Consider the following 144,179-nt stretch of genomic DNA (forward strand, 5'->3'; position numbering starts at 1 on the left):
TGATAGTTATGTGATATTTAAGGATTTATTCCAGCTGTTGGAATCGGGGGAAGTTAGAAGAAGGAAAATGGAGGAAGAATTTGATGGTTAAAAGTTTGGTTGAAACATGGAAGGCACTCAGGAAGGAGATGGATATAAAGGGAGTAATTGATAGGACACCATTGTTGGATAATTTGAATATCTCTGAAGTAAGTGAGCTAGGAAAGATACATTTATGTAATAGTACAGGGTGTATTAGGATAAAAGATGTATGGGGGAGAGGTAAATTTTAAAACTGGACTGAATTGAAAGAAGAATTCAATATAAAAGGAGGGGGGATGGTTGGATTATATTGGCTTAAAAAAAACCTTACAATGAGTTTACAGTGGTCCCTCAAGTTACAATATTAATTGGTTCTAGGACGACCATTGTATGTTGAAACCATTGTATGTTGAGACCAGAACTCTATGGAAACCTGGTAATTGGTTCTAAAGGCACCAAAATGTCATCCAAAAATAGGAAAAAGTGAGGATTAAAGAAAAATAAGTAGATAACTAATACAGATAAAGCAAATCCTTACATATAAAAGTAAGAAAGATCTGCTGGGAGCTGTAATCACTGTCTATGTCAGTGTTTCCAAAGCATGGAGCCTCCAGCTGTAGCAAAACTACAACTCCCAGCATGCCCGGACAGCCAAAGGCTGTCCGGGCATGCTGGGAGTTGTAGTTTTGCAACAGCTGGGGGCACCCTGCTTGGGAAACACTGGTCTATGTAGAGGACAGGAGCTTCTTCGGAGTCCTGTACAGTACACGCAGTACTGTAACATGGAGTAAAGTAACGGAGTCGCCCTTACCTTGTGTCCAAAGGAGCAGATAACCCTGGTACAGGTAAAATGTACAGAACATGTAATACCTCCCTGTACTGTAGGAGGCGCTACCAGACACCAGTCAGTGCATATGCTTCAGTAATACAGGTGTTTGACCAGTGAATGCCCATTCTGATTGGTCAGATCTTCCAGCCATTGACACGTTTCACAGATCTGGACTGTCCGTAGCATTGTATGTTGAGTCCGGTTTCAACTTACGATGGTCCAGAAAAGACCATTGTATGTTGAAACTATTGTATGTTGAGGCCATTGTAAGTTGAGGGATCACTGTATTAGTAATGGAGGATACATATATTCAGTATACCCTGAGATTATAAATAAAATAATGGATGGTAAAATAAATAAAAAATATATTTCATATGTGTATACAGCTTTGACAAATTTAGAAAAAAAAAAAAAATTAATGCATAAGAGTTTTCAGAAATGGGAGGAGGAGATTGGTTCCATTAAAGAGATAAAATGGGATACAGTACGGAAGATCATCAATTTAGTATCTCCAAATTTGAATCACAGGTTAACCTGTTAAGGACCCAGGGCGTACCTGTACGTCCTGAGTCCGCTCCCATTCTATAACGGGGGGGCCACGGCATGGCCCCGCGTCATAGCGGGTCGGGCCCAGCCTCTAACAATGGCCGGGACCCGTGCTAATAGCGCGCGGCATTGATCACGGTGCCGCGCGCTATTAACCCTTTAGACGCGGCGTTCAACTTTCAACTAAAATGAAAGTAAAACCATGCTCAGGGAGCTGTTCGGGATCGCCGCGGCAAAATTGCGCCATCCCGAACAGCTTGCATGACAGCGGGAGGATCCCTACCTGCCTCCTCGCTGTCTGATCGCCGAATGACTGCTCAGTGCCTGAGATCCAGGCATGAGCAGTCAAGCGGCAGAATCATCAATCAGTGGTTTCTTATGAGAAACCACTGATCAATGTAAAGGATCAGTGTGTGCAGTGTTATAGGTCCCTATGGGAGCTATAACACTGCAAAAAAATAAATAAAGTGAAGATCATTTAACCCCTCCATTAAAAGTTTGAATCACCCCCCCCCCCTTTTCCCATAAAAAAAAAAAAAAAACTGTAAATAAAAATAAACATATGTGGTATCGCCGCGTGCGGAAATGTCCAAATTACAAAAATATATCGTTAATTAAACCGCACGGTCAATGGCGTACGCACAAAAAAAATTCTAATTCCAAAATACTGCATTTTTGGTCACTTTTTTCACGATCAATAAGTCCTATCAATGCAAAAATAGTACCGCTAAAAACTTCAGATCACAGCGCAAAAAAAAGAGCCCTCATACCGCCCCATATGCGGAAACAGTTATAGGGGTCAGAAGATGACAATTTTAAACGTATACATTTTCCTGCATGTAGTTATGATTTTTTCCAGAAGTACGACAAAATCAAACCTACATAGAAGAGTATCATTTTATATGTATGGACCTACAGAATAAAGAGGTGGTGTCATTTTTACCGAAAAATGTACTGTGTAGAAACGGAAGCCCCCAAAAGTTACAAAATGGAGTTTGTTTTTTTAGGTGAAAAATTTTAAGAGTTATGAAAAACGAAAATGCTAATATTTGAACCCAAGTCCCCAGCACTGCAAGGCAGCAGTGCTAAACACTGAGCCACCATGCTGCCCTTAGCATATATCTGCTATGTATGGTTGCTAAAATGGACAGAGATGTCAGCAGAGCGCACTGTGTTCGTGATGTCATCAGTGTTCCAAAAAGAAAGGAATTTCCTCTGTAGCATTCAGCAGCTAATAAGTACTGGAAGGATTAAGATTTTTTAATAGAAGTAATTTACAAATATGTTTAACTTTCTGCCACCAGTTGATTTAAAAGAAAAAAGGTTTTCACCGGAGTACCCCTTTAACCCCTTAAGGACCCAGCCATTTTACACCTTAGGACCCGGCCATTTTTTGCACATCTGACCACTGTCACTTTAAACATTAATAACTCTGGAATGCTTTTAGTTATCATTCTGATTCCGAGATTGTTTTTTCTTGACATATTCTACTTTAACACAGTGGTAAAATTGTGTGGTAACTTGCATCCTTTCTTGGTGAAAAATCCCCAAATTTGATGAAAAAATTGAAAATTTTGCATTTTTCTAACTTTGAAGCTCTCTGCTTGTAAGGAAAATAGATATTCAAAATAATAATTTTTTTTATTCACATATACAATATAGCTACTTTATGTTTGCATCATAAAATTGATGAGTTTTTACTTTTGGAAGACACCAGAGGGCTTCAAATTTCATCAGCAATTTTCCAATTTTTCACAAAATTTCCAAAATCACAATTTTTCAGGGACCAGTTCAGGTTTGAAGTGGATTTGAGGGGCATTTTAACCCTTTAGGTGTTTCACAGGAATGGCAGCAAAGTGAAGGAGAAAATTCACAATCTTCATTTTTTACACTCGCATGTTCTTGAAGACCAAATTTTTGAATTTTTACAAGGGGTAAAAGGAGAAAATGGATTGTTATTTTTGTAGCCCAATTTCTCTCGAGTAAGCACATACCTCATATGTCTATGTAAAGTGTTCGGTGGGCGCAGTAGAGGGCTCAGAAGGAGCGACAAGGGGATTTTGGAGAGTACGTTTTTCTGAAATGGTTTTTGGGGGGCATGTTGCATTTAGGAAGCCCCTCTGGTGCCAGAACAGCAAACCCCCCCCCCCACATGGCATACCATTTTGGAAACTAGACCCCTTGAGGAACGTAACAAAGAATAAAGTGAGCCTTAATACCCCACAGGTGTTTTTTCACTAAAATGTGTGTTTCCCCCCAAATTTCACATTTTTGCAAGGGTTAATAGCAGAAAATACCCCCCAAAATTTGTAACCCCATCTCTTCTGAGTATGGAGGTACCCCATAAGTTGACCTGAAGTGCACTATGGGCGAACTACAATGCTCAGAAGAGAAGGAGTCATATTTGGCTTTTCGAGAGCAAATTGTGCTCGGGGGCATGCCGCATTTAGGAAGCCCCTATGGTGCCAGGACAGCAAAATAACCCCCCCATGGCATACCATTTTGGAAACTAGACCCCTTGAGGAATGTAACAAGGGGTACAGTGAGCATTTACAACCCACTGGTGTCTGTCAGATCTTTGAAACAGTGGGCTGTACAAAAATTTTTATTTGCACAGCCCACTGTTCCAAAGCTCTGTCAGACACCAGTGGGGTGTAAATTCTCACTGCACCCCTCATTACATTCCGTGAGGGGTATAGTTTCCAAAATGGGGTCACATGTGTTTTTTTTTTTTTTTTTTTTGCGTTTGTCAAAACCGCTGTAACAATCAGCCACCCCTGTGCAAATCACCTCAAATGTACATGGCGCACTCTCCCTTCTGGGCCTTATTGTGCGCCCCCAGAGCACTTTGCGCCCACATATTGGGGTATCGCCGTACTCGGGAGAAATTGCATCACCAATTTTGGGGGGCTTTTTCCCCTTTTACCTCTTGTCAAAATGAAAAGTATAGGGCAACACCAGCATGTTAGTGTAAAAAATTTAAAAATACCCCCAAAATTTGTAACACAATTTCTCCCGAGTACGGCGATACCCCATATGTGGCCCTAAACTGTTGCCTTGAAATACGACAGGGCTCCGAAGTGAGAGCGCCATGCGCATTTGAGGCCTGAATTAGGGATTTGCATAGGGGTGGACATTGGGAATCACTGGCGTAGAATACCCCTAACAGGGTGCCTCCAGCTGTTGCAAAACTCCCAGCGTGCTTGGACAGTCAACGGCTGTCCAGCAATACTGGGAGTTGATGTTTTGCAACAGCTGGAGGCTCCATTTTGGAAACAGTGGCATACCAGATGTTATTCATTTTTATTGGGGAGGGGGGCTGTGTAGGGGTATGTGTATATGTAGTGTTTTTTACTTTTTATTTTATTTTGTGTTAGTGTAGTGTAGTGTTTTTAGGGTACAGTCACACGGGCGGGGGATTACAGCGAGTTTCCCGCTGCGAGTTTGAGCTGCCGCGCAAAATTTGCTGCATCGCAAACTTGCAGCCTGATACTCACTGTAAGCCCCCTGCCCATGTGAATGTACCCTGTACATTCACAGCGGGGGATCTCCAGCTGTTGCAAAACTACAACTCCAAGCATGTACAGTCCATCAGTGCATGCTGGTAGTTTTAGTTTTGCAACAGCTGGAGGCACACGGGTTGGGAAACACTGAGTTAGGAAACAGACAATGTTTCCCATCCAGTGTGCCTCCAGTTGTTGCAAAACCACAACCCCCAAACATTCTCAGGCATGCTGGAAGTAGTAGTTGGGCAACATCTTTAGAGCCAGATGTTGCCGAACTACAACTCCCAGCATGCTTGGAGTTGTAGTTTTGCAACATCTGGAGGACTACAGTTTGCAGACCACTAATACAGTGGTTCCCAATCTGTGCCCTTCCAGATGTTGCAAAACTACAACTCCCAGTATGCCAAAACTGTCCAGGCATGCTGGGAGTTGTAGTTCTGCAACATCTGAAGGGCCAGATGTTACAGAACTACAACTTCCAGCATGCCTGGACAGTAAGGGCATGCTGAGGATGTGTAGTTTTGCAACATCTGGAAGGGCACAGTGGTCTCCAAACTGTGGACCTCCAGATGTTGCAAAACTGCAAGTCCCAGCATGCCCAGACGCCAAGGGCTGTCTGGGCATGCTGGGAGTTGTAGTATACAGGGTCCCATTTCAGCAATGCATGTCGCTTTACGGCGACGTGCATTGCTGTAAAGGGCCCGACCGTGGCTGAAGATCCACTCACCTGTCGCCGCCATCTTCATCGCCGGGATCCGGGACGAGGTAAGTACCGGGGCCGGTCCCCAGCACTCCCCCGTCCCCCCCTCCGGTCTTCATCCCGTCCTCTCCGGACTTCCAGGGGCCGGGCAGGACGGGAGGAAGTAACCGCCCCCCCCCATGCGATTGGTCCAACGGATCGCAGGGGATCGGAGGAGGTGGCCGGCTTGCCACCTCGCTCCTATACTCCAGCATGGTCCTGGCTGTCTGTGACAGCCGGGATCATGCAAAATTACCGGGCGGTCGGGTCCCAGAGACCCGATCAGCCCGGTATCGCCGCAGATCGCAAGGGCGATTTCCCCTGCGATTTGCGGCGATCGCCGACATGGGGGCCTACATGGCCCCCCTCGGCGTTTTCCCTGGATGCCTGCTGAAGCATTTCAGCAGGCATCCGCTTCCGATCCCCGCCCGGCGCGCGGCAGGGACCGGAAACCGCCAGGGCGTAAGTTTACGCACTGGGTCCTTAAGTATCAGGGCGCCGGGGCGTAAAATTACGCCCTGGGTCCTGAACAGGTTAAGGGATTAATTCAGGGTGGACCATTTATATGGATACACCTTAATAAAATGGGAATGGTTGGTGATATTAACTTCCTGTTTGTGGCACATTAGTATATGTGAGGGGGGAAACTTTTCAAGATGGGTGGTGACCATGGAGGCCATTTTGAAGTCGGCCATTTTGAATCCAACTTTTGTTTTTTCAATAGGAAGAGGGTCATGTGACACATCAAACTTATTGGGAATTTCACAAGAAAAACAATGATCTGCTTGGTTTTAACGTAACTTTATTCTTTCATGAGTTATTTACAAGTTTCTGACCACTCATAAAATATGTTCAATGTGCTGCCCATTGTGTTGGATTGTAAATGTAACCCTCTTTTCCCACTCTTCACACACTGATAGCAACACGCAGGAGAAATGCTAGCACAGGCTTCCAGTATCTGTAGTTTCAGGTGCTGCAGAATGGACAAAACAAAAATTGGAACAGGACCCTCCGTTTATGCAGAAGATTTTGTTCAGTGAAGAGGCAAACTTTTATGTGAATGGTGAAGTTAACAAACAAAACCACCGCTATTGGTCTGACACTAACCCACATTGGATAGATCCCTCCAAGACTGTTGGAACACAAAAATTGATGGTATGGTGTGGTATATGGGGTACAAAGATAGTGGGGCCATTCTTCTTCAATGGAAACCTCAAGGCAACTGGATATGCAAAATTGCTACATGATGATGTGTTTCCCTCTTTATGCACTGAAGCTGGCACGTTCCCTGAGTTTTTCCACCAAGATGGTGCACCACCACATTATGGGTGTCAGTTCCGAGCATTCCTAGATGAACAGTTTCCTGGAAAGTGGATTGGTCATCGTGGGCCAATTGAAAGGCCCCCCAAGGTCTCCCGATCTGACCCCCTTAGACTTATCTTTGGGGTCATCTGAAGGCAATTGTCTATGCTGTGAAGATACGAGATGTGCGGCACCTGAAACTACGGATACTGGAAGCCTGTGCTAGCATTTCTGCTGCTATCAGTGTGTGAAGAGTGGGAGAAGAGGGTTGCATTGACAATGCAACACAATGAGCAGCACATTGAACACATTTTATAAGTAGTCAGAAACTTGTAAACTCATGAAAGAATAAAGTTACGTTAAAACCAAGCACATCATTGTTTTTCTTGTGACATTTCCAATAAGTTTGATGCGACACCCTCTTCCTATTGAAAAAACAAAAGTTGGATTCAAAAAGCCCGCCATGGTCACCACACATCTTGAAAAGTTTCCCCCCTCACATATACTAATGTGCCACAAACAGAAAGTTAATATCACCAACCATTCCCATTTTATTAAGGTGTATCCATATAAATGGCCCATCCTGTACAATATATTGTGTATAGACTTTATTTTACACCTTGTTTCCTGGAAAGGATAGGTATTGGGGAAGGAAGTAACTGTATTAGATGTAATAGAGAAAGCAGGACATATACATTTATTATGGAGTTCTCCATAGATTGTTAATTACTGGAAAGAAATTACAGAAAAATTGAGGAGATTACATGTGTATGTATGGAGTTCTCCCCCCTGATAGCACTTTTGGGTGATGATTCAAGTATTAAAGCTAGTAAAATGAAAATATAAAATAAAAACAAATATGGCTACGAACGTTATTCTATGCCCGTTTATTGATTGTTGAAAACTGGATTTCCCCTAGGAGTCCTAGTTGTGTTGAATGGTACAATAATATGAGGAGGATAGAAGGTTATATTGTAAGGAGGGGAGGAGAGGTAGAGAGTTTTTTTTTTTTTTTTTTTTTTTTTTTTTTTTATCATCATAGTGTAAATCTGTGAGATGTGAAGGGGCATGGAGTTAGGAGGATGGATTGGAATGGCACAGTTGAAGGGGAGATACAGGAGTATGGTGAGATGAAATATTGAAAGTGATAATTAGATAATAGTTTGTGCAGGGGAAAGATATATGGGGTGGGGGAAGTTGTATGGGCATTTCCTACCCTTCTGATTCCGTGCCCCTATATTAGGTAATGTATCTGGGACTGGGGGGGGGGGGATATTTTGCCTTTTTTTGTTTATGAGGATACGTTCCTTTCTTTTGTAATCTGAAAATTATATAATAATAAGTTGAAAAAAGTCATTTTGTATGCTGTTAAAAATAAATATTGGGGTTAAAGTCACATAGGAATTGTGAGAAAACCATCACACACAGGTACAGACACTATATTATGAACTACACTAACTTTACAGCCCCTGTAGCCTAGTCAAATAAAAAATTAAAAATCTGGAATGTCAAACAAAAAATAATTCTGGAATACCCCTTTAAATCAGTATTAGGTCAATCTGTAGCTTAATGAACTAAAATGAAATCATTAGGTTCCACCAAACAAAACTTAGTCTTTACACAGTAGACATGGTTGGGAGAGAGAGATAAAGACCAGGGGGTGCTCCCTTGTAATGTATATCGGCTTTGTGTGAGCCCTCCACCACACCTAAGTGATATAATCATCTTTCTGGTGATGGCAAACGTATCCACGGTCCTTCCAATTCGTGGTGAGGTACAATTGCAGATGGATGCTGTAGAGCTGCTGCACTCCCAACCGATACTAGACTCCAGTAGGGAGACCAGTATTGCGAATGGAAGTGGGAAAATCACGATTTTGGAGGCGCTGCTCACAGGTGGTCACAAAATGACAGACTCAGGCAGGTACAGGACAATACATATTTTATCTTTAAAGAACAGACAGCACGTTTCAGTATATACAGGATTCCTTCCTCAGGTCCAATAAGATAGTACAAAAAAAAACAAACAGATTTTAAACTCGTTAAAAACATGGCTAAAATAACAAGTGAACGTGCAGTTGCACACGAATGTATGCAAATTCTCTCTGCAAATTCTGCCCATATTTTGTGTGGCGGATTGATACTCAATATTTGTTAGGTCCATTATACACTTTTTTTCTAGGAGATTAATGCGTTACAGGTAGGGATGTCCCGATACCATTTTTTTTAAGAACGAGAACGAGTACCAATACTTTAATTTTAGTACTCGCCGATATCAAGTACTTACGAGTACTTTTATTTTAAAGGGAATCTGACAGCAGGGTGACCCGGTTTGGCGCAATTTACCGTATGATATGGGGGGTCCTTGTTGTGCACAATGGAGGCGGCTGCTGTAGCATGAGCCAAGATTTCTCTCTTCTCCATTGGACAGAACAGGGAATTTGCATTGGCGGCAAAACCATTGTCTCCGGAGTGATTGGGCTGACATTCACTTGGTGAGCAGCGGTAGAAACCGGGTCACCTGCACTATCTACCTATAAATTCAAGTTAGCGCAGGTGACTCTGCTGTAAGATTGTCTTTAATAGTAGGTAGTATCCCCTTGTAGGTAGTATAGATAGTTGCAGACATTAGTAGCAAATCCCCTTTAGACCGCAGCTCCCCCCTTGTAGACAGCACCCCCTCTTGTCCCCCTTATAGACAACAGCCCCCCCCTTGTAGACAGCACCCCCTCATGCACCCCTTGTAGACAACAGGCCCCCCTTGTAGACAGCGGGCTCCCCCTCCTTGTAGACAGGGAGCAGCGTCCCCCTTGGAGGGAGTAGGCCAGCCCCTTATAGACAGCAGCCCCCCCCCCCTTTATATAGACAGCAGCCCCCCTTTCATAGACAGCAGCCCCCCCTTCATAGACAGCAGCCCCCCCCCCCCCTTATATAGACAGCAGCCCCTCCCCCCCTTATATAGACAGCAGCCCCTCCCCCCCCCTTATATAGACAGCTCACCTGCTGCTGTCCTCGGGTGTTGTCGCTTCGCTGTCCCGTTCTCCCGATCACATCATTGCATCCTACGGAGGAGCATGTGATATACACGTCACTCTGCTTCCTCTGTAGCGTTACGCTGGGCGCAGGGGAGGAGGAGTGATGTGTATGTCCCATGCTCCTCCATAGGACGCAATGATTGCGATCGGGAGAACGGGATAGCGCTGCACAGAACCAGGTATCGGGCATGGTATCGGGGACATTAAGCCCTTAACCCCTTAAGGGCACAGCCCATTTTCCCCTCTAGGACGCAGCCCTTTTTTGCACATCTGACCACTGTCACTATAAACATTAATAACTCTGGAATGCTTTTACTTATCAATCTGATTCCGAGATTGTTTTTTCGTGACATATTCTACTTTAACATAGTGGTAAATTTTTGTGGTAACTTGCATCCTTTCTTGGTGAAAAATCCCAAAATTTGATGAAAAAATTGAAAATTTTGCATTTTTCTAACTTTGAAGCTCTCTGCTTGTAAGGAAAATGGATATTCAAAATATTTTTTTGGGGATTCACATATACAATATGTCTACTTTATATTTTCATCATAAAATTGACGAGTTTTTACTTTTGGAAGACACCAGAGGGCTTCAAAGTTCAGCAGCAATTTTACAATTTTTCACAAAATTTTGAAACTCGCTATTTTTCATGGACCAGTTCAGGTTTGAAGTGGATTTGAAGGGTCTTCATATTAGAAATACCCAATAAATGACCCCATTACAAAAACTGCACCCCCCAAAGTATTCAAAATGACATTCAGTATGTGTTTTAACCCTTTAGGTGTTTCACAGGAAAAGCAGCAAAGTGAAGGAGAAAATTCAAAATCTTCATTTTTTACACTTGCATGTTCATGTAGACCCAATTTTTGAATTTTTACAAGGGGTAAAAGGATAAAATTTATACTTGAATTTGTAGCCCAATTTCTCTCGAGTAAGCACATACCTCATATGTCTATGTAAATTGTTCGGCGGGCGCAGTAGAGGGCTCAGAAGCGAAGGAGCGACAAGGGGATTTTGGAGAGTACGTTTTTCTGAAATGGCTTTTTGGGGGCATGTTGCATTTAGGAAGCCCCTATGGTGCCAAAACAGCAAAAAAAAAAAAACATGGCATACCATTTTGGAAACTAGACCCCTTGAGGAACGTAACAAGGAATTAAGTGAGCCTTAATACCCCACAGGTGTTTCATGACTTTTGCATATGTAAAAAAATTAATACATTTTTTCACTAAAATGTGTGTTTCCCCCCCAAATTTTACATTTTTGCAAGGGTTAATAGCAGAAAATACCCCCTAAAATTTGAAACCCCATCTCTTCTGAGTATGGAGGTACCCCATAAGTTGACCTGAAGTGCATTACGGGCGAACTACAATGCTCAGAAGAGAAGGAGTCATATTTGGCTTTTTGAGAGCAAATTTTGCTCGGGGGGCATGTCGCATTTAGGAAGCCCCTATGGTGCCAGGACAGCAAAAAAAAACCGACATGGCATACCACTTTGGAAACTAGACTCCTTGAGGAACGTAACAAGGGATAAAGTGAACCTTAATACCCCACAGGTGTTTCACGACTTTTGCATATGTAAAAAAAAAATTATTTTTTTTACCAAAAATGCTTGGTTTAGCAAAAATTTTACATTTAAAAAAAAGGTAATAGCAGAAAAAACCCCCCAACATTTGAAGCCCAATTTCTCCCGATTCAGAAAACACCCAATATGGGGATGAAAAGTGCTCTGCTGGCGCACTACAGGTCTCAGAAGAGAAGGAGTCACATTTGGCTTTTTGGAAGCAAATTTTGCTCTGGGGGCATGCCACATTTAGGAAGCACCTATGGTGCCAGTACAGAAAAAAAAAAACGACATGGCATACCATTTTGGAAACTAGACCCCTTGGGGAACGTAACAAGGGGTAAAGTGAACCTTAATACCCCACAGGTGTTTCACGACTTTTGCATATGTAAAAAAAAAATTATTTTTTTTACCAAAAATGCTTGGTTTAGCAAAAATTTTACATTAAAAAAAAAGGTAATAGCAGAAAATACCCCCCAAAATTTGAAGCCCAATTTCTCCCGATTCAGAAAACACCCAATATGGGGATGAAAAGTGCTCTGCTGGCGCACTACAGGTCTCAGAAGAGAAGGAGTCACATTTGGCTTTTTGGAAGCAAATTTTGCTCTGGGGGCATGCCGCATTTAGGAAGCACCTATGGTGCCAGTACAGAAAAAAAAAAAACACATGGCATACCATTTTGGAAACTAGACCCCTTGGGGAACGTAACAAGGGGTAAAGTGAACCTTAATACCCCACAGGTGTTTCACGACTTTTGCATATATAAAAAAAAAAAATTTTTTTTTTACACTAAAATGCTTGTTTTCCCCCAAATTTTACATTTTTACAAGGGATAATAGCAGAAAATACCCCCCAAAATTTGTAACCCAATCTCTTCTGAGTATGGAAATACCCAATAAGTGGACGTGAAGTGCACTGGGGGCGAACTACAATGCTCAGAAGAGAAGGAGCATCATTGAGCTTTTGGAGAATTTGGCCATGTGCATTTCCAAAGCCCCCCCGTGGTGCCAGAACAGTGGACCCCCCCACATGTGACCCCATTTTTAAAACTACACCCCTCACAGAAGGTAATAAGGGGTACAGGGAGAATTTACACCCCACTGGCATTTGACGGATCTTTGGAACAGTGGGCTGTGCAAATTAAAAATTTTATTTTTCATTTTCACAGACCCCTGTTTCAAAGATCTGTCAGACACCTGTGGGGTGTAAATGCTCACTGTACCCCTTGTTACATTCCGTGAGGGGTGTAGTTTCCAAAAAGGGGTCACATGTGGGTATTTATTGTTTTGCACTTATGTCAGAACCGCTGTAAAATCAGCCACCCCTGTGCAAATCACCAATTTAGACCTCAAATTTACATGGCGCACTCTCCCTTCTGAGCCTTGTTGTGCGTCCACAGAACACTTTGCGCCCACATATGGGGTATCTCCGTCCTCAGGAGAAATTGCGTTACAAATTTTGGAGGCTTTTTTCTTTTACCGCTTGTGAAATTTTTAAGTATGGGGCAACACCAGTATGTTAGTGTACAAAAATGTTTTTTTTTTTACACTAACATGCTGGTGTAGACCCCAACTTTACCTTTTCATAAGGGGTAAAAGGAGAAAAAGCCCCCCAAAATTTGTTAGGCAATTTCTCCCGAGTACGGCGATACCCCATATGTGGCCCTAAACTGTTGCCTTGAAATACGACAGGGCTCCAAAGTGAGAGCGCCATGCGCATTTGAGGCCTAAATTAGGGATTTGCATAGGGGTGGACATAGGGGTATTCTACACCAGTGATTCTCAAACAGGGTGCCTCCAGCTGTTGCTAAACTCCCAGCATGCTTGGACAGTCAATGGCTGTCCGGAAATGCTGGGAGTTTTTGTTTTGCAACAGCTGGAGGCTCCGTTTTGGAAACACTGCTGTAGGATACGTTTTTCATTTTTATTAGGGGGGAAGGGGTGGTGGGGGGGGGGGGGGGCAGTGTACGTGTGTATATGTAGTGTTTTACTCTTTATTTTATGTTAGTGTAGTGTAGTGTTTTTAGGTTACATTCAAACTGACGGCGGATTACACCGAGTCTCCCGCTAGGAGTTTGAGCTGCGGCTGCTGCAGCTCAAACTTGAAGCAGGGAACTCACTGTAATCCGTCGCCAGTGTGAATGTAACCTGTACATTCACATGGGAGGGGGCAAAACTACAACTCCCAGCATGCACTGACAGAACGTGCATCCTGGGAGTTGTAGTTTTGCAACAGCTGGAGGCACACTGGTTGGAAAATACTGAGTTAGGTAATAGAACCTATTACCTAACTCTGTATTTCCCAACCAGTGGGCCTCCAGCTGTTGCAGAACTACAACTCTCAGCATGTACTGATTGCCAAAGGGAATGCTGGGAGATGTAGTTATGCAACAGCTGGAGGCACGCAAGTACAACTCCCAGCATGCCGAGACAGCCATTTGCTGTTCCTGAATGCTGGGAGTTGTAGTTTTGCAAGATTTAGAGGGGTTCAGGCTGGAGATCACTGACAGTGGTCTCTAAACTGTGGCCCTCCAGATGTTGCAAAACTACAAATCTCAGCATGCTAAGACAGCAAACTGCTGTCTGGGCATGCTGGGAGTTGTAGTTTTGTAATATCTGGACGGCTACAGTTTAGAGACCACTGTCAGTGATCTCTAGCCTGAACCCCTCTAAATCTTGCAAAACTACAACTCCCAGCATGCCAACACAGCAAACAGCTGTCAAGGCATGGTGGGAGTTGTAGTTTTGCAACATCTCGAGGGCAACAGTTTAGAGTCGCACTGCAGATGTTGCTAGGCAACAGACTCCCGGACACGCAGCGCCATACTCACCTCCACCGCCGCCGTGATCACAGCCGCCGCCGGGTAAGTGACCGCCGCTGCCGCTACTACACGGCTCCCCCCGCTGTGCCCGGACACCGATGGGTGGGCATAGCGGAGGGGAACCGAACTTTAACCCCCCCCGCCCCCAGTCTGCTATTGGTCGGTCGCTCGGCCGATCAATAGCAGGGATAGGAGGGGTGGCAACCCTGCCACCTCACTCCTATCTCTTCAAGGGGGATCGAGGGTGTCTTGGACACCCTCGATCCCCCTTATTTTATCGCGGAGCCGCTGTTGATGGGCAGGGGGAGAACGCTCCCCCTGCAAACACCATAGATGCCGTGATCAGAACTGATCACGGCATCTATGGGGTTAATGCTGCCGGGACCGGCGCGATCGCGGCCCCGGCAGCTGCGGTGGGACTCCAGCTGTGATTGACAGCTGAGTCCCACCCGTGATCTCCTGCGCTGCCCGCGGCAGAGCAGGTGATCGCTTGGACGTATGCATACGTCCATTTGCGCGAACGTGTAATTCGCCTGGACGTATGCATACATCCAATAGCGGGAAGGGGTTAAGGACCCAGCCAATTTTCACTGTAGGACACGGCCATTTTTTGCTCATCTGACCACTCTCACTTTAAAAATAATAACTCTGGGATACTTTTACCTTTGATTCTGATTCCGAGATAGTTTTTTCGTGACATATTCTACTTTATGTTAGTGGTAAAATTTTGTCGATACTTGCATCATTTCTTGGTGACAAATTCCAAAATTTGATGAAAAAATAAAAATTTTGCATTTTTTTTTTACTTTGAAGCTCTCTGCTTCACATATACAATATGTCTGCTTTATGTTTCCATCATAAAGTTGACATGTTTTTACTTTTGAAACACATCAGAGGGCTTCAAAGTATAGTAGCAATTTTCAAATTTTTCAAAATCAAAATTTTTCAGGGACCAGTTCTGTTTTGAAGTGGATTTGAAGGGCCTTCTTATTAGAAATACCCCACAAATGACCCAATTATAAAAACTGCACCCCTCAAAGTATTCAAAATGACATTCAAAAGGTTTGTTAACCCTTTAGGTGTTTCACAGGAATAGCAGCAAATTGAAGGAGAAAATTCAAAATCTTCATTTTTTACACTAGCATTGTCTTGTAGACCCAGTTATTGAATTTTTACAAGGGGTAAAAGGAGAGAAATCTTCCTAAAATGTGTAACCCAATTTCTCTCGAGTAAGAAAATACCTCATATGTGTATGTCAAGTGTACGGCGGGCGCAGTAGAGGGCTCAGAAGGGAAGGAGCGACAGTGGGATTTTGGAGAGTGAGTTTTTCTGAAATGTTTTTTTTTTTTTTGCTGTTCTGGCACCATAGGGGCTTCCGAAATGTGCATGTCACATTTCGGAAGCCCCTATGGTGCCAGAACAGCAAAAAAAAAACACATGGCATACTATTTTGGAAACTACACCCCTCAAGGCACGTAACAAGGGGTCCAGTGAGCCTTAACACCCCACTAAAATGCTAGTTTTCCCTCAAATTTTTACAAGGGGTAATAGGACAAAATGCCCCCAAAATTTGAAACCCCATCTCTTCCGAGTATGGAAATACCCCATGTGTGGACGTCAAGTGCTCTGCTGGCGCACTACAATGCTCAGAAGAGAAGGAGCGCCATTGAGCTTTTGGGAAAAAAATAGTTTGGAATGAAAGTCAGGGACCATGTGGGTTTACAAAGCCCCCCGTGGTGCCAGAACAGTGGACCCCACACATGTGACCCTATTTTGGACACTACACCCCTCACAGAATTTAATAAGGGGTGCAGTGAGTATTTACACCTCACTGGCGTTTGACAGATCTTTGGAACAGTGGGCTGTGCAAATGAAAAATTAAATTTTTCATTTTCATGGGCCACTGACCCAAAAATCTGCAAGACCCTTGTGGGGCGTAAATGCTCACTGTACCCCTTATTACATTACGTGAGGGGTGTAGTTTCCAAAATGGGGTCACATGTGGGTATTTATTTTTTTTGAGTTTATGTCAGAACTGCTGTAAAATCGGCCACCCCTGTGCAAATCACCAATTTAGGCCTCAAATGTACATGGTGCGCTCTCACTTCTGAGCCTTGTTATGCGCCCACAGAGCATTTTACGCCCACATATGGGGTATTTCTGTACTCAGGAGAAATTGCTTTACAAATTTCGGTGGTCTTTTTTTCCTTTTAACGCTTGTGAAAATAAAAAGTATGGGGCAACACCAGCATGTTAGTGTAAAAAAATAAAAAAAATTTACACTAACAAGCTGGTGTAGACCCCAACTTTTCCTTTTCATAAGGGGTAAAAGGAGAAAAAGCCCCCCAAAATTTGTAATGCAATTTCTCCCGAGTACGGAGATACCCCATATGTGGCCCTAAACTGTTTCCTTGAAATACTACAGGGCTCCGAAGTGAGAGAGCTCCATGCGCATTTGAGGACTAAATTAGGGATTGCATAGGGGTATTATTTGCCAGTGATTCTCGAACAGGGTGCCTCCAGCTGTTGCTAAATTCCCAGCATGCCTGTACAGTCAGTGGCTGTCCGGAAATGCTGGGAGTTGTTGTTTTGCAACAGCTGGAGGCTCCGTTTTGGAAACACTGCCATACAATACGTTTTTTCCTTTTTATTGGGGGGGGGGGGGGGCAGTGTAAGGGGGTGTATAGTGTTTTACTCTTTATTATGTGTTAGTGTAGTGTTTTTAGGGTACATTCGCATTGGCGTGGTACGGTGAGTTTCCCGCTAGGAGTTTGCACTGAAGTGAAAAATTTGCCGCAGCCCAAACTTGAAGCAGGAAACTTACTGTAAGCTTGCCCGTGTGAATGTACCCTGTATGTTCACATGGGGGAGCAAACCTCCAGCTGTTTCATAACTATAACTCCCAGCATGTACTGACAGACTGTGCATGCTGGGAGTTGTACTTTTGCAACAGCTGGAGACACACTGGTTGGAAAACCTTCAGTTAGGTTCTGTTATCTAACTCAGTATTTTCCAACCAGTCTGCCTCCAGCTGTTACAAAACTACAACTCCCAGCAAGTACTGATCTCCAAAGGGCATGCTGGGAGATGTAGTTATGCAATAGCTGGAGGTACGCAACTACAACTCAAAGCATGCCGAGACAGCTGTTTAGACATGCAGGGATTTGCAGTTTTGCAACACCTGGAGGGCTACAGTTTTAGAGAAAACTGCAAGGTGATCTCCAAACTGTGGGCCTCCAGCTGTTGCAAAACTACAAATTCCAGCATGCCCTGACAGCAAACAGTTGAGTACCCCCGGGATGTGAATCGCTGAGATGGCCGGAACCTTGCTCTCCGCCCAGGAGAGAATTTTGGTCACCTCGGCCATGGCTGTCGAGGTGCGAGTGCCGCCCTGACTATTTATGTACGTCAGGGCCGTGGCATTGTCCGACTGAACGCAGATAGGACGGGACTGAAGATGGGACTCCCAATGAAGAAGACAAAGAAGAATTGCCCGTAATTCCAATATGTTTATCGGAAGAAGGGTCTCCCGGGAGACCAGAGTCCCTGAACCGTCCAATCCCTGAACACGCCGCCCCAGCCCGACAGGCTGGCATCCGTTGTAACCACCTGCCAGTCAAGGGGAAGAAACGACCGCCCTTGGAGAAGAAGGGTGGAGCAGAGCCACCAGAGCAGAGACTGACGGACCCTGAGAGGGAGAACGATCTGACGATCGAGGGACAGAGGAGACCTGTTCCACCGAGAGAGAGAAGCCTCCATAGTTGCCACCATTCGACCCAGGACTTCCATACAAGTGCGGATGGAGACTGATACCTGGGTCCGAAGGGAGCGGACCCCCGACCGGAGCGCCAGACGTTTGTCCGGCGGAAGACTAATTCGGGCAGAGGCCGTGTCGAAGAGAAGTCCCAGAAAGGTTAGAGACTGGGTAGGATGGAGGACTGACTTGTCCTGGTTGACCATCCACCCGAAGCGAGCTAGAGTGTGGAGAGTGATGTCCAGATTCTCCAGAGTCTGGGCCCTGGTTGGAGCCTTGATGAGAAGGTTGTCCAGGTAGGGTATCACCGAGATTCCCCTCGACTGAAACAGGCCCATCACCGGCGCAAGGACCTTGGTAAAGACCCGAGTAGCCGTGGCTAGACCGAAGGGGAGGGCTACAAATTGAAAGTGCCCCTCCGTAACAGCAAAGCGGAGATACCGATGATGGCCCGGAAATATTGGCACATGGAGGTAGGCATCCTTGATGTCCACCGATGAAAGGAACTCCCTTTGTTCCAGTGACGCCACTACCGAACGGAGGGATTCCATTCGGAAGTGGCGGATGAGAAGATGAAGATTGAGACGCTTGATGTTCCTAAATTGGACGCACAGAATCGTCCTTCTTGGAAACCACAAAAAGATTTGAATAGAAACCACGAAAACGTTCCCCTGAAGGAACAGGAACGATAACCCCCTGGAGAAGCAGAGACTGGAGAGCCGCTCGAAACTGCTTTGCCAGAGGAGGGGACCGTGGCCCGGGATCGAAAAAAGCGATCCCTCGGAAGGGATGCAAATTCGATCCGGTAACCGTTGGACACCACGTCCCTGACCCAAGAGTCTTGAATGTGAGAGGTCCAAATGTCTCGAAAAAGTAAGAGACGACCTCTCACCCGAGAAGAAACCGCGGGTGGGGGCCTCACTTCATGCAGAAGTGGGCTTGTGGTTGCCTGATTTGGGCGCAAAACGGCCGGACCGATTGGAGTCCGACTTCCAAGACGGGCGAGCCCGGAACGAGGGAGCCTTCTTGTCCCGCGAGGGCACCTGCCCGGATCCCTTGTTGGAACTGGAGGTCCGAAAGGAAAAGGCATTCCTTTGGGAAGTAGGGCGAGCCTTATTTTGAGGTAACAAGGAACTCTTCCCTCCCGTTGCCTCGATAATTAATGAGATAATCTCATCAAGGCGTTTGCCAAAAAGACGGCCACCCGTAAAGGGAAGCTCAGTGAGAGATCTTTTGGAAGGGGCATCCGCATTCCAAGCTTTAAGCCACATGGAGCAACGGAGAGCCGCTAGATGACCCACAGTATAGGCAGAACAACGGGCTGCCTGCATGGAGGCTGTGCACAGAAAATCCCCGACTTTAGAGCATTGGAGAGCCAAAGCAGATAAATCCTCCGGAGGGGATCCTGCTAGGATATCCTTACGGAGCTTTTGGCACCACTCCGACAGGCCCTTTGACACCCATGTGGAGGCGAAGATGGGAAGAAGAGAAGAGCCAGCAGCTTCAGTGGCAAACTTCGTTAAGGATTCTACCTTCTTGTCAGTGGGATCCTTGAAGGCAGCGGCATCTGCCAGAGGCAGTGTAGTCGCCTTATTGATCCGGGAAACGGGTGGGTCCACTGAGGGAGGAGAAACCACCTTAGTGACAAAGACCTTGTCAAATGGATAACGATCTTGAATTGTTTTGATTCACGGGAACCTTTTGTCTGGATGTTTCCATGCGGTTTCCAGAATGTCGTCAAAGTCAGCGTGAGAACTGAACTTATGCGGAGCAGGCTTAGCACGATGAAAGGATACTCCTGGATTGACATCCGAAGATCCTGGGTCCTCTAAGTGAAAGGTGTCTCTCAAGGCTGTAACCAAAACAGTTGCAACAGAGTCCGGGCGGTCCTCAGAGTCAGATGCCTGCTCGGAAGCCTCTTCCACCAGTTCGCCAGGGGAATGAGAATGGGTAGAGGCAGTCCTGGAGGGGAGCGACTCTGACTGAGAACACAGCTCTGGCGTGACAGAGCGGCGACTCCGAGAAAGTCCTCTGGAGGAGCGACGTTTGTGCCCAGATGATAGGGGCGGGGTGCGGGACCCACGAGAGGACCGCTCATGTCTGCTTGAAGACTCATTGGAAGAGTCAGACGAGGCACCCCTAGGACGCTTATGAGAGCGTGAAGAATGTGGAGAGGAGGAGCGAGCCCTTCCAGAGGTCCTGCGCAGGGAAGACCCCTTCAAGGCGGACACCACTTCCCAGGAGGCCTCAGCCACCGAGCGGGAGACTTTGTTCAAGTCAGCCATATACTGGGTCAGGGAAGAAACCCAGGCAGGGGGAGCGGCTGGATCCACCGGGACCGAAAGGGCATCAGGGGGAGCAGTGGCGCAGGCAGGACAAGTGGGCTCAGCAGAGCCAGACATTTTGGTATTACAGTGCTTACAGAGATAGTAAGTCACTGAAGTTCCAGGTCTCTGTTTAGAGGGAGGAACAGCTCTGGGTATGGACATAATGAGGGAAAAGAATGGAGATAGGAACTTTCTAACCCTAGTCTGTGTCCCCTGTCAGCTGCAGTAAGGAGACTCGCTCTGTGCAGCTAGATAGAGAAACAGGCCAGCCAATAGGAAGAGAGGGGCGTGCCTGAAGCAAGGCACTAAGTAAATGACCCCTTCCTACTGAAATTCGCGCCCACAGTGCTGATTGGAGGCTGCTTCGCGCCTCTGAGCTCTCCCAGCCCCGTAGGCGGAGCCACAGACCGGCCAAGGAGAAGTGTCATGGTGCCCGCTCCTTGCCCCGAGCGCACCAGTTGCTCGTTTGTGCAAGGATTAGGGCGGGCGGCCAGCGCCGGCAGAGACTGCCGGTGAAAAGTAGTAAGCCGGCGCTTCTGCGCCCGGCTGATAGCAGTAGGCGCTGCCGACAAAGTGAAACTAAGCCGGCGCTGAGAGCGCCCGGCTCGGGACAGCGCCGCGGCTGACAGACGCTTTTAAGGCGCTGTGTAGAGACAATGTGACCCATACACACACACGTGAAGTGCCGGAATAAGGCGCTATGGAAAGTAGCCACCAAAGCACACACACACACGAGAAGTGCCCCCTATATGATGCCTGCCACAGCTCCCACAAAATTAAAGTGAAGCCCCTGTAATAATGTGCAGCCCCTATAAGATAGTCCCAAAAACTAAAAGGTGGCCCAAAACAGGGGGTCTCCAGCTGTTGCGAGTCCGTACCTGTGGAGAAAGAAGGGAGAAGTACTTACCTCAGTCAGATCTCACCTACTGGAGTCTTCAGTGAAGTCTTCAGTCAGCATTAGTTACCTGCATCACGCCTGGCTGCTATGCGCGAGCGAGGCGAGCAGGGAAATAGGGGGACCCGGACCCGTGAGGTACCACCCAAGCGCTGACCATTGGCGAGGGGGGGGTTAACAGCGCATATACGCAATGTCTGTGCCCCCTCACTCGCAATGGGGAAACGGGGAACCGCAGTCCCTGAGTCCCCACCTGAAAACAGAAAAGAAAAGGAATAAAAAACTAAACACGTCCCTAACTAGGAAAACAAAAAAAAATTAGAAGACCTAGTCTGGAGCAACCCAGACCCCGTCCCAGCTTAAACTGACTAGCTCAGAGCCTGAAGGCGGGCCTGAAGGCGGGAGGAGCTGACTTTTTTTTATCACCATAGTGTCACAACTCCTAGAGACAGCAAGATACACCCACTGTCTGTGTCCCCCAATGGAGCCGATAGAGAAAATACATAAAATAGGCACCATCTCTGATAAGGCTGTGTGACATACTTAAAAATAGTCACCTTCCATTCGCATTCATTATATTCAAATAAATTTGTGTGGGCATACTTTGAGAAACTGCATTTTCAAACTAGACTTACCACTCTTCGTTGCTGGTAAAGTGGGAGTTTGCTGGGGAATGGAGTGTGTACAGACAGATTGCTGTGGGAGGAATTTGGGGTGTGGGACAATACCTGGTTGGGATCCTGTCAGTTTGCGATGTCAGCGTGGACTGAATGCACGTGCCGGGAACGCACGCATTATGCAAGGAATCCCGACACGTCACTTCCGGCCAGCATCAGTGTTGCCATGGAGCCGCGGACGCTGTGTTGTCAGTGGTGCGTGGGCTGAATGAATATATAGTGCAATGCTAATGTCACCGGCATTGACAGAGTTCCGAGGGAGTGATGATGAAGTGGGATGGCAGTTTCAGTAGGGTTCTAGAGGGGAGTTATTACAGATAAGAATGTGGGTATGAAATGGATGGTATGAATGGAGCACTGGGGGTTATATAAAAAAAGGGATAGAGAGAGTGTGATTGGGATTATAAAGTGGTATGGGAGAAGGACAGATGGGGGATAGTGTATTGGGCAGTTATGAAGAACGAAGATGTGATATGGGTAGTATGAGAAGTGTGCATTGAAAAACTGGGGACATCAGAAAGAGGGATGAGGAGGAAGAAAAATGGATGGATGTTGACATCTGAAAATGTTTTGCTATCTTCTTATATCCTTCTCCAGCTTTGTGAGCGTCAACTATTTTCAGTTTCAGATTTCTAGACAACTGCTTAGAAGAACCCATGGTGCTGATTGTTGGTGCAAGGTCAGATGAGTGAGCATTTAAAACCTTTGAGATTGACATCACTTGGTCTTCCCAGATGATGATTGAGAACAATCCATGACACTGGCAGTTCTCAGCTTTGCAAAGGGGCAGTGCATGCTATAAGAGATTTTTCCATCTTTCCTTGGCTTCTTTATGCACATTAAAATTTTTTTTACCTTGAGTGCCCAAACTTTTGATCCCCACTGTAGGTGGGGGTATGGATGGGATGTAGGTGTATGACAGCTGGGGAGGGGTATGGGGGGTAGGTGGGTGGAGAAGATGGGGGGGATGAAAAGGGGGGAAAGGGATAAAATAGGAAGGGGAAAAGGAAGAGATTGGTAGGGATGGACATATGACTGGGGTGTGTGTGTGTGGAGGGCTGGTGGGGACAAATGGAGGAGTGCGACACAAAAATCAAAGTATTGAAAGTGCGATACATTCATTTAGTCCTTCAGGATGCAAACAGCGCAGTTTAAAAATCCAAAATGCTTCCCTTCTGTTTTACGTTTGAGTTCTGTTTTCGGAGTCATGTGGGACCTGTTCAATTGGTATAATTCTGATAAAGGAGAAGTCTTTTTTGTGTTTCTCGGTCAGGAGGCGGGAAACACTTTGCTTTAAATATCCTTTTTTACTGTTATAGCGGTGACCATTGAGGTGTTTTCCCAGAGGCTGTGTTGTTCTCCCAATATACTCTATCCTGCAGGTGCATTACATGAGGTAAATGACAAAGGAAGAACTGCAGTTCAGGTGTGCCTTGATGGGTAAAGATGTGGAGGTAGTTCTAGAAGTTAAGGTGCTTATATTGTGGGTGATGCTTTCACAGCTAAGACAGCTTTTTTGGCCATATTTGTAGGACCCCTTGGATAGGGGGGTGAGGGTTTGTTGAAGTGGCACCTTTGCTGTTTTCTTCTTCAGCCGGCTTGGCGCCAAAATGTTCCTCTGTGCTGTGGCTTTGCGTAACTAAGTGCAGGTGTGGTGGGAATTACTTTCTTCAGAATAGGGTCATGGAAAATATGCCAATTTTTTTATTTATTTTATATATATTTAGAATATCTTGGTGTGACTGATTACATGTAGTGATAAAGTTAGTTCCGAATTCAGTGTTTCCATTTTTTTTATTTTTTGACTTTATGGATAGCAGAACTGGATGCCTGATTGGAGGTGTTGTTGGTAGGTGGTGGCAGTATAGAGATCTGACTGCTGGATAGATTCCGAATGAAGGCATCTTTCAGAATAGCAGTAGGGTAGTGTTTTTGCTTATAACGGTTTTTAGATTGTGCCTTATAATCACCTGCTTGGGTGCAGTTCCTTCATATTGTACGATACTGGCTGAAAGCTATATTCTTCAGCCAGTTTTTATAATGGGTGATTTTAAAGTCCAATAAACTGTTCATGTCGACCTTTTTGAAATGGGTGCAAGTTTTGAGCTGACAGTCATGGTGGCTTACCTCCAGATCTAGAAATACTATTGACTCTTGGAACAATGTTTGGGCTGAATTCCAGACCCCAATTGTTGCTGTTAAGATGTATTATGAAATCCTCTGATCGTTTTTGACCTCCAGATGACAAACAGGTCGTCTATGTATCCGTTGTAGTATAGGATGTCTCTGTTGTATTCAGTGGATCCATGAATATATTCGGCTTCGAAGCTCCCCATAAAAAGATTGGCATAGCTGGGGGCCAAACGGGTCCCCATTGTTGTGCCACGCTTCTGGTGGTACAGACAGCCTTCGTGGATGAAAACATTGTGGGTCAGAATGAATTTTAACCCTTCAAGAAGGAAGTCAATCTGTTTTATCGCAAGGTTTCCGGCTTTGTTTAAGAAATCTGCTGCGGTTTTTAAACCAAATTCGTGGGGGATATTGGAGTAGAGTGAAGATACGTCAAGGGTGAGAAACATGTAGTGTGGTTTCCAGTTGATGTCCATGAGATCGCGAATGAGACTTGCTGAATCTTTCAGGTATGATGGAAGGGTAACAATACTACAGATCAATGAAGTGTGATAAATGGCTGGTCAGTGATCAGATTCCCAATATTATTGGTCTGCCTGGTGGGCATTGTAAGTTTTTGTGAATTTTGGGTAGGTGGTAGAAAAATTTCAATTGGGGGGCTGATAGATGGGGACCTTTATGATCGTGGGGATAAAAATTTTACTTTCCTTTAACCTTCTGGTGTACATAAGACTTGGGTAGGGTTTCCTCAGTAAGGGTGGTTGATGTGTTTTAAGGGTGGTTGATGTAGACTTTTCAATTTCAAAATGTCTTTTTAGTGTGAGTTTCCGTATCCACGAACACATCAAAATCATTTATTGGTTGTGTGGGGCAAAAGGATAATCCCTTGGATAAAAGTGAGCATTCGGCTGTTGTAAGTAGATGGGTAGATAGATTGAAGATTTTGATCACTTCAACCTGTTTTTCTTTTGGGTTTGTATATGATGTTTTGTGTTTGCTTCTCTTCTTTCCTCTGGTCCTCCTCTTTTGGTTGAAGTTTTTATTATGGGTGTACCTGTTGCTGTTGGTTGAAAGTATTTGGTGATTTTGTTGAGTTGAGAAGTGTCTGTTTCCAGTGTTAGGGGAAGGAGTGGGGGTCTGGGTGGGGAAAAACCCAAAAAATGTATCTGAGATGAAATGCTGAGTAGTGATAATAGTCCCGCAGGTGAGTTGATGGTCAGTCTGGTGCCATTCCGCAGTGTTCTGTAAGTTGGGAATGATGGTGTATTTTCATATGGATCAAATGGAGAGTACTAGAGCAGAGAGTGTAGAAGGTGTGTCGGGGGGGGGTATGGTCATATACTGAAAACATGGAATCCTGGAGACCGGTTGATGAGTCCAATTTGATGGGTGTAAGAGGAAGAGGATCAGATGTTTCAAGAGCTTCCAAAAGGGTTCTTTCTGTTGCGCCGTGGGGCATCTTTTTTTCTTGTAGTTGATGCACTAAGATCATCTACTAATCTACAAAAGATCATCTACTGACCTTGCATCCACTACAAGGAAAAAAAAGAAAAAAAAAAGATACCCCACAGTGCAACATAAAGAAGCCATTGAAAGCTCTTGAACCATCTGATCCTCTTACACCCATCAAATTGGACACATCAACTAGTCTCCAGGATTCCATGTTCCATGGTTTATCAGGAAGCAGAGGAGTGCCCGTGGGTCACATATGACTAGCTCCCTGACGTGGGGACAGTGCTGCGGCTGGCAATTCATTAATTCCCAGTTAACCCTTGCATGGACTTTGCTTGGGGGGGGGGCAGTGGGTTATCAGGAAGCAGAGGAGCGCCCGCGGGTCCCATATGACTCGTTCCCTTATGTGGGGACAGCGCTGCGGCTGGCAATTTATTCATTCCCTGATGTGGGGACTGTGGGGTGAGAAGCTGACAGTGAGGGTGGAAGGACTATACTAATGAGCAGTGCAGGGAAAGAGAGTGCTAAAGGTGAAAGAAAAAAAATGCCCACAAACAAGGCTGGGCGGCAATGCAAAACAAGTTGGGTGGGGCACTGAAAGAGGAGACAAGCTACAAGGCATGCTGGGAGCTGTAGTTTCTGAAGCAAAGGCAAAAGGAAATAAATGCTACACTACATGGACACACTTGTGCAAAGAAAGGAAAAGAAAGACATACAAAGAGCAAGCACGAGACCAGAGATCAGAAGAAAACTCACCTATAAGGGTAAGTAGAAACGGAATAAACACATTGGCCACCGGAGTACCCCTTTAAGGACCGTTTCAAGCAAAAACACTACCCTACTGCTATTCTGAAAGATGCCTTCACCCGGAATCTATCCAGCAGTCAGATCTCTCTACTGCCACCACCTACCAACAACAACACCTCCAATCAGGCATCCAGTTCTGCTATCCATAAGGCCAAAAAAAATCGGAAAATGGAAACACTGAATTCGGAACTAACTTCTTCACCACATTTAATCAGTCACACCAAGAAATTCGAAATATATATAAAAAAAAAAAACAACAGGCATATTTTCAATCAAGACCCTATTCTGAAGAAAGTAATTCCCACCACACATGCACTCGCGTTCCGCAGAGCCAAAACACTGAGGAACATTATAGCGTCAAGCCGGCTGAAGAAGAAAACAGCAAAGGTGCCACTTCAACAAACCCTCAGTTTGAGGGGTCCTACAAATGCAGCCAAAAAAGCTGTCTTTGCTTTGAAAGCATCACCCACAATATAAGCACCTTAACTTCTAGAACTACCTCCACCTTTCCCCCCCCCATCAAGATATACTTGAACTGCAGTTCTTCCTTTGTCATTTACCTCATGTAATGCACCTGCGGGATACAGTATATTGTGAGGGAGGACAACACAGCCTCTGCGAAAACACCTCAATGGTCACCGCTATAACAGTACAAAAGGATATTTAAAGCAAAGTGTTTCCCGCCATCTGACCGAGAAACACGACAAAGACTTCTCAGTTATCAGAATTACATCAATTGAACAGGTCCCACAAGACTCAGAGAACAGAACTCAAACTTTAAACAGAAGGGAAGCATATTGGATTTTTAAATTTCGCTGTTTGCATCCAGAAGGACTATATGAATGTATCAAACTGTAATACTTTGATTTTGTGTCACTGGCCATTTCTGCCCCAGTCTGTCTCCATTTTTCCACACCAGCCCTCCACACACACACACACACACACACCCCAGTCATACGACCATCCCTACCGATCCCTTCCTTTCCCCTTCCTATTTTATTCCTTTTTTTACCCCTCCTTTTCATCTTCTCCACCCACCAACCCCCCCCCCATATCCCCCCTCCCCAACAGTCATAGACCTACGTCCCTCCAGTCACCACCATCTTTCCCCCACATTCACATCCCATCCATACCCCCACCTACATATACATACCACGATAGACAACCCCCCCCCCCCCGTTTTTGGCCCCCTTCCTTATACATTATCCCCTACATCCATCCATTTTTCTTCCTCATCATCCCTCTTTCTGATGTCCCACAGTTTTTCAATGCACACTTCTCATACTACCAATATCACATCTTTATTCCTATAAATAGTATTTATAACACTAGTGCAAATAGTAGAACATGTGTATGCCCAAACTGCAGCTGTTTTGTATGTGTGAGTCCCTGTGTCTCATACAAAGCAATAGTATACCATTTGTAAAATAAAGAACAAAAAAGCGCTGATTGGGGCTTATGATGTGTATACTGTGGTTATAAACATACCTGGAGATGATAGTGGGATTGGCAGCAGGAATAAAGTGCATACGTGACTTAGTGATTCTCTGAGGCTGAAAGAAAATATCGTAAAATGACTCAAAGTGTTGCAAACAGGGTAGATATAAAATATAATATGTTGGATTAACCACTTTAAGGACCTAGGGCGTATGGATACGCCTTGACGTCCTGGTACTTAAGGACCCAGGGCGTATCCATACGCCCGTGGGAATTTCGGTCCGCGCCGGGCGGGGACCGGGCCGGGGTGACTGCTGATATCAATCAGCAGGCACCCCGCGCAAATGCCGTCGGCGATGGGCGCAAATCGCAAGTGAATTCACACTTGCGATTTGCGCAGATTCCGGGTCATACGGGTCTTTTGTCACCCGGTGACCCGGAATAGAAGGGGGATCGCGGTTGTCTAAGACACCCACGATCCCCCTGTAGGCATAGGAGTGAGGTAGCAGGGTTGCCACCCCTCCTATCCCTGCTATTGGTCTGCTATTGATCGTCAGAGGCGACAACCAATAGCAGATCGGGGGCGGGGGGGGTTGACCTTCGTTTTCCCCGTCCTGCCCACCCACAATAGGCGGGGCAGAACGGGAAACGGAAGGGGAACGGGCGCCGACGTCCACTTACCCGTCCGGAGGCTGCGGCGACGTTGATCGGCGGGCGGCGTGACCTGCGTCTGAAGAGGACGGCTCCCGGGATCCTACGGAAGCCGGTAAGTTGATCTGGAGGGCTACAGTCTGAGACTTTGGTCTCTAACTGTAGCCCTCCAGATGTTGCAAAACTACAACTCCCAGCATGCCCAGACAGCTGTTTGGGCATGCTGGAATATGTAGTTTTGCAACAGCTGGAGGGCTGCAGTTTGAGACCAATATACAGTGGTCTCTAAACTATCTCTCTCCAGATGTTGCAAAACTACAACTCCTAGCATGCCCACATAGCTGTTTGTTGTCTGGGCATGCTGGGAGTTGTAGTTTTGCAACATCTGGAGGTCCACAGTTTGGAGATCACTGTGCAGTGTCCCAGCATGCCCAGAAAGCAAACAGCTGTCTCGGCATGCTGGGAGTTGTAGTTGGGTACCTCCAGCTGTTGCATAACTACATCTCCCAGCATGCCCGTCGGTGATTAGTACATGCTGGGAGTTGTAGTTTTGCAACAGCTGGAAGCACACTGGTTGGAAAATACTGAGTTAGGTAACAGAACCTAACTGAAGGTTTTCCAACCAGTGTGCATCCAGCTGTTGCAAAAGTACAACTCCCAGCATGCACGGTCTGTCAGTACATGCTGGGAGTTGTAGTTTTAAACATTTGGAGGTTTGCCCCCCCATGTGAATGTACAGGGTACAGTCACACGGAAAGGTTTACAGTAAATTTCCTGCTTCAAGTTTGGGCTGCAGGAAAATTTTTCGCCGCAGCGCAAACTCCTAGCGGGAAATTCACTGTAACATGCCAGTGTGAATGTACCCTAACAACACTACACTAACACATAATAAAGGGTAAAACACTACATATACACCCCCTTACACTGTCCGTCCCCCCCCCCCCCCAATAAAAAATTTAAAACGTCTTGTACGGCACGGTTTCCAAAACGGACCCTCCAGCTGTTGCAAAACAACAACTCCCAGCATTATTGGACAGCCACTGACTGTCCAGGCATGCTGGGAGTTTAGCAACAGCTGGAGGCACCCTGTTTGGGAATCACTGGTGCAGAATACCCCTATGTCCACCCCTATGCAATCCCTAATTTAGTCCTCAAATGCGCATGGCGCTCTCTCACTTCGGAGCCCTGTCGTATTTCAAGGAAACAGTTTAGGGCCACATATGGGGTATCTCCGTACTCGGGAGAAATTGCACTACAAATTTTGGGGGTCTTTTTTTCCTTTTACCGCTTGTGAAAAGGAAAAGTTGGGGGCTACACCAGCCTGTTAGTGTAAAATAAATTAAAATATGTAGTATGTTGCCCCATACTTTTTATTTCCACAAGCGGTAAAAGGAAATAAAGACCCCCAAAATTTGTAACGCAATTTCTCCTGAGTAAGGAAATACCCCAGATGTGAGCGTAAAATGCTCTGCGGGCACAAAACAAGGCTCAGGAGTGAGAGCGCACCATGTACATTTGAGGCCTAAATTGGTAATTTGCACAGGGGTGGCTGATTTTACAGTGGTTCTGACAAACGCAAAAAAAAATAAAAAATACCCACATGTGACCCCATTTTGGAAACTACACCCCTCACCGAACGTGACAAGGAGTATAGTGAGCCTGAACACCCCACAGGTGTTTGACGAATTTTCATTAAAGTTGGATTGGAAAATGAAAAAAAATTATATTTTTTCACTAAAATGCTGGTGTTACCCTAAATTTTTCATTTTCACAAGGGAAAAAAATTTAAAGTGCTCTGCGGGCGAACTACAATGCTCAGAAGAGAAGGAGCGCCATTGGGATTTTGAAGAGAAAATTTGTCCATAATTGAAGGCCACATGTGTTTACAAAGCCCCCATAGTGCCAGAACAATGGACCCCGACACATGTGACCCCATTTTGGAAACTACACCCCTCACGTAATGTAATAAGGGGTACATTGAGAATTTACGCCCCACAGGTGTTTGACAGATTTTTGGAACAGTGGTCCGTAAAAATGAAAAATTTTATTTTTCATTTGCATAGCCCACTGTTCCAAAGATCTGTGGGGTGTAAATACTCACTGCACCCCTTATTATGTGATGGGTGTAGTTTCCAAAATGGGGTCACATGTGGGGGGGTCCACTGTTCTGGCACCACGGGGGGCTTTGTAAACGCACATGGCCCCTGACTACCATTCCAAACTAATTCTCTTTCCAAAAGCTCAATGGTGCTCCTCCTCTTCTGAGCATTGTAGTTCGCCAGCAGAGCATTTTACGTCCTAACATGGGGTATTTCCATACTCAGAAGAAATGGAGTTACAAATTTTGGGGGTCATTTTCTCCTATTACCCCTTGTAAAAATGTAAAATTTAGGGGGGAAAACTGCATTTTAGTAAAAAATAAAACATTTTTCATTTACACATCCAACTTTAACGAAAAGTCGTCAAACATCTGTGGGGTGTTACGTTCCTTGAGGGGTGTAGTTTCCAAAATAGTATGCCAAGTGGGTATTTTTTGCTGTTCTGGCACCACAGGGGCTTCCTAAATGCGACATGCCCCCAAAAAACTATTTCAGCAAAAGTTGCTTTCAAAAAGCCAAATGTGACTCCTTCTCTTCTGAGCATTGCAGTTCGCCCGCAAAGCATTTTACGTCCTAACATGGGGTATTTCCATACTCAGAAGAGATGGGGTTACAAATTTGGGGGGGCATTTTCTCCCATTACTCTTTGTAAAAATGGTAAATTTGGGGGAAAACCTGCACTTTAGTGTGAAATTTTTTTTTCCCATTTACACATCCGATTTTATCGAAAAGTTGTCAAACATCTGTGGGGTGTTAAGGCTAACTGGACCCCTTGTTACGTGCCTTGAGGGGTGTAGTTTCCAAAATGGTATGCCATGTGGTGTTTTCTGCTGTTCTGGCACCATAGGGGCTTTCTAAATGTGACATGCCCCCCAAAAACCATTTCAGAAAAATTCACTCTCCAAAATACCATTGTCGCTCCTTCCCTTCTGTGTTCTCTACTGCGCCCGCCGAACACTTGACATAGACATATGAGGTATTTCCTTACTCAAGAGAAATTGGGTTACAAATTTTGGGAGCTTTTACTCCTATTACCACTTGTAAAAATTAAAAAACTGGGTCTACAAGAACATGCAAGTGTAAAAAATGAAGATTTTAAATGTTCCCCTTCACTTTGCTGCTATTCCTGTGAAACACTTAAAGGGTAAACACACTTACTGAATCTCATTTTGAATACTTTGAGGGGTGCAGTTTTTATAATGGGGTCATTTGTGGGGTATTTCTAATATGAAGGCCCTTCAAATCCACTTCAAAACTGAACTGGTCCCTGAAAAATTCAGATTTTGAAAATTTTGTGAAAAATTGGAAAATTGCTGCTGAACTTTGAAGCCCTCTGATGTCTTCCAAAAGTAAAAACATGTCAACTTTATGATGGAAACATAAAGTAGACATATTGTATATGTGAATTAATGTATAATTTATTTGGAATATCCATTTTCCTTATAAGCAGAGAGCTTCAAAGTTTAAAAAAAATGCAACATTTTAAATTTTTTCATCAAATTTTGGAATTTTTCGCCAAGAAATGATGCAAGTATCGACAAAATTTTACCACGAACATAAAGTAGAATATGTCACGAAAAACCAATCTCGGAATCAGAATGAAAGGTAAAAGCATCCCAGTGTTATTAATGCTTGAAGTGACAGTGGTCATGTTCAAAAAGGTACCTTAAGGTATATCTGGGCTGGGTCCTTAAGGGGTTAAAAGAGTGCAATCCTGGCATCTAAGGTGCATGGTATAATGCAGTGCTAGATACAAAATAGAAAGAAATGGAGATGGTACCAGAGCCTAAAAAATAAAGCAATAGGATGTATATTGTATAATTCTAGTGTCAAACAAAGTGTACCATAGATTTCATACGTACTTTTCTAAAGGGGCGGATGTACAATAAGTCCTGTTGCAAGGTGTGTGGTATTTGTCACCTTGTTGTAATACAGTTCTGTACTATGATAATAAATCCTATGTATCAGATATCAAAGTCATTAAATATATGACAAGCGCTAGGACGCAGTAAAAGTCAGTTTGTAATAGATACCACGCGCATCAATGTACTTGCCGTTTTTTGTCGTCCGAGTCTGGACCGCAGGTGGATGTGCCCGTTGCTGTAAGATTCTGTGATGCTGTGATGTCCAATTCAAATAAGAAAGCAGAAGAGGTTAAGCTGGATTGCGGGAGTGCGCCCCGGCCGGTGGCGTCTCTACCGCGGTATCTCCGGGTTAGCAGTTTTGCCTGGTGTTTCCGGCTATGCAGTGACATCACTACGGAAACTTATGAGGACCAAAAAACATCTAACGCGTTTCTGAGACAGCGGTCTCCTTCGTCGGGGATGTGAATCTGGCAATAGAAAAAAGAAGGTATATCAGCTTACCCAGTCGTATCCAAGATGCAAGAAATCGTGGCACAATACACCTGAACCAGCGGGAGCTTCGGATGAATCTCTGAGGCCAAGTCCTCAGGTGGAGTAATCACGGAGAAGGAAAGGAAGTTCTGGCTCCCAAAGCTGGGTAAAATTCCAAGTTTATTTCTTCATATAAAAATCCAGTGCATGAGCAACAATAAAAACATAGAAAAAATAGCAACACAAAACGCACCAAGGTGCGTTTTGTGTTGCTATTTTTTCTATGTTTTTATTGTTGCTCATGCACTGGATTTTTATATGAAGAAATAAACTTGGAATTTTACCCAGCTTTGGGAGCCGGAACTTCCTTTCCTTCTCCGTGATGTGAATCTGGACCTTGTTAGTATATATATGCTCCTAGGCCGTTAACCCCTTGTTATATTTCTATCTGGCTTTCATTTGCATCACATGCTTCTCAAAGTTGAACATTGTCGGGCCTCATATGTAGGGAATATTTATGGACATTTATCAACGGGTTTAGTCAGGTTTTTGTCACGATGCCGGCTGGCAGGTAGTGGATCCTCTGTGCCAGAGAGGGATTGGCGTGGACCGTGCTAGTGGATCGGTTCTAAGTCACTACTGGTTTTCACCAGAGCCCGCCGCAAAGCGGGATGGTCTTGCTGCGGCGGTAGTGACCAGGTCGTATCCACTAGCAACGGCTCAACCTCTCTGGCTGCTGAAGATAGGCGCGGTACAAGGGAGTAGACAGAAGCAAGGTCGGACGTAGCAGAAGGTCGGGGCAGGCAGCAAGGATCGTAGTCAGGGGCAACGGCAGGAGGTCTGGAACACAGGCTAGGAACACACAAGGAAACGCTTTCACTGGCACGATGGCAACAAGATCCGGCAAGGAAGTGCAGGGGAAGTGAGGTGATATAGGGAAGTGCACAGGTGATAACACTAATTGGAACCACTGCGCCAATCAGCGGCGCAGTGGCCCTTTAAATCGCAAAGACCCGGCGCGCGCGCGCCCTAGGGAGCGGGGCCGCGCGCGCCGGGACAGGACTGACGGAGAGCGAGTCAGGTACGGGAGCCGGGGTGCGCATCGCGAGCGGGCGCTACCCGCATCGCGAATCGCATCCCGGCTGGAGGCGGTATCGCAGCGCCCCGGGTCAGTGGATCTGACCGGAGCGCTGCAGTGAGGAGAGTGTAGCGAGCGCTCCGGGGAGGAGCGGGGACCCGGAGCGCTCGGCGTAACAGTTTTCTTTACTATAATTGTCGCAAAATTGTCGCAACAGCGACTACCCGATTTTTCGTGCAACATTTTGACTGGAAGGCGAGAAAAGCAAGTTTTCCAAAAATTAACTACGTAGTAATAATTTTAAAATGGACTACGGGTAGTCAGGTATTTATTAACTGCGACAGTCGCAACTGCGCAAAAAAAAGTCGCAGCAGGGTTAAAAATTGACTAAATTTACTCCAGCTCAAACATGGAGCAGAAAAAGCTACTACCAAAGTAAAAAAGGAAAAATTGCTTACGTGAAAGAAAATTATCAACAGGCTGAAACCAGTTGATAAATAAGTCACACATAAGCAAAAAAAAAGTAAGGAAAAAATTACTAAAAAAAAAGAATACATAAGCAAAAATTGATAAATGTCCCTCATTGTGATTTCCCATACTTTCCAAATTAACCCCTTGTTTGCTATAAGTTGCTGTATTTCCGTCCAATGTTCATTATATGTTGTTATTTTAATTCATATTTTCAGAGATGGACAAGTTAAAGGGGTTTATATTAGGGATCGACCGATATCGTTTTTTTAGGGCCGATACCGATAATCGGTGCAGGTTAGGGCCGATAGCCGATAACTTATATCGATATTCCGGTATAAGTTATCGGCTATTTAACCCCCTGCGACACCGCTGCAGATCATTGATTTAAAGCGGGCGCTTTAAATCAATGATCTGCAGTGGCTTTTGCGGGGCCATAGGCCGCCGCCGCCACCATCCGCTTCTCTCCCCTACCTGCCAGGGTGCTCCGGGCCATCCATCCATCGTTCCTGTAGCGTCCGGGGGGAGGGTGGTCCGGTCCGGGCTGTCCTTCTTCTCCGGCGGGCCTCTTCTCCACTCCGGGCAGGCTCCGGCCTAGTACGCTGCATAGACGTCGCTGCGCAGTGACGCCCGTGCGCAGCGACGCACCTGACGTCACGGCGTAGCGGCGTCTATGCAGCGTACTAGGCCGGAGCCTGCCCGGAGTGGAGAAGAAGACCGTGGGAGAAGAAGGACAGCCCGGACCGGACCACCCTCCACCGGGAACGCCCCCGGACACTACATGAAGGAAGGAAGGCCTGGACCACCCCCATTACGGGTAAGTTTAATTTTTTTATTCACTCGGAGGGTGGGGGAGAGGCCCGACCGGTATAGCGGTATGGGAAAAAATCCATACCGGTATACCGCCTAGCATCACGGTGGGGGGTGCGGTGCGGTGGGTCGGAGATGCGGCGGGTCGAGGGAGTGGCGGTCGCGGTGCGGTGGGGGCGGTGCGGGGGGCATTATCGGCTTATCGGCAAGATAATTGCCGATACCGATAATGCCCAAAATCGTGATTATCGGCCGATAATATCGGCCATACCGATAATCGGTCGATCCCTAGTTTATATTAGAGGTCTTTATTGTTGCCTATTTTACTTGGGAGAGTCACTGGTTATAAAAGCCAAAAATCTAGAACTCTGCGTTCAATCCATGTGTTGAGGTTAAAAATCCATTTGGATTCAGACTTCCCGGATTATTTTTTTTTTTTAATCAAATGTTCCTTCTCATATCCTTTGTTACAGAATCTTTCTTGTAGAGTTAGGGCCTCATTTTCATATTGATCCACATTGGAACAATTTCTTCGCAGTCTGAGGAACTGACTTCGGGGGATGTTTTGCAGCCATATGGGTAAATGGCAGCTATCAATGTGTATATAGCTGTTACTGTTTATAATAGGTGCTGGTGTTAATTGTGTTGTTCACAATATTGATATTTAACCCCTTAAAGGAGTAGTCCAGTGGTGATTCAGTGGTGAGCAACTTATCCCCTATCCTAAGGATAGGGGATAAGTTGCAGATCGCGGGGGGTCCGACCCCTGGGGCCCCCCGCGATCTCCTGTACGGAGCCCCGACAGCCCGCTGGAAGGGGGCGTGTCGACCTCCGCACGAGGCGGCGGCCGACACGCCCCCTCAATACAAGTCTATGGCAGAGCCGAAGCGCTGCCTTCGGCAATCTCCGGCTCTGCCATAGAGATGTATTGAGGGGGCGTGTCGGCCGCCGCCTCGTGCGGGGGTCGACACCCGCTATCTCGGCGGAGAGCCGGGGCCCCGTACAGCGAGATTGCAGGGGGCCCCAGCGGTCGGACCCCCCGCGATCTCAAACTTATCCCCTATCCTTAGGATAGGGGATAAGTTTTTCACCACTGGACTACCCCTTTAAGGACCGAGCCCTTTTTCACCTTAAGAACCGGAGCGTTTTTTGCAATTCTGACCACTGTCACTTTAAACATTAATAACTCTGGAATGCTTTAAGTTATCATTCTGATTCCGAGATTGTTTTTTCGTGACATATTCTACTTTAACTTAGTGGTAACATTTTGTGGTATCTTGCATCCTTTCTTGGTGAAAAATCACCAAATTTGATGAAAAAAAATGAAAATTTTGCATTTTTCTAACTTTGAAGCTCTCTGCTTGTAAGGAAAATGGATATTCAAAATATTTTTTTTGGGGTTCACATATACAATATGTCTACTTTATGTTTGCATCATAAAATTTATGAGTTTTTACTTTTGGAAGACACCATAGGGCTTCAAAGTTCAGCAGCTATTTTTCATGGACCAGTTCAGGTTTGAAGTGGATTTGAAGGGCCTTCTTATTAGAAATACCCCATAAAAGACCCCATTATAAAAACTACACCCCCCAAAGTATTCAAAATGACATTCAGTAAGTGTATTAACCCTTTAGGTGTTTCACAGGAATAGCAGCAAAGTGAAGGAGAAAATTCAAAATCTTCATTTTTTACACTCGCATGTTCTTGTAGACCCAATTTTTGAATTTTTGCAAGGGGTAAAAAGGAGAAAATTTTTACTTGTATTTGAAACCCAATTTCTTTCGAGTAAGCACATACCTCATATGTCTATGTTAATTGTTCGGCGGGCCCAGTAGAGGGCTCAGAAGGGAAGGAGCGTCAAATGGTTTTTGGGGGGCATGTCACCTTTAGGAAGCCCCTATGGTGCCAGAACAGCAAAAAAACACACATGGCATACCATTTTGGAAACTAGACCCCTCAGGGAACGTAACAAGGGGTAAAGTGAACCTTAATACCCCACAGGTGTTTCACGACTTTTGCATATGTGAAATTTTTTTTTTTTTTTTTACCTAAAATGCTTGGTTTCCCAAAATTTTTACATTTTTAAAAGGGTAATAGCAGAAAACACCCCCCAAAATTTGAAGCCCAATTTCTCCCGATTCAGAAAACACCCCATATGGGGGTGAAAAGTGCTCTGCTGGCGCACTACAGGTCTCAGAAGAGAAGGCGTCACATTTGGCTTTTTGAAAGCAAATTTTGCTCTGGGGGCATGCCGCATTTAGGAAGCCCCTATGGTGCCACGACAGCAAAAAAAAAAAAAAACACATGGCATACTATTTTGGAAACTAGACCCCTCGGGGAACGTAACAAGGGGTTAAGTGAACCTTTATACCCCACAGGTGTTTCATGACTTTTGTATATGTAAAAAAAAACTTTTTTTTCTTACCTAAAATGCTTGTTTTCCAAAAAATGTTACATTTTTAAAAAGGGTAATAGCAGAAAATACCCCACAAAATTTGAAGCCCAATTTCTCCCGAGTATGGCGATACCCCATATGTGGCCCTAAACTGTTGCCTTGAAATACGACAGGGCTCCAAAGTGAGAGCGCCATGCGCATTTGAGGCCTAAATTAGGGATTGCATAGGGGTGGACATAGGGGTATTCTACGCCAGTGATTCCCAAACAGGGTGCCTCCAGCTGTTGTAAAACTCCCAGCATGCCTGGACAGTCAGTGGCTATCTGGCAATACTGGGAATAGTTGTTTTGCAACCGTTGGAGGCTCCGTTTTGGAAACAGTGACGTACCAGACGTTTTTCATTTTTATTGGGGAGGGGGGCTGTGTAGGGGTATGTGTATATGTAGTGTTTTTTACTTTTTATTTTATTTTATTTAGTGTTAGTGTAGTGTAGTGTTTTTAGGGTACAGTCGCATGGGCGGGGGGTTCACAGTAGTTTCTCGCTGGCAGTTTGAGCTGCGACAGAAAATTTGCCGCAGCTCAAACTTGCAGCCGGATACTTACTGTAATCCTCCGCCCATGTGAGTGTACCCTGTACGTTCACATTGGGGGGGGGAAACATCCAGCTGTTGCAAAACTACAACTCCCAGCATGTACGGTCTATCAGTGCATGCTGGGAGTTGTAGTTTTGCAACAGCTGGAGACACACAGGTTGTGAAACATCGAGTTTGGTAACAAACTCAGTGTTTTGCAACCAGTGTGCCTTCAGCTGTTGCAAAAGCTACAACCCCCAGCATGTACGGACAGCGGAAGGGCATGCTGGGTCTTGTAGTTATGCAACAGCCGGAGGCATACTACATTGGCTGGGGATGCTGGGGATTGTAGTTATGCAACAGCTGGAGACACACTGGTTTACTACTTAACTCAGCGTGCCTTCAGCTGTTGCAAAACTACAACTCTCAGCAGTCACCGACAGCCAACGGGCATGCTGGGAGTTGTAGTTATGCAACCACCAGATGCACCACTACAACTCCCAGCATGCACTTTAGCTGATTGTGCAAGCTGGGAGTTGTAGTTACACAACAGCTGAAGGTACACTTTTCCATAGAAAGAATGTGCCTCCAGCTGTTGCAAAACTACAAGTCCCAGCATGCCCATAAGGGCATGCTGGGAGTTGTGGCGGTCTGCCTCCTGCTGTTGCATAACTACAGCTCCCAGCATGCTCTTGTTGCATGCTGGGAGCTGTTGCTAAGCAACAGCAGGAGGCTGTCACTCACCTCCAACTGCTGCTCCACGATGCCGCCGCACAGGTCAGTCCCTCGCCGCCGCCGTCGCTCCTGGGGCCCCGATCCCAACAGGGACGCCGGGGATCGGGGTCCCCAGCACCGGGGGTCGTCTTCCCGCACCCGCTCACGTCCTCCGGAAGAGGGGCGGAGCGGGTTGCGGGAGTGACACCCGCAGCAGGCGCCCTGATTGGTCGGCCGGGAATCCGGCCGACGAATCAGGGCGATCGTGAGGTGGCACCAGTGCCACCTCATTCTTGCAGACTCTGGCTGTTCGGGGCCGTCTCTGACGGCCCCGATTAGCCAGTAATTCTGGGTCATCGGGTCACTGGAGACCCGATTGACCCGGAATCCGCCGCAGATCGCTGGACTGAATTGTCCAGCGATCTGCGGCAATCGCCGACATGGGGGGACATAATGACCCCCCTGGGCGATATGCCGGGATGCCTGCTGAACGATTTCAGCAGGCATCCGGCTAGCGGTGGGGGCCGGAAATGCTCAGGGCGTATCCATACGCCCTCGGTCCTTAAGGACTTGGAAACGGGGGCGTATGGATACGCCCTATGTCCTTAAGGGGTTAAATCAAGAAAGTTTAGCTATACTGAGCTGTGAAAGTTAAAAAATAATCATTTTTATTAATATCATTTAAAAACTTGATAAGACTAGGTTCCCCCTCCCCCCCCTGCCAGATAAAAATTATGTAATCTATAAATCTTCGCCATAGGACCAGGTCTGCGCCCAGCTGGCCCCCTGGGTGGATGGCCATGTCCTCCCAGAGAGCTACGTATAGGTTAGAGTAGCTGGGTGCATACTTGGTCCCCATGGCGGTACCCAATTTTTGGATATAAACGGTGTCACCATGTTTAAAATAATTATGCTCTAATATAAAAGAAATGCACTCTCCTATAAAGTAAACTTGTGTATCAGGTATATCACTCTCCTTCCTCAGAAAAAATTCTGCCGCGTGCCTACTCTTCTCATCCTCTATGATAGTATAGAAAGAGGTGATATCTAAAGTGCCAATGATGTAATCTTCCTGCCAGGTGATGTTTTCCAGAATATTTAAAATATATTTAAAATATGAGTGATTAAGATAAGTGAGGATCTGTTGTACACAGGGCTGCAATTGTGTATCAATATATCGGGATAGATTAGCCTTTAGGCAATCTATACCCAAAATAATAGGTCTAACAGGGGGATTTTCAATGCTTTTGTGAATCTTGGGCAATTGATAAAATATCGGTATCTTGGTTACGATGAAATCAGCCTCATGTTTTCTCAAGATTCCCATATCTGCACCTTTCTTAAGGGCGATTAAACTATTTTTGTAAACAGTAGTGGGATCCTTTTTAAGTTTCTCATATGTTTTAGAATCCCCCAGCAGACGAGCACATTCGTTCTGGTACATATCGAGATCCATGATGACGATACTGCCCCCTTGTCTGCTGGGCGGATCACCACGTTTTTGTTAGACTCCTATGACATCCATCGGCAATTATAGGAACAAAAATGAAATAGAATACAAAATAAAAAAAATCATATAAGCTGCAATACATGGAGTTATTTACACCATACGGTGCCCATGCGACAAGCTGTATATTGGCCGTACCAAAAGGGCCCTCAAGGTGCGAACATGGGGGGGAACATGTAAATACTATACTAAAGGGCTTCGAGGGACATCCACTATCCTACCACTATAAGGAAAAACACAAACAAAATCCTAAGGGCACAAATTTTTTTGGCATAGAAAAAATCCACCCCCACTGGTGAGGGAGGAACTTTATATCAAAAATGTTTCAGGCTGAATCCAAATTGATTTTTAACCTCAACACTATGATCCCACATGGATTGAACGCAGAGTTCGAGATTTTTGGCTTTTTATAACCAGTGACTCTCCCAAGTAAAATAGGCAACAATAAAGACCTCTAATATAAACCCCTTTAACTTGTCCATATTTGAAAATATAAAATTTAAACAACATATGATGAGCATTGGATGGAAACACAGCAGCTTATAGCAAACAAGGGGTTCATTTGGAAAATATGGGAAAATCACAATATTGCCTACATGAGGCCCGGCAAGGTTCAATTTTGAGAAGCATGTGATGAAAATGAAAGCCAGATGGAAATATAACAATCTAACATCAAACAAGCGGTTAACGGCCTAGGAGCATATATATACTAACAACAAGGTCAAGATTCACATCCCCGACGAAGGAGACCACTGTCTCAGAAACACGTTGGATGTTTTTTGGTCCTTATAAGTTTCCGTAGTGACATCACAGCATAGGCTGCTTACACACTATAAAATTCATCCTTTTTAAATATCCGTTTGATGTTCCGTTATGAAAACCCTGAAAATCGGCCATTAAACATCCGTTAGAAAATCCCATACGTCCGTTAGAAAATCCCATTATAGTCTATGGGATTTTTACATTATCCATTTTATCCGTTATAGTCCGTTATCAATAGCGGACGTTATTTTGTGACGGGAGAATGAACGGAAGAAATAGTGCATGCAGTATTTCTCCTGTTACTATCTTCCATCACAAAATAACGTCCGTTATTAATAACGGACTAGAATGGATTAAAACGGAAAATGTAAAAATCCCATAGACTATAACGGGATTTTCTAACAGACGCTTAATGGACGATTTTCAGGGTTTTCATAACGGAACATCAAACGGATCTTTAAAACGGATGAATTTTATAGTGTCAAAGCAGCCATAGCCGGAAACACCAGGCAAAACTTCTAAGCCGGAGATACTGCGGAAGAGATGCCACCGGCCAGGGCGCACTCCCGCTTAACCTCTTCTGCTTTCTTATTTGAATTGGACATCGCAGCATCACAGAATCTTACAGCAATGGGCACATCCACCTGCGGTCCAGACTCGGACGACAAAAACCGGCAAGTACACTGATGCTCATGGTATCTATTACAAACTGACTTTCACTGCGTCCGAGCGCATATCATTGCGCTTGTCATATATTTAATGACTTTGATATCTGCTACATATAATTTTATTATCATAGTACAAAGCCAAATACCACACACCTTGCAACAGGACTTATTGTACATCCGTCCCTTTAGAAAAGTACTGTATGAAATCTATGGTACACTTTGTTTGACACTAGAATTATACAATATACATCCCATTGCTTTATTTTTTAGACTCTGGTACCATCTCCATTTCTTTCTATTTTGTATCAAGCACTGCATTATACCATGCACCTTAGACAGGGCCCCCATCAGGGGGGGGTCCCTGGACCTTTTTTTTTCCCCAGCTTGTCAGTGAGTGACTGCCACTGTCACTCACTGACCCCTGGCTGGGTGCCCTCCAGAACTATGACCAGGCCTCATAGTCTGGGGGGGCCCACAGGACTATGAGGCCTGCTCTCTCTAGGGCGCGGGCCCCTTAAGAAGTACGGCAGGGCCGGACAGGCCAGGGGCTGATGGGAGTCGACGTGCCCCGAGCAGGCACGCACGTCTACTCTAGTTACCTGACCTGTCCCTGCGCGATCTCCGGTCAAGATAAAGCATTCTCCCGACGGATCCTCCCCGTGCAGTGACACTGTGACAGGAGCAGCAGCTGCACCGATCCTCAGCAGGGTAGGTGAACGGGCGGGGGCGGTGGGTGTTGTTTGCAGACTACAATGGTGTTGAGAGGTGCAGGGGGGTGTTATGGGGGTGATGAGAGGTGCAGGGAGGTGTTATGGGGGTGGTGAGAGATGTAGCGGAGGTTATAGTAGTGATGAGGAGAGGTGCAGGGGGGTTATAGTAGTGATGAAGAGAGGTGCGGGGGTTGTAGTGATGAGGAGAGGTTTGGCGGGGGGTGATGAGGACTGATGAGGACACAGAGGATAAGAGGGGGGTGTATATGTATATATGATGTGTATGCATGTGTGGCAGTATTATATTCAGAGTACAGTGTGTGGCAGGATTATATTTAGTGGGTACAGTGTGTGGCAGGATTATATTTAGTGGATACAGTGTGTGGCAGCATAATATTCAGAATACAGTGTGGGGCAGTATTATATTTAGTGGGTGTAGTGTGTGGCAGGATTATATTTAGTGGGTACAGTGTATAGCAGGATTATATTCAGGGTACAGTTTGGGGCAGTATTTTACATAGGGTACACTTTCTGGCAAGGTTATAAGATGGAGATGGATTAGAAGATGGAGTTGGAGGAAGACCTGGTCTCTGGACCAGATGAAGAAGAAAAGATAACAGAGAAGATACCACTCAAGTCAGAAGATGTCACTCAGGTCACTGATATCATTGTGTGTTCTGACAGAGCTGTAGTCACTTGTAAGGCTGGGTTCACACTACGATTTTCAAATACGGTAACCGTATACGGTTTTCCGCTAAAAAACGTATGGCAAAAACCGTATACAACCATATGACTCCAAATACGTTTTTTCCCCGTATACGGTTTCAATGTACGGTTCTATCCGTTTGCATCCGTTTTTGCCAACGGTTTTGCTATTTTGTTGGAATTAGTTTTCAAGCAATTTAGTTACTATTGTTCTATTGAAATTACAATTTGCGCATGTGTCAACTCCAAAAACGGATTAGAAAAACCGTGTGCAACCGTATTTTGAAATTCTGTGTACGGTTCTTATAGACAACAATGTTAAACCGCATACGGTTTTCCAACCGGAGGCAAAGAATTGGTTGACAGCGTTTTGGCCTACGGTTGAAAAATCGGCAAAACTGTATCAGAGGCAAAACGGATGCAACCGTACACAACATTTTGAATACGGTTTACAATGCATTCTCTATGCATACGGTTTCGATACGTTTTTTTGCGGAAAACCGTATACGGTTACTGTATTTGAAAATCGTAGTGTGAACCCAGCCTAAGTTCTGCAGTGATGATGGGTAAAACTGTGTCCAATCTATGTCTCTCCAGCTGTTACATAACTACAACTCCCATAATGCCTGAGGCTCTCCAGACATGATGGGAGTTTTAGCTTTCCAACAGCTGGAGAACCACTTCAATCGAGGTGATCGGAGATGGTCTCAGCAGTCGGACCCTGACCAAAAAAAAAAAAAAAAGAGCTGCGTATTCTAAAAGGCTCAGGCCCTGGGGGAGCCGAGGTAATTTTTTGCATGAGGGCCCTGTGGTTTCTAGCATCGGGGCCCCTCTGTAAAAGGAGTAGTCTGGTGAAAATAACTTTATCCCCTATCCAAGGATAGGCCTTTAGCTGTGTAAGGGGCCCCGATATTTCTGATGGCAGCCCTGACCTTAGATGGCAGGTTTGCACTCTCATTTAGGCCAACATATTATATTTTATATCATACTATATTACACATCATACATTACATACACATATCACACACACTCACACCATACATATACACATCATACATACACCCACCGCTGCCCCCCCCCACATCATACATCACATGCATACACACAAACTTAGACAGACATCATACACACATTATACATTACATAGACATCATACACACACATCACACAGACAGACATCATACACACATTATACATTACATACACATCACACATAGACATCATACACACATTATACATTACATACACATATCACACATACACTCACACCATACATATACAACCACCCTTCCTGTCGCCGCTGCCTGCATTCTCTGCCTCCTCACCCGAGCCGGCCATGAGTGGACATCAGAGCTGTAGTCCCGGCCGGTGTGAGGTTACATGGGTTTGAAAATCTCCCCTCACACCGGAAGTTCTCTCCTCTCTCCCCTCCCCCGCTCTGTGTTTTCCCCGTGCAAACATGCAGCCTCCCCGTGGTGGATTACGTCCTGTGGAGACAGGGGAGGGGGAGGGGGGAGCTGTGTGCCGAGCTGTCTTACGTCCTTTCTCTCACCCTGCAGTGTATTCTTGCGTAGAGCTGCATCCTCCGGGAGGGGAGATAAGGGGACTCTGCAGTCACTCTGAACGCTGGTGTGAGGGTGTAGACTTGCATCCGCTCCTGCGCCTCACACCAGCATTAAAGAAAAATAAGGGGGACGTCGATCTGTCCCAGCTAGCCCGATACAGGGCTAAATCTATAAAAAATTCCCCTGCCCGGCGCCCAAAACTACTTGTCCCGGGCGTCGGGCGATAGAATTTCCACATCCATGATATTTAATAATTCCCCTGCCCCCCTTAATCAGATGCAGTATAGTTCCCCCACAGAGGGGCGGTCCAGTTCCCCCACATTAGAGGGGCGGTCCAGTTCCCCCACATTAGGTGCAGTATAGCCCCACATTAGGTAGTAGCAGGTTCCCCCCCCCCCCCGACTCTCACACACACAGACATAGACAACCTTATCTGTCCCTCCCATGCGCGACGTCCCTCTTCAGACTCGGGCCGGCCAGCCAACCGGAGATGCGGAGGAGGGCAGGGTAAGTGAAGCCTTCCGATGTAATGAAGAAAACTGTGCCCTGAAGCGGAATGTGACCCTCCGCATAGGGACACAGTTGAGGGAGGGTAGTGGGAATGTAATGAGAGGGAGCGGCCTGCAAAGCAGAAAACTGTGTCCCTGTGCAGTTTTCTTCATCACACTGGCATTTAGCGCTGCTTGCCCGAAGCAGGGCTAAATGTCTGAAGAAGTTAACTGCCCGGAACTGCATGTCCCGGGCGTCGGGCAATACAAATTATATATACCTGGTGCGAGCTGTGTCGGCCGCCCGGCACCCCTGTTGCTATGGCGCCCTGTGTGGCCGCACAGCTCGCACACCCCTAAGGCAGGCCCTGCCTCCAGGTATGTTTTAACCACAGTATACACATCATAAGCCCCAATCAGCGCTTTTTTGTTCTTTATTTTACATATGGTATACTACATCTTCATTCCTCCCTGCAACACACCTCCCCAATCTGTCCGTCTTATATACCACTTTATTATCCCAATCACATTCTCTATATCCCTCCTTTATATATCCCCCAGTGTTACATTCAAACCATCCATATCATACCCACATTCCTATCTGTAATAAGTCCCCTCTAGAACCCTACTGAAACTGCCATCCCACTTCATCATCACTCCCTCAGAACTGTGTCAATGCCGGTGACATTAGCATTGCACTATATATTCATTCTGCCCAAGCACCACTGACAACACAGCGTCCGCAGCTCCATGGCAACACTGATGCTGGCCTAAAGTGACGTGTCGGGATTCCCTGCATAATGCGCGCGTTCACGGCATGCGCAATTCCGTCCACGCTGACACCGCAAACTGACAGGATCCCAACCAGGTATTGTCCCATACCTCAAATTCCTCCCACAGCAATCTGTCTGTACACACTCCATTCCCCAGCACACTCCCACTTTGCACTTGCAAGTATGTCACACAGCCTTAGAAATCATATATATTTATGAGTTTTACCTTTTACGCATCCAGGTGCGTAGGAAGCCCAAAAAATCTTGGGGGATAGCATTGTGGCATTGAAAAAAGGTGGAGCCATAAAAGGGGAGGGACTAAAAGGGGCAGGGTCATGCAATTTTGCATGACAATACAGGCTCCTCATCACAGGCACCTTCAGGAAGCAGTGAATTCAAGGGATAGGTTTGCCTATATATGTGGTAACACGTAAAATATACCATATTTTTTGCCGTATAAGATGCACTTTTTCTTCCCCAAAACTGGCGAATACACCCCTATTGCGGCGGTCCCTGCATCCATAAACGGCCGGGACCCGCGGCTAATACAGGACATCACCAATCGCGGTGATGCCCTGTATTAACCCTTCAGACGCGGCGATCAAAGCTGACCGCCGCGTCTGAAGGGAAAGTGACACTAACCCGGCTGTTTAGTCGGGCTGTTCGGGACCGCCGCGATTTCACCACGGCAGTCCCGAACAGCTCGACTGAATAGCCGGGTTAGTGCTTACAGGACACCGGGAGGGACCTTACCTGCCTCCTCGGTGTCTTCTCCGTTCAGGGATCCCCTGTATGGCCGGCGCTCTCCTTCCTCGTCATCACGTTGTCGCGTACGTGCGTCGGCGTGCGTAACGACGTGATGGCGGCGACGGAGAGCGAGGATACCCGGCCAGCAGCAGAGACGTTCCGGAGCTACGGGGACACGGCGACAGCGATGGAGCGACATCCAGGGCAGCGGTGACAGGTCCGGAGCGGCGGGGACACGTGAGTATTACCTCCTATGCAGTGGTCTTCATCTGCGGACCTCCAGATGTTGCAAAACTACAACTCCCAGCATGCCCGGACAGCCACTATTGGGTTCAAAATCTTAATTTTTTTAGATTTTGCACCTATAAATTGGGTGCGTCTTATACGCCAGTGCGTCCTATAGGGTGAAAAATACGGTAATTGCACAAATCTAACAGCAGCAATAGGAAAGCTGAGTGAAAATTATTATTACAGCCATATTTATTCCACCAAGCTTTCCTAGACTTCAAAACAGCCAAGTTTGCCTACATATGTGGTAACACCTAAAATATTATTGCACAAATCTAACAGCAGCCATAGGAAAGCTGAGTGAAAAATGTTATTGCAGCCATATTTTTTCCACCTAGCTTTCCTAACCTTCAAAACAGCCAAGTTTGCCTACATAAGTGGTAACACCAAACATATAATTGCACAAATATTATAGGAAAGCTGAGTGAGAAATAAAATTGCAGGCAATTTTTTTTTTCACCCAGCTTTCCTACTTCCTTGACTTCAAAACTGCAAAGTTTTGCCTGAATTTGCGGCAACACATATCTCGGCAAACTTTGCTGTTTTGAAGTCTAGGAAAGCTAGGTGAAAAAAATATGGCTGCAATTATATTTCTCACAGGAATCGCTCAGCTTTCTAGTAGGAAAGCTGAATGATGATTCCATCCTGTGAGAAATAACAGGAAATATCATTCAGCTTTCCCACTAGGAAAGCTGAGTGATTCCTGTGAGAAATATAATTGCAGCCATCATTTTTTCCACCCTTTTCCTAGACTTGAAAACAGCAAACATTGCCTAAATATATATTACCACCTATTTAGGCAAACTTTGCTGTTCCGAAGACAGTCTAGGAAAGCTGGGTGAAAAAAAAATATGGCTGTAATGATATATTTCTCACAAGAATCCTCATTCACTCAGCTTTCCTAGTAGAAAGCTGAATGATGATTCTGATTATTAGAATCATCATTCATCTTTCCTACTAGGAAAGCTGAGTGATGATGATGATGATGATGATGATGATTCATTCCTGTGAGAAATATCATAGCAAGCGGTCATAGATTAAGCTGGAGCTACCTTACAGGTGTGACCGTCTTGGTGAAGGGCTGCTCCAACTGCGACACAGCTCCTCTTTGGCGGGCAAATAGAGCTACGCTGCAGTACGTAGCTGCGCACAGGCACGTCGCTCATCCCCCAGAATTCATTACTTTCTTAAAGGGAAGGTAATGAATGAATATGTGCAGGCCGCAGTCATCAGCAGGGGCCTGCGAAGGAGCCAGGTATTTAAAATGTTCTTACCGGAGTGACACACACAGTAGTAGTGGCTGAGGGCGAGGGGATAAAGCCATTATTAGTCCCCAGCCTACAATACGGGCACTTCGTACATTCAAGACTCGAGAATTTGCGTAAATTGTTGTGCCACTCCACATTCACTTGTTATTTTATCCATGTTTTCAAGAAGTTTTATACCTGTGTTTTTTTTTTTTTAGTACTATCTTATAGGACCTCAGGAAGGCATCTTATATATGCCAAAACACGTTGTCCGTTCATTAAAAATAAAATATGTACAGTATTGTTCTGTGCCGGCCTCAGTCTGTCATCTCGTGACCACCTGTGAGCAGCGCCTCCAAAACCGTATCTTTACACAGTAGGGTCTGACATTGTTTTTGATTAGTCAATGCAGGGCAGTACTGCTGTCAGGGGCCTGGACATGGAGCACTGTGTACAGGGGCCCGCAGGCTGTCACCCTCCCCCTGCCCTACATGGACTCCGCTGGACTTACCTGCTTGGAAGTTCCCGGGCTCAGCATTTCCCCTCACACGGGCAGGAAGATGTACCCCGGCCCTTCTCCCCTCTCCTGGGCCCATCCCCCACCCCGGCCTCCTGCTTTTTACAGCTCTGCAGTCGGGGAAAAGCTACAGGCTGGGCAGTGAAGCTTGTGGCTACACAAGATGTGGACCCCATATAACTGCCTTATTTTGCATAAACAGTAAGTAAGTGTATGTGTGTAAATGTCCTGTGCCTAATTGTGTTTGCAGATCTGTTAGTATTGTAATTGTATACAGGTAATGTGTGTATGTATGTGTATTCACTGTGTGGGTCACTATATGGGTATATGCTCTATTCAGGAGCCTGGGAAAGCTGGGTGACAGACAGTACAGGGTTTCCTTTATGTGTACTGCCTGTAACTCAGCTTTCCCAGTCTCCAGAAGGGAGTATCTGTCTGGTGAAGCAATCATATTGGAGAGCAGACATGGAGTAAAGTACCTGAAGTGTCACACTAGTATTCTGCCATTCAGAAGTCTTAGGGCAGGACCTACAGTACTTCCCCAGCTTTATAAGTCTCCTGAATGGGCTACTGGTGTGACATCTGGTACTTTGTCTTTAATGTGGCTGGAGACTGGGAAAGCTGGGTGACAGGCAGTAAACAGTACAGGGTTTCCCCAGCTTTATGTGTACTGCCTGTAACTCAGCTTTCCCAGTCTCCAGAAGGGAGTATCTGTCTGGTGAAGCAATCATATTGGAGAGCAGACATGAAGTAAAGTACCTGAAGTGACACACTAGTATTCTGAAGTGTCACACTAGTATTCTGCCATTCAGGAGTCTTAGTGCAGGACCTACAGTACTTCCCCAGCTTTATAAGTCTCCTGAATGAACTACTAGTGTGACATCTCGTACTTTATGTCTTTAATGTGGCTGCCTCACCAGACAGATATTCCTTTCGGGAGACTGGGAAAGCTGGGTGCAAGGCAGTACACATTAAAGGAGAACTCCGGGAATATAAAAATTGTCGCCCATACTGCCGGCAGTAAAAAAATAAAGATGTACATACCTTCCTCCGCTCCCCTGGGGCCTTCGGTAACCGGCTCTGGCCTCCGCCTTGATCCTCTTCCTGGTTGCCGGTAGTCGGAGAGTCTTACTGCGCTCAGCCAATCACCGGCCGCAGTGAAGTCCCGATTCGGCCGGAGGTGTAGTGAAGAATTTTGTGTCCTGAAGCGTTTTCACACTGCCGCTCAGCCTATCGCCGGCTGAGTCTGACTTCGCTGCGGCTGGTGATTGGTTGAGCGCAGTATGATTCATCCGACCACGGCAAGCAGGAAGTGGATCGCGGCGGAGACTGGGGCCGGTAACCGATGGGAGCGGAGGAAGGTATGTACATCTTTATTTTTTTACTGCCGGCACTATGGGCGACAATTTTTATATTTCGGAGTTCTCCTTGAAGACGAAGAAGTACTGTGAGCTCTGTACTGTTTGTCACTCAGCTTTCTAAGTCACCAGAAGCCCTAACCCCAGAAGTGATGCTCTCTGTCCTCCCTCCACTTGTCACTTAGTATGACAGCTGTACCCTCTCCGTGCCTCTGCTTTCATCGCCCCTCACACTAACTCTGTGACACCCCTGCTCACCATGCTTCTCTGCACCCCTTCTTTCCCCAAACCCCTAGCATGTATTGAAATAGTTATCAGGAACATTTGCATGAGTACAAGACCTCATGCAAATGTCCAGTAACAGCACAGATACCAATATCGGAACATCGCTACTATCTTCTGTGAGGAGCCCTATATTTGGATCAAACTACTGTGGGGACTATTAGGGGGTCACCACTGTGTGGGGGCACTATAAATGAGAAAACTACTGTCAGATCACTTTTATGGGGGTAACTACTGTGTGTGGCCACTATGGAGGGGGGCAATCTACTGGAAGGGGGTACTATTAGGAGAGTAACTACTGTGTGGGGGCACACTATTTAACCCCTTTATGATGCAGGACGTAAATGTACGTCCTGATGAGCTGGTACTTAACGCACCAGGACGTACATTTAGGTCCTATGCATAACCGCGAGCATTGGAGCGATGCTCGCGTCATGCGCGGCAGGTCCCGGCTGCTGATAGCAGCCAGGGACCCGCCTGTAATGGCGGACATCCGTGAAAGCGCGGATGTCCTCCATTAACCCCCTTCAGATGCCGTGATCAATACAGATCACGGCATCTGCAGCATCGTGGTACTTTAAATGGACGATCGGATCGCCTACAGCGCTGCCACGGCGATCCTATCATCCAGCCTGGCGGCCGGAGGTCCCCTCACCTTGCTCTGGCCGTCTCCCGGGGTCTTCTGCTCTGGTCTGCGATCAATCAGACCAGAGCAGAAGATGACCGATAATACTGAGCAGTGCTGTGTCCTATGGGGACTATTACAGTGTAAAAATAAAAGTAAAAAAAATTTGAAAAACCCCCTCCCCCAATAAAAACTTAAATTGTCCCATTTTCCCTATTTCACCCCCAAAAAGTGTAAAAAAAAAAAAAAAAAAAAAATGCATAAAAAAAAAATATATAATTTATTTATATATATGGTATCGCCGCGTGCGTAAATATCCCGACTATTAAAATAAAATGTTAATGATACCGTACGGTGAACGGCGTGAACATAAAAAAAAATCCAAAATAGCTGCTTTTTTATAACCTTTTATTCCCAAAAAAATCTATAAAAAAAAGTATTAAAAGTTTTATATAAGCAAATATGGAATCAATAAAAAGTACAGATCACGGCGCAAAAAATGAGCCCTCATACCGCCGCTTATACGGAAAAATTAAAAAGTTATAGGTCTTCAAAATAGGGGGGATTTTAAACGTACTAATTTGGTTAAACAGTTTGCGATTTTTATTAAGCGCAACAGTAATAGAAAAGTATATTATCATTGGTATTTTAATCATATTGACCCAAAGAATAAAGAACACGTGTCACTTTTACCGTAAATTGTACGGCGTGAAAACAAAACCTTCCAAAATTTGCAAAATTGCAGTTTTCTTTTTAATTTCCCCACACAAATAGTATTTTTTGGGTTGCGCCATACATTTTATAGAAAAGTGAGTGATGGCATTACAACGGACAACTGGTCACGCAAATAACAAGCCCTCATACTAGTCTGTGGATGAAAATACAAAAGTTATGATTTTTTGAAAGCGAGGAGGAAAAAATGAAAATGTAAATGTTAAACAGATTTGTAAATTACTTCTATTAAAAAATCCTTCCAATAATTATCAGCTGCTGAAGTTGTGTTTTTTTTCTGTCTGACAACAGCGCTCTCTGCTAACATCTCTGTCTTGGGAACTGCACAGAGCAGAATCTGTTTGCTATGGGGATTTGTTTCTACTCTGGATAATTCTCGAGACAGGTGTCATCAGAGAGCACTTAGGCTGGGTTTACACCGCGTATTTCAAATACGGTTACCGTATACGGTTTTCCGCTAAAAAACGTATGGCAAAAACCGTATACAATCGTATGACTCCAAATTAAAACGTATACAGTTTTTCCCCGTACGGTTCTATCCGTTTGCATCAGTTTTTGCCAACAGTTTTACTATTTTTTTGGAATTAGTTTTCCAGCCATTTAATCAAGTTACTATTGTTCTATTGAAATTCCAATCTGCGCATGTGTCAACTCCAAAAACGGATTAGAAAAACTGTGTGCAACCGTATTCTGAAATTCTGTGTACGGTTCTCATAGACAACAATGTTAAAAGAACCGCATACGGTTTTCCAACCGGAGGCAAAAACGCGGTCGACAGTGTTTTTGCCTACGGTTTAAAAATCGGCAAAACCTTATCCGAGGCAAAATGGATGCAACTGTACACAACATTTGGAATACGGTTTACAATGCATTCTCTATGCATACGGTTTCGGATTCGGTCGGATACGTTTTTTTGCGGAAAATCGTATACGGTATTTGAAAAACGTGGTGTGAACCCAGCCTTAGACAGAAATGAAAAACTCAACTTCAGCATCTCATAAGTACTAAAAAGATTAAGATTTTTTTAATAGAAGTAATTTACAAATCTGTTTTAACTTCCTGGAGCCAGTTAATATATATATATATATATATATATATATATATATATATATATATATAAAAAAAGTTTTTTTCCTGGATAACCCCTTAACAACCATGAGTGGAAACTTACGCACGTGGTCGGCTCCCGTTACGTGAAGCATGCTCAGGAGCTGAGCATGCCTCATACCCGGCAGGTCCCGGTTGCTATAAGCAGCCAGGACCCACGGCTAATACAGGACATCGCCAATCGGGCTGATGTCCGGTATTAACCCTTTAGATGCCTCGATCAAAGTTGACCGCGGCATCTAAAACGGGAGAAAAGCGTTGCCGGTTAGTTCAGTGGGCTGTTCGGGACCGCCTCAGTGAAATCGCAGGATCCCGAACAGCTGAGACGACAGCGGGAGGGTGCTTACCTTGTCTCCCGCTGTCCAATCATCACTCTGCTGCTCCTTGCCTGAGATCCAGGCTGGAGCAGCAGAGCACTGATAACACTGATCAAGGCAATGCTATGACTTTGCATTGATCAGTGTCTGCAATCAAGGTATTGCATGTTATAGTCCCCTATAGTGGCTATAACATTGCAAAAAAAGTTTTAAAAAATTGTTAATAAATGTGATTTAACCCCTTCCCTAATAAACGTTTGAATCACCCCCCCTTTTCCCATAAAAGAAATGTAAATAAAAATAAACACGTGGTATCACCCCGTGCGTAAATGTCCGATCTATGAAAATATAATGTTAATTAATATCCATGAAAAGAAGAAATTCACAGGCGACTCAGCAATACTTCAATGCTTCATCTTTATTCTTAGGTTCGTGCAGGTAAAGCAGCTCCACGCCGCACTGGTGTGCACTGACGTTATCGGTATCGGCAATTACCTTGCCGATAATCCGATAATGCCCCTCACCACTGCACCGCACCCACCACCACCGCACCGTGCCGCACCACCGCGCCAGAGACCGCAGCTGCCCCATTGCCTCCCCCATCCCCGGTTTTATAATTACCTGTTCCCGGGGCCCGGGCTACTTCTGGCTTCTGCGGCGTCCTGTGTTACGCTGTGTGCTTCGCAATGACGAGTGACGTCCTCAACGCGACATCGCCGTCAGTGCGCACAGTGACAGCTCAGGAGGACGCCGCCGGAGCCAGAAGTAGCGCGGACCCCGGACGCCGGGGACAGGTAATTATAAAACCGGGAATGGGGGAAGCAATGGGGCAGCGGAGGTCTCTGGCCGGGGCGGTGCGGTGGTGGTGGGGGCGCTGGCGGTGATAGGACTCGGGAGGACCCCAGAACAGGCAGGGGGAGAGAAGCGGGTTGCGGCGATCTCTGGCACCACAAAAGCCGCTGCAGTTCATTGATTTAAAGCGCCGGCGGGGGGGGGCATAAATAGCCGATAACTTATACCGGAATAAGTTATCGGCTGTCGGCCCTAAGCTCCACAGAGTATCGGTATCGGCCCTAAAAAATCCATATCGGTCGATCCCTAATGATTACAGCTGTTCCTTTCCATTCAGGAACTTCAACAGATCAGTTGATCTGTTGAAGTTCCTGAACGGAAAGAAACAGGTGTAATCATTAGCGCACTAGCGTCTAGCACACCGGTGCGGCATGGTGTCGCTTTACCTGCACGAACCTAAGAATAAAGATGTAGCATTGAAGTTCTTCTTTTCATGGATATTACTATATGAAGCTATTTTCTCACACAAGAGCACCACCGTCTACGCAATTCACTCTGACAAGTCACAGTTGCAGTGTAATCAGGGAGTCACGGGAAGCAGGGTTAGCAGTGCCAGCACAACTTGCTTTCTCCTCTGCACACAATGTTAATTGAACCACAAGGTTAATGGCGTACATGTAAAAAAATTCCAAAGTCAAAAATTTTGTATTTTTGGTCACTTTGTATACCATAAAAAAATGTATAAAAGGCGATAAAAAAAGTCCCATCAAAACGAAAATGTTACCGATAAAAACTTCAGATCATGGCGCAAAAAATTAGCTCTCATATACCCCCGTATATGGAAAAATAAAAAAGTTTTAGGGGTCAGAAGATGACAATTTTACACATACTAATTTTAGTGCATGTAGTTATTTTTTTAAAGTAGTAAAATAAAATAAAACCTAAATAAATTAGGTATCATTGTAACCGTATGGACCAAAAATGATACTACATAGAATCAAAAGCCCCCAAAATTTACAAAATGGCATTTTTTTTTTCAATTTTGCCCCACAAACATATATTTTTTTCAGTTTTTTTAAATTTTGTGGTTAAATGATTGATGTCATTATAAAGTACAATTGGTGGCACAAAAATAAGCCCTCATGTAGGTGGAGAATTGAAAGTGTTAGGATTTTTAGAAGGTGATGAGGAAAAAACGAAAATGCAAAAACTAAAAAACCCTGTGTCCTTAAGGGGTTAAAGGGGTACTCCAGTGGAAAACTTTTTTTTAATCAACTAAATCCAGAAAGTTAAACAGATTTGTAAATTGCTTCTATTAAAAAATCTTAATCCTTCCAGTACTTATTAGCTGCTGAATACTACAGAGGAAATTATTTTCTTTTTGGAAATCAGAGCTCTCTGCTGACATCACGAGCACAGTGCTCTCTGCTTACATCTCTGTCCATTTTAAGAACTGTCCAGAGTAGGAGAAAATCCCCATAGCAAACATATGCTGCTCTGGACAGTTCCTAAAATGGACGGAAATGTCAGCAGAGAGCACTGTGTTCCAAAAAGAAAATAATTTCTTCTGTAGTATTCAGCAGATTTTTTAATAGAAGTCATTTACAAATCTGTTTTACTTTCTGGCACCAGAAAAAGTTTTCCATCGGAGTTGCCCTTTTAACCCCTTAAGGGCCCAGCCAATTTTCACTGTAGGACACGGCCATTTTTTGCACATCTGACCACTGTCACTTTAAGCATTAATAACTCTGGGATGCTTTTACCTTTCATTCTGATTCCGAGATAGTTTTTTCGTGACATATTCTACTTTATGTTAGTGGTAAAATTTTGTCGATACTTGCATCATTTCTTGGTGAAAAATTCCAAAATTTGATGAAAAAATTGAAAATGTAGCATTTTTTTTTTTTTTACTTTGAAGCTCTCTGCTTATAAGGAAAATGAATATTCTAAATGAACTATATATTGATTCACATACACAATATGTCTACTTTATGTTTCCATCATAAAGTTGACATGTTTTTACTTTTGGAAGACACCAGAGGACTTCAAAGTATAGCAGCAATTTTCAAATTTTTCACAACATTTTCAAAATCGAAATTTTTCAGGGACCAGTTCTGTTTTGAAGTGGATTTGAAGGGTCTTCATATTAGAAATACCCCATAAATGACCCCATTATAAAAACTGCACCCCTCAAAGTATTCAAAATGACATTCAAAAGGTTTGCTAACCCTTTAGGTGTTTCACAGGAATAGCAGCAAAGTGAAGGAGAGGGCGCAGTAGAGGGCTCAGAAGGGAATGAGCAACAGTGGGATTTTGGAGAGTGAGTTTTTCTGAAATAGTTTTTGGGGGGCATGTAACATTTAGAAAGCCCCTATGGTGCCAGAACAGCAGAAAAAAAAAAAAACACATGACATACTATTTTGGGGACTAGACCCCTCAAGGCACGTAACAAGGTGTCCAGTAAGCCTTAACACCCCACAGGTGTTTCACAACTTTTTGTTAAAGTTGGATGTGTAAATGATTTTTTTTTTTTTTCACAAAAATGCTAGTTTTCCCCCAAATTTAAAATTTTTACAAGGGTTAATAGGAAAGAATGCCCCCCAAAATTTGTTACCCCATCTCTTCTGAGTATGGAAATACCTCATATGTGCACGTCAAGTGCTCTGTTGGCGTACTACAATGCTCAGAAGAGAAGGAGTCACATTTGGCTTTTGCAAAGTAAATTTTGCTGAATTGGTTTTTTGGGGGCATGTCCCATTTAGGAAGCCCCTATGGTGCCAGGGCAGCAAAAAAAAAAAACACATGGCATACTATTTTGGAAACTACACCCCTCAAGGAACGTAACAAGGGGTGCAGTGAGCCTTAAAGGGGTACTCCGCCCCTGGACATCTTATCCCCTATCCAAAGCACCATAGGGGCTTCGCATTTAGGAAGCCCCTATGGTGCCAGGACAGAAAAAAAAAAAAACACATGACATACTATTTTAGAAACTACACCCCTCAAGGAACGTAACAAGGGGTACAGTGAGCCTTAACACCCCACAGGTGTTTGATGACTTTGGATGTGTAAATTATTTTTTATTCTTATTTTCCACTAAAATGCTGTTTTTTCCCAAAATTTTACATTTTTATAAGGGGTAATAAGAGAAATGCCCCCCAAAATGTGTAACCCCATCTTTTCTGAGTATGGAAATACCCAATGTGTGGACGTCAAGTGCACTGTGAGCGCACAACAATGCTCAGAAGAGAAGGAGTCACATTTGCAAATTTTGCTGAAATGGGAGGGCATATCGCATTTAGGAAGCCCCTATGGTGCCAGGACAGCAAAAACAAAACTACACCCCTCAAGGAACGTAACAAGGGGTACAGTGAGCCTTAACACCCCACAGGTGTTTGATAAATATTCATGAAGTGGGATGTGAAAATGAAAAATTGGATTTTTTTACACTAAAATGCTGGGGTTACCCCAAACTTTTCATTTTCACAAGTGGTAAAAGGAGAAAATGTCATTGTAAATGTGTAAATACATTTCTTTGGCGTAAGGACATACCTCATATCTTAGCGTAAACAGCTTGCACACTGGTCTCAGAGGTGTCGGAGATCAGTCAGGGTCCTTGAGCTGTGTATTTCTCCTATGGAGCCAGAACAGTGGGACCCCACCCCCCCCCCCCCCCCCCTCAAGGGGCATTACATGGGGTAAATAACTGTGGTACACTAAATAACTAAAATGGGGTACAGTGGGACATAAAATTATAAATTATGTTCCCAGAATGATGACCCAGAGCATAGCCAAAACTAAAAAATATGCCCACCCCAAACCCTATGCTCTGAATCATCATTCTGGAAATGTGATGTGTGTGGCCGTCCCTAACCTGTTGCCTCAAATGCGCACCCCGCTCAGGTGGAGATAGAGAGCGCTGCACATTTGAGGCAACATAAAAAGTCCCCGATGATAGTGACTCAGTGACCCATGACCCATTTTTTGTAAAATAATACCCCCAGAGGTCTTATCAGTTTTTTTTTTTTTTTCAGATTAAACATTAATTTGGGCAAGTTAGTGGTTTATGGGGTTAAAACTTGGAATGTACTCTGGACTTGGTACATTGGGGTCAAATTATGGAAAATTAAAATGAGAAGGGAAAATTTAGTACTGCATGGAAGTGTGATACTCCCTGAAGCAATCCTTAATGCAGAGGCTCGGATGATCGAGGCAAGTGTCACATTGAGTGGTGGTGTCCTTCCGTATCCCCCTCCTGTTACACACTCTGCATCTTTTCTGGGTTCGTCCCTTCTTTCCAGTGTGGGGGACTTCACCTGGAAAGTGTTGGCCTGGGACGATCCTGGCACCTATAACTCTAGTTCCTTGGGAAGTCCTACCTGCTCTTTCCCGGTCGCCAAAGATCAGGACCTTTTAGGACTTCTTCTTGGAACTGGAGGAATGTCCCTGTGTTGCCAGCGTGCTGGGACAGTACAAAAAAGTTGTACATGGCAACCTGTACCATGTAGAGCGCAACTTTTTTGTACCATACCTGTGTTTTCCGAATGGCATTGTATGGCTTGAGGACTTAATCAGAAAGATCAACTCCCCCCATATACCGATTGTAGTCCAGAATACAATCGGGCTTGAGGACCGGTGTTGTGGTACCTCGCACAGGGACAGGTGAGCTGCCGTTGCCATCAATAGTGGTCAGCATAAGGACATCCCTCTTATCCTTATACTTGACCAACAACAGGTTTTCATGGGCAAGGGCACGGGACTCACTCTTGGGAATAGGTGTCTGGCTCAAATTTAGAGGGAGGCCTCTCTGGTTTTTCCGCACGGTCCCTCTACATTCCCCCCCCCCCCCCTCTACATTACACAAGAAGCAGGAGAACGAGGACGTGCACTGCTCGGTACACATCTTCCCCCCCCCCCCCTCCCCCTGCTCTGTCTCCCCAGGACCTCATCTACCACAGGGAGGCTGCAAGTTTGCACGGGGAAAACACAGAGCGGGGGAGGGGAGAGAGGACGTCCGTGCACAGCTCCTTCACCTCCATAATAATGTGTGAGGAGGACAGACTGCACTGCACGGGGAGGATTTGTGTGTGTGAAGGAGACAGACTGCAGGGGAATAAATATCATTCTGGGGATGATTTCTATGTGTGAGGGAGGACTCCTGAATGACACATGCTGGGAGTTGTAGTCCCTGTTATGTGTGTGTATGCCAGTGTTTCCCAACCAGGGAATGCTGAGAGTAATAGTTTTGCAACATCTGGAGGCACCCTGGTTGGGAAACACTGGTGTATGGACTACAACCCCCAGGAGACTACAGAGATACAATAGAGGTGTTGGTGAACTACAACCCCCAGGAGACTACAGAGATACAATAGAGGTGTTGGTGAACTACAACTCCCAGGAGACTACTGAGATACAATATAGGTGTTGGTGAACTACAACCCCAAGGAGACTACAGAGATACAATAGAGGTGTTGGTGAACTACAACTCCCAGGAGACTACTGAGATACAATAGAGGTGTTGGTGAACTACAACCCCCAGGAGACTACAGAGGCAGCATGCTGGTGTTATACCACAGACTGAAGACTCCTGAATGACGCATGCTGGGAGTTGTAGTCCCTTTTGTGTGTGTATGCCAGTGTATCCCAACCAGGGCTGAGTTATATTAGTGTGCTGTGTATAACTCTGCACAGGCTGTATGTGTGTGTGTGTATATATATATATATATATATATATATATATATATATATATATATATATATATTAGTATTATATTTATTTATATATATATATATATATATATATATATATATATATAAAAAACCAATGGAGAAGTGGCACAATGAAGACAACTCCCTGCGGGTGCTCAGCAAGCCCAAGCCCAAACCACAGGCATCCAAACTTGTAGAAATCCAAAAAAAAAGGCCAAAAGCGGCACTCCAGCAATGTTTAAAGTAAAAACAATAGTGACCTTTATTCATCCATCACATCTGCAATGTTTCAACCCTCTCAATGGGGTCTTTTTCAAGCATACAAAAACTGTACAAGTGCAACATATTTATAGGGTCATCAATTTGTAAGGACAAACCCACAAGTGAACCCCGTGCATCTCTGCTTCCCTGTACGAACCCCGTGCATCTTTGCTTCCCTGTATGGACCCCCTGCATCTCTGCTTCCCTGTATGAACCCCGTACATCTCTGCTTCCCTGTACGAACCCCGTGCATCTCTGCTTCCCTGTATGGACCCCGTGCATCTATGCTTGCCTGTATGAACCCCGTGCATCTCTGCTTCCCTGTACGAACCCCGTGCATCTCTGCTTCCCTGTATGGACCCCGTGCATCTCTGCTTCCCTGTATGAACCCTGTGCATCTCTGCTTCCCTGTATGAACCCTGTGCATCTCTGCTTCCCTGTATGAACCCTGTGCATCTCTGCTTCCCTGTATGAACCCCGTGCATCTCTGCTTCCATGTATGGACCCCCTGCATTTCTGCATCCCTGTATGAACGCCGTGCATCTCTGCTTCCCTGTATGGACCCGTGCATCTCTGCTTGCCTGTATGAACCCCATGCATCTCTGCTTCCCTGTACGGACCCCCTGCATCTCTGCTTCCCTGTACGAACCCCGTGCATCTCTGCTTCCTTGTAAGAACCCCGTGCATCTCTGCTTCCCTGTATGAACCCCGTGCATCTCTGCTTCCCTGTATGAACCCCGTGCATCTCTGCTTCCATGTATGGACCCCCTGCATTTCTGCATCCCTGTATGAACGCCGTGCATCTCTGCTTCCCTGTATGGACCCGTGCATCTCTGCTTCCCTGTATGAACCCCATGCATCTCTGCTTCCCTGTACGGACCCCCTGCATCTCTGCTTCCCTGTACGGACCCCATGCATCTCTGCTTCCCTGTACGAACCCCGTACATCTCTGCTTCCCTGTACGAACCCCGTGCATCTCTGCTTCCCTGTACGAACCCCGTGCATCTCTGCTTCCCTGTACGAACCCCGTGCATCTCTGCTTCCCTGTACGAACCCCGTGCATCTCTGCTTCCCTGTATGAACCCCGTGCATCTCTGCTTCCCTGTATGAACCCCGTGCATCTCTGCTTCCCTGTATGAACCCCGTGCATCTCTGCTTCCCTGTATGAACCCCGTGCATCTCTGCTTCCCTGTATGAACCCCGTGCATCTCTGCTTCCCTGTATGAACCCCGTGCATCTCTGCTTCCCTGTATGAACCCCGTGCATCTCTGCTTCCCTGTATGAACCCCGTGCATCTCTGCTTCCCTGTATGAACCACGTGCATCTCTGCTTCCCTGTATGAACCACGTGCATCTCTGCTTCCCTGTATGAACCACGTGCATCTCTGCTTCCCTGTATGATCCCCGTGCATCTCTGCTTCCCTGTATGATCCCCGTGCATCTCTGCTTCCCTGTATGATCCCCGTGCATCTCTGCTTCCCTGTATGGACCCCGTGCATCTCTGCTTTTCTGTATGGACCCCGTGCATCTCTGCTTTTCTGTATGGACCCCGTGCATCTCTGCTTCCCTGTATGGACCCCGTGCATCTCTGCTTCCCTGTATGGACCCCGTGCATCTCTGCTTCCCTGTATGGACCCCGTGCATCTCTGCTTCCCTGTATGGACCCCCTGCATTTCTGCAGCCCTGTATGAACCCTGTGCATCTCTGCTTCCCTGTACGAACCCCGTGCATCTCTGCTTCCCTGTACGGACCCCGTGCATCTCTGCTTCCCTGTACGGACCCCGTGCATCTCTGCTTCCCTGTATGGACCCCGTGCATCTCTGCTTCCCTGTATGGACCCCGTGCATCTCTGCTTCCCTGTACGGACCCCGTGCATCTCTGCTTCCCTGTACGAACCCCGTGCATCTCTGCTTCCCTGTACGAACCCCGTGCATCTCTGCTTCCCTGTACGAACCCCGTGCATCTCTGCTTCCCTGTACGAACCCCGTGCATCTCTGCTTCCCTGTACGAACCCCGTGCATCTCTGCTTCCCTGTACGAACCCCGTGCATCTCTGCTTCCCTGTACGAACCCCGTGCATCTCTGCTTCCCTGTACGAACCCCGTGCATCTCTGCTTCCCTGTATGGATTTCCGTGCATCTCTGCTTCCCTGTATGGATTCCCGTGCATCTCTGCTTCCCTGTATGGACCCCGTGCATCTCTGCTTCCCTGTATGGACCCCGTGCATCTCTGCTTCCCTGTATGGACCCCGTGCATCTCTGCTCCCTTTATGAACGCTGACATATAAATGCACAGGGTTCATACAGTGATCTTCATGTCCTGTACAAACCCCATTCATTTCTATCTCCTCTTTATGGGGCTAATGAACACCCCATGAAAAAGCAGAAACCAGCCCGTGCAGTTCGTCCTCCCCCTTTCAGCCTGAGGAAACCTGCGTTATACACAGCACACTAATATATATATATATATATATATATATATATACACATACAGCCTGTGCAGAGTTATACACAGCACACTAATATAACTAAGCCCTGGTTGGGATACACTGGCATACACACACACACAAAAGGGACTACAACTCCCAGCATGTGTCATTCGGGAGTCTTCAGTCTGTGGTATAACACCAGCATGCTGCCCCTGTAGTCTCCTGGGGGTTGTAGTTCACCAACACCTCTATTGTATCTCAGTAGTCTCCTGGGAGTTGTAGTTCACCAACACCTCTATTGTGTCTCACTAGTCTCCTGGGAGATGTAGTTCACCAACACCTCTATTGTATGAGTAGTCTCCTGGGGGTTGTAGTTTATACACCAGTGTTTACCAACCAGGGTGCCTCCAGATGTTGCAAAACTACTACTCCCAGCATTCCCTGGTTGGGAAACACTGGCATACACAAACATAACAGAGACTACAACTCCCAGCATGTGTCATTCAGGAGTCCTCCCTCACACATAGAAATCATCCCCAGTATGATATTTATTCCCCTGCAGTCTGTCTCCTTCACACACAGAAATCCTCCCCGTGCAGTGCAGTCTGTCCTACTCACACATTATTATGGAGGTGAAGGAGCTCTGCACGGACGTTCTCTCTCCCCTCCCCCGCTCTGTGTTTTCCCTGTGCAAACTTGCAGCCTCCCCGCGGTAGATGAGGTCCTGGGGAGACAGAGCAGGAGGAGGGGGAGCTGTGTACCGAGCTGTGCACATCCTCGCTCTCCCCCTGCTTCTTGTGTAATGTAGAGCGGGGGGTGTGAAGTGAGATTTCCGAAACCAAGGGGCGTGGCTTAATTCCCCCTGCAGTGTCTTCTTGTAGAGCGGGGGTGTGAAGTGAGATTTCCGAACCTAAGGGGCGTGGCTTAATTATGTCCTGCAGACGTGCGATCTCGCCCTCTGCTCTCGCTCCTCCTCGCTCTAGCTGCGGAAAACTTCGAAGAGCGAAGGGGAGGAGCGAAAGGGCTGAGGGGCGGAGCGGTTTGGTTTCTGCATGGGTTCGGAAATCTCACCTCACACCGATCACTGGGCCACTATCATGGGGGGTGCGTGGCCTCGCCTGGCGGCGTCTCCGCCGCCGTACAGGGGACTCATCATCACTGCTAGATGATGGGGAGGACGATGAAGACACAGACACAGGAATGTTGGATCTTCGTTGTCCTCACTGGCAGATTCGGAATCCGAGGCAAGAAAAGCATATGCCTCCGCTGCCGAAAATGCCTGGCGAGCCATCGCCTTTTTCTACGGTGGCGGGTGGTGGTGGTGGGGTGGCGGTGTCAGGGGGGGGGGGGGGGAGAGTATGTACTGTGTGTGATTGGTGTAACTATAAACTGTATGGGGGGGGAAAAAAAGCGCTGCGGACAAAAAAAAAATGGGGGGCCAAATGCAGCGCCCTAAACCCCTAATAGGGCCCGGGTCACACTGAAAAATTGCGACTTACTTCTGTGGGGGCTCCGATCTCAGCAGAGGGGGGGTCCCGGTCTTCCTCCAGCAGCTCTGACCGCTGACTGAACCCAGCCAGCCGCGGGAGCTGCAGGAGGATGCGGTTAACCCCTCCCCTGCCGGCTGCTATTGGCTGGACGATCGTCCAGCCAATAGCAGCGATCCTGGTGGGGCGTGACGAAATCGGCACCTCCCCATAGATACAGGAAGTGATCGGGGGTGTATCCTACAACCCCGATCACATTGTATCTCCGGGTCAGCGGGTCACCAGTGACCCGCATCACCGGAATCGCAGCGATTCACAAATGAGCGTTTGCACGAGATGCCTGCTGAATGATTTCAGCAGGCATCCCGGTCCGATCCCCGCCCGGTGGGGACCGGAATTGTCCATGACGTACGCGTACATCATGGGTCCTTAAGTACCAGGGTGTCATGACGTACGCTTACGTCAAGAGTCCTTAACCCTTTAAGGACTCGGGCTTTTTTTGTCTTTTCATTTTCAATTTTTCCTCCTTAACTTTAAAAAATCATAACTCTTTAAAATTTTCACCTAAAATTCTATGTGATGGCTTATTTTTTGCGTCACTAATTCTACTTTGTAATGACATTAGTCATTTTACCCAAAAATCTACAGTGAAACGGGAAAAAAAATCAATGTGTGACAAAATTTATGAAAAAACACTATTTTATACGTTTTGGGGGCTTCCGTTTTTACGCAGTACATTTTTCGGCAAAAATGACACCTTATCTTCTGTAGGTCCATACGGTTAAAATGATACCCTACTTGTATAGGTTTGATTCTGTATCACTTCAGAAAAAAATCATGAATACATGCAGGAAAATGTATACGTTTAAAATTGTCATTTTCTGAGCCCTATAACTTTTTTATTTTTCTTTGTTCAGGGCGCTACGAGGGCTCAATTTTTTGTGCCGTGATCTGAAGTTTTTAGCGGTACAATTGTAGTTCTGATCAGACTTTTTGATCACTTTTTATTCACTTTTTTGTGATATAAAAAGTGATCAAAAATGCGCTATTTTGGACTTTGGAATTTTTTTGCGCGTACGCCATTGAACGTGCGGTTTAAAAAGCAGTATATTTTTATAATTCGGACATTTCCGCACGCGGCGATACCACATATGTTTATTTTTATTTATTTTTTTATTCTTGGAAATGCCGGGTGATTCAAACTTTTATTAGGGGAAGGGATAATTGAAAAGGTTAATGATTTTTTTACACTTTTCTTATGCAATATTATAGCTCCCATAAGGGGCTATAACATTACATTTACTGATCTTTAACACTGATTGATGCATCCCCATAGGAATGGATCAATCAGTGTTTTCGGCTTCACTATGACGCCGGGCCTGCCGGGATATGATGCGGGGTCATCGTGTCACCACGCATTATATCGCAGGACCAGGACTCAGGGCGTAAGTTTACGCCCTGGGTCCTTAACAGGTTAAGGGGTTAAAGGGGTTCTCCGGTGGAAAACTTTTTTTTTTTTTTTAAATCAACTGGTGCCAGGACGTTAAACAGATTTGTATATTACTTCTATAAAAAAAAAATCTTAATCTTTCTAGTACTTATTGGCTATTGAATACTACAAAGGAAATTATTTTCTTTTTGGAACACAGAGCTCTCTGCTGAATCATAAGCACAGTGCTCTCTGCTGACATCTCTGTCATTTTTAGGAACTGTCCAGAGTAGGAGAAAATCCCCATAACAAACATATGCTGCTCTGAACAGTTCCTAAAATGGACAGAGATGTCAGTAGAGAGCACTGTGCTCGTGATTCAGCAGAGTGCTCTGTGTTCCAAAAGAAAAGAATTTCCTTTGTAGTATTCAACAGCTAATAAGTACTAGAAGGATTAAGATTTTTTTAATAGAAGTAATTTACAAATCTGTTTACCTTTCTGGCACCAGTTGATTTACAAAAAAAAGTTTTCCACCGGAGTACCCCTTTAAGAGGCATTATCACAGAGTGGAGCACTATTGATAGAAAGTCTGTATGGGTACAAGATGCAGGAAAAGTGCAGAGCCTAAAATGTTTGTCCGACACATTCTGCGGAAACAAGTCTGCTGGAAGAAGTCGCCATCTAGGCCAGGTTTTGTGAAAAGGTTGATATATAGTAGCTCATACGCCACTGAATATAAATAATCTATATTTAAATGTGCCTATGGGTGTATTTACATGTACAGTATTCTGTGCATATTTGATGCTCTGTTCAATAATTTACATTGAAATATGCATCATAAAATCTGCAGCTTCAAATACTGCACATCAAATTTGGGCAGAATACTGTGCATGTGAATACACCCTAGAAATATATGTTGAATTTCCTCAGCACTTTGTTCTGGTATAGTACAATTCACAGCTTGATTGTAGATCCACAGTGCAAGAAACCATTGCAGTATTTGATAGCAATGGCTGGACTTATCCCTGAGGACCTAGAAAATGAATTTGTTCCTTTGTTCTGATGATCAGTTGGATCTCAGCAGCCGGACCCCCACTTTTTGAATAAAAGATGATTTACAGACCCCTTTTTTTATCCATTTACATGCCAAAATTTGGCCATTCTGTGACTTGTCAGGCTGCATGAAATTAGGAGGGGCCCAGACGCTATGGTTCTATGCGGCCCTGAGTCAATGTTAGTAAGATGACTAATTTAAATAAAGGCTCTCTTACCAACTTCTTCAAAAGTTTTACAAAACCCACTTAATTTTGTGGTGCTGTGGCTATTGCATAGTACTTCTTCAGATAGCAAAAAGACAACCTTTGTTTTGGTATAAAAAAACAAAAACGCTGTAGGTAGAATAGGGAAAAATCTATGGCTGGATAATCTGTACCACAGAGAAATTTTTAATGTGATCAGTGTATACATCAAAGATTTAATATGAAAGCCAAATTTCTTAAAGCGGGATAAGTTAACCTGTTAAGTACCGGTACATCCTGAGTCCTTTCCCTTTCATAGCGGGTCGGGCCTGGCCTCTAACAACAGCCGGGACCCGTGGCTAATAGCGCGCTGCAGTGATCGCGGTGCCGCGCGCTATTAACCCTTTAGACGCTGCGTTTAACCCCTTAAGGACCGGGGGGTTTTCCGTTTTTGCATTTTCGTTTTTTGCTCCTTGCCTTTAAAAAATCATAACTCTTTCAATTTTGCACCTAAAAATCCATATGATGGCTTATTTTTTGCGCCACCAATTCTACTTTGTAATGACGTCAGTCATTTTGCCCAAAAATGTACGGTGAAACGGAAAAAAAAATTTTTAAAAAATTTTAAAAAAGTTTTTAACGGTACCATTTTTGCATTGATAGGACTTATTGATCGGATAGGACTTTTTATTCATTTTTAAATGATATAAAAAGTGACCAAAAATGCACTATTTTGGACTTTGGAATTTTTTTGCGCGCACGCCATTGACCGAGCAGTTTAATTAATGATATATTTTTATAATTCGGACATTTCCGCACGCGGTGATACCACATATGTTTATTTTTATTTACATTGTGTTTTTTTTTATGTGAAAAGGGGGGTGATTCAAACTTTTAATAGGGGAGGGGTTAAATGATATTCATTCACTTTTTTTTTTAACTTTTTTTTTGCAGTGTTATAGGTCCCATAGGGACCTATAACACTGCACACACTGATCTTCATCATTGATCACTGGTTTCTCATAGGAAACCAGTGATCGACGATTCTGCCACATGACTGCTCATGCCTGGATCTCAGGCACTGAGCAGTCATTCGGCGATCGGACAGCGAGGAGGCAGGGAGGGGCCCTCCCGCTGTCCTGTAAGCTGTTCGGGATGCCGCGGTTATCCCGAACAGCCCACTGAGTTAACCGGCAGCTTTCACTTTCGGTTTTAGCCGCGGGTCCCGGCTTCACTATGACGCCGGCCCGCCGTGATATGATGCGGGATTACGGTGTAACCCCACATTATATCAGGGGAGCAGGACCAAGGACGTACCAGTACGTCCTTGGTCCTTAAGGGGTTAAAGTTGAACACCGCGTCTAAAGTGAAAGTGAAACCATGCCCCGGCGAAATCGCAGCGTTCCGAACAGCTGTTAGACATGAGGAGGGTCTCCTACCTTGCCTCCTGGTGTCCAATCGCCAAATGACTGCTCAGTGCCTGAGATCCAGGCATGAGCAGTCAAGCGGCAGAATCATCGATCACTGGTTTCCTATGAGAAACCAGTGATCAATGTAAAAGTTCAGTGTGTGCAGTATTATAGCCCCTTATGGGGAGCTTGCAAAAAAAAAAGTGAATAAAGATCATTTAACCCCCCTTTTCCCATAAAAAAAAAAACTGTAAATAAAAATAAACATATGTGGTATCCCCGCGTGCGGAAATGTCCGAATTACTAAAATATATCGTTAATTAAACCGTCAATGGCGTACGCGCAAAAAATTTCCAAATTACAAAATAGTGTATTTTTGGTCACTTTTTATATAATGAAAAAATGAATAAAAAGGGATCAACAAGTCCGATCAATACAAAAATGGTACCGCTAAAAACTTCAGATCACGGCGCAAAAAATTAGCCCTCATACCGCCCCCTAACACGGTAAAATAAAAAAAGTTATAGGGGTCAGAAGATGCCAATTTTAAACGTATACATTTTCCTGCATGTAGTTATGATTTCAGAAGTACGACAAAATCAAACCTATATAAGTAAGGTATGATTTTAATCGTATGGACCTATAGAATAAAAAGAGTGTGGCATTTTTACTGAAAAATTTACTGCGTAGAAACAGAAGCCCCAAAAGTTACAAAATGGCGTTTGTTTTTTTTAATTTTGCCTCACAATGATTTTTTTTCTGTTTCGCCGTAGATTTTTGGGTAAAATGACTGATGTCATTACAAAGTAGAATTGGTGGCACAAAAAATAGGTTTTTAGGTTCAAAATTGAAAGGGTTATGATTTTTTAGAGGTAAGGAGGAAAAAACGAAAGTGCAAAATCTGAAAACCCCTGGTCCTTAAGGGTTTTTTTTTTTTTTTATTTGACTATGCTAAAGGGGCTGTATAGTTAGTGTTGTTCATAATATGTCTGTACCTGTGTGGGACAGTTTTCTCACAATTCTTATGTTATTTTCACCCCAATATTTATTTTTAACAGCATACAAAATTACTGTTGTCTCAGATTTTTCCCAGGTTGCAATGCGTCCGAGACCTGACCTCAATAGTCAGCTGATGACAGGGAGCCTGTCTGCTTCAATGGGTAGAGCGATCGCTTGGTGGGAGAGATATCGATATGCAACTAATGCAACCTCTTTAGGCACCCTTATTGAAAACCACAGGTCATTTGATTGGATGCAGCTCATTTAGGTTTCAATGGGTGGGGTGGCTGATGTGTGGAAGGGAGGAAAATGGAATTATGGGATTTGTAGTCAAAGATGAAAACTCAAAAAAGGAAATGCCAGTTCACAAAAACCTGTGTTATGGTACTCTCAAAACATAGCCACTTAGCCCCAAGAAAAGCGCAGATCCTTCCTAAGCATGTCCATTACTGTCTGGCAGGTATGTACTATAATCACCTTATGGTGGATAACCCCTTTAAACATGACATTAAACAGTTTATAGCATGTAAGACAAAATTTAGCAGTATGTATAAAGCCCACAGGGCTGTATTTGTGCGAGAGGCGGATGTAATTATCGCTCCCTGCACTACCAGGTGGGGCTTATTGGGAACATGCGGGGTCGTGTGTATATAACTCCCCCCTCTCCTACAGGGGCGGAGCACGTGTCGTTTGTGGAGCCTCTGCTTCCTGTGGCAGTCTGGTGTTTGAATCTCCCGTAAAAAGCTTCAGAGCTGCTGCTCACGGTGCCGAGGCCTCGCTGATCATGAGTCTGGCTTGGAGGGTGCAGGCGCGGCATTCCTGGCAGCTCCGCTGGCTGTCTTATCTGGGGATGCTGTGTCTCACTCTGATTATAAGGTAATATAGGGCAGGTATGGTCCTGGCTGGCTCTGCCCGCAGCAGTAGTGGGGTCCAGGAGTGGCAAGCAGGTGAGTTAAATCGGTGCTGGGGATGGCGTGGCCTCAGCATCTCGCGCAGCCCGCTAGTTGCCTCATGGCGGCATGTGGACCACCCGCCACCCGCACAGCTACAATTGTCTATGCCCTTGGGACATGTTGCTGCAGCTGCCCAGTTCTCTGCATGGCCACTCGTTAGGCGGTCCTGTCAGCTTGTCTGCTATTGTTATTCTAAAGTATAGTACAATGCACTGCGGAGGGTTGTTTCAGTATAACGTTTGCTGTATACAGTGTGTGTACAAACTCAACATATGTATGTATTGTTACGCCGAGCGCTCCGGGTCCCCGCTCCTCCCCGGAGCGCTCGCAACATCCTCGCTACTGCAGCGCCCCGGTCAGATCTACTGACCGGGTGCGCTGCGATACCGCCCCCAGCCGGGATGCGATTCGCGATGCGGGTGGCGCCCGCTCGCGATGCGCACCCCGGCTCCCGTACCTGACTCGCTCTCCGTCGGTCCTGTCCCGGCGCGCGCGGCCCCGCTCCCTAGGGCGCGCGCGCGCCGGGTCTCTGCAATTTAAAGGGCCACTGCGCCACTGATTGGCGCAGTTGGTCTAATTAGTGTGTTCACCTGTGCACTCCCTATGTATACCTCACTTCCCCTGCACTCCCTCGCCGGATCTTGTTGCCATTGTGCCAGTGAAAGCGTTTCCCTGTGTGTTCCTAGCCTGTGTTCCAGACCTCCTGCCGTTGCCCCTGACTACGATCCTTGCTGCCTGCCCCGACCTTCTGCTACGTCCGACCTTGCTCTTGTCTACTCCCTTGTACCGCGCCTATCTTCAGCAGTCAGAGGTTGAGCCGTTGCTAGTGGATACGACCTGGTTACTACCGCCGCTGCAAGACCATCCCGCTTTGCGGCGGGCTCTGGTGAATACCAGTAGTAACTTAGAACCGGTCCACTAGCACGGTCCACGCCAATCCCTCTCTGGCACAGAGGATCCACCTCCTGCCAGCCGAATCGTGACATGTATGTTCCACAAAAACTTTGAAACGGCTAAAGATATTAACATGAAACTTGGCACACATGTTACCTATATGTCAACAACAAACATAGGATAGGTAATTTAACCCTTACTCACCCCCATTTGCCAGGGGCGGGGCTTATGTTTAAAGTCCCATGCAAGTCAATGGGAAATATATGTTACTGCATAACTTCCAAACGGCTGGAGATATTTCGATAATACTTGGTCACACGTTACTCATATGTCCACTTAAAATATAGGATAGTTAATTTAACCCTTAACTACCCCCATTTGTGAGGGTCAGGTTTTTTTGCAAGTCCCATGCAAATCAATGGGAAATGTATGTTCACGTTAGGCTGGAGCTATTTCATTAGCTGGTACACATATTACGAGTCGGGATGGGAGGTTGGGATATGAGGTTGGGATATGAGGTCGAGATAGGAGGTCGGGTAGGATGTCGGGATAGGATGTCGGAATAGGAGGACAGGATAGGAGGTCATGATAGGAGGGCGAGATAGGAGGACAGGATAGGAGGTCGAGATAGGAGGACAGGATAGGAGGTCGGGATAGGGGGTTGAGATAGGAGGTCGGGATAGGGGGTTGAGATAGGAGGTCGGGATAGGGGGTTGAGATAGGAGGTCGGGATAGGAGGATGGGATAGGAGGACGGTATAGGAAGTCGGGATATGACAACAATATATGAGGACTGCATATGAAGTCAAAAGCTTCATCCTTTGTTTATTTTCCTACCCAAAAAGGATTAGGAAGGAAAAACCGGGCAACACCGGGTACTCAGCTAGTATATATATATATAATATAAGAGCTGGTAACACATCATGTAATGTACTGAACTGGCTTAATGTAGAAATGGTACAAGGTAAGTTAAGTAATATATATGTAAGCAAATCTCCAGGGCCAGATGGATTGCACCCAAGAGTTCTTAGAGAGGTAAGTTCAGTAATATCTGTACCCGTGTTCATGATATTTAGAGATTCACTGGTGTCTGGTATTGTGCCAAGGGACTGGCGCAAGGCGAATGTGGTGCCAATCTTCAAAAAGGGCTCTAGTTTTTCCCCAGGAAACTATAGACCGGGGCGGGGACCCCTTTTTGGACAGCGAGGATATCCTTTATTTATACCTCATTTGCCCGCGAAAATCAGTTCAAGAAGATATCACTTGTGTAAATTATATAACATAAAATTTTTCCAATATACATAAAAAGTGCATTTTCATTAAAGGTGAGCATTCCTTTAAGGGTAACATAAAATACAAAACAAAATACGAAGAGCCTGCAAATAATCACTTGGCTGACACTTATGCCGGCACACGCATAATAGGTTTCATGTGCGGTTTAGCTTATGTTGATTGTGCAGACGTCGGACACAGGTGTGGGCTCCCCCCTCCGAGGTCTGCAGTAATTGGATTAATGGTTAGGGCCGCCGGTCGCCGCTCCACTCAATACATCTACCTCATTGGCCGCGCACCAGATGAGAGACAGCCACCGCCAGCGCCCCCATCCGAAAATGAAACCCCGGCGTAACCTGGCAGGCAGGAGGAGAGAGCAAAAGAGAAGAACGTGGGCGACGGGGACAAGGAGTGCGGGACATAACATATGGCTCACCATCACAAGGTAGGATGAAATCATTAGAACATAACAAATGGCATTCGGCAGGGGGATTCCAAAAGATAATTGTTAAGATTGTGTTATTTATATATATATATATATATATATATATATATATATAAATCCAAAGAAGCAGCAGCACACAAGGTATACGGTGCAAAAAAAGTATGTGGTTTTATTGCATCAGTGCATACAGAGCAACGTTTCTGCGACCTCCTCGTCGCCTTTCTCAAGCTCAACTAAGTGACCCCTCAGTGCAGTTTAAATACATTCAGTAATTACAACAATTGTTAACATAAGTGTGAGTATAGGGCATGACATAGTATACAACAGAGCGTCATACATTAGTGGTCCAGTGATGGTGACGATAATTCCTCATTAGTGATTCCTCCCAGTGCAGGTGGATGTGGGCGGATACTTGAGATCTACGTTATTTAAATATATACATAATGTACAGAGTTATCATAAGCACTTACCCAACAGAGCATATCGCGGACTATAACACGTTGAATGAGCGGGGCAAAAAAGTGACTGCGCAGGTCAGAGCAGAACTGCCAATCAGAGGCAGACTGCGCTGATCGCGTGCACCCAATCGCATTCTGTGCAGTGTTGACATGCGTACTTGTAAAAAGAAGTCATGTGCGCCATCTTGGTAAAGGGAAAAAGTATCACATACTGACCATAGTATCTCGCGCTAGCGCAGCGCCATGTCAGTATGTCGCTATGATCAATATTCCAAAGTCATCAATCCAGTAGTATATGAAGGACAATTACTGCATTTCAGCAAACACTAATGGGCATTCCCGTGTTCTGTTTGCATGGGGCATAAAGCAGGTAGAGCTGGCATGGCTCATACCTTCCGGCCATATATGGGGTTACGGGTATATACATGCAAATTGACACACGTTTACACATATGTCATGCAAGTATGCGATGGGGAGCAGACTAACACCGGCTAGACAACCACTGATGCTGCACCTGACGCTACCCGATATTCCCGGCCGTGACATAGTATCCTGCAACCCCCAGAACAATGTGGATACCTCTATATAGTATTTGTTTTCAGTATTGCAGATAAACTGTCCTGCAGAGCTGGATGTGTGGATGCTTAAACATAATGAACATTTTTTTAGTGTAGTAGACATATTTTAGAAAGAGCGGAAAGTCTTGAAAAAAACATGTTTTCAAAATCCAAAAAGATACTGCTCTGTTGGTGGCTGTACATATTGTGTTTCCATACATCTGAAAATTAAACAGAAAGAGAAAAAAATATTAGAAGGGTCTGTTCACATACAGTACACAGAGAGTAATATACACAAAACTTCAAGGGCTACATTGGAGGGCTATCTTTGACTCATTTTGGAAGTGGTTTTAAATTCTGCATTAAGACCATGCGGTCTCATCGTATTCAACCTGAATATCCATCGAAGTTCACATTTTTTTAACATAGTTATACGGTCCCCACCCCGTTTGGGGGGTGGAATATGGTCAATGACCATAAATTTTAGTTCCCGTTCCTGGTGGTTGGCTTCAGCAAAATGTTTAGAGACTGGCAAGTCAAGTCGTTTTTTTCTGATAGTGTAGCGATGTTGGTTGAGACGAGTCTGAAGATCCAGACTCGTCTCACCAACATAGAGTTTCTGACAAGGGCACCACAGTAGGTAGATGACAAAGTCAGAATTGCACGTCAAATAAAATTTAATTACGTGTTCTTGTTTCGTCTGTGGGTGCACAAATTTAGTGCCTTTCTGCATGTAGCTGCAGTTAACGCAGCTGCGACATGGAAAGCATCCCTTATTACTAACCGTCAGGTATTTTTGTTGTGTCTTTGGTTTTTCAGATATGTCTGTCCTGACAATTTTATCCTTTAAGTTAGGAGCCCTGCGGAAGGACATCAAGGGGGGTTCCTGAAACTCTTTCACCTGGTAGTGTCCCTCCCTAACCAGATACCAATATTTACGTACAATTGATGAAATTTGATATGAGCAATCACTATATGTGGAAATAAATGGAATTCTACTGTCCACATTTCTTGAAATTGTACTGTCAGTTTGTCCATTTCGCTTTTGTTGTCTTAAGTTAAAAATGCGAGTACGTTGTTCCTGAATCAGTTTTTTAGGATACCGTCTTTCTAGAAAATCGTTAGTCATCTTAGATAGTGCTTTCTCTAGCTTCAAGTCATCGTCCGTAATTCTCTCAGCCCGGAGCATCTGGCTGAAAGGAAGGGACCTTATCATGGCTCTTGGATGCCCGCTATCAAACCTCAGTAATGTGTTACTGTCCGTGGGTTTATAACACATGTCTGTCGTCAGTTTGTCACCATTCTTGCTCACTGTCACGTCCAGAAAATTTACAGAGGTCATTGAATGGGTCAAGGTAAATTTAATGTCAACATGTATATTATTGAGAAAGTTGTAAAATATCAACAAATCCTCTGCAGTAACGGTCCAAAGTAAAAAGATATCATCTATGTAGCGCCACCACTTCAGCACTTGGCTGAAGTGGGGCGACACATAGATGTAATCCTCCTCAAGGTGGGCCACATAGATGTTCGCATATGTGGGCGCCACGTTACTGCCCATTGCTGTCCCCCTCTTTTGCATGTAATAAGTGTCATCAAATATGAAGTAATTACATTCAAGTACTACCTTCAGTAATGAAACAATGAAGTCAATTTTGTGTGGCGGACAATCTGACAAGATAAGTGCGTTTTCCACTGCATGAACACCTCCATCATGGCTGATGGAGGTGTACAAACTTGTGACATCTAAGGTGGCCAGGATGGTCTGGTGGTTGACAGTCACATCACTGATTTTATTCAAAAAATCTGAGGTATCCCTAATGTATGATTGGGCATTGGTGGCATAAATACGTAGTAATCTATCTAAAAAGATAGAGATATGTGATGTTACCGATTCTCGGCCTGACACAATGGGCCTGCCTGGAGGTCTTTCACGATTTTTGTGTATTTTTTCTTGTGACGGTTGTTGAAATTGTTGGGGTTGCTCTTGGCAACCGCTGTACTCCTGTTCTGATTCTGGTTCTGATTTCTTGTTTTTACTCCCTCGGTGATGTTTACGTCCTCCCCGCCTTTGTTGTCTGGAGATTGTCCTTGAATACCTAAAAAAGGCTCTCTTTGTTCATCCCGTGAGGAGGGATCTGGTACCTGTATATTAGAAATTCCTTGTTCTGTAAATGTGTCTATTCTGTAGAGTCTATTTGTGGACTAATACACCATTTTCTTTCAGACGGAATAGGAGAACCAAGGACACATTTACAGAACAAGGAATTTCTAATATACAGGTACCAGATCCCTCCTCACGGGATGAACAAAGAGAGCCTTTTTTAGGTATTCAAGGACAATCTCCAGACAACAAAGGCGGGGAGGACGTAAACATCACCGAGGGAGTAAAAACAAGAAATCAGAACCAGAATCAGAACAGGAGTACAGCGGTTGCCAAGAGCACCCCCAACAATTTCAACAACCGTCACAAGAAAAAGAAAGCCTGAAAAGCAATGCCGGGGTAAATATATCTTCTGTTGTCTTGACTGATACACAAATACAGGTCTTATCCAAAGGTTTAAGCTTTTGTCCCAGTATGTATGTAGACTGGTTTGAACTTGAGCTAGACGTTACTCAATTCATTCGCAAATTGAAACTTAAGTTGTGGTTTTATTTGCAGGCCCCTAAAATTTCAGTTGACAGTGACCGCATGGGGGAGGACAACATTGGTGATTCCTCCATGATGTCACTGAAGGACTTTAATTTACGGGTTCCCAGTGAATTTCAACCCCCTTTAGAGTCTCATGCCATCAGTACATATGAAGAATGTGTTAAACGTGATCTTAAAAAATTGAGTACCCAGAATAAGCGTCTTAAACATCCAAATATGAGACAGGAAGAACTTGATGCTGTGAGGGAGCTTGTCCATGACCACCGCCTAGTCATAAAACCGGCTGATAAAGGCGGATCTATAGTGGTCATGGACAGGCTCCAGTATATACAAGAAGCTGAAAGACAGCTTAATGATGTGAATGTATACCGGTCACTTTCTAAAGACCCCAAGAAAGAAATTATTACTCGTATTATCCAGTTGGTGGAGTGTGGCTTTGAGGATGGTCTGGTCGATGACAGTCTACGCAAATACTTAATAGTTGATTACCCGGTTACACCAATGTTATATTTATTACCAAAAATACACAAACATCGTGAAAGACCTCCAGGCAGGCCCATTGTGTCAGGCCGAGAATCGGTAACATCACATATCTCTATCTTTTTAGATAGATTACTACGTACTTATGCCACCAATGCCCAATCATACATTAGGGATACCTCAGATTTTTTGAATAAAATCAGTGATGTGACTGTCAACCACCAGACCATCCTGGCCACCTTAGATGTCACAAGTTTGTACACCTCCATCAGCCATGATGGAGGTGTTCATGCAGTGGAAAACGCACTTATCTTGTCAGATTGTCCGCCACACAAAATTGACTTCATTGTTTCATTACTGAAGGTAGTACTTGAATGTAATTACTTCATATTTAATGACACTTATTACATGCAAAAGAGGGGGACAGCAATGGGCAGTAACGTGGCGCCCACATATGCGAACATCTATGTGGCCCACCTTGAGGAGGATTACATCTATGTGTCGCCCCACTTCAGCCAAGTGCTGAAGTGGTGGCGCTACATAGATGATATCTTTTTACTTTGGACCGTTACTGCAGAGGATTTGTTGATATTTTACAACTTTCTCAATAATATACATGTTGACATTAAATTTACCTTGACCCATTCAATGACCTCTGTAAATTTTCTGGACGTGACAGTGAGCAAGAATGGTGACAAACTGACGACAGACATGTGTTATAAACCCACGGACAGTAACACATTACTGAGGTTTGATAGCGGGCATCCAAGAGCCATGATAAGGTCCCTTCCTTTCAGCCAGATGCTCCGGGCTGAGAGAATTACAGACGATGACTTGAAGCTAGAGAAAGCACTATCTAAGATGACTAACGATTTTCAAGAAAGACGGTATCCTAAAAAACTGATTCAGGAACAACGTACTCGCATTTTTAACTTAAGACAACAAAAGCGAAATGGACAAACTGACAGTACAATTTCAAGAAATGTGGACAGTAGAATTCCATTTATTTCCACATATAGTGATTGCTCATATCAAATTTCATCAATTGTACGTAAATATTGGTATCTGGTTAGGGAGGGACACTACCAGGTGAAAGAGTTTCAGGAACCCCCCTTGATGTCCTTCCGCAGGGCTCCTAACTTAAAGGATAAAATTGTCAGGACAGACATATCTGAAAAACCAAAGACACAACAAAAATACCTGACGGTTAGTAATAAGGGATGCTTTCCATGTCGCAGCTGCGTTAACTGCAGCTACATGCAGAAAGGCACTAAATTTGTGCACCCACAGACGAAACAAGACAACGTAATTAAATTTTATTTGACGTGCAATTCTGACTTTGTCATCTACCTACTGTGGTGCCCTTGTCAGAAACTCTATGTTGGTGAGACGAGTCTGGATCTTCGGACTCGTCTCATCCAACATCGCTACACTATCAGAAAAAAACGACTTGACTTGCCAGTCTCTAAACATTTTGCTGAAGCCAACCACCAGGAACGGGAACTAAAATTTATGGTCATTGACCATATTCCACCCCCCAAACGGGGTGGGGACCATATAACTATGTTAAAAAAATGTGAACTTCGATGGATATTCAGGTTGAATACGATGAGACCGCATGGTCTTAATGCAGAATTTAAAACCACTTCCAAAATGAGTCAAAGATAGCCCTCCAATGTAGCCCTTGAAGTTTTGTGTATATTACTCTCTGTGTACTGTATGTGAACAGACCCTTCTAATATTTTTTTCTCTTTCTGTTTAATTTTCAGATGTATGGAAACACAATATGTACAGCCACCAACAGAGCAGTATCTTTTTGGATTTTGAAAACATGTTGTTTTTTTCAAGACTTTCCGCTCTTTCTAAAATATGTCTACTACACTAAAAAAATGTTCATTATGTTTAAGCATCCACACATCCAGCTCTGCAGGACAGTTTATCTGCAATACTGAAAACAAATACTATATAGAGGTATCCACATTGTTCTGGGGGTTGCAGGATACTATGTCACGGCCGGGAATATCGGGTAGCGTCAGGTGCAGCATCAGTGGTTGTCTAGCCGGTGTTAGTCTGCTCCCCATCGCATACTTGCATGACATATGTGTAAACGTGTGTCAATTTGCATGTATATACCCGTAACCCCATATATGGCCGGAAGGTATGAGCCATGCCAGCTCTACCTGCTTTATGCCCCCATGCAAACAGAACACGGGAATGCCCATTAGTGTTTGCTGAAATGCAGTAATTGTCCTTCATATACTACTGGATTGATGACTTTGGAATATTGATAATAGCGACATACTGACATGGCGCTGCGCTAGCGCGAGATACTATGGTCAGTATGTGATACTTTTTCCCTTTACCAAGATGGCGCACATGACTTCTTTTTACAAGTACGCATGTCAACACTGCACAGAATGCGATTGGGTGCACGCGATCAGCGCAGTCTGCCTCTGATTGGCAGTTCTGCTCTGACCTGCGCAGTCACTTTTTTGCCCCGCTCTTTCAACGTGTTATAGTCCGCGATATGCTCTGTTGGGTAAGTGCTTATGATAACTCTGTACATTATGTATATATTTAAATAACGTAGATCTCAAGTATCCGCCCACATCCACCTGCACTGGGAGGAATCACTAATGAGGAATTATCGTCACCATCACTGGACCACTAATGTATGACGCTCTGTTGTATACTATGTCATGCCCTATACTCACACTTATGTTAACAATTGTTGTAATTACTGAATGTATTTAAACTGCACTGAGGGGTCACTTAGTTGAGCTTGAGAAAGGCGACGAGGAGGTCGCAGAAACGTTGCTCTGTATGCACTGATGCAATAAAACCACATACTTTTTTTGCACCGTATACCTTGTGTGCTGCTGCTTCTTTGGATTTATTTATTGGGATCCCGAACCAAGGCTCCTACACAGCGTGCACCAGCTACCTGAAGTACTATCTGGTTTAGCTGCTCTCCTGGGATATTTATATATATATATATATATATATATATATATATATATATATATACACATGGAAATATATATATGTGCATATAAGTGTGTTGCACGAAAACTAAAATATATACAGGACTTTAATGTGCAGGTCCAAAAATATGAAGTTCAAAGAAGGAAAAAATCACACATTAAAAACACTGTGTGCTCCTAACCAAAACATTTAGAATCATCATGGGCTCAGCCAGCTCCACCATAGTTCTCAACTTGTAGGAGACACACCTAGGTTCATGTCTCTTAACTACTATTTGTTAGGGCACACAGCAATTTAAAACGATAACACTGCCCCCCCAACGTTTCACCACTAAGAGCCTTTGTCAAGAGGCAAATGGGCAATGGCGACCAGAAACGCCAGCCAGACCTTTTACCACCTTCTATTATGATGTCATAATTAATTGCTCCAATCAAAAACAACTCCCATCAGGCAGTGGGATAATCACACCAATCAGCAATTGTTGTGGCACAAATGGCAGATCCAACAGCCAACCATAACACTTATTTACTTACCACTAGTTGTCTGCCACGTATCTCTTTCTTATAGGAGTCAGTCCGGACTTCCGATACTGACATCACTGGTAAACACTGCGCAGAATAAACTGTGCAAGGACTTAGAGTGTATGTGTGTCTAAGTGCCGTACCACGCATGCGCGCAAGTCCGAGGTGCTCACTCCAGGCTGCACGAAACATAGCCAATGGCTTCAAGTGTTCATAGATGTACACATATTCACAGTGTCTGCGCAGTAGTGGATGCGCAAACACTTAGACTTAAAAGAGAAGAGAGAGACGATCTTATAGTGAAAGAGTGTTATTAACTATGTATACAAAACATTATCTCCATTCAAAAGGTAAGTATTTAGTGAACGATTCATGGATGGAACGAGTTCTCCATTATAGATGTAAACTAGATTATTGTCATCTACATAGTCAATATTGTTGATAAATCGGACTGTTGATTTAATAGTCAATTGCCACATTTACAATAAATTCAGAGGGGGAATTAAAAGGGAGAAGAAATATGGAGACTAATATAAGGTATTAATAATTAATTGTAATTGGTACTGGCGGTCAGTTACTGATGATTATTTCCTAATAAATCATGCAACAAAACAAAAATCGTTTACTGTTTTGATGTACATATTATGTTAGGAAGGATTACAAAAACGCAGAAAAATGTAAACCTTCATTAAGTCCTTTTGGACTTAAGCTCTGTAGCTTGTAGATCCATTTTGCCTCAACGCGCAAAAGGATCTTATCCAGATCACCCCTTCTGGGACCTAACTTGCATTTGATGAAGCCCCAGAAGTGTAGCTGGGACAAATCGCCATTGTGGACCTCCCAAAGGTGCCTAGATAGAGGTGTATCACCTTTATTTTTAATCATGCTGAGATGCTTTGATATTCTTCTTCGAAACTGTTGAACTGTTTTTCCTACGTAGAATTTAGGGCAACTGCATTCCGCTATATATATGATTCCGGTGGTTTGACAATTGATAAATTCCCTTATCTCGTATTGTTGATTATCAACTGGGTTAACGAATGTTTTCTTTTTGGGTAGAAATTTACAAAAAGTACATTTCCCACAGGGAAAGGACCCCACAATTGTGGTGGTCAACCAATTCCTCGGGATCTCTTTCGAGTAGTGACTCCTTACCAGTTGTTCACGTAAGTTTTTTCCCCTTCTATATGTAATAGAAGGGTATTGGGGAATCACTTCCCGAATTTCTGAATCAGCTAATAGAATGGGCCAATACTTCTGAAGAATGTTTTTCACTTGTTTGTTATTGGAATCATAATTCCCAATGCATCTGATAACACGGGAGGTGGTATCAGTATGCTTGGTCCGTAAGAGATCACTTCTGTCTGTCGCTCTGGCCTTAGCAAATGCCCTATGTAGAGTTTTCTTGGGGTAACCACGTTCAATGAAGCAACTGTACAGAAGTTTACTCTCTTGAATAAAAGAATCGTCTGTCGAACAATTCCTACGGGCCCTCAAGTACTGGCCCATAGGTATCCCTCTCTTGAGAGGGGTTGGATGATAGCTGGACCATTCCAGAAAACTGTTGGTGGAAGTGGGTTTGCAATACACCTTTGTTTTGACACTGCCATCAGGCTCCAGGAATATAGTCAAGTCAAGGAAATTGATAGTGGTAGAATGGATCTCAAAAGTGAACTTCATGCCAATAGTGTTCGTGTTCAATTGAGTGACAAATTGGTGAAACTGTGATTCAGTGCCATCCCCAAAAAATAAAATGTCGTCAATATAACGACCCCAAAAGGAAATGTGTTTGGTGAAATCAGAAAAATGCTCAGAAAAAACCAAAGTGTCCTCCCACCACCCTAAAAATAGATTTGCATAATTTGCTGCACAAACCGTGCCCATTGCAGTGCCTTTCTTCTGAAAATAGAATTGTCTATCAAACAGAAAATAATTGTGAGTGAGTAGAAAAATTAGTAGTGAAGAGACAAATTGATTATGTGCAGTGTATTGCGTGCCTCTAGTGCAAAGAAAGTGATTGACAGCTTTTATTCCCAAATCGTGTTGTATGTTCGTATAAAGTGATTCCACATCTAAACTGGCTACTAGTGTTCCATGTGGAAAGGAAATCTCCTGGAGTCTGGTGACAGTGTCTTTGGTATTACGAAGGAAGGTCGGTAAGGTTGCCACAAATGGAGCCAAAAGTTGATCAATGTACCCACTGATCCCTTCAGTTAGGTTGTTATTGCCCGACACTATGGGGCGTCCAGGGACAGGGCGACAGGGTTTGTGTATTTTTGGTAGGGCATACAATGTTGCCACAGTAGGTTTCACATTGTACATCACGCAAAATTCATCTTCTGAAATCAAATTTTGACCTTTTGCTTCTTGCAATAAATCATGAAGTTCTGAAAGAAAACGTTCTGTGGGATTCCCATTAAGTTTCATATAGGTTTCACGATCACTAAGCAACTTTAAAACCATTGCCTTGTAGTCACTTCTGTCCATTATAACAATGTTGCCCCCCTTATCGGAGGGCTTGATTGTGATTGTCTCATTGGTCTCCAACTGGTGAACCGCCTGGATTTCTCTTGTTGTTAGGTTCTTAACACTTTTAGATCTAGAAGGCTTTAGTTATGATAATTCATTACTTGCCATTCTAACGAATGTCTCAATGTTGCTATATTGGGTGAAACTGGGAGTAAATTTAGACTTCGGTTTAAACGAGGAAAGGGGGGCACTAATAGTGCTAGTCCCTACCTCATTCTCCAAGAGTAAAGATTCGAGATCACGGACTACTTGCTCGTCTCGTTGGGATCTAACAGTAGGGTTCTGATCACGATGAAGATGGAATTTATGTAAAGCCAACTTACCGGGCAAAAAGGTTCAAGTCCTTTACCTATTCAAAGGTATCATATTTAGGTGTTGGTGTAAAGGAAAGTCCTTTGTTCAGAACAGATATTTGATCATACGTAAGCACAATGGAGGATAAGTTGCAAATTCGTGAATCCGAACTACTGGCTAGTTTTTCTGCACTGGATAGGCCCATTTCTCTCGATCCCTCAGTTGTACTCCCATCCCTAAAAAATGGGGAGTTGCTACAGCCATCGCATTGGGGGTAGGAAATTGCCCCATAGACATCAATGGTGCTGCTGTAGTAATAATCGGTGGTTGAGCCATTGGTACTGTTTGTAAGGAAGTAGAATAAGATACTGAGGTGCCAGAACATTCTGGATTTGAAATAGACACAATGGGATTGACTTGATGGATAGATATATTGGAAGGATTCGTACATACTGGATAAGGGTTAACCGAGGTGGGTAAATGTGCGGAAGCTTGATTCGCAGTGGTATTTTTTTGTGCCACTGTTGGTATTAGATTTCTTTGGAGGATACCTCCGTTATGTATCTTTGTGGGTATTTTTAGGTTTAACAGATTGTGAAGATCCTGCTCCACCAAATGAGGATGTATCCTCAGAGCCAGAAACTTCTGACTCAGAAATGTCCGTATACTGTTGAGGTCTCTCTATCGGTTTACGAATATAGATACGACCTGTATCAAAATCCCTCTTATCACGGATGTACTTCCTGTGTTTCCTTTCTTTGATTTCAGATTGAAAAAGTTCAATATTTTTTTGTAATCATTGTTTAAGATTATTGAATTCAGCGTGAGCTCTAAATCCCTATATCTTTCCTAACTGACGGTCTAATTGTACAGTCACATCTAAGAAAACCTTCTTTTCGTAATTCAGGAGATATTCAAGCATACGTAATGAATTTTCTGTAAGTAGTTGTTGCCAGCCAGACAGAAATTCAGTGTCTCCCTGAATTTGTCTCTTCACTACTAATTTTTCTACTCACTCACAATTATTTTCTGTTTGAAATTCTATTTTCAGAAGAAAGGCACTGCAATGGGCACGGTTTGTGCAGCAAATTATGCAAATCTTTTTTTAGTGTGGTGGGAGGACACTTTGTTTTTTTCTGAGCATTTTTTCTGATTTCACCAAACAAATTTCCTTTTGGGGTCGTTATATTGACGACATTTTATTTTTTGGGGATGGCACTGAATCACAGTTTCACCAATTTGTCACTCAATTGAACACGAACACTATTGGCATGAAGTTCACTTTTGAGATCCATTCTACCACTATCAATTTCCTTGACTTGACTATATTCCTGGAGCCTGATGGCAGTGTCAAAACAAAGGTGTATTGCAAACCCACTTCCACCAACAGTTTTCTGGAATGGTCCAGCTATCATCCAACCCCTCTCAAGAGAGGGATACCTATGGGCCAGTACTTGAGGGCCCGTAGGAATTGTTCGACAGACGATTCTTTTATTCAAGAGAGTAAACTTCTGTACAGTTGCTTCATTGAACGTGGTTACCCCAAGAAAACTCTACATAGGGCATTTGCTAAGGCCAGAGCGACAGACAGAAGTGATCTCTTACGGACCAAGCATACTGATACCACCTCCCGTGTTATCAGATGCATTGGGAATTATGATTCCAATAACAAACAAGTGAAAAACATTCTTCAGAAGTATTGGCCCATTCTATTAGCTGATTCAGAAATTCGGGAAGTGATTCCCCAATACCCTTCTATTACATATAGAAGGGGAAAAAACTTACGTGAACAACTGGTAAGGAGTCACTACTCGGAAGAGATCCCGAGGAATTGGTTGACCACCACAATTGTGGGGTCCTTTCCCTGTGGGAAATGTACTTTTTGTAAATTTCTACCCAAAAAGAAAACATTCGTTAACCCAGTTGATAATCAACAATACGAGATAAGGGAATTTATCAATTGTCAAACCACCGGAATCATATATATAGCGGAATGCAGTTGCCCTAAATTCTACGTAGGGAAAACAGTTCAACAGTTTCGAAGAAGAATATCAAAGCATCTCAGCATGATTAAAAATAAAGGTGATACACCTCTATCTAGGCACCTTTGGGAGGTCCACAATGGCGATTTGTCCCAGCTACACTTCTGGGGCTTCATCAAATGCAAGTTAGGTCCCAGAAGGGGTGATCTGGATAAGATCCTTTTGCGCGTTGAGGCAAAATGGATCTACAAGCTACAGAGCTTAAGTCCAAAAGGACTTAATGAAGGTTTAAATTTTTCTGCGTTTTTGTAATCCTTCCTAACATACTATGTACATCAAAACAGTAAACGATTTTTGTTTTGTTGCATGATTTATTAGGAAATAATCATCAGTAACTGACCGCCAGTACCAATTACAATTAATTATTCATTATTAATACCTTATATTAGTCTCCAAATTTCTTCTCCCTTTTAATTCCCCCTCTGAATTTATTGTAAATGTGGCAATTGACTATTAAATCAACAGTCCGATTCATCAACAATATTGACCATGTAGATGACAATAATCTAGTTTACATCTATAATGGAGAACTCGTTCCATCCATGAATCGTTCACTAAATACTTACCTTTTGAATGGAGATAATGTTTTGTATACATAGTTAATAACACTCTTTCACTATAAGATCGTCTCTCTCTTCTCTTTTAAGTCTAAGTGTTTGCGCATCCACTACTGCGCAGACACTGTGAATATGTGTACATCTATGAACCCTTGAAGCCGTTGGCTATGTTTTCGCGCAGCCTGGAGTGAGCACCTCGGACTTGCGCGCATGCGTGGTACGGCACTTAGACACACATACACTCTAAGTCCGTGCGCAGTTTATTCTGCGCAGTGTTTACCAGTGATGTTATTACCGGAAGTCCGGACTGACTACTATAAGAGAGAGATACGTGGCAGACAACTAGTGGTAAGTAAATAAGTGTTATGGTTGGCTGTTGGATCTGCCATTTGTGCCACAACAATTGCTGATTGGTGTGATTATCACACTGCCTGATGGGAGTTGCTTTTGATTGGAGCAATTAATTATGACATCATAATAGAAGGTGGTAAAAGGTCTGGCTGGCGTTTCTGGTCGCCATTGCCCATTTGCCTCTTGACAAAGGCTCTTAGTGGTGAAACGTTGGGGGGGGGGGGGGGGGCAGTGTTATCGTTTTAAATTGCTGTGTGCCCTAACAAATAGTAGTTAAGAGACATGAACCTAGGTGTGTCTCCTACAAGTTGAGAACTATGGTGGAGCTGGCTGAGCCCATGATGATTCTAAATGTTTTGGTTAGGAGCACACAGTGTTTTTAATGTGTGATTTTTTCCTTCTTTGCACTTCATATTTTTGGACCTGCACATTAAAGTCCTGTATATATTTTAGTTTTCGTGGTTGGGATCTGCAGGGCCTTTATTGGATTACCTATGGTGATTAGTAATAGTAATAGCTATTAGTAATATATTGTAAAATTGCCCTCCAACCATTGGTCTCGCTTTTGTTTAATAATATAAGTGTGTTGCACACACACATACACACATACATCCACGTACAATAGCCTCTCAGGTGCCTTACTAAACATAGGTGGAACAACGCATAGATGTAATTCTTTTTTTGTTGCAAATCATACATACTATTTAGGGCACATATGAAATACTCAGGTTTTAGTTGTGTCTGACCTGAGTGTTTTGTTAACATAATTGTCAGTGTACATGACCAGGGGTACGGATACAGTTATTAATGGACTGTATGTCAGTAAAGCTGGATACTGCTATTGCAGGTCAGACATTGTAGTTATGTCTGTTCGAGCATATAAAATGCTCCGGTGTTGGTACGGAAAATGAATAAGTAAATGGAATAGCCTGTTGAAGAAGTTATTCCATATAGCTGGATACAAAGGCTTTTACCCATGTTGAAGTGTATCAAGCTTCCTGGTAAGTGTGCATTCTTTCAGTGTTCTGGTGGACACACATAATATATATACACATACATAAAATGTCATATACATATTTATTTCCGCCCAGTGACAGATGTTTTTTTTAAATTCTAGAACAGATGTATATGTGTATTTCCAGTGGTTGTAAACCACCTTATTGAGTTTATTTATTTTGGTGTGTTATGGTGACATATTATCTGTGTCTTATTTCTGTCTTTAGGATATTAGTTCCACAGCCTCATTCAGCCCATGGGGTTGTAGTGTTTGGAGGCTGTAAATCCAGTACATTTCTTTACGTGCCAGAGTTTCAAATCTTTTTTTTTTTTCCTGATGGAATATGTTCAATTGGAATTATGGATATGGCTTCCATGTTCCCCTCATGCATCAGACCCAGGTGTCTTGACAGGCCATGGTACATGAACTTTTTCTTTATGTTTGAACGATGTTGGTTCAATCTCAGGTGTAAAGGTCGTGTTGTTCTTCCAACATATTGTTTGCCACATTGGCATTCTATAAGATAGATCACATATTCTGTTTGGCATGTCATACAATGTTTAATAGGAAAACTTTCACCAGAATGAGTGCTGGAGAAACATTTTTGATCATGGCGTATGGTATGACAACATAGGCATCTTTGCTTTCCACATTTATATCTTCCTATGTTTCCAGTTTTCTCTTTCTTCTGGGAAGATTTGTTGTGACGCTTTAGATTACTCGGGGCTATGATACCTTTTATGGTTGGTGCCCGCCTGAAGGTTAGTCCCGGATTTATAGGGAGAATTTTCCCCAGATGTGGGTCTTGTAATTATATTCCCCAGTGTTTTTTCAAGATGTTTCTGATTTTTGTTCGCCCCGCTGAATATGTGGTGACAAAATTACATCTGGTCTTCTCCTCATTTTTCTTCTCTTTTTCAGATGAGGGGGTCCCGATCTGATCTTTCAAGGCATTCTTCCTGTGTGAGTACACAAGTTCTCTCATAGGCATTTTCAATCAATTCTTTCGGGTATCCTTTCGCTGCAAATCTAGATCTTAAGATTTTTAACTGTTCGGAAAAGGTGGTGTCTTTCATGCAATTCCTTCTCACTCTCTTCAATTAAAGGAATGTTCTGTTTCCACTTTTTGTAGTGGCCACTAGTAAATGATATGTAACTATTAGAATCCACTTTTTTGAAAAAAGTGGATGTGGTGAATCTGTCCCCTTTATGGGTAATATTGAGATCTAGAAATTCAATAGAGATGGTGGAAAAAACAGGGGTGAAAGTCAGACCCCAATTGTTGGTATTTATATCCGTAACAAATGATGTGATGTCTTCTGGGTGGCCACGCCATAATAGGAACAGGTTGTCTATATATCTTTTGTATATAGTCACATGTTTTTTATATAGGGGATGAGTTTTTATCATCTGTTCTTGTAAACAACCCATGAAAAGGTTCGCATATGATGGTGCGACTCTGGTCCCCATGGCCGTCCCCATTACTTGATGGTATAGGGTGCCATTATATGAGAAGAAGTTGCATTCCAAAATAAACTTCAGACAGTTGGTAAGAAAGGTTACCTGTTCCTTTGGAATTTTTTCATCTTTTTTTAAAAAAGAGACAGTTGATCGAATTCCCAGATCGTGTTGGATATTTATATATAACGATGTTACATCCATAGTAAGTAAAACCATGTCCTCTTCCCAGGATATGTCGTTCAGTAAGGTGATCAACTGATCTGAATTTTTCAGACGGCTAGGTAGATCTACAACGTATGAATTTGGGTAGAAAAACAGACATGGTGCACATCTACAATCTTGTATAATGATCTGACTGCTTCTCAGCATAATATCAAAAACTAACAGGTTGTTAGTATACATTTTTGATCAAAAAGTACAAGCCCACTCGCCACGTCAAGGCCACCTATTTAGAGTGGGTCCCTAACGTCCCTAGCATAAAATGGCGCAGCACCAGGCGGCGACCACCACCGCCGCGACACCAATGCCCACAGGGGGGGAACGACCCACCGGCAGAGCAGCCCCAATGCCACTCAAACCAGTCTATGGGCCGCACCCCCCGTAGACACGGCGCCACGGCAGCAACGGACACCGCACACCACCACACCAGTGTGAACAAGGTCCAATAGCTCACTTACCATGCTCTCCCAGTCAGACTGGGAGGCTGCTAGGAAAGAAATGACTCATGTGTAGCTAATTACTACTTATATAGGGTTGGGCTGAGGGGGTGGGGAAGAGTGCAGCACATGTTAAAACAAAAAGAAGGAGGGGATAGAAATCACAGTGTGAATTCGGGTAGAAAAACAGACATGGTGCACATCTACAATCTTGTATAATGATCTGACTGCTTCTCAGCATAATATCAAAAACTAACAGGTTGTTAGTATACATTTTTGATCAAAAAGTACAAGCCCACTCGCCACGTCAAGGCCACCTATTTAGAGTGGGTCTACAACGTATTCCTGCAGTATCATATCTAAATATTGGGAGATATTGCACGTACATATTACCCATAAAGGGGACAGATTCACCACAGCCACTTTTTTCAAAAAAGTGGATTCTAATAGTTACATATCATTTACTAGTGGCCACTACAAAAAGTGGAAACAGAACATTCCTTTAATTCCAGAGAGTGAGAAAGAATTGTACGGAAGACACCACCTTTTCCGAACAGTCAAAAATCTTAAAATCTAGATTTGCAGCGAAAGGATACCCGAAAGAATTGATTGAAAATGCCTATGAGAGAACTTGTGTACTCACGCAGGAAGAATGCCTTGAAAGATCAGATCGGGACCCCCTCATCTGAAAAAGAGAAGAAAAATGAGGAGAACACCAGATGTAATTTTGTCACCACATATTCAGCGGGGCAAACAAAAATCAGAAACATCTTGAAAAAACACTGGGGAATATAATTACAAGACCCACATCTGGGGAAAATTCTCCCTATAAATCCGGGACTAACCTTCAGGCGGGCACCAACCATAACAGGTATCATAGCACCGAGTAATCTAAAGCGTCACAACAAATCTTCCCAGAAGAAAGAGAAAACTGGAAACATAGGAAGATATAAATGTGGAAAGCAAAGATGCCTATGTTGTCATACCATACGCCATGATCAAAAATGTTTCTCCAGCACTCATTCTGGTGAAAGTTTTGCTATTAAACATCGTATGACATGCCAAACAGAATACGTGATCTATCTTATAGAATGCCAATGTGGCAAACAATATGTTGAAAGAACAACACAACCTTTACACCTGAGATTGAATCCATAATTCCAATTGAACATATTCCATCTGGAAATAAAAATAGATTTGAAACTCTGGCACGTAAAGAAATATACTGGATTTACAGCCTCCAAACACTACAACCCCATGGGCTGAATGAGGCTGTGGAATTAATATCCTAAAGACAGAAATAAGACACAGATAATGTCACCATAGCACACCAAAATAAATAAACTCAATAAGGTGGTTTACAACCACTGGAAATACACATATACATCTGTTCTAAAATAAAAAAAAAACATCTATCACTGGGCGGAAGTAAATATGTATATATTTTATGTATGTGTATATATATTATGTGTGTCCACCAGAACACCGTAAGAATGTACACTTACCAGGAAGCTTGATACACTTCAACATGGGTCAAAGCCTTTGTATCCAGCTATATGGAATAACTTTTTCAACAGGCTATTCCATTTACTTATTCATTTTCCGTACCAACACCGGAGCATTTTATATGCTCGAACAGACATAACTACAATGTCTGACCTGCAATAGCAGTATCCAGCTTTACTGACATACAGTCCATTAATAACTGTATCCGTACCCCTGGTCATGTACTAGCATAATTTATACACTGACAATTATGTTAACAAAACACTCAGGTCTGACACAACTAAAGCCTGAGTATTTCATATGTGCCCTAAATAGTATGTATAATTTGCAACAAAAAAGAATTACATCTATGCGTTGTTCCACCTATGTTTAGTAAGGCACCTGAGAGGCTATTGTACATGGATGTATGTGTGTTTGCAACACACTTATATGCGCATATATATATTTATTTCCATGTGTGTGTGTATATGTATATACAGTAACCCCCCGACCTACGATGGCCCCGACATATGATAAAATCGACATACGATGGCCTCTCAGAGGCCATCGCATGTCGATGTCAGCATCGACATACGATGCTTTTATATGTCAGGGCCATCGCATTAACTGCTATTCGACAGCGCATGCTTAAGCTGCTGTCGGATAGCAGTGTAATGTGCCCCAGCAGGTTCACTTACCTATTCCCGCTGCTCCGGGTCCACTTCGCGATCCTCCGGTGTCTTGCGCATCTTCTCCAGGGTCCGGGCCTTGCTTTCAGGCGTCATTATTACGTCACTACGCACGCCGCGTCGGGGCAGCAGCGTAATAACGTCACCAGAAAGCGAGGCCCGGAGCCTGCAGAAGATGCGCAAGACACCGGAGGATCGCAAAGAAGACACCGGAGCAGCGGGACAGCATCGGGAGCCCCTGGAACAGCAGCGGGAGCGGTGAGGACCTGGTCCGGAGCGATGGGGACAGGTGAGTATTACTTCCTATACTTTACATTGCACGGATCCCTCAATTTACGATGGATTCGACAAACGATGGGTCGTTTGGAACGAATTACCATCGTATGTTGAGGGACCACTGTATATATGTATATATATGTATATGTGTGTGTGTGTGTGTGTATATATATATATATATATATATATATATATATATATATATATAAAAATAACACAATCTTAACAATAATCTTTTGGAATCCCCCTACCGAATGGCAGTACATTTGTTCTGTTCCAATGATTTCATCCTACCTTGTGATGGTGAGCCATATGTTATGTCCCGCACTCCTTGTCCCCGTCGCCCGCGTTCTTCTCTTTTGCTCTCTCCTCCTGCCTGCCTGCCACGGATCCTCGGTTTCGGTCACGCCGGGGTTTCATTTTCGGATGGGGGGCTGGTGGTGGCTGTCTCCCATCCGGTGCGCGGCCAACGAGGTAGATGTATTGAGTGGAGTGGCGACCGGCGGCCCTAACCATTAATCCAATTACTGCAGACCTCGGAGGGGGGAGCCCACACCTGTGTCCAACGTCTGCACAATCAACATAAGCTAAACCGCACATGAAACCTATTATGCGCGTGCCGGCATAAGTGTCAGCCAAGTGATTATTTGCGGGCTCTTCATATTTTGTTTTGTAATTTATGTTACCCTTAAAGGAATGCTCACCTTTAATGAAAATGCACTTTTTATGTATATTGGACAAATTTTATGTTATATAATTTACACATGATATCTTCTTGAACTGATTTTCGCAGGCAAATGAGGTATAAATAAAGAATATCCTCGCTGCCCAATCAGAAAGCCTGATGAAGAGGGGGTCCCCACCCTTCGAAACGCGTCGCTGTACTGCATGCTGAAGGAATAAACCTTCATTTAATTTTTTCATTAATCCGTGTCATAGCGGTTTTTATTTCATTTATTTAAACATCACTACTACTGCGACGGAGGTGAGTGCCAATTTAAGCACTTTGATTTTTCCTCGGAACTCCTGGACCGATGTTCTTCTATGTAACGTACTGTATAACAGAATAGTGCAGTGCTCTGCAGATGGTCTCCTTACAATATAGTATACATGATATATAGCTATTGTGCAATGCTCTGCAGATGGTCTCGTTACAATATAGTAGACATGATATACAGCTATGGTGCATTGCTCTGCAGATGGTCTCGTTACAATATAATATATACTATATACAGTATAGTGCAATAATCTGCAGATGGTCTCATTACAAACAAACTTTATACAGTTAGTGCAAAGCTCTGCAGATGGGATGGTTTCAATATAACATATACTATATAGGGTATAGTGCAATGCTCAGCAGAGGGTCATTACAGTTAGAATGTGCAGTGTGGTGCAGTGCTCTGCGAAGGGTCTCATTGCAACACAGGGTGGCATGTACTGTGTTTGGTGTGGTGCAATACTCTGCAGAGGATCTCATTTGCAGGGTAGCATATGCTGTGTGTGGTGGTGCAATGCTCTGCAGAGTGTCTTGTTTCAATATAGCATACTGTATACAGTAGGGTACAATGCTCTGTAGAGATATAACATAGGCTACATCTAATGAAATCATGGTATACACAGTGTAATACTCGTTATTTGCACTATCATGGTATCCATAAGGTTCATATGCTTGGTTTATAATGGGCATACATGCATTACTGGTACAAGGTGCACACGAGTAGAGCATCTTAACGGTTTGATAACTCCATGAGTTTCTTATCGTCCGTACTTTCATGGTTAATTCATACGCTTATGGCACACTGCTCGTACGCGCATAATATGTATACAGTTTCATGTGCTAATATCATTATACGGTACATATACTCACTGACGAGATATTCACAGCATTTATACTGTGCAAACTCGTTTATGCTGTTCACCTCATGGTTATTCTCTCACTCGCTGGTGTTTTACACGGTCCACAAACTTGGAATTTATGCTGTTCATATATTCTTGGCATGTTCATGGTCTTACGTTCTTTCTATCCATGTTACGTTCATGGCAGTCAAACACCTCGTACTTATAACTGGTTCATACGCTCAAAGTGTCATTTGGTTCATATGTTAATGGTGTTTCATACTGGTTACGGCAGTATACTGCCTATGGTCAATTATAAGGTTTATACACTCATGGCAGTTATAGTGGTAACCCGCTCACGGTTCTTACGTTGTTCACATGTTCACCGCATTCATACACGCAGGGTTCATACGCTCATGGCAGTTATATTGGTCATATGGTCATGGTTTTGTTGTTCACCACATTCATACACGCAGGTTTCATACGGTTCTCACACATAGTGTCATGCTGTTTCGTGCGGTTGTGGCCACTTGCTCATAGCATGTTTACAGCATTATACTGCTCATAGTACTCATACCTCATAGCGTCATACCACATATTAATTCATAGCACTCATGCCGCACATATGCTCGACGGTACTGCACATGTACTTGCAGCTTTTATACTGCACATACACATGGCCTACATCAGGCACATACGCTCTTAGCATTGATACCGCAAGTATACTCAAAGCATTATACTGCTCATAGTATCATACCACTATACGCTCATAGCATTTATACCACATATACGCTCGTTGTATTCATACCACAGACATGCTCACGTTATGTATATTGCACATATAATTGTAGCAATACGCTACACGGACATTCGTAGCATTCATTCTGTACATACAATGGTAGTAATTATTATGCTGACACCTTGTACTTATTCTGCGTACATGTAGCATTCATTCTGTTATGTTCTCTGCACTAACATCCATAGCGTTTACTGCACATGGGTAATGGTATTTATTCTGCATGTTCATCCGTAGCGTCTACACTACACACATGCTCCCTTAGCTTTTACTGTACGTATGTTCATAGCATTCATTCTGTGTATTCGTGCATAGTCTTTTTATACGGAAAGTTTCACTCAGGTTTGTCAGGATGTTGCCCTATTGCCTGACTCCTCTTCAGGTTATGGGTCAATGTTGGTTTCTACTGACTCGTTCAGAGCAATCGCATTGTTGTTTATTGCCATGACCTGACACATTCTCAGGTCAGATCTGAGACAACCTCCTCTGTTGTATTTCACGACTACGTTATCAGTTAGTTATAGTACACATATTCAACTATCCAGCACAGGTGCTCGATCAATGGGTGGTCATCATTTTAGTGGGACTAATTGGCTGTTCAATACCTGGTCACCTGACTCGTTCCTTCAGGATTAGGGGTTGAATTGCGGTTGTTACTGACTCACATTCAGAGCAATCAATTTCAGGAATACTCACAATGTTACACTGTTGCCTGACTCCTCTTCAGGTTAAGGGGCAATGTCGGTTGCTACTGACTTGTTTTCAGAGCAATTTTGTCGTTTGTGTATTTGTTATGACCGGACACGTTTTCAGGTCAGATACAACCTCGTCTGTTGTATTTCTCGATTACGTTATCATTTCGTTATAGTACACAGATTCAACTATCCGGCATAGTTGCACGTTACGCTCATAGTCTGGTAGTCTGGTTACGTTCATAGCTTTATTTTGTTGTACTGCACATGGGTAATAGTTTTTCTGGATTTCCATCTTTAGAGTCTACACTACACATATGCTCCCATAGCTTTACTGTACTCATGCTCATAGCTTTCATACTGTATATTCGTGCATAGTGTTTATACGGAAAGCTTCTACAGCTTTGTTAGGATCTTGCCCTATTTGCCTGACTCCTTCAGCTTAAGGGGTTAATGCCGGTAGCTACCGATGAATTTTCAGAGCAATTACATTGTGGTTTCTTGTCATGACCTGACATGTTCTCAGGACAGATACAGCCTCCTCCGTGGTATTTCACGACCACGTTATCAGTTACTTATAGAAGACATATTCAACTATCTGGCATAGTTGCACGTTGTCTTTTATCTTTTTAGATATATATTGTTTACACTTTATTTTCTAGTCGTGTATGCTGTACTCATAATGGTGTTAGATCATAAATTCATAACGTTCCTTACATTTTCACGGTACTTACGCTCCCAGCTTGTCAGCTTGTGTATGATACATGCACCAGTACACAGCATTTGTTGCATACTACTATAGTTGTATGCGGGTAGGTTATTATGTGCATACGTTCCTAGTGTTGAATAGCAGTTGCACCTCTGGCTGTATATATATTTACAATACACGATTACAGTATTGATATTGTGCTTACATTCATAGCAGATATATCAAGTAGGGATCGACATACTATCGGCCGATAATCATGATTTTGGGCATGATCGGTATCGGCAATTACCTTGCCGATAATGCCCCGCACCGCGACTGCACCCCCCGACCCGCCGCACCGCGACCGCCCCCCCCCCCCCCCCAGACCCACCGCGTCGCACCCCCACCGTAGTGTTGGGCGGTATACCGGTATGGATTTTTGCCCCACCCTCCGAGTCAATAAAAAAAATAAAATAAACTTACCCGTAATGGAGGTGGTCCGGGCCATCCATCCTTCCTTCCTGTAGTGTCCGGTGCCATTTCGGGATGAGGGTGCACCGGTACGGGCTGTCCTTCTCCGGGGGTCCTCTTCTCCACTCCGGGCAGGCTCCGGCCTAGTACGCTGTATAGACGCCGCTATTCCGTGACGTCAGGTGCGTCGCTGCGCACGGGCGTCACTGCGCAGCGGCGTCTATGCAGCGTACTAGGCCGGAGCCTGCCCGAAGTGGAGAAAAGGACCCCCGGAGAAGGACAGCCCAGACCGGTGGACCCTCCACCCGGAATGCTGCGGGACACTACAGGAAGGAAGGATGGATGGCCCGGACCACCCTGACAGGTAGGGGGAGAGAAGCGGGTGGTGGCGGCAGCCTGTGGCACCGCAATAGCCACTGCAGTGCATTGATTTAAAGCGCCCGCTTTAAATCAATGACCTGCAGCGGTGTCGAGGGGGGATAAATAGCCGATAACTTATACCGATATTCCGGTATAAGTTATCGGCTATTGGCCCTAACCTCCACCGATTATCGGTATAGACCCTAAAAAAACGATATCGGTCGATCCCTAATATCGAGCACATATTCTTAAACCTCCCACGTCTGCAGGGGGGATGCACCAAATAGGTTATTGTTACAGACATGTCTCAGAGCAATAACATATTGAGTTGGGTATAGGGCTGGGCGGTATACCGGTTCATACCGAATACCAAAGTTTTTGGGCTGCACAATATGAATTTTTTCCATACCGCAATACCAGTTGGACCCCTCCCCCTCGGGAAGGAATGAATCAGCCCAGCGCTGCACTGTCCCCACATCGGGGAACTAATCATATGTGACCCACCAGCTCTGTTCTGCTCCCTCTCAATTAATTATCAGCCCAGCGGGGTACTACTCACATATGTCAAACATTTCTGTAACATATGTCCTTCTCTTTGTTGGGGGGGCGCTGGAACTCACTGTACTCCAGTGGTCTCCAACCTGCGGACCTCCAGATGTTGCAAAACTACAACTCCCAGCATGCCCGGACAGCCAACGGCTGTCCGGGCATGCTGGGAGTTGTAGTTTTGCAACAGCTAGAGGTCTGCAGGTTTGAGACCACTGCTGTACGCTGTATCCCTATGCCCGGGCTGCAAAAGATAAATAAAATAAACTTTAACTTACCTACGTCAGCCTTATGCTGGGGATTGGAACGTCGGACAGCCGTCAGCCTATCACCGGCCGGAGCGATGTCCTGCCCCGGCCAGTGATAGGCTGAGCCCACTGTCATGTGAGAAGCTGGCTTCTTTCATGACAGTGGGCTCAGCCTATCACTGGCCGGGCGGCCAATAGCAGCCGGCAGGGGAAGGGTTAACGGCCCCTTCTTGCGGCTCTGCTTGCTCCCTGAGTTCATTCAGCGGCCAGAGCTGCGAGAAGGAGCCAAGGACCCCACCTCTGTGAACAGCCCCAGGGACATGTAGGGTTAACCAGTAAAATAAAGTAAAAAAAAAAAAAGTGTAAAAAAAAGTTAAACATTGACCCCCCCCCCAGGCCACCTAATAGGACCTAAAGGGTCCGACACAATTTTTTTAGTGTGACCCGGGCCCTATTAGGGATTCAGGGCACTGCATTTGGTCATTTTTTTTTGGTTGCAGCGCTTTTTTTCCCTCCCATACAGTTAGTTACACCAATCACACACACTACATACTCACCCCCCCCCCCCCACACACACTTTTTATGTTGCCTCAAATTCGCAGCGCTCTCTCTCCACCTGAGCGGGGTGCGCATTTGAGGCAACAGGTTAGGGACGGCCACACACGTAACATTCCCAGAATGATGATTCAGAGCATAGGGTTTGGGGCGGGCATATTTTTTAGTTTTGGCTATGCTCTGGGTCATCATTCTGGGAACATAACCTGTTTTATAATTTTATATCCCACTGTACCCCATTTTAGTTATTTAGTGTACCCCAGTTATTTACCCCATGTTGAGGGGGGGGGTCCCACTGTTCTGGCTCCATAGGCCGCAAAGCAGAAGCTCAAGGCCCCTGAATGCAACCTGCTCCTCTCGGACCAGTGTTCAAGCTTTTTACGCCCAGACTTGAGGTATGTCCTTACTCCAAAGAAATGTATTTACACATTTACAATAACATTTTCTCCTTTTACCACTTGTGAAAATCAAAAATTTGGGGTAACCCCAGCATTTTAGTGTATAAAAATCTAATTTTTCATTTTCACATCCCACTTCATGAATATTTATCAAACACCTGTGGGGTGTTAAGACTCAATGTACCATGTACCTCAATGTACCTTGTTATGTTCCTTGAGGGATGTAGTTTCTGAAATAGTATGCCATGTGTATTTGTTTTTTTTTTGCTGTCCTGGCACCATAGGGGCTTCCTAAATGTGACATGCCCCCCGAACAAAATTTGCTCTCAAAAAGCCAAATATGACTCCTTCTCTTCTGAGCATTGTAGTTCACCCGTAGTGCACTTCAGGTCAACTTATGGGGAACCTCCATACTCAGAAGAGATGGGGTTACAAATTTTGGGGGGGTATGTTCTGCTATTAACCCTTACAAAAATGTGAAATTTGGGGGGAAACACACATTTTAGTGAAAAAAAAATTTTTTTTTTACATATGCAAAAGTCGTGAAACCCCTGTGGGGTATTAAGGCTCACTTTATTCCTTGTTACATTCCTCAAGGGGTCTAGTTTCCAAAATGGTATGCTATGTTTTTTTTTTTTTTTTTTGATGTTCTGGCACCATAGGGGCTTCCTAAATGCGACATGCCCCCCCGAGCAAAATTTGCTCTCAAAAAGCCAAATATGACTCCTTCTCTTCTGAGCATTGTAGTTCGCCCGTAGTGCACTTCAGGTCAACTTTTGGGGTACCTCCATTCTCAGAAAAGATGGGGTTACACATTTTTTGGGGTATTTTCTGCTATTATCCCTTGCAAAAATGTGAAATTTGGGGGGAAACACACATTTTTGTGAAAAAAAAAATTTTTTTTTACATATGCAAAAGTCGTGAAACCCCTGTGGGGTATTAAGGCTCACTTTATTCCTTGTTACGTTCCTCAAGGGGTCTAGTTTCCAAAATGGTAAGCCATGTGGGTTTTTTTTTTTGCTGTTCTGGCACCATAGGGGCTTCCTAAATGCAACATGCCCCCTAAAAAACCATTTCAGAAAAACGTACTCTCCAAAATCCCCTTATCGCTCCTTCCCTTCTGAGTCCTCTACTGCGCCCGCCGAACAATTTACATAGACATATGAGGTATGTGCATACTCAAGAGAAATTGGGCTACAAATACAAGTATAAATTTTCTCCTTTTACCCCTTGTAAAAATTCTAAAATTGGGTCTACAAGAACATGCAAGTGTAAAAAATGAAGATTGTGAATTTTCTCCTTCACTTTGCTGCTATTCCTGTGAAACACCTAAAGGGTTAAAACGCTGACTGAATGTCATTTTGAATACTTAGGGGGTGCAGTTTTTATAACGGGGTCTTTTATGGGGAATTTCTAATATGAAGACCCTTCAAATCCACTTCAAACCTGAACTGGTCACTGAAAAATAGTGAGTTTGAAAATTTTGTGAAAAATTGGAAAATTCCTGCTGAACTTTGAAGCCCTCTGATGTCTTCGAAAAGTAAAAACATGTCAATTTTATGATGCAAACATAAAGTAGACATATTGGAAATGTGAATAGAACAAAAATTATTTGGAATATCCATTTTCCTTACAAGCAGAGAGCTTCAAAGTTAGAAAAATGCTACATTTTCAATTTTTTCATCAAATTTTGGGATTTTTCACCAAGAAAGGATGCAAGTTACCACAAAAATTTACCACCATGTTAAAGTAGAATATGTCACGAAAAAACTATCTCAGAATCAGAATGATAAGTAAAAGCATTCCAGAGTTTTTAATGTTTAAAGTGACAGTGGTCAGATGTTCAAAATAAGCTCTGGTCCTAAGGTGTAAAATGGCCTGGTCCTTAAGGGGTTAAGGATGGCCGGCATTTAGTTGCAGATATATTGTGTATTTAATACACAGTTACATGACTGCTTTCTTTAGGATCGGGGATTGAATCGTGGTTGATGCTGTCTCATTTCAGAGCAATTGATTTTGACATGGTTGTGTAGGTAATCTGACACGTTTCAGATCGCATACAATCTCACTATGGCATTTCACACTTACGTATTTGAAGAAGAAAAAAAAGTGGTTTACAAAGACCTGTTACGTTTACAGGCACGTTGATTTCACAAAGACCTGTCATGTCTACAGGCTCGATGGTTTTGCGGGGACCTGTGACTGGTTCAGGCATGACAGTGTCACAAAGACCTGTCTGGCCTACAGGCATGATGGTTCACCTAAACACTAGTCACGTCTACAGGTACGTTGCTCACGCAGGGAGCGGTCATATGCAACGGGTCATCACTCGCAAGTCCAGTTGGGTCAGTACATTGGCTAGTTAGGTATGTCTGTTGTTACAGTCTCAATCAGGTAAGGTGCCTTCGTGAACCTTGTCAGGCGACATGACCCACACGGTCTATTAGGTCGATAGGTATTTCTTGTCATTTACCTGTCAGTTTAGTTTTTGCCTCTTAAATAGCAGGGGATTGGTGCTTGTCAGACCTGCCGTGAAGTTACCCTTTCCGTGTCCATTTGAAGTAATGTCACAAGTAGGAATGGTAATAGGTATAGTTCAGTTAGTATATTTGGCAGGGCATGTTATCATTCTCAGGTTGTTTCTTTACACATGGACGTTACTACCACAGTTTCCAAGGTATGGCTACCTCCTCTAGTAGTCACTAGTTGGTCGGGGCTACTCTTTCAGCACACTAGGTATAGTCTACTTCGGGTATGTGAAGATTGATGCTGGGTGTAGGATGTGTTATTTCAGGAATTGTATTTATCCTAGCATGGTTGCTTTTTGCCCTCTATAGGCGTGCCCTCATTGTGCGGTTATGGCACAACAAAGACCGCTATGCTAGGGTAAGATCTTGTATAGGTATGTAGGCAATCTTTCCTGTGGCTAGTACATGTATGGAGCCCTGAACACAAGTATAAAGCCCGCAGGGCTGTATTTGTGCGAGGGGCGGATGTAATTATCGATCCCTGCACTTCCAGGTGGGGCTTATTGGGAACAGGTGGGGGCATGTGTATATAACTCCCCCCTCTCCTACAGGGGCGGTACACGTGTCGTTTGTGAAACCCTCCCTTATTTTATTCCTTCACTATAGGGCATGCCCTCTATAGGCGTGCCCTCATTGTGCGTTTATGGCACAACTCAGACCGCTATGCTAGGGTAAGATCTTGTATAGGTATGTAGGCAATCTTTCCTGTCACTAGTACATGTGTGGAGCCCCGAACACAAATGCTATTGCCTGTACATGTGGTTATTTTGATATCTGTAAAATAATTTGTTGTTTATATTTCAGAATCTGTGAACATTTAAATCATGAGTTGTTAGCTGGGGAAGTGGGGTGGCACTGCGCTTTGCCCACTGGCCGGCCGAGAGATCCATACATGCCTCTGCATAGATTTCAACAAAGAGAAAGAGAGTAGTGGTGGGGATGATGAAGAGGTGTTTAAAGAGAAGGATGTCAGCAGGGCTTTTGGTCTGAGTAGCTCATGAGCAAGTGACAGTGACACTGGTGCTGAATCTGAAGGATTGAGAAAAAAACATTTAAGAACAGAGACACAATCTAATGGTGATGTAACTAGCTATTAACAGTATCCTGCTGTGTGGAAATTCTTTACTATGTTACCAGATGCAAGAAAGCAGGCATAGTACTGTATCTGTAGGGAGAAAGTAAGGCACAGGCAGGGTCCAAATTTAGGAATTAGGTCTACATCAGCACATGAGGAGGCATCACAAAGCCTGGCTAGAAGTATACCTTGTCCATCAATGGCTGCTGTATGTGGCTACAGCTAACACTACCTCACCACTGTCTGCTGGCTTGTGGCTACAGTTAATAGGAGTCCTCACTGAGCACAATCATGTGGTGTTGAGGTCGGCCACTCTATGCAGGAATTGTTGGTCCTATGCAGGAGTAGTGGTGGGGATGATGAAGAGGAGTTTAAAGAGGAGGATATCAGCAGGCCTTTTGGTCTGAGCATCTCAGGAGGAAGTGACAGTGACACTGTTGCTTGAGAAAAAAAAACACTAGAACAGGTTAGGTGGTGATGTACCTAGCTATATACAGTGTCCTGCCATTGTTACGCTGAGCGCTCCGGGTCTCCGCTCCTCCCCGAAGCGCTCGCAGCGTTCTTTAATTCGCAGCGCTCCGGTCAGACCTGCTGACCGGGTGCGCTGCGATATTGCTTCCAGCCGGGATGCGATTCGCGATGCGGGACGCGCCCGCTCGCGATGCGCATCTCGGTCCCCGTACCTGACCCGTTCCCCGTCTGTGTTGTCCCTGTGCGCGTGGCCCCGCTCCTTAGGGCGCGCGCGCGCCGGGTCTCTGCAATTTAAAGGGCCAGTGCACCAATGATGGTGCCTGGCCCAATCACCTTGATTAGTTTCCACCTGTGCACTCCCTACTTATACCTCACTTCCCCTGCACTCCCTCGCCGGATCTTGTTGCCCTTGTGCCAGAGAAAGCCTTTCCTTGAGTGTTCCTAGCCTGTGTTCCAGACCTCCTGCCGTTGCCCCTGACTACGATCCTTGCTGCCTGCCCTGACCTTCTGCTACGTCCGACCTTGCTCTTGCCTTATCCCTTGTACCATGCCTATCTCAGCAGTCAGAGAGGTTGAGCCGTTACCGGTGGATACGACCTGGTTGCTACCGCCGCTGCAAGACCATCCCGCTTTGCGGCGGGCTCTGGTGAAAACCAGTAGCTACTTAGAACCGGTCCACCGACACGGTCCACGTCAATCCCTCTCTGACACAGAGGATCCACCTCCAGCCTGCCGAACCGTGACAGTAGATCCGGCCATGGATTCCGCTGAGGTGCCGCTGTCAAGTCTTGCAGACATTGCCCAGCAATCCCTAATGATCACCCAACGAAATCACCAGCTGGCATACTTGACCACCGTGACACAGCAACTTCAGTCACAGATACAGCAGCTGCTGCCTCAGATACAGCAACTTCAGTCACAGACACAGCAGCTGCAACAGCAACAACCATCTCCTCCGCCGGCTCCTGCAACTCCTCCGCAGCGACCGGCCGCTCCTAACCCCTGCTTGTCCCTGCCGGACAAATTTGATGGGGACTCTAGACTCTGTCGTGGTCTCCTGCCTGGGAAGGCCCTGCCATGTGCCACGCCGCTCGGAGCACCTCTCTCACAGTATCCTTTGCAATCCACCCCTGTGCCTCCCGCCGAGGAGGCTATGCAAGTGGATCGGTCTCGCCTGACCCCTGAAGAGAGGACTCGCCGCAGAAAGAAAGAAGATTTACTTCTATACTGCACTGTGCGTTACCGCACAGAACCCCTGCTCTTGAGCATGGAACTTTTTGTTTTGCCCAAATGCTCCTCTGAAGTCCTCCTCGGTCTGCCATGGCTCCAACGCCACTCCTCTACCCTTGTCTGGACCACCGGGGAGATCATGAGCTGGGGTGCTTCTTGCCACAGAAAATGCCTCACGTCTGCTCCCAGTCCCGTCAGTCAAACCTCTGTGTCTCCCCCTTTACCTGGTCTCCCCAAGGCCTATCTGGACTATGCTGTGTCTCCTCCTCACTGTCCCCGTCCTGTTAACACTCTGCCCCGTGCCAAGCTTGACCCTCTTCCCTCCCTCCCCACCCCCATGCCTTCTTGTGTGCCCGCTGTTGATGTGGTTTCCCGGGTCTTCGCCACCATCTGGAAAAAGACTCTAAAATCCCTCATACTAGCCTCATCCCGGGTGAAGAAGCTTGCCGAAGAAAAAAGAAGAACTCCTCCTGTTTTTGTGTGGCTCTCCACCAAGTATATCCGCTTCCGTGTCCCCAGTTTTAATCTGGGACCACGTTATCTTGGACCCTTTGTAGTTGAGTGCTCTGAGGAGAGGTCTTGGGAACCTGAGGACAACATCCTGGACAAAAGTCTTATCCTCAGGTTCTCAGGCTCCAAGAAGAGGGGGAGACCCAAGGGGGGGAGGGTACTGTTACGCTGAGCGCTCCGGGTCTCCGCTCCTCCCCGAAGCGCTCGCAGCGTTCTTTAATTCGCAGCGCTCCGGTCAGACCTGCTGACCGGGTGCGCTGCGATATTGCTCCCAGCCGGGATGCGATTCGCGATGCGGGACGCGCCCGCTCGCGATGCGCATCTCGGTCCCCGTACCTGACCCGTTCCCCGTCTGTGTTGTCCCTGTGCGCGTGGCCCCGCTCCTTAGGGCGCGCGCGCGCCGGGTCTCTGCAATTTAAAGGGCCAGTGCACCAATGATGGTGCCTGGCCCAATCACCTTGATTAGTTTCCACCTGTGCACTCCCTACTTATACCTCACTTCCCCTGCACTCCCTCGCCGGATCTTGTTGCCCTTGTGCCAGAGAAAGCCTTTCCTTGAGTGTTCCTAGCCTGTGTTCCAGACCTCCTGCCGTTGCCCCTGACTACGATCCTTGCTGCCTGCCCTGACCTTCTGCTACGTCCGACCTTGCTCTTGCCTTATCCCTTGTACCATGCCTATCTCAGCAGTCAGAGAGGTTGAGCCGTTGCCGGTGGATACGACCTGGTTGCTACCGCCGCTGCAAGACCATCCCGCTTTGCGGCGGGCTCTGGTGAAAACCAGTAGCTACTTAGAACCGGTCCACCGACACGGTCCACGTCAATCCCTCTCTGACACAGAGGATCCACCTCCAGCCTGCCGAACCGTGACAGCCGTGTTGAAATTCCTTACTATGTTACCAGATGCAAGAAAGCAGGCACAATGCAGTGTCCCTCTATTCTGCCATCACCCTTGCTGCTGGTAGTTTCAACCAGGCCTACACATACACAAACTATGATCCCCAAAAAAGATCATTCTATTGCCTATTTTTGACAAAAAAAACTGTTGCTACTTGGAAAACGGGACATTTTTTTAACCCTCTATAATATCCTTGACATCTTCTTGGCTTGGCAGATTTAAAAAAACTGTTTTGATTTAAATAAAACTTTTAGCTACTCCCAAAAAAGGGATTGATTGTTTCAAATTTTCTTGATTAAAAACATTGACTTCATCAGAAGAATAAATTCTGTTAAAAGGGAAATTAAATGAATAAAACAGAGAGAAGGATTGTCATAGAAAGTAAAAAGAACCCAAAAATATTCTTCACCTTCATGAATAATAAAGAACCTAAAACTGAGAATGTTGGCACCCTGAGAAATAATCTAGGTGTAATAGTGAAGGAGGATGAGGAAGGGGCCAATCTACTAAATACCTTTTCTCTACGGTATTCTCACTGGAAAAGATCATGCCAGATGGCATGAGTAGGGATACTGTAAATTCTCCAGATAATCTCGCCCAACAAGAAGAGCGGTGCTGCCTTAATAAAATTAAAACTCACAAATCACTGGGCCCAGATGAAATCCATCCCAGAGTTTTGCAGGAATTAAGTACCATGTTAGACAGACCCTTATTCCTTATATTTAAAGATTCTATAATGACAGGGAATGTTCCACATGACTGATGCTTGGCAAATGTGGTACCAATATTCAAAAAGGGGTCTAAAAGATATTCTGTAAACTGTACGCCTGTAAGTTTGGGTAGCAGTTTTTAGGGTTTTCTGAGGGGGGGGGGGGGGGGGGGTAAAGTAATAAATTAGAAACAGCGTTTTGTAACTTTTGAGGGCTTCAGTTTTTTTTTGTAAAAATGACACTCTTTATTCTGTAGGTCTATTTATTTATTTAATTTTACTACTACTTAAAAAGAAATTATAACTACATGTACCATAATTAGTATGTTTAAAATTGTCATTTTCTGACCCTATAACTTTTTTATTTTTCCGCATACAGGGCTATATGAGGGCTAATTTTTTTGTTCCATGGCCTGTAGTTTTTATGAGTATCATTTTTGTTTAATTGGGACGTTTGTGCTGACCCCTATAACTCTTTTATTTATTTTATTTTCATGGGGCTATATGAAGGCTATTTTTTTTGCGATGTGGCCTGTAGTTTTTTTCAAGTTAAAGAATTAGATGATCTACTAGTTGGGGAAAAGACAATGAAAGGGGAAGTTATCATCATGGGAGACTTCAATCTTCCGGATGTGAACTGGAAAACCAAGGTAACTAGTTCTGCCAGGAGTACAGATATTCTAAATTCCCTACTGGGATTATCTCTACAACAAGTGGTTGGGGAGCCAACCCGGAAGGAGGCCATTTTGGATTTGGTATTCACAAATGGGGATTTGGTATATGATGTTACTGTAGGCAAGCTTGGGATCTAGTGATCACCAGTAGGTGTGGTTTAATATAAGAACAGTGACGGAGTCACACCACTCAAAAAGAAAAGTTTTAGATTTTAGAAAAAACGACTTTTCAAAAATTAAATTAGTCATAAATGAGTCCCTATCAGACTGGAATGGATTACGTGGAGTCCAGGAGAAATGGGACTACTTAAAAGATGCATTATTGAAGGCAATAGATAATTGCATTAGACCTTTCAGTAAAAGCAGAAAAAGAAAGAGACTCAGCAGAAGTGGCCAAAATCATAAAAAATTAAAAGCTAGCATTTAGTAATTATAAAACAGAGCAATGAAGATAGGGGACTCTACAAGATTAAGCAGAAAGAGGCCAAGCAATTTATAAGAACTTCTAAAGTGCTGACAGAAGAAAAACTAGCTCAGTCTGTGAAAAAAGGGGATAAGACATTCTTCAGATATATAAATGAAAAAAGGAAAGTACAACACGGTATAACTAAATTAAATCAAAAACAAATGAAGGAAGGTATGTCGAGGAGAATAAAGGGCTAGCACACTGCCTTACTGAATACTTCTGTTCAGTTTTTACAGAAGAAAAAGAAGGAAAAGGACCTCAATTAGAGAGGAAGACTAATGAATCGTTTGATGCATGTGTCTTTACAGAGGAAGAGGTTCTACGTTTGCTGTCTAAAGTTAAGACAAATAAGTCACTGGGGCCCGATGGGATACAACCAAAATTATTAAAAGAGCTTAGCTGTGAACTAGCAAAATCATTTTTATTTAACCAATCACTGGTAACAGGAGATTGGAAATTAGCAAATGTTGTGCCCATTCATAGGAAAGGTAGTAGGGATGAATCAAGAAACTATAGGCCAGTAAGTCTTACACCAATAGTGGGGAAATTAATGTAAACCCTACTAAAGGATAGGATTGTGGAACATCTAAAATACCATGGATTGGAAGATGAAAAACAACATGGGTTTACTTCAGGGAGATCATGTCAAACAAATCATAGATTTTTTTGATTGGGTGACTAAAATAATAGATTGCTAAGGGGCAGTAGACATAGCATATCTAGATTTTAGTAAGGCTTTTGACACTGTCCCACATAGAAGACTTATCAATAAACTACAGTCATTGAGCTTGGACTCACAATATTGAGTGGATTAGTCAGTGGCTGAGTGACAGACAACAGAAGGTTGTAGTCAATGAAGTATGTTCAAGGTCTTTCTACCAGTGGGGTACCTCAGGGATCTGTACTGGGACCAATTTTGTTTAATATCATCATTACTGATATTGCAGAAGGTCTCGATGGTAAGGTGTGTCTTTTTGCTGATGACACAACAGGGTTGATGTTCCTGGAGGGATATACACCAAATGGAAAATAATTTAGGCAAACTAGAAAAATGGTCAGAACTCTGGCCTCTGAAATTTAATGTGGATAAGTGCAAGATAATGCATCTGGGGGCGTAAAAACCCTCGGGTAGAATATTTAACACAGTCCTAACCTCTGTATCTGAGGAAATGGATTTAGGGGTAATTATCTCAGAAGACTTAAAGGTAGGCAGACAATGTCACAGAGCAGCAGGAAATGCTAGCAGAATGCTTGGATGTATAGGGAGAGGTATAAGCAGTAGAGAAAAGTGCTCATGCCGCTGTACAGAACACTGGTGAGACCTCAATTGGAGTATTGTGTACAGTACTGGAGACAGTATCCCCAGAGGGATATAGATACTCTTGAGAGAGTTCAGAGAAGTATTACTTTACTGAGAGAGTAGTGGATGCATGGAATAGCTTCCCTGCAGAAGTGGTAGCTACAAATACAGTGAAGGAGTTTAAGCATGCATGGGATAAGCATAAGGCTATCCTTTATATAAAATAGGGCCTGGGACTATTGATAGTATTGCGATTATTGGGCAGACTAGAAGGGCCAAATGGTTCTAATCTGCCGACACATTTTATGTTTCTATATCACTATTAGAGATGAGTGAATCGAAGCTGACGAACCCGAATTTGTTAAGAATTTCATGAAATATTCGATTTGCAACAAATGCGAATATCGCCGTGATTCTATCGCGCAAAACACCTAATTAAATTCCATTTTACAGCATTCCCGGCGAAAGGAAACCTAAAGTGGCAGATCTACATGTGAGTACATGGGGCAGGGGATTATGGGAGGGCGGGAAGGGAGGTGGGCGGGATGACCCTGAATCACATGCGAGATGCAGCCTATCAGCATTCATTGACCCCTGTGACGTCACAGCCCTATATAATCGGCAGCCATCTTGTGGCTGTTCATTTCATCCATGCACTCAGAGAGAGAGAGGACGGACTGCGTGTCTGTGTGTGAATTGCTTATACCACAGCATACCACTGGCAACTGCTGGTCACATCAGCATTGTGGACAGACAGAAGTGCAGTGCTTTGCTTGTTCTTCTCACTGAGAAGGATTTTACGCCATAAACCTCCTATTCACGTTAATGAGCATTTCATCAGAGAGGGGCAGATAGCTTTTCGTTGCCTCATACATATCAACAAGCTGCCTGAACTTTATGAACCACCTTATCACTTTATTTTTCAACGCAATTCTTTGCTTTTTTTTCCACCATAAATCATCTGCTGCTTATAATTGTGTGCAGATGGTATAAAAACCAGTGCACACCATACTTAACACTCTGTGACATAGTGCAATTTAAGGTTTAATCCCTGTTATAATTTTTTTATTTTTTGGTTCTGCACTGTTGTGTCGTGCTGCTGTGCAAAAATAAGTTTTTTCAGCGTACTGTAGTGCATTTGTCTGCCCTCATACGTACATACCTATATCAAAGCAGTCTACTATTTTGTATCTGTAACAAGTCTAGATACAGGGAAAGTCCTAACAAAAGTAATCACTGGCTGTTGTTTTACAAAACTACAGTTTTTTGCGTATTGTTGTGCATTTTTTTGCCCTCATACGTGCATACCACATATGTACATCTAATAAGTGTACCATTTTGTACCTGTTAATCTGTCAAGGGCCTACATACTGTGAAAGTCCAAGCAACAGTACTCACCGGCTGGGGTTTTACAACAGGCAGAGAAGTGCCAGGATATGCACAGAGGAGTGGCAGAGGCCTAAATACTTCAGGCAGAGGTTGCAGCAGACTAGGGGCGAGTGGCAGCAGGAGTCGCAACGAGAGGCCTCAGCCGCCGTTATCAGCTAGCGGTCGTGTCTCGACCAGCAACCCATCTGCCGTTGTCGATTGGTTAACACGCTCATCCACTTCATCACAAGTGACATCTGACACCCCCAGTCAACAGTCGGTGGGTTCCTCTGACACAACCCTCAGTTGGCATGGCCCGGGAGCAGTCCCTGTCCTCCCATTGCCTCTGTCCTATGCTGTTCCCTCCCCTAAAGAAGTATCTTATGCTGTGGGTTCATCTCCACTATTCACTGAGGACGATCTAATAGAGGACAGTCAGCAGCTACTGCCCAGCCAAGAAGGGGAGGAGACATGCGCTGCTTGCTCCACTAGACGGCCACGTAGTGATGAGGAGAGTGACGTGGGAGACGGTGTTGCCACGGTTCAGGGTCCTGAAGCAGATACTGTTGGGGAACCTGAGGAGGACATCAGTGACATGCACACACTTGTTGATGATGATGAAGCCGATAGCAATTGGGAGCCGGGTGCAGAAGGGGCTTCATCATCATCAAGAGAAGAGAGTTGCAGGTTGCCCTTGAGGCAGCAGCTGAGCCAGCAAGGCGGTAGCATGGTTGGCAGTCAGCATGGTGGCAGAAGTGGAAATTCTGGACCCAAACATGCCCAGGGGAGACCACCTGCTTCGCGGCAGCCTACCTTTCCGGGAGGTAGTGGGACAGGGGTTCCTGGAGATGGCGCCAGTAGCAGTCAATTAGTGCGGACTGTAGGTGGGAAAATCAACTACTCGGCGGTGTGGCAGTTTTTTTATCAGTCATCCGGAGGAGGTTCATATAGCCACATGCAAGATATGTCGTCAGAAGGTGAAGCGTGGCCAGGGTCCCAATGTCGGCACCATGGCCCTGCATCAACACTTGCTTCGCCACCATATAGCGGCCTGGGAGAACAGTGGCTACCATGTAGTGGTCTAGCCTGCTGTATCTCCCAGTGGCCAGCCACTCCCTCCTTCAGCCAGCCAAGGCTCCACCACCTCAGCCGAAGGGAGCTGTGTTTTAAACCTTCCTTCTGTCGCTCCAGATGCTTCTGCTTCTCCCACTTTTAGTCAGCCATTCTGCCAACAATCCATCGGCAAAGCCATGTCCAAGAGAAAACAGTATGTGCCCACTCATCCAACGGCGCAGAAGTTGAAAGTGCTCCTGTCTAATTTGCTGGTGCTTCAGTCCCTCTCTTTTCAAGTGGTGGACTCTGCACCTTTCAGAGAATTGATGGCTTGTGCCGAGCTGACTCCACGAAATCTGGAAATGGTGACTGACAACGGGAAGAACATAGTGTCTGCGCTACGACAAGGAAGTGTGAAACATGTGCCCTGCATGGCACATGTGTTCAATCTGGTTGTCGAGCACTTCCTGAATTCTTCACCCCATTTGCAAGACATCCTAACAATGGGAAGGAAACTGTGCATGCACTTCAGTACACTCGTACACTGCAAAGCACACCCTCCTTGAGCTGCAGGGTCAGAATGGTATCCCACAACATAGTCTTATTTGTGACGTTGCCACACGTTGGAATTCCACCCTCCATATGTTGCACAGACTATACGAACAAAGAAAAGCCATCACAGATTCCTTGATGATCCAAGCAGATAGGGGCACTCCTTTGTGTAACTTCAATGTGAACCAGTGGCAGCTCATATGTGACAACTGCCATTTGCTGAGGCCCTTTGAGGAAGCCACATTATTTGTAAGTCATCTGGATTACGGGATGAACGACGCAATTCCACTCCTACATTGCCTACACAAATGATTTGAAATGATGGCTGGTCATGGCAATGGAGACGTTGCATCTACATCTCACGGCTACATGAGCCCTGTGGGGGGCTGAACTGGAGGAGGAGGATGAGGGCCAGAGTGGAGCACAGTTTAGGTTGGATGAGATGGGCGGTGTTTCTAATTATTGGACAGGAGAGGAGGAGGAGCAAGAGGAGCTAGAGGGTTATGAGGAAGGCGAGACAGGACCCAGACACACCGTGGCAGTATGCAGTGGAGATGGAGGCAGGGAGTCCCTCCGAGTCACTGGCGCAAATGGCACGATGCATGCTCAGTTGCTTGCGTAGTGACCCCTAAATTGTCAAAATTCGTCAGCGGGATGACTTCTGGCTCTCCACCTTATTGCACCCACTGAGAGGGAGGAAAAACTGACCTACAGAGATCCTACGTAGTCAGTTGGCCGATGCCTATCGGCGACATGGTCCGTCCGCTCACAGATCTGACTTGGGGGGCCCTCTGCACTCACCTTCCACTGCCATGGCTGCTGGGGAGGGGAGGGGTGGCAGGAGCAGTAGCAGCTCTATTATCAATAGCCTAAGTCTACAGTCTGTGATGAGTAGCTTTCTTCACCCGCATAGTGAAACAACTAATCAGCAGCAGGTAGACATGGAGCAGGACCTGAACCAGCAGGTGGTGGCGTACCTTGACATGGCTATGCCAACAAACCTTGAAGATCCGCTTGACTTCGGGGTAGCCAAACTTGATTTATGGCCGCAACTAGCAGAGTTTGCCCTGGAAAAGCTGTCCTGCCCGGCCAGTAGTGTGCCATCAGAGCGGGTGTTTAGTGCGGCCGGGGCCATAGTCACCCCAAGGCGAACTCGTCTGTCCACGAAAAATGTGGAGAGATTGACCTTTGTGAAGATGAATCAGGCATGGATCAGCCAGGATTTCCAGCCACCAATGCCAGAAGCCTCAGAGTAGATTGACCATGCTGCTACACCAACACTTCACAATCATGGTTATGAAACCCTCTTGGGTTATCAATTAGGGTTATGAAACCCTCTTGGGTACTGTGATTGCCTGCTCCCGACTCATCCTGTGTCTTTCAGGAACTACTTGCCTCACTGATGCTTCTGGCCTTGTGCCTTTAATTTTTGGAAGTTTAGCAATACATGCTTAATGCATTTTCAACATTGATCTTTAAATATAAGGGGTTATGAAACCCTCTTGGGTACTGCGAATGCCTGCTCCTGACTGATCCTGTGTCTTTCAGGAACTACTTGCCACACTGATGCTTCGGGCCTTGGGCCTTAAATTTTTTGATGTTAAGCAGTAGCTATATACGTGCTTAACGCAAATGTCAACAATGATCTTTAAATGTAAGCGATTGTGAAACCCTCGGGTGTACTGCTGATGCCTGCTCCTGTGTCTTTCAGGAATTACTTGGCTTACTGATGCTTCTGGGCTTGGGCCTTAAATTTTTGGATTGTAGCACTACCTAACATGCATCTTCAATAGAGATTTCAACGTTTACCTTTAAATTTTAGGGGTTGTGAACCCCTCTTTTGTACTCATGCTGCTTCCTGCTCCACTCTGTCAGCCCGTTGGTCCTGTGACAGTGTGCGACTCTGCCTCCACATCCTCCAATGTGTCCTAAGCCTCCACTGCCCGGACAAGTCTCAGTGGCCCTTCAGCATACCATGTGTGCAGGGCACGGCGGTGTCACGCTGTTCTTCACATGGTTTGCTTTGGCGAAAAGTGTTGGAAACAATGGCCGTTCACGTGTACCCACACGTCGAGGTACGGGACATTCAAACTTTGATTTAAATTTCAAATAAAAAAATCTGATTTCAATGGTCTCCTCATGCTTCATCCAACTCCAGGCTGTGTCATTCAGGCAATATATGGTTTACTGATGCCGCTGCTGGGCCTGGGTCTGGGAATTACAATTTTATGATAGGTAGCACCAGCTATCCAAAATCTTCATTTAAAATTTCAAAAATTCTTGTGTTTTTTCTTGGGGATTGTGAAGCCCTGTTGTGTGTACTCATGCTTCAGCCAACTCTAGGCTGTGTCATTCAGGCAATATATGGTTTACTGATGCCTCTGCTGCGCCTGGGAATAAAAATTTTCTTATGGTAGGTAGCACCAGCTATCCAAAATCTTCGGTTTAAATTTCTAAATTCATATTTTAATCTTAGGGATTGTGAAGGCCAAGTGCCTACTCATGCTGCTGGCAACTCCTGGCTGTGCCATTCTGCCACTATATGGTCTCCTCATGCTGCCAACACCTCCACGCTGTGTCATTCAGCCACTATAGGGTGTCCTCATGCTGCCAACACCTCCACGCTGTGTCATTCATCCAATACATGGTCTTCTCATGATGCCAACACCTCCACACTGTCATTCAGCTACTGGTTGAACTTGATGGACATATGTCTTTTTTCGACCGTACTAACTATGTATCTATGAACAAGACAAAATCCAAGTACTAAGCACAAAATAATTGGAAAGGAAGATATTGATTTTAGCAGATAAAGAAATTAGAATATTTTGGACAATAAACACACTCCAAGCCTAGTGTTGCTCGCGAATATTCGCAATTCAAATTTTAATCGCAAATATTGCATATTCGCGAATGTTGCGAATATTTCACTATATATTTGTAATTACGAATATTCTTTTTTTTTTTCTTTTTTTGCGAAAATGTATGCGCATATAAGCATATTCGCGAATATTGAGCCCTCCCTCCTTTAACGGTATAGGGAACTATGACCAGTGCATTAACGCTGTGATTTTTTGCCCATTGAAACCAATAGGCCAATTGTGGTCTATGGGGATCTCACGGCATGTAAATCAGTAAGATAAGCAGGACCGTCTCAGCGGCACAGTGAAATGAGAGACCACCACTGGTTCGAGTCCCGGGGTGGGACAGAGTGTTACGGTGTTGTGGTTAAACTTTACTTTTCTGGAAAAGCTGCTGAGTTGCCCATAGCAACCAATCAGATTGCTTCTTTCATTTTTCACAAGGCCTCTGCAAAATTAAAGAAACAATCTGATTGGTTGCTATGGGCAACTCAGAAACTTTTTCTCTGGACAGGTTTTGATAAATCTCCCTCTGTGGGGGAGATTCATCAAAACCAGTGTAGAGGAAGAGTTGTGCAGTTGCCCATAGCAACCAATCAGATTGCTTCTTTCATTTTTGAAAAGGCCTCTGAAAAATGAAAGAAGCAATCTGGTTGCTATGGGCAACTCAGCAGCTTTTCCAGAAAAGTAAAGTTTAACCTCAACACTGTAACACACTGTCCCACCCCGGGACTCGAAACAGTGGTGGTCTCCCGTTCCACTGTGCTGCCGAGACGGTCCTGCTTATCTTACTGTTTTACATGCCGTGAGATCCCTATAGACCACAATGGGCCTATTGGTTTCAATGGGCAAAAAGTCACAGAGTTAATGCACTAGTCATAGTTCCCTATACCATTAAAGAAGGGAGGGCTTAAAGGGGTATTCCAGGCAAAACCTTATTTTAGATATATCAACTGGCTCCGGAAAGTTAAACAGATTTGTAAATTATCTGTAGAAATATATATATTAGGGCTCAGGGTTTGAGACAACTGGACAGGTTGTGTTTAAAGTAATATTTCAATTTATTGATTGTATATAATGTGACAATTGAATATTAGATAAAATGTAAATAGCAGCAACTGCGTCTCACAGGGCCCTTGTGTAGGCGCAGCACCAACTATTAAGAACTATAGCATATGTATAGTACAGTATATAAAATATAAAAATATACTTGTAAAAAATTATAAAAGATATAAAATAAGAATATAGAGACCACCATAAACATATATATAGAGAGGGATCTGGATGGGAGAGTCTTAGTCCATCCTCTATGGTAAATAATCTCCTCTCATAAAAAAGTCCTGCTCATATAGACCGATTCTGGTATTGTGGTAACCAATGGCAACCATAAGGTTAGTAACCCGTAGCAACCGTTCTGATGAGTCCGGCTATTTAAGCACTTCAACGTTTAAGTAGAAGATAAACTTGATATTTGTAGACAATATTCAACATGAACAGCTAGTGTGCAGTCACTGTTAATATGCATGCATATTTGTATGATACTTTGTATCTCACCGCTGCCGGACACTGATGCGCTGGACTTCACGGGGATGCTGCGATCTCCTCCTGATGCGCTGTGTAATCCTGCAGTGTATTAGCACTGAGTAGCTGTCTTGGTAAGCGGCAGCATCACCGGAGACTCGGCAGTCTCCCACAGTGGTGATGTTGGTAGATGGTGGGTTGCGGGTGGTGTTGTCGCAGCGGTTCTGCGGATGCGCACGTACATGTGCCGGTGGCGTCCTCGTGGCAGCGAGGCGCGGATGTCTCCTTCACCGGGTGTCGGGTGATTGACAGTTTATTGTCCGGTATCGGACTGCTATTGACTTAAGCAGGGCAAATATACTGGTGGTCTCAATAGGTATTGAGGGGACGCTGGACGCGTTTCAGGACTCTCTCAGTCCTTTCTTCAGCAGCAAAGAATAAGTGTAATGGGGGGTCACTGTGTCGTATTTTATACATATAACTCCTCCTCTATCAATTAGTGACATCAGATCCAGAGTAAACAAAGTCAACAAAACAAAATAGTGGTGTTAGATTTATGAATGAAAGTAGTAGAGCTTAGTACTAAATGAATAGGACTGTCTTGAATTACATATAGTCTGCTGTGTAATGCATTGAAAATAAAATAAAAAAGACCTGTATTAAATAATATACGTGAGTGAATTACAAAGTGATGTCTTTTTGTGTGAATGGAATGTTTGAGATATATAAAGTAGATTCATTGTGTGCCAATTGTTGACCATAAATATAAAATCATAGTATCTGTGTACAATTGTATAAAAGTATGAATACTATGTGAAAGTCTAAATATTGATGATAATGCAAATATTTAAAATATTGGTGTAGTGTGAAATGGGATATATATTTTGCTTGTGAGTATAATTGTGATGGTGAAACCTAATATGCAAATGTGGTGATTGTGGATTACTAGAGACCAGGTGTCTGAAGAAAAGTATCTATACTCTAAGTGTCCTACAGTCAGTATATCTGTTGCAGTATAGAAGAAGGGACTAGATAGTGTACATAAGACATACAAAAGTTATAGACAATGGAGATATAAATACCCATTATTACCTTGAATATACCCAGGAGGTTAGAGCTCTGCCTTCCTACTACCATGGACATCTGGACACATTTAGCTAAAAAACAATCTAATTTTGAAACTTTCCAATTCTCCGACTCTACAGACAATGTACAAAATTCACAACCACAGAAAATAGTATCAGGCACATTCAGGGAACTAGAATATTATCTAATTAAAAATTTAAAACAAAAATGGGAAATAAAAACATTAACCCATATGATTAATACAGAAAATATTCCCAAAGGCCTAACAGTTTTTAAAACACCAGCGGGAGACCTACATAGTGACACATTTGATGTCAAATGGAATACATTTTTCAAACAGGTCTCCATAGAGACAACTAAATTAGTGGTGGAAAGACGGGAACAAATTCTCTCAGATATTGACACTAAAATTGCCACATTACGTACAACAATTGACTCATTTGAATAAACAACTGAATTCTTGAAATATCAAGAATGCTTAATTAAAAAATTAGATGCAATTGAAAACGAAATTATCACTAAAAAAACTAAAAACTAAAATTATGGAATGCCAATAAACAAATATCAGATCAAACTAAATTATCAAATAATCCACAAACACAAACTTATAGTGTACCCACATCCAACAAATACACAGCATTAGCTACAGATAATGCTTTTTTAGGGGTAACTCCCCAACAGCCAAATGCACCATTTTCCCCATATGCCACGAGACACAAACCAAAATATGGACACACAGCACATCAAACATATCACCGTTCCAATTCCCAGACATATCCTCAGAGCCCTCGGTCTCCGTATTTCCCACACCCCAATTGGAGACAACCCAGACCATATGCTTCACACAAACCACGTCACCCAAAATTCAATTACACACATCACTACCCAACACCCCAACACACCCCCTCACACCAATACCCAGCTCCCCAACAGTATTCCAACAGACAACTTCCAGAACTGATGTCAGTCCCAAACCCCGCACAAGTCCCAGAACCACGCAGGATTATCAAAACAGTGGAAACAGTAGCTCAAATTCACCCGACACCATCAAACAGCATGGGAGTACCAACCCCCAACAGAAAAAGAGAATACGCAGAGGACACCATAGAAGAAACCGAAATACCAAAATCCAAAATGAGCAAACCATAAGTGACACAGATAGTGCTATTTTTAATCTTAGTTCCAAATCTCTCAATCCAGATCAACTCAAATTACTTAATAAAGGTCTAAAATATGCGCCAAGCCAACCGTTAGACAAATTTGGTACATACATTGGTCTAGAAAAATATATTCGCAAGTTATGTTTAAAAAAATATTTTATAAAAAAAAACATTCCGACTCCCACAAACACATCCATTTATAGCCATTCTATTTTAAAAAAGAAATCTTGTTTCTTCCCATACCAAGAAGTTAGCACAGATATGTTATCATTCAAAAAAGCTATAGAGAATGAATTGAGAAAAATCAAAAAACCTAATAAAACATGGAACAATTTATCTCAGGGTGAAATAAAAGCCATCAAACTATTCCAAGAAGAGTTGTCCATCACTGTTAGGCCGGCCGACAAAGGAGGCGGTATAGTAGTGATGGACACTCCCACATACATGGCTGAATGTATATCACAATTGAATGACACAAACACCTATAGTAAACTCAAAGGGGACCCCACTATAGAATATTTTGAGGAATTGAATACTTTGTGCACTACAGCTAAAGAACAGGGAATCCTCACCAAACAGGAATATGAGTTTATTACTAACACTCCAAAAAGACTTCCAGTTTTTTACACAATCCATAAGAATCCCACCAAGCCCCCGGGCCGCCCGATAGTATCGGGTATAGGATCTATCACAGCAAATTTTTCTCAGTACATAGACCAATTCTTGCAACCCTATGTAAAAGAAACAAAATCCTATATACGGGATACCACACAAGTAGTACAAATAGTCGAGGCGATAAGGTGGGATCCATCCTGGATATTGGGGACACTAGACGTCAGTTCCCTATACACAGTAATTAATCACCAACAAGGAATTGCTGCCATCCAATCCACCCTCACAAAGAAATCCGACTTACATCCAGACCAAATACAGTTCATTATTGATGGTATTCAATTTATACTATCACATAACTATTTCTCATTTGCATCTGACTATTATTTACAGACCAACGGTACGGCCATGGGCACCAGATTCGCCCCCAGCTATGCCAATCTGTTCATGGCAGATTGGGAAGACACCACCATCTATCCACAGCTGGGGACGGATCTGGTGTCCTGGCACCGTTATATAGACGACATTTTTTTCATTTGGCGCGGCTCTACCACAAACTTAGACCTATTCATTAATTCACTCAACAACCAACAACAATAATTTAAATCTTAAATTCACCCCCAATACCAGCTCTGTTTCAGTAGAATTCTTGGACCTATTAATCACCACTAGCACTGACAGACTCATCTGTAGCACTTTCCACAAACCAGTAGCCAAAAACGGATTTATTCTTCACACCAGTTGCCACTTACCACAGTGGTTGACCAATGTACCAACAAGTCAGTACCGTAGACTAAAACGCAACTGCACACAGAATGAACAATTCGAACTGGAAGCCGCAACTCTCACACAACAATTCCTAGACAAATTATATCCATCAGAAAATCTGACACAATCATTAGAAAAGGTTAGAAACCTAGACCGAACAACCTTCTTTCTCCAAAAAAGCCCAGAAGCTCAAAATACCACCAATATAGACAACTCCAAACTAATCATCCCATATAATACTCAACACCGCAAAATAGCAAACATTATTAAAAAATATTGGCCATTACTCCAACAAGATAAAACAAATGGGAGCCTCATCCCCGAGAAACCTCCCATTATATACACAAAGGCCCCCAATCTCGGCATCAAGATAGCCCCCACTATACGTCCCAATCAAAAACGTACCAAACCAGACTCTACTCTGGTTGACTTAAAAGGTTTTTTTAGATGTGGACAATGTCCGAATTGTAAATCCACGAGATTCGACAAGAGAACCGTGACGGTACAATCTACAGTAAATGATTACACCTTTACTATTAAAGAATTTTTAAACTGTGCCAGTAAGGGGGTTATTTATCTAATTGAATGTCCATGTCACAAACAATACATAGGACGCACGTCACGTGCACTTAAAACACGCATTCTGGAGCATCGATACAACATCAAAAAACAAAATGATAAACACCCCTTATCGGCACATTTTAAATCTGTCCACCAAGGTAACCCTAACCTTTTAAGATATACGGCACTACAACTGATACACAAAGATTGGAGGGGAGGGAATTTTATTGGGAAAATGTCTAGGGCAGAATCTCGCAAGATATTCGAATTTGGGTCACTAGCCCCCAAGGGCTTGAATAAAGACCTGGAACTGTTCGGCTTTTTGGAATAAAGATGGGTGAGGTCCCTTTGGACGGCCCGTCGGGGTCTGGCTGTACTATCAGCACCCTGACGGACCCTTTATCGGGCCCTTGCCTTTATCCACACAACTCGGGTATTTATATCTCCATTGTCTATAACTTTTGTATGTCTTATGTACACTATCTAGTCCCTTCTTCTATACTGCAACAGATATACTGACTGTAGGACACTTAGAGTATAGATACTTTTCTTCAGACACCTGGTCTCTAGTAATCCACAATCACCACATTTGCATATTAGGTTTCACCATCACAATTATACTCACAAGCAAAATATATATCCCATTTCACACTACACCAATATTTTAAATATTTGCATTATCATCAATATTTAGACTTTCACATAGTATTCACACTTTTATACAATTGTACACAGATACTATGATTTTATATTTATGGTCAACAATTGGCACACAATGAATCTACTTTATATATCTCAAACATTCCATTCACACAAAAAGACATCACTTTGTAATTCACTCACGTATATTATTTAATACAGGTCTTTTTTATTTTATTTTCAATGCATTACACAGCAGACTATATGTAATTCAAGACAGTCCTATTCATTTAGTACTAAGCTCTACTACTTTCATTCATAAATCTAACACCACTATTTTGTTTTGTTGACTTTGTTTACTCTGGATCTGATGTCACTAATTGATAGAGGAGGAGTTATATGTATAAAATACGACACAGTGACCCCCCATTACACTTATTCTTTGCTGCTGAAGAAAGGACTGAGAGAGTCCTGAAACGCGTCCAGCGTCCCCTCAATACCTATTGAGACCACCAGTATATTTGCCCTGCTTAAGTCAATAGCAGTCCGATACCGGACAATAAACTGTCAATCACCCGACACCCGGTGAAGGAGACATCCGTGCCTCGCTGCCACGAGGACGCCACCGGCACATGTACGTGCGCATCCGCAGAACCGCTGCGACAACACCACCCGCAACCCACCATCTACCAACATCACCACTGTGGGAGACTGCCGAGTCTCCGGTGATGCTGCCGCTTACCAAGACAGCTACTCAGTGCTAATACACTGCAGGATTACACAGCGCATCAGGAGGAGATCGCAGCATCCCCATGAAGTCCAGCGCATCAGTGTCCGGGAGCGGTGAGATACAAAGTAGCATACAAATATGCATGCATATTAACAGTGACTGCACACTAGCTGTTCATGTTGAATATTGTCTACAAATATCAAGTTTATCTTCTACTTAAACGTTGAAGTGCTTAAATAGCCGGACTCATCAGAACGGTTGCTACGGGTTACTAACCTTATGGTTGCCATTGGTTACCACAATACCAGAATCGGTCTATATGAGCAGGACTTTTTTATGAGAGGAGATTATTTACCATAGAGGATGGACTAAGACTCTCCCATCCAGATCCCTCTCTATATATATGTTTATGGTGGTCTCTATATTCTTATTTTATATCTTTTATAATTTTTTACAAGTATATTTTTATATTTTATATACTGTACTATACATATGCTATAGTTCTTAATAGTTGGTGCTGCGCCTACACAAGGGCCCTGTGAGACGCAGTTGCTGCTATTTACATTTTATCTAATATTCAATTGTCACATTATATACAATCAATAAATTGAAATATTACTTTAAACACAACCTGTCCAGTTGTCTCAAACCCTGAGCCCTAATATATATATTTCTACAGACAAACTACAATCTGACACCTTGGGTATAAGTGTCTAATTAGGTAGCCCGGGTTTATTTGGTGGGTAGTCAGACAAGAGCCTCTCCAACTCTTCTAGATTTGTAAATTACTTCTATTAAAAAAATCTTAATCCTTCCAATAGTTATTAGCTTCTGAAGTTTTCTGTCTAACTGCTCAATGATGATGTCACGTCCCGGGAGCTGTGCATGATAGGAGAATATCCCCATAGAAACTGCACAGCTCCCAGGACATGAGTCATCAGAGAGCAGTTAGACAGAAAACAACAACTCAACTTCAGAAACTAATAACTATTTACAAATCTGTTTAACTTTCCGGAGCCAGTTGATATATAAAACAAAGTTTTGGCCTGGAATACTCCTTTAATATTCGTGAATATGTGCATATATTTTTGCATATGCGCAAAAAAAAACTGAATATAACGAATATGCGAATTTCGCAAATATATGACGAATATTCGTCCATATATTTGCTATATATCGCGAATTCGAATATGACCTATGCCGCTCATCACTATCCAAGCCTACAAAGACAGTGGCAGAGTGCCCCGAGGATTAAGATCATACAAAAAACCAGCACAGTTCCATGAAGATTTAGTATTTATTAATAACTGGAAAAAAGCCCATCTAACACATGCAGCAATACTACGGGATATGATATAAAAAATAAAAAATAACAGAAGACCTATGCAGATCAAAAATAGAATTGAAGACACGACTCACAGAACAGCAGGCTTCCTCTTTTAAAAAAAAAAAAATCTGGACAAAAAAATCACAGTAACACAGGCAGAAGTCAAAGAATCAAAGGGAGATACATTTTTGAGAAACTGCAAAGATTACGAGTCAGGAACAGATTTTTCATAGAAAAACAATCCAAAACCGAAAAATAATTATAAAGGAAAGAGAAGAAATAATTATAAAAAAAAAAAATGGAGCAATGATTATTGGACAACTGACTCAGATGCAAGTCTTTCAGACGATAAAGAAATGACCAGCAATGAACCGAGTGAAGATAACACCCTCCCTTTAGGAGAAAGACACGCAGAGGCAAACGTAAGAGAGGACATAGACAGAAAGAGATACCCAAAACGGAAAAATGTAACGTGTAGAAGATAGAAGAACAAAATGTTATAAATTTAACAAACTAAATTTTACCCCCAGATTGCATCAGTGCCCTATCAAAGGGTCTACATTTCGGACTACTTGAACCGTTCGATTTCACACAATTTTGACCGGTTCAAATCACTCTTTTTCAAAATAAAGATAAAAAACTAGGTGATAAAAAACAACATTAAACAATCAGAAAATCAGTGCAGAATAGGTCCTGTGGGGTTCAGCATTTTACAAGGCAGCACCAATCATGATATAAGTAACGTAGAAACCTTAGCTAGTTTAGCCTATAGAGAAGATAGCAACTATTCACAAGAAAAAGAAATAGCAGAAAAGAAATAGCAGAAACATTTACAGGAGGATTACCATCAAAATGTAACACCCCCCCCCCCCCCCCCCATTTGCACCAGGAGGGACTATAGAATCCTTTAACAAAGCAGTAATTAAAGATTTAAAATGCTTGATCTATCCAGAGGTTAAGAAAAATATGCCAGAGAAAGAATTACTGGCACCTACCTACACCTACTACAGAACAAGAGCACCTACTAGTTAGCCGTGCAGATAAGGGAGGTAGTGTGGAATAAATCTTAATATAACGAAGAAGCTAAAAGAAAAACAATGCCACAGTATATGAAAAAATTAAAAAAGATCCAACCAATATGGTATTATCACGACTTTGCACCCTCCTTAGAAAAAATTTCATTAGTGAAAAAATGGCCAAACGCCTCTTTTCGACCAACCCTGCAAAACCAAATTGGTATATGGTGCACAAGTCGCAGAGTCGGCCCCCGGGACGTCCCATAGTGGCAAGAGTCGACTCTGCGACTCTGCACCTATCAAGGTAAATAGATTGGATGTTACGTCCTCTATTAAAAATAATGCCGTCCTATTTAAAGGACACAGGAGATGTGGTCAATTTTTTTTGAGGATTTTTGTTGGCAAAAACCATACACACTTGCATCAATAGATATCGAGAGCCTGTACACCCGCATCCCACACGATTGCATAGAATTTATTTGTGTAACTATTTTATTAATTTTGAATAATCATTTTTTCTGTTATGAAGATCAGTGGTACTGGCAAAAATCAGGTTGTGCGATGGGTACCCCAATGTCCTGCACTTATGCAAATTAATTTTTAGCAATGATGGAAAAGGATTGTATCTATTGAACAAAAAAACTCCTATGTAAGTAAAATAAAAACATACCACAGATACATGGACGATGCATTGATCATATGGGAAGGGTCACAACAAGAGTCCTTCATAGACTATCTTAAAGGGGTATTCTGGGCAAAAACATCTTATCCCCTATCGAAAGGATAGAGGATAAGATGTCTGATCGCGGGGGGCCCGCTGCTGGGACCCCCTGCGATCTCCCTGCAGCAGCCCGCATTCTATACGTAGCTTAGTGCAGTTTCGGAAACCGCATAGAATGGGGGCAGCTGTAGGGAGATCTTGGGGGGGGGGCCCAGCAACGGGCCCCCCACGATCAGACATTTTATCCCCTATCCTTTCGATATGATAGAGCAGGACCCATAATTAAAAGAGGTGGCTAATCGGAATCTAATGATCACTTATAGAAAAAATAAAACTATAAAAGATTTTATTAAAAACAAAAGACAGATAAATAAAAGTAACAAGAAAGAAAATTGATTAACAAAAAGTTTTCTGAAAGGAAATAAAATGTCACTGCAATGTGTGCCGCATCAATGTGAACGAAAATATATGTACCTTGGGAGGTGTACATCATGAAATCAATGAACTTATTACCTGCAAATTAAATTACGTTGTGTATTATATTGTATGCCGTTGCCAAAAATACTATATAGGAAAAACAACAATAAGGCAGCTAGCAATTAGATTCTATTAGATTAGGAAACACATGCATTCAATTAAAACAGGTATAGGTGCAGCAAGACTTATAGACCACATTAGAAAAGAACACGAAAATAATCCATAAGTCCTGAAATTCAGAGGCTTGGAGAGAGTGGGTGTTCCACCTAGTGGTGACCGTCACAGCCTCCTGTTGGAATGGGAGGCGCGCTGTATCCTAAAATTGGATGCACAGAGACCGGCTGGTCTCAACGATAAGATTGATTTAATGCCATTTTTATAATACTTTAACTTAGTCCAAATTTACTCATTATAGTTATACATTTTTCATAATTTTTTAAACTTATCTATAGTATTTTTCAAATTAATAAAGCATATATGTTTTTTTATAACACGCCTACCTGAGTGACGCCAATCCCATACTGGATATTATGGAAGGGTGCAGTAAAATAGACAATAATAAAGATTGTGCCCTACGAAATCCCTTAAAAAAATCGAACACTATCTATCTATATATATATATATATATATATATATATATATATATATATAGTTTAAGGGGTCAAGTATTTTCCTCAGGGAGAGGAACACCGCTTCCGGTGTAAAACCGAGATTAAAAAAGGCAATTAGCACTCTGAGGGCTTTCTGGGTAAGAAGTATGCAAAGTAACTCATCACACCACCTTCTCAGGTAGCGTGTCCTAAGATTAGCTCTGGCTTCAGTCCTGTGCCCTATTATACCCAACTATGATTAACATCTGGCCCCTCCCCTTTGTGGCCCCGCCTCCACATAGCCACACCCATGGCTAAAATGGGCTACTTATTCTAAAATGCCTGGGCCTAATTTTGGTCCCAGTCCGGCCCTGACCACAGCTATGCTTAGCCACTGCTTTGACCTCCACCACCTCTGAAAAACACTCTAAAAACTCCTCATTGCTATCCTTCTCCTTCGCACCCAGGGTGCTGTCTGAGAAAAAGTGGGGCCCCACAAGGAGGGGGCAACAATGACAGAGATGTTGGAATGGACACTCCACTAGTGGATGATTTCTCACTAACTATACCTGTACCACATAAACTGCCACAGTTAAATCAGCACCAATCAGACAATGTCTTTTCACAACTCTCTAAAAAAAAGATTTTTTTAACCCCTTAAGGACTAAGGGCGTACCTGTACGGCCTTAGTCCTTTCCCATAACGCGGGGCCACGGCCCAGCCTCTAACAACGGCAGGGACCCGTGGCTTATAGCGCGCGGCACTGATGGTGGTGCTATTAACCCTTTAGACTCGGCTTTCAAAGTTGAACGCTGGGTCTAAAGTGAAAGTAAACTAATGCCGGTTAGCTCAGGGAGCTGTTTGGGAACGCCACGATAAAATCACGGCATCCCGAACAGCTGTAGGACAGCAGGAGGGTCCCCTTACCAGCCTCCTGGTGTCCGATCGCCGAATGACTGCTCAGTGCCTGAGATCCAGGCATGAGCAGTCAAGCGGCAGAATCATTAATCAATGGTTTCCTATGAGAAACCATTGATCAATGTAAAAGATCAGTGTGTGCAGTGTTATAGCCCCCTATCGGAGCTATAACATTGCAAAAAAAAGTGAATAAAGATCATTTAACCCCTTCCCTAACAGCTGCTGTTTGAATCACCTCTCTTTTCCCATAAAAAAAAAAAAAAAACTGTAAAAATAAACATGTGGTATCGCCGCTTTTTATATCATGAAAAAATTATTAAAAAGCAATCAAAAAGTCAGATCAATACAAAAATGGTACCGCTAAAAACTTAAGATCACGGCGTAAAAAATTAGCCCTCATACCGCCCTGTATGCGAAAAAATTTAAAAGTTATAGGGGTCAGAAGATGACAAATTTAAACTTATACATTTTCCTGCATGTAGTTATGAATTTTTTCATGGGCGCAAAGACTGAAGAAAAAAGAATCCTACAATCCTCTTTTAAATCAGCGACAATTAGACAATGGCCCAGATTTATCAAACTGTATGAGATAAAAAGTGGAGTGATTTTCACACAGCAATCAATCACAGCTCAGCTTTCACTTACCAGAGCTAGTTAGCTGAGCTGTGATTGGTTACTGTGGAAAAATCTCTCCACTTTTTCTCTTAGGCTGGGTTCACACTACGTTTTGTCCCATACGGGAGCGCATACGGCAGGAGGGAGCTAAAACCTCGCGCTCCCGTATGTGACCGTATGCGCTCCCGTATGTCATTCACTTCAATGAGCCGACCGGAGTGAAACGTTCGGTCCGGTCGGCTCATTTTTGCGCCGTATGCGCTTTTACAACCGGACCTAAAACCGTGGTCAACCACGGTTTTAGGTCCGGTTGTAAAAGCGCATACAGCGCAAAAATGAGCCGACCGGACCGAACGTTTCACTCCGGTCGGCTCATTGAAGTGAATGACATACGGGAGCGCATACGGTGACATACGGGAGCGCGAGCTTTTAGCTCCCCCCTGCCGTATGCGCTCCAGTATGGGACAAAACGTAGTGTGAACCCAGCCTAACACAGTTTGATAAATCTGGGCCAACGTGTTTTCTGAATTTTATGGTGTTTTTTTTTTTTGTTTTTTTTGCCAACTAATTTTTATATTATCTGTAGGTGTTTTTCCCAGCTCACTCCCAAAAAATTGGGGGTGATTTTCCTCACCTATAGGTGTTTGCAATAGCATTTGAATCTGCATGCAAACAAGTGTTCTCAAATGTGACACAAAACCCTTGATTGCCTCTTACCCTATCATCAAACAACATTATCATCTCTTTATTGCAACGAAAAGTATCCAAATCAGTATTACTCCTAGAATTAAATGTATTTACTGTTTTTAACCCCTTAAGGACCAGGCCATTTTACACCTTAGGACCAGAGCGTTTTTTGCACATCTGACCACTGTCACTTTAAACATTAATAACTCTGGAATGCTTTTAGTGATCAATCTGATTCCGAGATTGTTTTTTCATGATATATTCTACTTTAACATAGTGGTAAAATTTTGTGGTAACTTGCATCCTTTCTTGGTGAAAAATCCCCAAATTTGATGAAAAATTTGAAAATTTAGCATTTTTCTAACTTTTAAGCTTTCTGCTTGTAAGGAAAATGGATATTCAAAATATTTTTTTTTTATTCACATTTCCAATATGTCTACTTTATGTTTGCATCATAAAATTGACGTGTTTTTACTTTTGGAAGACACCAGAGGGCTTCAAAGTTCAGTTCAGTACATCAGTAAGTGTTTTAGCCCTTTAGGTGTTTCACAGGAATAGCAGCAAAGTGAAGGAGAAAATTCACAATCTTTATTTTTTACACTCGCATGTTCTTGTAAACCCAATTTGTTTGGCGGGCGCAGTAGAGGGCTCAGAAGCGAAGGAGCGACAAGGGGATTTTGGAGAGTACGTTTTTCAGAAATGGTTTTTGGGGGGCATGTTGCATTTAGGAAGCCCCCTATGGTGCCAGAACAGCAAAAATAACCCACATGGCATACCATTTTGGAAACTAGACCCCTTGGGGAACGTAACAAGGAATAAAGTGAGCCTTAATACCCCACAGGTGTTTCACGACTTTTGCATATGTAAAAAAAAAAAAAAAAAAATTTTCACTAACATGTGTTTCCCCCCAAATTTCTAATTTTTTCAAGGGTTAATAGCAGAAAATACCCCCCAAAATTTGTAACCCCATCTCTTCTGAGTATGGAGGCACCCCATAAGTTGGCATGAAGTGCATTACGGGCGAGCTACAATGCTCAGAAGAGAAGGAGTGATATTTGACTTTTTGAGAGAAAATTTTGCTCGGGGCATGTCGCATTTTGGAAGCCCCAATGGTGCCAGAACAGCAAAAAAAAAAAAAAAACAATGGCATACCATTTTGGAAACTAGACCCCTTGAGAAACGTAACAAGGAATAAAGTGAGCCTTTATACCCCACACAGGTTTCACGACTTTTGCATATGTAAAAAAATATATATATTTTTTTCACTAAAATGTGTGTTTCCCCCCAAATTTCACATTTTTGCAAGGGTTAATAGCAGAAAATACCCCCCAAAATTTGTAACCCCATCTCTTCTGGGTATGGAGGTACCCCATACGTGGACCTGAAGTGCACTACGGGCGAACTACAATGCTCAGAAGAGGAGGAGCACCATTGAGATTTTGGAAAGAGAATTCGTTTGAAATGATAGTCAGGGGCCATGTGCATTTACAAAACCCCCCGTGGTGCCAGAACAGTGGACCCCCCCACATGTGACCCCATTTTGGAAACTACACCCCTCACAGAATTTAATAAGTGGTGCAGTGAGCATTTACACCCCACTGGCGTTTAACAGTGGGCTGTGCAAATGGAAAATGAAATTTTTCATTTTCACGGATCACTGTTCCAAAAATCCGTCAGACACCTGTGGAGCGTAAATGCTCACTGTACCCCTTATTACATTACATGAGGGGTGTAGTTTCCAAAATGGGGTCATATATGGGGGGGTCCATTGTTCTGGTACCATGGGGGCTTTGTAAACACAAGTGGCCTTCAATTCCCGACAAATTTTCTCTTCAAAATCCCAATGGCGCTCCTTCTCTTCTGAGCATTGTAGTGCACCCATAGAGCACTTTACATCCACATATGGGGTATGCTCTTACTCAGAAGAAATTGGGTTACAAATTTTGGGGGGCTTTTTTTATTTTCCCTTGTGAAAATCAAAAATTTTGGGTGACACCAGCATTTTAGTGAATTTTTTTTTTTTTCATTTTCCCATCCAACTTTAATGAAAATTTGTCAAACACCTGTGGGGTGTTCAGGCTCACTATACCCCTTGTTACGTTCCATGAGGGGTGTCGTTTCCAAAATGGGGTCACATGTGGGTATTTATTTTTTGGGGTTTATGTCAGAACCGCTGTAAAATCAGCCACCCCTGTGCAAATCACCAATTTAGGCCTCAAATGTACATGGTGCGCTCTCACTCCTGAGCCTTGTTGTGCTTCCGCAGAACATTTTACGCCCACATATGGGGTATTTCCGTACTCAGGAGAAATTTCGTTACAAATTTTGGGGGTCTTTTTTTCCTTTTACCTCCCGTGAAAATAAAAAGTAAAGGACAACACCAGCATGTTAGTGTAAAAAAAAATTTTTTTTTTTACACTAACAGGCTGGTGTAGACCCCAACTTTTCTTTTTCATAAGGGGTAAAAGGAAAAAAAGCCCGTACGGAGATACCCCATATGTGGCACTAAACTGTTTCCTTGAAATACAACAGGGCTCTGAAGTGAGAGAGCGCCATGCGCATCTGAGGACTAAATTAGGGATTGCACAGGGGTGGACATAGGGGTATTCTACGCCAGTGATTCCCAAACAGGGTGCCTCCAGCTGTTGCTATACTCCCAGCATGCCTGGACAGTTAGTGGCTGTCCGGAAATGCTGGGAGTTGTTGTTTTGCAACAGCTGGAGGCTCTGTTTTGGAAACACTGCCGTACAATACGTTTTTTATTTTTATTAGGGGGTGTAAATGTAGTGTTTTACTCTTTATTATGTGTTAGTTTAGTGTAGTGTTTTTAGGGTACGTTCACACTGGCGGGTTTACAGTGAATTTACCGCTAGGAGTTTGCGCTGCGGTGAAAAATTTGCCGCAGCTCATACTTGAAGCAGAAAACTTACTGTAAACCCGCCAGTGTGAATGTACCTTGTACGTTCACATGGGGGGGCAAACCTCCAGCTGTTTCAAAACTACAACTCCCAGCATGTACTGACAGACCGTGCATGCTGGGAGTTGTACTTTTGCAACAGCTGGAGGCACACTGGTTGGAAAACCTTCAGTTAGGTTCTGTTACCTAACTCAGTATTTACCAACCAGTGTGCCTCCAGCTGTTGCAAAACTTCAACTCCTTGTTTGCTGTTTAGGCATGCTGGGAGTTGCAGTTTTGCAACATCTGGAGACCTATAGTTTAGAGACCACTGCACAGTGGTCTCCAAACTGTGGACCTCCAGATGTTGCAAAACTACAACTCCCAGCATGCCCAGACAGCAAACTGCTGTCTGGGCATGCTGGTAGTTGTAGTTTTTCAAGATCTGGAGGTGCACAGTATAGAGATCACTTTGCAGTGGTCTCAAACTGTAGACCTCCAGCTGTTGCAAAACTGCAACTCCCAGCAAGCCTAAACAGCTCTCTGGGCATGCTGGGAGTTGTAGTTTTGCAACATCTGGAGGGTTACAGTTTAGAGACCACTATAGTGGTCTCAGACTGTAGCCCTCCAGATGTTGCTAAGTAACTCACCGGCTTCCGTTGGATCCAGGAAGCTGCGTCGCGGTCCTCTTCTTACGCCGATCGTCGCCCGCTGCCGCCGCTGATCGTCGCCCGCTGCCGTCGCCGATGGGTAAGTGGATCTTCGGCGCCGATCCCTGTCGGTTTCCCCGTCCTGCCCCACCTATTGTGGGTGGGCAGGACGGGGAAACCGAAAGTAAACCCCTCCGCCCCCGATCTGCTATTGGTGGTCGCGTCTAGACCACCAATAGCAGAGATAGGAGGGGTGGCAACCCTGCAACCTCACTCCTATCGCTACAGGGGGATCATGGGTGTCTAGGACACCCGCGATCCCCCTTCTATTCCGGGTCACCATAGACCCGTAATGACCCGGAATCGGCGCAAATCGCAAGTGTGAATTTACTTGCGATTTGCACCGATCGCCGACATGGGGGGGTCTAATGATAGATATCAGCAGTCACCCCGGCCCGATCCCCGCCCGGCGCGCGGCGGGGACCGAAATTCCCACGGGCGTACAGGTACGCCCTTGGTCCTTAAGTACCAGGGAGCAAAGGCGTACCTGTACGCCCTTGGTCCTTAAGGGGTTAAGGACTGAGGGTTTTTCGGTTTTTGCACTTTCGTTTTCTCCTCCTCACCTTTTAAAAATCATAACCCTTTCAATTTTGCACCTAAAAATCCATATGATGGCTTATTTTTTGCGCCACAAATTATACTTTGCAGTGAAATCCGTCAATCTGTCATTTTACCCAAAAATCTACAGAGAAACGGGAAAAAAATATCATTTTGTGACGAAATTGAAGAAAAAACTTAATTTTGTAACTTTTGGGGACTTCCGTTTCTATGCAGTACATTTTTTCCGTAAAAATTACACCTTCTCTTTATTCTGTAGGTCCATACAATTCAAATTATACCCTACTTATATCGGTTGGATTTTGTCGTACTTCTGGAAAAAATCATAACTACATGCACGGAAATTTATACGTTTTAAATTGTCTTCTTCTGAACTTTTTTTACTTATTTATTTTTCTGCGTGTGGGGCAGTATGAGGGCTAATTTTTGCGCCGTGATCTGACGTTTTTAGCGGTACCATTTTTGTTTTGATCGGACTTTTTGATCGCTTTTTTTTATGATATAAAAAGGGACCAAAAAGACGTTATTTTGGACTTTGGAATTTTTTGCGCATACGCCATTGACCGTGCGGTTTAATTAATGATATATTTTTATAGTTCGGACATTTACACACGCGGCGATGCTACATATGTTTATATTTATTTTTATTTATGGGAAAATGGTGTTAAATCTAGGGATCGACCGATTATCGGCCGATAATCACGATTTTGGGCATTATCGGTATCGGCAATTACCTTGCCGATAATGCGCCCCGATCGGCTATCGGCCCTAACCTCCACCGATTATCGGTATCAGCCCTAAAAAACGATATCGGTCAATCCCTAGTTAAATCACATTTATTCACTTTTTTTTACACTTTTTTTTTCCAGGTTTATAGCTCCCATAGGGACCTATAACACTGCACACACGGATTGCCAGCACTGTTCACTGCAAAGCCATAGCTTTGCAATGATCAGCCTTATCGGCGGTCGATTGCTCAAGCCTGCATCTCAGGCTTGGGAGGTTAGAGGACCTCCGCTCGTGTCCCAGCTGATCGAGACACCACATTTTCACTGCGGTAGTCCCGATCAGCCCCGCTGAGCAGCCGGGCAGCTTTCACTTTTGTTTTAGAAGCGGTGTTCAACTTTGAACGCCGCGTCTAAAGGGTTAATAGTGCGCGGCACCGCGATCGCTGCCACATGCTATTAGCCCCGGGTCCCGGCTTCAGATACATGCCGGGACCGGCCCGATATGATGCGGGGTCACCGCATGACCCCGCGTTATATCGCGGGAGCCGGCCAAGGACGTAAATATCCGTCGTTGGGGGCCAGTAGGTTATGCAAATTTTTAAATCTCCTAAACATAACTATAGGGACAGGAGCAAGGAGATTTTTCAAAACCAGATTTTTTATGACGATTGGCAAGTTATTTTATTTTAAACTACATTTAATATCCTCTGATGCGCAATTGTAATTTGTTATGAAATTACATGTAAAGTTTGCCTGTGTATCCAAACTTACTGACTTATCTTTCAGGACAGGCAAGTCACATTGTTTTAAGTCTTTAACTTTCATATAGGCACTAGGCATTGTGGATTTTGGATATCCCTTGGCCAAGAAACATTCCTGCAAGATGCATGATTGTGTTGTAAAATCAACATTATTAGTAAAATTTTTACTGATTTTAGGTATTGTCAAATCTAAGAAGGTGACAAAGTTCTTTGTGTTTCCAAATTACAGGGACTACTCCATAATCTCTTTATGAGGCTCCGGGTTGAAGGGGTGGACACACCAGTGATGGAAAGTAATGTTTAATCCTTTGGGGAGTCGGGCTCCCTAATAGCACAATGACTAAACGATAGTCTAAAAAAGTTAGTTCAGAAGAAACAAATTCCGCATTGCACATAGCAGAGGAATTATCTCCAACAACAAGAAACTGAAGTTTATGAACTGTGAGAATAGAAGAATCACAAGATACTGTATAAAAAGCATTAATATGTCAGCACATCCTAATACACAACTATTGTATGAAATAAGTATACAGGTGCACGCTGCTGTGGCTGAACTACAAATACAAATAAATGGATAACAGCCCAACTCTGCTAGCGCTAAGTTACAGTGGGGATCAAAAGTTTGGGCACCCCAGGTAAAAATTTGTATTAATGTGCATAGTGAAGCCAAGGAAAGATTACAGATTAGACATTCTTATATGTCAACAAAAGTTAGATTTTATTTCCATCATTTACACTTTCAAAATAACAGAAAACAAAAAAATGGTGTCTGCAAAAGTTTGGGCACCCTGCAGAATTTATAGCATGCACTGCCCCCTTTGGCAAGGATCACAGCTTGTAAATGCTTTTTGTAGCCAGCCAAGAGTCTTTCAATTCTTGTTTGAGGTATCTTTGCCCATTCTTCTTTACAAAAGTCTTCCAGTTCTTTGAGATTTCGGCTGTCTGTCATGCACTGCTCTTTTAAGGTCTATCCATAGATTTTCAATTATGTTGAGGTCAGGAAATTGTGAAGGCCATGGCAAAACCTTCAGTTTACGCCTCTTGATGTCATCCCCGTGGATTTCGAGGTGTGTTTAGGATCATTATCCATTTGTAGAAGCCATCCTCTCTTTAACTTCAGCTTTTTCACAGATGGCATCAAGTTAGCATCTAAAATTTGCTGAAATTTTATTGAATCCATTTTTCCTTCTACTCGTGAGATGTTCCCTGTGCCACTGGCTGCAATACAACCCCAAAGCATGATTGATCCACCCCCATGCTTAACATTTGGACAGAGGTTATTTTCGTTAAATTCTGTTCCCCTTCTTCTCCAAACGTACCTTTGCTCATTCCGGCCAAAAAGTTCAATTTTAACCTCATCGGTCCACAGAACTTGTTTCCAAAATGCATCAGGCTTGTCTATATGTTCATTTGTAAAGTTCAAACGCTGATTTTTGTGTTGAGGACATAGAAGAGCTTTTTTTCTGATGACTCTTCCATGAAGACCATATTTGTACAAGTATCTCTTTATAGTGAAATAGTGTACCACAACTCCAGTGTCTGCCAGATCTTTCTGGAGGGATTGTGCAGTCAAACGTGGGTTTTGAATTGTTTTTCTCACAATCCTCTAAGCTGTTCTGTCTGATATTTTTCATAGTCTTCCAGATCTTGATTTAACTTCCACTGTTCCTGATGACTGCCATTTCTTAATTACATTCCGAACAGAGGATATTGACATCTGAAAACGTTTTGCTATCTAATTATAGCCTTCTCCAGCTTTGTGAGCAACAACTATTTTCAGTTTCAGATTTCTAGACAACTGCTTAGAAGAACCCATGGTGCTGATTGTTGGGGTAAGGTAAAATGAGTCTGGGCATTTAAAACCTTTGAGACTGACATCACCTGGTCTTCCCAGATGTTGATTGAGAACAATCCATGACACTGGCAAGTCACAGCTTTGCAAAGGGGGCAGTGCATGCTATAAATTCTGCAGGATGCCCAAACTTTTGCAGATGCCATTTTATAGTTTTCTGTTATTTTGAAAGTGTAAATGATGGAAACAAAATCTAACTTTTCTTGACATATTATAGGAATGTCTAATCTGTAATTTGATGCCTTTTGGAGATTTTTCCATCTTTCCTTGGCTTCTTTATGCACATTAATAACATTTTTTACCTGGGGTGCCCAAACATTTGATCCCCACTGTATATGTGAAATATGACATGTTTTACTTAGCAATACTCCTATGGTAAAAAAAAAAAATAAAGATCCTAAGCTTACTATTTGGCCAAATAGTGTGTACCATCCCTCCACCAAAAGGTGACCTCATTTGGGACAGACCCTACACTATGAATATGCCTCTCCTAGGTAAGCACTGAGCCTCAATTACTGGGAAATATCTGGCATATTCATAGTGTAGGGTCCGTCCCAAATGAGGTCACCTTATGATGATGGGATGGTACACACTATTTGGCCAAATGGTAAGCTAAGAACCTTAATTTTTCACCATAGCAGTATTGCAAAGTAAAACATGTCATATTTCACATATAGCTTAGTGCTAGCAGTGTGCTGCTGTTATCCTCTTGTTTGTATTTGTAGTTCAGCCACCTGTATACTTATTTCATACAATAGTTGTGTATTAGGATGTACTGACCAATTATTGCTTTTTATGTTACACATGTGGGGGGGGAGTGGCTGCCTCCATCTTGGCTCGTGCACTCCACCTAGTGCTGGGCGGTATACCGGTATGAACCGGATACCGTTTTTTTCCTCTCCCACAGTATGGATTTTTGCCCATACCGCTATACCGGTCGGGCCCCTCCCCCACCCCCCGGATGAATTGTAGAGCCCAGCACGGCGCCCTCACTTGTCCCGGTGTGCTTCTCTGGCCCGATTCCGAGAGCGGAATCGGGCCACAGAAGCTAATCCATTTACTGTGTCCCCCCGCTGCGCCTGTCAGCCAGTGTCCCCACCACTAGTGGGATCCATTTGCCCACTAGCGGTGTCACAAGAATGCCTCCTGCGATCGCTACCATCACCGCTAGCAGGGTCCCTGTGCCCACTAGCGGTGTCAGGCGCAGCACTACGCAAATAGTGTAGGGCTAACGTAGGCAGCGCTAGGAGCCTAGCGTTAGCCCTACGCTATTTGCGTAGTACTGCACATGCTACGTTAGCTGCGCGCGAGGCATTTAAATCTGTTCCCGTACCCTGAGAGCTGACAGAGAACAGAGCCGCGCTCGGCATTCTTGTGACACCCCTAGTGGGCACAGGAACCCCGCTAGCGGTGATGGTAGCGCTCGCGGGAGGCATTCTTGTGACACCGCTAGGGGGCACAGGGACCCCGCTAGCGGTGATGGTAGTGATCGCGCTCGCTGGGGGGCACATTTGACACCGCCAGTGGGCACAGGCGGTAATACCGTGATACTGCGATAATAAAAAAAATATACCGTTATATTAATTTTAGGTCATACCGCCCAGCGCTAGACCTTACATGCCAAGATATTGAGGCTCAGTGCTAGAGACGCAGAGGCATATTCATAGTGTAAGGTCAATCCTAAATGAGGTCACCTTATCGTGGTGGGATGGTACACACTATTTGGCTGAATCCAAAGCTATGTCTTTGACCTCATCCTTCAAATCGAATGCAGGGGATGCCTCAGTCACACCAGAGACATCACCAGCATCCACCATGGAGGATGGGGGGCCCTTACACTAAACAAGGAAGACTAGAAGGTAAAGCATTAGTAGAAGCAGAAAGTATAGAAGGTGAAGAAGATAACGATGTAGGAAAATTAAGCGGTTATGTAGAAAAAATTCCAAACAATATAGCAGCTATAGTCATTTTAGCATCCCTCAATGTATTCACATTAGAGATTAGAATTAGAAACAATAGACTTATTTCCAACACCAACCCTTCAGTCAGGAATTGGATTCACATAAGTTTTTCTACAAGAGGAAAAAGAAGCATTAGCATTTGTACGATAATTATCAGATTTGGGAAAATCCACCTGACGTGGCCACAGAAGTGGGTTGTAAGGGTCACGGCAGGTGGTGGATCCTCTGGGCCTGTGTGGATGATGACATGAGCCATGCCAGGGAGCAGAGTCTAAGGTGGTGGTCTTGCTGCGGCAGGCGGCACACAGGTCACTACCCCTGGCACGACTCATCCACACAGGTTGCTGGAATGAAGCGTGGTACAGATTGATAAGGACTAGACATGGTCAGGATAGCTGAAGGTCAGGGCAGGCGGCACAGTAGCAGGATCAGGTCACAGAACAAGGATCAGGTACACGAATAACCAGGATCACAGGTGCTTTCTATTAGGCACATGGCAAAGGGAGGTGCACACACTTATAGGGAAGGGACAGGTGTTGACCCTAATTAGGGCATGCTGGCCTTTTAAATCACAGAGCTCTGGCAGGCGCGTGCCCCCACCTCCTAGGGACTGAGAACATGGAAGAGCAGGGAGGTGAGGGACGGCTGGAACTCGCATGTGGGCGCGTCCCGCGATGCGAATCCCAGCCCTACCGGCAGCGGGGACATAAGAGGAGAGCGCTCACGGCCAGCGTGACGTTACAGTACCCCACCCCCTTTGGTCTCCCCCTTTTCTTTTGAGGGTTTCAGGAGTGGGCAAAGGCTGTAAGTGGTCCGCAGGTTTCTGTAGAAAGGTTTTGTTACGGGCACAGGTAACGCGGGAATTAACAAAATCTGCAAATAGCGTTCAAGTTGCTGCCACCAGTAATGCCAGGAGATCAGTTGAATAGTCTTCTGTTTTCCAGGATGAATAGGCAGCAAAGAAGAATGTCCTCAATTCAAGACTTAACGTCTCAGTTTAGCAGGTACAAAAGATTTTCCAGGTGGAACTTGCCGAAGATAAACAGGAGCTAAAGGAATCAATTGCTCAGGAGGAATATGCCTTGGTGGTGTGTCCAAACATGCACCATCAGAGGACCTGGAAAAGTATCAGCCTTGAAGTCTTTGTTAGCAGGCCTAGGAGGAGACAAAGAAAGAGTTTTAGACTGGATCGGCACAAGACCATGATTTTGGCAAAACTGTCCCATACATGTGATTTCGCCAGAAAAAACAGAAGACCGGCAAGAGGCGCCTCGTGGGATACCGTAAGAGTAGATGGACTAGAAACAAACAAGGTGTATGTGGGCCTGCGGAGCCCGTAGGTAGTGGGTACTCACCTGAAGCGATTACAGTACTCGCATATCAACCCACAGCGGGGTTAGTGACTGGAAACAGCTGCTTGGCCCAGGGTGCAGGAGAGGCGTAGCCCGTCCAGATGAAAATGTAGCAAGGAAACGTGGAAAAAACCCTTTCAAGGTAGGCGCTGCTGAGGTCCTGTGAAGGAGACGTCCAGAATAAAAGTGAAATAATCAAGCGGGAGAATATAGTGTGTAGAACCACGCTGGATCAATTTATTAGGCAGGTGATCAAGTATATCATCCTGTTTATACTTGATCACCTGCTTAATAAATTGATCCAGCGTGGTTCTACACTATATTCTCCCGCTTGATCATTTCACTTTTACTCTGGACGTCTCCTTCACTGGACCTAAGCAGCGCCTACCTTGAAAGGCTTTTTTCCACGTTTCCTTGCTACAGTTGAGGAGAATGACGTTGAAGCCAAGGAAGACCAAGAAGAAGCTCCGAAGTACAATGTGGTAGCACATAGAACTCAATGTTTTCCTCATGCAAATCTCCTACTTGCATGATTAGAGGTTGAGTGCAGTATAGCGCCTTACAGTTCAGATTTTGTCCATTAACAGAGGAAATGTACAAGGGCTTGGCAAGATGAGTAACTGGAAGACTAAGTTTCTGGACCAGGGAGGCACCAATGAAGTCTTCAGCGGAACCAGAGTCCAAAAATGCAGAAGCGTTGAAAGATGTCTTAGCAGGAAAAAATACCTGAACTGGAATGGTCAAACAAGGAGAGGTAATGTTGACATCTAGGGACGCCACTCTTACTTGTCCAAGTTGCAAGCGTTCTCCCGGACGAGGAGGACAAATAGAACAGTCTTTTTAGAAAGTGCTCCGGACTGGCACAATAGAGGCACAAATTCTCATTGCGTAGACGGGATCTTTCCTGATGCGTTAGGCGTAAGGGATCCACCTCCATAGCCTCTTCGGCAAGAGCAAAGACGACCGAAGAGGTGGAGGTTGGAACACAGGAGCCAGTCTGGGTAATCGCCGTGTTCGGGCAGGTTCTCTTTCCAAATTAAGTTCTTCCTGCCTCTCGGCAAAACGCACATCAATATGGGTGGCCAAATGATAAGTTTGCTCAAGTTAGTCAGAGGATCTTGAGCAGAGAGCATCCTTGATTCTACTGGAGAGTCCATTTTTAAAGTGGCACACAAGACTTCATCGTTCCAAGCCAGTTCAGAAGCCAGTGTGTGGAATTGAACAGCGTAGTCACCCATAGAGGAGTTACTTTGACAAAGAGTCAGAAGAACCGTCTCGGCAGAGGAGGCTTGTGCAGGTTCTTCAAATACTTTGAGGAATTCTGCGAGGAAAGCCGACAGGATCGAGGAGACCCGATCATTACGATTAGAGATGAGCGAACTTACAGTAAATTCGAACTTCGGCTCGGCAGTTGATGACTTTTCCTGCGTGAATTAGTTCAGCCTTCAGGTGCTCCGGTGGGCTGGAAAAGGTGGATACAGTCCTAGGAAAGAGTCTCCTAGGACTGTATCCACCTTTTCCAGCCCACCGGAGCACCTGAAAGCTGAACTAATTTATGCAGGTAAAGTCATCAACTGCCGAGCCGAGAAGTTCGTGACGAATCAAATTTACTGTAAGTTCGCTCATCTCTAATAACGATCCCAGAGAGGTGTAGCCCAGGCCAGGGCTGTACCTGACAGTAGACTGACCACAAATACCACTTTAGCACGCTCTGACGGGAATTGATTCCCCATGAGTACTAGATGCATAGAACACTGTCACAAAGCCTCTACAAAGCTTAGGATCTCCGTCAAACTTTGAGGGCAAGGATAAGCGAAGCTTGGACCCAGAAGGAACAGCTGACACAGGAGGAGGCTCAGGAACAGGTTGCTCCTGTTGCTGTTGTTGCTGCTGAGTGGCAAGAAGCTGTTGCACCATAGCAGAAAGTTGATTCAACTGTTGCGCTTGATGAGCTAACTGCTGCGACTGTTGAGCCACAACGGTGGAGAGATCCGAAATATCTGGCAGAGGCACCCCAGCGGGATCCATGGCCAGATCTTACTGTTAGGGTCACGGCAGGTGGTGGATCCTCTGGGCCTGTGTGGATGATGATGTGAGCCGTGCAAGGGAGCGGAGTCTAAGGTGCTGCTGGTTTTCACCAGAGCCCACCTCAAAGCGGGATGGTCTTGCTGCAGCAGGCGGCACCCAGGTCGCTACCCCTGGCACGGCTCATCCACGCAGGTAGCTGGGATGAAGCATGATACAGATGGATAAGGACTAGATGTGGTCAGGATAGCTGAAGGTCAGGGCAGGCAGCACAGTAGCAGGATCAGGTCACGGAACAAGTATCAAGTACACGGATAACCAGGATCACAGGGACAAAGGAGCTTTCTCTCAGGCACTAGGGCAACAAAGATCTGGAACAGGTCAGGGGGAGGTGCACACACTTATAGGGAAGGAACAGGTGTAGACACTAATTAGGGTGTGCTGGCCCTTTAAATCACAGAGCTCCGGAGTGTGCGCGCCCTAGGAGGCGGGGGCACGCTCTCCGTTACTGAGAACATGGAAGACAAGGGAGGTGAGTGACGGGCTGGTACTCTGTTATGGGCTCCACTGGCAGCGGGGACATGAGAGGAGAGGGCTCACGGCCAGCATGTCTGGCCGGAGCGCTGACGTTACATGGGTGCTATCAGTTATGTGAAGATGAACCCACAATGGGAGGATTACTTTTGCCTGGACTTTCACAGTATCTAGGCCCTTGACAGATTAACAAGTACAAAATAATACACTACTTAAATGTACGTATGTGGTATGCAGTTATTTACTTATGAGGGCAGAAAGTACACTTAAAAAAACATATTTTAGTAAAACACAAGCCAGTGATTACTTTTGCCTGGACTTACACAGTATCTAGGCCCTTGATAGATTAACAGGTACAATATAGTACCCTACTTAAATGTACGTTTGTGGTATGCACTTATGAGGGCAGAAAAATGCGGTACAGTACGGTTAAAAAAGTATTTTTGCACAACACCAGCAGTACACAAAAAGCTGTGTACTAAACACAAAATGCACAGTGTTAAAGACTATTAGAAATGAACTGCTGGGTGATATACTGTCTACAGACTAGTCTAACCAGCAGATGATTTGTTGTTGAATAAAGACACAAAATTGCGCTGAAAAATTATTCCTGCCTCCTCTGCTAAGGTTTATGAAGTTGAGTCAGCTTGTTGAAATGTATGAGGCAACACACAGCTATCTGCCCCTCTCTGTAATACAGTGCTGAAGAAAGTGACTGGGAGGTTAATGGCTGCAGTAAAAATCTGTTTCAGTGAAAAAAACACTGCTCTCTGTCAACCAGAGAGCAGATATGAATAGGATGTGAAACGCTGCTGGAATAAGCTTTCACACACACCGATGTCCGTCCTATCTCTATGCACTGTAATGAATGATATGACGAGCCGCAAAATGGCTGCCGAATACATAGGTCTGTGACATCACAGGGGTGACTGGCTGCTGATAGGCTGCATCCTGCATGTTTAATTCAGGGTCATCCCGCCTACTTCCCTTCCCGCCTTGCCTTCCCAGCATTCCTTACCCCATTTACTGACATGTGGATCCGCCCTTTTAGATGCCCTGGAGCCTGGGCCGCAGTAAATTGAGTTTAAGGAAGTGGCGATATTCGCATTTTTTGTAATGAATTCGGGTTCGTCAGCTTCGATTCGCTCATCTCTAGTCGTGATGCAGTGATATCTTGGAGTGTGTCACATATACAATAAACTTGATTAGTATAATTATCCTTATGACATAAGCAATTTGCTAGTCATGTGATGTATAGATAGGGTATTTTAGGCTGTGATCTTTTACTTTTTTGATGTACCTTAAAAAGAAGCTGGCTGGCTTTGAAACGCGTTGTGATTTTAAATAAATTTATTTATTATGTATATCCATTGTGAGTTCTCCAGGGCACTGCCCATTTTTTCCTTAGGAGGAAGTGTTTGTGGTTATTTTCTATAATTCCAGTGTTAGAAATGTCTTTTTTTTTTTTATTGTTTTCCCTTATGGCTCCTTTTCCATTAAATGTAATTGTACATTATAGATAAAAATGTTATTCCTATTTTACAGATCTATTTTGCTATTTATTTTACACTGTGTGAACATAGCTGTATTGTTACAACACATATACATTTCAGCTTTACCCTGAATACATTAGCTTGCAGCTTCCTGAAAAAGTTGATAAAACGGAGTGACCTCAACATGTATTCATATGCAGCCACATCTGCTTATTTACCCCTTCTTTTGGGTTTCAACTGGTTATGTTAATACAAATCTATCCTGGTGTCTTGGCATGCTGATTACATGTATAATCTATGAGCTCTTTCTCGTCTTTTTAAACAAAATACTTCCTTGTCTTATTTTTAGAATTAGGCAACAGAATTTCTTTGCAGTTTTCTTCCACAGATGGTAACGTATTTTTATAGTTATCGTGATGCCACTAATGCCTGAAGAAAAAAAGGCACATCTGCCCTCAGACTGCCAACACTCTAGGCACTTCTTTTTTTAGCTACAACAACCAGATACACATTTAAAAGGTGTAAAGAAATATACATTAAAACAATTTTCGAAAACACAATATTTTATTTGCAGTTTAAGAAACATATTACATATCTAATGCAAGATATATATGTATAAAACAGTGAGGAACATTTATTTCTACCTTTTTAGACCTATTCTGACTCTTGGAACAACATCTTGTATAGTGAATAAATAGTTGCAACATAAGGTGAATGCTATATACAAATAATGCGTTAATGGTATTCATATCCGACAAAACAATCAAGTAGTTTCTAGTTCACTGAAGTTTTTATTTTATTTTATTTGCAGGAAAACTATGCAACGAAGGTTTTCATATTAGATGTCACAATATGGTATCAATTGCTACTTGTTTTAAAAATATTGCAGAATATTAAGCATTTAACCATGCAATCTTTAAAACAAAAAGAAAGATTAGTCATTTTCAAAACCGCTCAGTCATAATTTAAGTATTTACAACAAATCATTTTAACAAATTGTCAAATTTCTCCCCTTCTAGAGCTGGCCCTGTCAACAATTAGCACTTTTATTGTTAGTGATTCAGTTTTGAGGCAATAGACATCACTAAGGCTGGGTTCACACTACGGTTTGTAATTACGGTTCCCGTATACGTATTCGACCACATTTTTGCCTGCGGTCGGGAAACCGCATACGGCGACCGGAGGCTGCGGTTCACTCCGGTCGGCTCATAGACGTACATTAACTACGGTTCCCGAATACGGCTGAGTGCGGGCGCCATGATTAAGCCCCGCCCACCCCTCCTCCCAGCCATATACGGGAGCCGTAGTTCAAATCGTAGTGTGAACCCAGCCTAACTCATAGAAAAGAACCAAATAAAAAATATATATGTCCTCTATGGAATTTTTTTTTTTTACAATATTATTATTGATTATTTCTCTTGAATTTTTTTTATTTTTTATTTCTACTATCCATAAACTTTTTGATCCATTTCTGTGTTTTAGAACATTTTTTTTTAATCCCTTGGGGACGGAGCCCATTGTGACCCTAAGGACGGGAGCAATTTTTGCAAATCTGACCACTGTCACTTTAAGCATTAATAACTCTGGGATGCTTTTACTTATACATTTGGTTCCGAGATTGTTTTTTCGTGACCTATTCTGCTTTATGGTAGGGGTAAATTTTCGTCGATACTTACATCATTTCTTGGTAAAAATTCAAAAATTTGATGAGAAATGTGAAAATTTTGCTTTTTTCCAGCTTTGAATCTCACTGCTTGTAAGGAAAATAGACATTTCAAATAAATTATATATTGATTCACAAATACAATATGTCTACTTTATGTTTGCATCATAAAGTTGACATGTTTTTACTTTTGGAAGACATCAGAGGGCTTCAAAGTTCAGCAGCAATTTTCCAATTTTTCACAAAATTTTCAAAATCTGAATTTTTCAGGGACC

The sequence above is a fragment of the Hyla sarda genome, chromosome 3 (assembly GCF_029499605.1).
Source record: "Hyla sarda isolate aHylSar1 chromosome 3, aHylSar1.hap1, whole genome shotgun sequence".
Classification (NCBI taxonomy): domain Eukaryota; kingdom Metazoa; phylum Chordata; class Amphibia; order Anura; family Hylidae; genus Hyla; species Hyla sarda.